Here is a 144179-nt window from a genome sequence, read left to right as displayed (position 1 = left end):
GCTTTGTGGCCCCATTTCTTTGTTTGGAATACTGACCACCTAACATCTGACAACCACAGCCAAGCCCTTGCTCTGTGTCCTAGTCCAGGTCTCTCAGCTGGCTCTGCCACATTGTTCACTTCTGCAAGAATGCCCACCTAGACTCTCTGATCCTCCCATCCAAAGGAAGTATCAGCTATAGAATACTTCCTCCCTTCTTCCGGCAGAGCCCACTGCAAGCTCCAGACCACAGGGCTGTGTCCATGGCTCTCTGAGCTCTCCTCCCTTCTTGCCTCCCCTGTTTGTTTCCATTTGCCAACCTTTAGATGCATCAGTGCACAGATATCTCAGGCATGCCTCTGTGCTGAGCAAGGAAACCTTTGTTGAGTTATAGCTGATCAACTCTTTGAGATTTCAGGGGGAGAGAGCAAGGGGACCTCTCACACTGCCATTCCTCTGACGTCACTCTATACTGTACCTTTTAGGAATCATTAATAGGATTGTCCTTTCATCCTTTCTTAAAACTCAGTTTTCTCTAAATTTCCTTAACACTGTACCCTATTGGTCTTCCTCCTTGCTTTGTGGCTCCCCTTTTTCTACTTGAGTTCTTAATTTTGATGCTCTTCAGTATTTAGTGCTGTGTATTCTTATCAAAAAGAAAAGAAAGAGGGAAAAGAAAGAAAAGGAAAGGAAAGGAAAAAAAGAAAAGAAAAAAAGAAAAGAAAAGAAAAGAAAAGAAAAGAAAAGAAAAGAAAAGAAAAGAAAAGAAAAGAAAAGAAAAGAAAGAAAAGAAAAGAGAAGAGAAGAGAAAAGAAAAGAAAAGAAAAGAAAAGAAAAGAAAAGAAAAGAAAAGAGAAAAGAAAAAAGAAAAGAAAAGAAAAGAAAAGAAAAGAAAAGAAAAGAAAAGAAAAGAGAGAAAGAGAAAGAAGAGAAAGAGAAGAAAAAGAGAAGAGAAAGAGAAAGAGAAAGAGAAAGAGAAAGAGAAAGAGAAAGAGAAAGAGAAAGAGAAAGAGAAAGAGAAAGAGAAAGAGAAAGAGAAAGAGAAAGAGAAAGAGGAAGGGGGGAGGGGGAGGGGAGGGGGAGGGGAGGGGGAGGGGGGGGGAGGGGGGGGAGGGGGAGGGGAGGGGGAGGGGAGGGGAGGGGAGGAGAAGGGAGAAGGAGGAGGAGGAGGAGGAGGGGAGAGGGGAGAGGGGAGAGGGGAGAGGGGAGAGGGGAGGGGGAGAGGGGAGAGCGGAGAGCGGAGAGGGAGAGGGGAGAAGAGAAAACTTTTTTTTTAGGTGATGCCACACAGACTCATATCATTATATTACAGAAAATCTAACACACATATTTATATCAAGCTCAGAACTAACACCTGAGTCGTATTCCATCACCTACTGGACGACTAGTCATCTTCACTTAGAAGTCTCACAAAACCCTCCCCCTAAGTTTTCACCCAGTTCCAATTTTCCACACTTCAAAAAATAGCATCACTATCCCCCAGCTGTTAAAACTAAACGTATAGAAGTCATCATAAATTCCACACTTCCCTTCACCTTCTACAGCCCACCTAGCATAAAATCTTGTTTATGACACTTACAAAATGTATTTCAAATTTGTTTAATTCCTCTCAATTGCCACCTTTCAAACACAGGCCACCGCTATCTTCTGCCACAATCTCCGACTAAATCAAAAGCCTGGCTGGGCTTCCCACTTCTAATCTTCCCCTTTGGTGATTTGTTAGGTCATGTCATTTTTCTGATAAGAGCCTTTCAATTATTTCTTCTTATATTTAGAATAACAGTGAGATTATTTCCCATGGTTATAGACGTTCCACTACGTAACAGTGTCCTCTCTCTTTAACTTTAACACATTCTTTTCTCTCATTGCAGTCTAGCCTCATTGGTCCTTTGTTCAGGTTGTAAACACATCAAAATATAACTTTTTCAGGGTGTTGCGAATGTTCTTCCCTAGCTCTTCTCACATAAGTTCATTTTCATTCTCACATTATCAGCATAACTTTTATCTAATCAAAGATGCTTTACTTAACCACCTATATAAATTACTTCTCATTTTATTATTGTTTACTTTAGTCTCTTATTTTTTTTTAGTGACATTGATAATTTGCAATTGCTTAATCTGAATTTTTAAAAATATTCTGCTGCATTAAAATGAAAACTTTATGTTAATAAGGAAGAATATTTATTTTGCCTCTGGGCAGCTTTGATACATAAGTCTGCTCTTTAAGAACAGATAATTTATCCATTTTAGAATTATTAGGAAGTTCAATTTAGACAATCATATAACAAATGATGTTTAAGGGATGCGATAAATGGTAATACCCAAGCATTTTCTTATTTATTACTATATTTATTTTAAAATAATTATTGATTGTTAACTATGCATCCACAACCATGAGCTATAGATGAGCTCACAGACCAGTGGACTAGACTACATTACTGTTCATCAGTGAAGAATTAAAAGCCAGAGATGAGATAATATTCCTTCAGGAATATTTATATGAAAAGTGAGTCTTTAATCCAAGCTTCTAACATTAGACTCATACACTTCACATGCAATCTTTTGTGTGTTTTTTCATTATAATTATCATAGATTCCTCATAGTAACATTTTGAATGACTAAAGCAAATTAGAAAACACAAATCATATACATTAGATTACTCAATGTTTATTAGGCATATTATAGTTACATTTTCTATCCAGATTTTCCAGTTTGATGGATCTTGGGTTTTGTTGTATATAAAACTACAAGGTAGACTTGGAATATAAAAATCTACAAATGGAGACTTGGAATTTTTGTTTTAATGCTTTATTAGGGTCCTTAGAGATTTTGGACTGTTGTATGACTTCAAAGTAAAGCAATATAATAAAAAGCAATAAGGGGTATAAAAGGATTTGGGACAAGCCAAAAGTGAAATTAGTGATCTGAACATAAATATGCTACAAGTAATTAATTCTCAGCTCAAATGATCATGAAACAATAGCTTCAGACAAGGACACATTTGAATTTGAAGTGATGCTCTGTCACGTGCCGATAGTGATGTAAACTACTTACTCTTCATTTTCAAGTGCCTTCTAGATCATCAAGAGACAGGTTAAATAAAGTGAGATCCTGAGCTGGAATTGAAAATATATAAGTTCATTAAAAAAAATTAGTGATTCTGCACCATTTATGGCTACTCATTTCTCAAATTTCTGAATAAGAGAGTTTACAGATCATTATAAAAGGGGAGAAAGGTTTTTGGAGGCAGACACATAGACAAAGGCTGCTCAGGGAAAACTCTGTCTGGATTAAATATCACAGAAAAGTGGCATGTATCAAGAAGGAGTGTAATTTGCATGTTGAATGCTGTAATTAAGAACAAAAGCCTCAACAAATGAGACAATCCTGTTTCATTCTTCTTTAAAAAAAAAAGTGATAGCTAAGAACAGAAAAATGGCCCTGGTCAGTGTGGCTTAGTTGGTGGGAGTGTCATAGCACACAGAAAGGTTACAGGTTTGATTCTTGGCCAAGGCACATACCTAGGTTGCAGGTTTATTCCCCTGCTCTCACGGGGAGGCAGCCAATTGACAGTTCTCTCTCACACCCATGTTCCTCTTTCTCTCTCTAGCTCTCTCTTTCCCTTCCCCTCTCTCTAAGAGTAAATGAAAATGCCCTCAGGTGAGGATTAAAAAAAAAAAATGTACCAAAGTAGAAACATAAATAACACAGGTCAGATAAAGAAAGATTGATATGTTGTAAACCAAGCTAATAGCTCGGAATCACTGTTGATGTTTTTCATGAGCCTCATGAAAATATGTAAAGTGCTTAAAAATCTTGTGCTCAGTCTATATGAAACAAAATAAAAATTATCAGTCAGTGCTTGATTAATTTCCATTCTAAATAATTACAGATTTTACTGTTATTTTATACAAGTATTGCAGTTTTTCTAATTATACTCTTAAATACCATTTCAAGATATTACTAACTTCGCAATCTGTTTTCCTACTTGCTCATAGTTTTTTAAAAGCTTCAGTCAAGGTACCAGAGATCTTTAAATATGAAATAAATATTTTACACCCCCTCTAAAAGTCTAATTTTCAAAGGAGAGTGACAAGTTAAGTACTGATGGTCTGAGAGTTTACCAGCATCAGTCCCTTGGTGGTCTCCCCAACCTGAGAGGATTCCACCATATTTGGAGACCAGAACAATGGATCATGTAGTCACTATGCTTTGTTCTTTCTTCTGCCCATTACAGATAATCTGAGTGGCTGAAATTCAATGGCTGGTATTACAGACCAAAGCACAAGTTTAGGAAAGGCTATGTTGTTGTGGGACCAAGCTCTTGGGATTTGATCATTGATTCAAGAAGCCTTCAGGGGGAAAGAAAGAGCTCCAATCAGATGGTGCTTAAGAAAAAAAAAAATCTAAAGCTCTTTCACATAAATCAGCCAATTAACATGCTAAGTCACAAAAGATAAATTTTGATGTTGCTTTTTCTCAATTCCAAAGATGTTCCTTTCTGATGTTTCCTCAGTTTTGAAGCTACTTTGTATTTTCCACTATTTTTAATTTTCAACTATAGAAATAAAAATTTAATATAAAAAGAAATGTACAATTATTTATTCCAAATGTTGGCAACCTGGCCTAGTGGCAAGAACACAAGTTAAGAATCTGTTTTGCACCTGGTTTATACTGCTTACAATTTAACAATTTATATAACTTCTCTAAGTATTAATCTCATCTATAGGGTAGGGTGCACACTATCTTTCTCCAGAATTGTTTTAAGGATTGATTGAAATAGTAGAATCATGGTTAAAGGATTCACGATTAAAATTTAAGTTATGCCAGCTGAAATGCAGACAGAAGGAACAGAGCAGGTAACACTGAATTAGACCCACATAAATAGAAGAAATTGATTTCTCCCAAGGAGCATAGATAATTCAATGGAGAGGAAACTTTTTCCCTACAAGTGGTGCTGAAACAATTGAGCATCCACCTGAATACATGCAAACAAATGACCCTAAGCCTAAAGCCCATTCAGTACAAAAGTTCTCCTTCAGGGTGGATTGAAAGCTTCAATATAAAGCATAACACTATAAAATTCTTAGAAGGAAACATTGGAGCCATCTTTATAACCTTAAATGAGGCAAAGAGTTCCTAAATGAGACACTAAGAGCATGATTTGACAAAGAAATAATTGGTAAACTGTACATAATTAATAATTAAAATATTTTCCATGCAAAAGATTTTAATAACTAGCTACATACTGGGACTAAAATTTCCAAACCAAATATCTGGCAAAGGACTTGTACTAGAATATATGAACTGAACAATAATAAACTTAAAATTCAGTGGGTGAAAGACCTAAACATACACTTTACAAGGAAGACATACAGATGGCAGGTACGTATACACATAGAAAAGATAACCAACAGAAATAGTTACTAGGGAATTGCAAATTATAAAGCAAATTATATAATGAGGTACCGCTGCACACCAATTGGAATGACTAATGTTCTTTTAAAGTGAAACAAACAAAAACAATTAATAATGACGTGCTGCTGAAGATGCATTTTGCTGGTGGGAATGTGAATTGATACAACTACCTTGTAATATCATAGTACCTTTTTTTTTTTTTTTTAAGTTAAATATACATTCACCAGACTCAGAAATTGCTTTTAGGTATTAATCCTAAAAAAATTGGTTCTTATTGGTGACTGACTTTATACCCAGAGGGCATGTATTACAGTCTTGAGACATTTTTGCTTTTCACATCTGTGGGTGCTACTGGCATCTAGTTGGTAGAGGCCAGGAATGCCACAAAACATCCTACAATGCCCAGGACAGTCCCTTATAATAAAGAATTATCTAGCAGAAGGTATCAATAGTTCTGTAGTTGAGAAATATTGTCCTAGAAAAATGAAAAGGTTTGTTACACAAAAACCTGAGTGAAAATAGCAGCAACAATCATAATTGCCCTCTGTAGAGCTAGAGAAAACTTAGTGGTTGCCAGGGGTTTGGAATGGGGAGAGTGTTTGACTATAAAGGACATTAAGAGGGAATTGGGTAATAGAATTGTCCTATATCCTGTCTTTCATGGTGGTTATACCAAGCTATAATAGGTTAAAGCTTAGAAAACTACAACAAGAACAAAAAAGAAACTTTTGGTACGTCTATTTTTCAAATGATTAAAAAACACATAAATCTTTAAAAACTGACAAAAGTGTAAATTATATGTATACACATAAATATATACATGTACATATATGTGTGTTTTAAATGACTACACTTCTTAATGAGATATTGTGTTAAGATAACAGACTCTGGAGCAATAATAACTGGGTTCCAATTCCAGCCCTACTACTCACTGGTCCTATGATCTTAGACAACTCACTTTTGAAAATTAGTTACTTTTGTTGTAAAGGACACAATATTTATATAATACATACTTCTATATTAATTGTTCTTTAACTGGAATAATTTAAAAGACATGTAATAAATTAATAACATGAATACATTTGATCAAGTTCTAATAAATACCGTATTATGTTAGATGTTAAATATATCACAATTTAAAATTTTTGTTATAATTATCTTATGTTGATAGACATCATAAAATCCATCAGTGTGCATTTTCCACTTCTTATATCATATTTTTCCATTTCAGTAAATTTTTATCTAAAACATGAAGATGCTTTATTTGATATCCCACTACTGAACATTTAGTTCACTTATAGGTTTTCAAAAAACATAGTTTTTCTCTAATAGAATTAGTTTTATACTAAGATGGAGTTTCTGGCTATTCCTTCTCTGAGACATTTTACTAACATCCTTTTAAAAAATCAAAGCCCTGTCATCTTGCATTCACTAGTTATTATATATCTAACCAGAATTTCCATTCTGCTGTAAAAACAGGATGAGCCCTGGCTGGTGTGGCTCAGTGGTTGGAGCGTCAGCCGCAGACTGAAGGGTCACGTGCTTGATTCCTGCTCAAGGGCACATACCGGGTTGCACATATGGGGTTTCACCCCAACTCCAGTTGGGGCGCATGCAGTAAGCAACCAATCCATGTGTTTCCCACGTAGATTGCATACGTGTTTCTCTCTCCTCTCTTTCTCCCTCTCCACCCCCCTTCCACTCTCTCTAAACATCAATAGAAAAAATACCTTCAGGTGAAGATTAACAACAACAAAGAACAAACAGACAAACAAAAAGTATGAGGAGATAGTGTGATAATATTGAGAATACAAATTTATATTTCCAAGAAGCCTATATACATCTGTGTGTGTATATATATATATATATATATATATATATATATATAATTTTTTTTTTTTCCACCCCAAATAAACAAAACAATAAATCCTAGTTCTGTCCTCTCTGATGAATCTGTAACTTCATCTTTTACAAAGTGACCTGGGGCTCTGTGTTTTGCACACTGGCTTTCGATTCCCAAGTCCCAGCCTAGACAGCCATGGAAGATGAGTCACCTGCCCTGAGAGGGGACCCTTCTGTAGGGAGAGAGCATTACTTCTATTAGTTGCAGGGGCATAGGTCAGGTCTCCACTATGAATCTTCAGAAGAACATGTCGAAACAATCTGAGCCATACCTCACTGGTTGAGAATGTGAGTTTGTAAGGTGTCCAAATTGCATGCTTCCTAATGCCACCTCGGACAGAAATAAACACTTTGTCCAACAATACATATATTTTCTCCTAGATTATAAACTCTTTAAACCAGGAAATTTATATAAAATCCCCCAAATATGCATAATGCTCAAATATTTAATAAATAATAAATGCCTTGTGGAAATATTTTTAAAGTAAAAATATATGTACATATGGTAAACGCTTAATTTCTTTTTTAAAGAAACATGGAATAAAAATCTCCTAAACCTAAAACTTCACTCTGCTCTATGAAAATATGATCATATAACTATATAATTAAAGAATTGTTCAAATAAGCCAACTTTTGGTTAAAATAAGATGTCATTGTTGCTCTTTGTTACTTAAAATGTGTGTGTGTGAAAACTTTCAAAAACAAGTACTAAACAGCAAGAAAAATATGCTAAGTTGAGGGAGTTAGTATATCTATATGTAGGTTATTTATCATCCACATTAAGTTCAATGTCTACTTTCTCAATTATAGAATTTCTAATTATCATATTTGTTCTTGTACAATTATTTTTTTTTAATTTAAGGATTATGTAAACTCTACTATCTGGCATTAATTATTTCTCTTCAAGGTGATTGTCTCAGCTGTTAATTTAGTTAAATAGCTACAAAAATTTTTAAAAAAACCTAAATAGATAATTATAACTCTTCTGTTGGTAAAAAAAACACATAATTTTTGTTAGTTTATTTAGCTTCTCAAAATTCTCGATAAGGAATAAAAATCATTTTAGATTAATCTCACAATCAAAAATAAATACCTTAATTTTTAAAAAATTTCCAAGTGATTGCATGTTAGAGATAATTTATGAAAACCAAGCAGGAAAGTGTTGGGAAGTATAATACCATAAGTCTTCAGCTGGGCTTAAGTTGGCTGAGAGATTAATAACCCACTTGTTATTGCAGGGGGAATATACACAGGGTATATTGAGTTACTTTAATGTGCATAGTTTGATGTGTGTATTATGTTAGAACTACTCTATTTGACCTCTGTTCAGTGATGCATTAAAAACATGAAGTATTGTACTTCCTTAGAAAGCAGACTCAATGCATTTCAACCCCATGCTGGTTGTTACCCAAAGCAAGCATGGTTAAATTTTACGCATCTCTTGGTTTTAAAGGAAGGGGAAAATAGGGGGAGGAGACACATTTCTCATGGATTAGCATCCTCTGATCCAATTTTGCATCTAACCTAATACAAATTCGGTATATTGTTTTTTCAGGGTTGAAGAGAAAAAATTTTTATGTCTGTGTTTTTTATGTTGGAAAGATCTGAAAAAAATGAAATCATAGCAAATCAAGTGGTCTCTTTAAGTGTAAATGTTTCATACCACATGAGAATACAAATAATTTTTATTGAAAAAGTAACTCTGAGATTCTTCCTGGTGTTTTTAAACTACCTCATATATCTGTATCCTTCAATACGCACACACACATACACACAGACCCAGTGGCATGTTCCTATACTAAGTTCCTAATGGTTCAGAATCATTTAAGTTCTGGGTATAGCACTTATCTCTATTTCCCATTGTATTATGCAGTATTGTATTTAAACAGTAGATTCAAACTAAATGGTGAAAGCACAGTGAGTGTAAGAATAAAGAAATAACTTGAGTAACTTTAATTCTACCATTCTATGAGACCAGTTAGAGTTTTTACTTACATTTAATATTTTAAAAGTGAAATAGATTGTGACCATTAAACAGGTAATGTGTTTTGGGAGTGGCATTAAAGTACATATTTTAAATAATACAATAAATATTTTATTGAATTTGAATAATATATTTAAAGCTGAAATTTGTTCGTTAATTTGTTGTTTGATTTAAAATTAAAGAATGACTTACAATAATGATTGTTAGTAATTGTCGCAAAGTCATTAATGAATTATAGTTTTGTTATAGAAATAAATAGGATATTTAAAAATGTAGGTATCAGATATGCAAGTTATACTTTTGTTCAAATAAAAAGGGGAGAAGAAGTTGAGGAGAAAAATGTAGAAGTGATATACTTCCTAACAGTTTTCATTTATTACATCAGAACATTTCATTTCTTTAGTATTTAATTGTTACTTTTTCCTGTTTTTTTTCATGAGTAAAGCACATTATTTAAAATGTGTTTTTATTGATTTCAGAGAGAGGAAGGGAGAGGGAAAGAGAGATAAAAACATCAATGATGAGAATCATTGACTGGCTGCCTACAGAGGATTGAGCCCAAAACCCTGGCATGTGCTCTGACAGGGAATTGAACCCTGACCTCCTGGTTCATAGGTCAACACTGAACCATTGAGCCTGGGCTAAAGCACATTATGTGGACTGAAATTATTATTCATGAGACTTAATTTTAAATGTTTTCTTTTCTCAAATGCACTTGTTGTAAGACTTGGAAAATGATAAATTCCTCCTGGCTGAGTTATTAACATCGAACAGTGTGTTCAAATTGACTACACTATGCAGGGCACAGTCAGAATCTGTGTGAGTTATGCTTCTTAGAAGCCAAGAGAAAGTAAATCCTTGCCTATATAACATCCAATGTACTCAATGTTTTAAATATAAGTCGTATTGTATAGTTCCATACAAGAACCTCTGAGGCCGAAGTGTCTATTGGAATTTGACTTTTATTTGAAATTTAAGAGGAGCCATTAGAAAACTGATATGGACTCATTCGTTGCAGGAAAACCTAATAAAAAGGATTAAAATATTAACTTTTAATGAATGTCACTGTTAATTGTAATTTACTTATCAAACACGATATTAACTAAAATGACATATCTTGTGGAATCCTGTGATTTATTTCTGGGTGGCCTCTTAAGGGAGGGTGCTGTGGTTATGATTAGAAGATACTGTAGGAAGCATCAAAGAAACCAAGAGACTGACTGAAGGATAAGAAATTAAATCAGACTTATGACAGCTGTTCTACTGAAAAACATAGAATTAGAATTTGTTTTCAAATAAAAAAATAAGAAATAGTCCAATAAATACAGTATCCAATTGTAAAGATGAAACTGAAAATCTTAAATGTATAAGATTCTCATCATATTATGTTAAACAAAGAATAATAATACTTGCATAAAGTTCTAGTCTTTTATGATTACAGGAATTAAAAATTACAATTTTTGCTACATGAAAGTAATACTTCTAAGAATATAATGATCCACTTTCCATGACCTTGACTAACATATTAGCTCTCAAGTTTTATTTTGGTGTTGGTAAAATGAACCACACATTTTCACATATCAAATGTGGGCTTGTGTCTCCTACATTCTTTCCATATTCTTGGCTTTAGACTCCTTCATTTGCAGTCACATTTTCTTTCTTCATTAATCCTGTTTTCTACCTCTTCTTTTAGTCTAAATTGGTTACCTAAGCATTCCTCCCCACCCTATACTTCTGGGCAATATGGGATATTTGAGTTTTCAGGAACAAATGAGTAACCTTTGCATGAAAATGAAACTAACAGTAGAATAGCTCTCTGTTTGCTTTCATAGCAGCTATTCAATAGTGGTTATTCATTAACAAGTTCTCTTCCAGGCTAAAGTGTTTGAAAATAACTGGTTCAGAATGCGGTCTTTGTTTCCAAGTTTTCCTTTTATCTTGGTCTGTTCCCTATGTCCTCATGCCTGAAGCAGTCACTCTGTCCCTGTATGTCAAACTGTTACAATTACCTTCACATTCTACTCCAAGAGTCATCACTCACAAACTCCCACTCAGTGTCTCTGTATCACTTGGAATGAAGCATAGTTGATATGATTTCCCACCAATTCAGCACTGAAGTCAGAAATATAATGCATGGTCTAAATGTCCCAGATGTGATGCCACTCCTATTGAAAGATACAGTACAGGAACTAAATATATGTATTTGAAATAATTTTGTGAATATGTGTAGCCCCAATGATTTCAATAAACAGGCAAAGCAAAACAAAACACATTCTAAATATGTGCTGAAAGAGAGGTGTAGCAAACTGTTTTGGCAAATCTGAAGTCAGTCATCTATAGATTCAGCTACTAAACAACATTTTCGCAGATCAAAAAATATGGAGGTGACGTTGAACCACATATTGAGATTATTAAAAAGATTGTATAAACATAATACACAAAACATTTTCAACTTTTGTTTAGAAAAAAAAAAGTATCTTTTTAAAATTACCAAAATAATTTTTAAAGTCAATATAATAATACTTGGAAAGAAAAAAATTTTAAAAAAAGCAGAAAATCATTATACTTTCTGTTATGGGTTAAGGTCGGGCCCCCAAAATTCAGTGTTGAAGCCGTAAGTACCAGTACCTCAGACTGTGACCTTACTTGGAAATAAATTTGCTGCAGATGTATTTCCTTAAGGTGAGAAGACATTACAGTGGGTCCTCATTCAATATTACTGGTGTCTGTATAACAAAGGAATTTGAACAGAAGGGCATGCACACAGGGAGAAAGAACATCATGTGAACAGGCACAGGAAGAAGATGGCTTTCTAAATGCAGAGGGGAAAGGGCTGAAACCTAGCTGTCTCTCACAGCTCTCAGAAGGAATCAACCTTACTGACACTTTTTATCTCAGACTTCTAGACTCCAGAACTATGAGTCAATAAATTACTGTTTCTTAAGTCACCTAGGTTTTGGTACTTTGCTGTGTACAGCAGCACTTTACCAGAGATCATCTCTATAAAAATTTGTTATAAATTCTTTAATGTGTGACTTATTTCTGTTTGTTGATTAGTATGTTTCACATAAAGATAAGTTGTAAACAAACTTTATTTGGCTATGGCAGTGAGTTTTTGTATCCTACCCTGAAATCTATTATTCCCTGTTCCTGGTAACAATATTGTACACCAGTTTTAGTGCTAAGCTAAATGATAACATTTCCCAGGCTTCCTTTGGGGCTAGCTGTGCTATTTGTCTAAGTTCTGGACAAAGGGATAGTACCAGAAATATTCTGAAAAACTGTAAAAATTGCAAAGTTTTCTGAGATTTTACATTTCCTGCAAACAAACAAGTGAGCCTACCACTGTTTCCTAGGAGTGGGCAGAAGATATGAGATTGATGGGTCAGGCTTAGTGATATGTAGTCAATAAAACTGACATTTAAAACATAATTTTTCATGATGTTAAAGGAATTTCCCATATAATTATATCATAATTTACTTACATAATCTCATTTTATTCTGTCCAGATTATTCTGTTTTTGTTACCAGGGAGATGATGAGGAGACTTCAGTTCTTGTCTTCTTGAGGGAAAGATTTCAATCAAGAGATAAAGTATAGAAAGAAAGCAAGAATTTATTGTCCTCTTGTTGCAAGTCTCATGAGATCCCCTCTGTGGGGAGAAGGAAATGGTGCTGGTGTGTTCCCCTGGGGGTTGGGGGGAAAGGACTCCTGGAGTCCTTTGTCCTGAGCATATTTATCTCTTTCTTGCAGGTGGAAATCTTAGGGGAGGTCTCAGGGGAGTGTCTCAATAGAATATTCATCAGCTTTCCAGGTGTGCTCTTCAGGGCCTTGGTCTCCAGTGATAAGTTGGTGCCAAAGCAGGAGGTCATTAGTCAATGTATCTGGTCCTAAGGCTGTTACAGTGTCACTCCTCTGGTTTTGCTGCTTATCTGGGCCTGGAGCTGAAATACACCTGAGGCCTAGATGTTATCTTTAGGGAGGAACACTCAGGGGGTTTGGTTCAGGGGGGTCCAATTTATATTTGTCTTATTTAAAATTTTTCCTTTGCTTACCAATTGTTAATGCTTATAAATTCAACCTTTTTTATTTACTCAATAGGTTACTTTTCTACTAATAATGACATGCTTGATCAACAAACATTGGTAAATCAGACTATTTGGATATATTATACATTTGATAGTTTCTCTTATTGAGGTTGAATAATAGAACTGTATTTATAAATTTAAAACTACATTGGTGTGTTTGATAAGAATCATATCCTCTGAGTAGCTTTTACCTCAGGAATTTGCAATGTTTTTAGGTCTTAAGTCAGGATGTCAGCACATTATCTTGATATATATACTACAGAGAAAGCATAGAAATTTATTTAAGGGTTAACATTCAGATGCATAATTCATATTCATAAAATTTGTCTTTTTTGTGTGTGTGTGAAATGGTGAGTTCAGGCCTATTACTGCTTATAGTTTACCTGCACATAGCTCTGCTTAAAGCTAACAGATGAACAGTGTGATTGAACTAGCTGCTGTGTGTGTGTGTGTTTTGTGTGCCTGTATTAACAGCTGAACAAATGCATTTAGTTACTTAGAGACAATTATCTAAGAAACTGATCAAGGAAAATAATTATGTGTAACATTCACTGATATGCTAGTACTAATACTGTAGAGAGGAGAGAATTAGATCTGAGGACAAATGGCAATTTTCTTCTGTCTGTGCACCACTAACACATCCTTAGTCAGTATTCACTCATAAGAACTAAATACCATACCTAACACCTAGTAATAGAGAGCCTTTCTATAATCAGATATTAGATTAGTTCTTCATCACAATTTTAATTAAATCCAATGATATTAAAATCATCTTATGAAGAAGACATTATATTGCTGTAATTCAACTCTTTATTATTGATAAAGAACCAAAGCTAAGTAAGAAGCTGAGATGAAACCTTGGAATGTTTAAGAAGCAAATTTTGCAAATTATTGGTAATAAAGACCATCAACAATGCTTAAGAAATTCAGGTGGAGCTATAAACAGTTCAGAAGAGTTTGATCATTTATTTTGGGAAAAATATAATTTAAGTTTCTATTTGGCCAAAGATTAGAGTAACAATCCAGGTAGAAATCAAAATCAACCACAAGCAAACAGTGAAAGACATGTTGCTTGCTTTTGAGCTAGTTAGCTTTGAAATGGTTTTCCTTTGGTTAGGCAGTCTGATGCTTTGTGAGATCTGGTAAAGTCTTTCTTCTGAAACTGAAAGGGCCAGATGTGTGTTCTCATAAGCCCTTGGCAGCTCAAATACAGGCATGTGACTCAGCCTGAGCTGGGATCTCTGCTCTACCAGTCAGATCTGCCTGCCCTAGATGGCATTTGTGTACTAACTGATAGTTTACAAATCCTCTGGAACATTGTGGTGGCATTAAAAATAGCCAGAGTCCAATGACCACAGAGGCAGCTGCACTGAATTCCAACAGTTCAGCAGGACATGTCCAGTGGTCCTGGCACTGGAGGCAGTTGTCTAACCAGGCTGAGTGCAGGAGGCAGTAGTGGCTGTGTTCTTGGCCATCTGGTTTCCCTTTCATCCTGCTACTTGTTTTTTCAGCCCAGTTCACCAACCTATCTGCTAGTTCTGGAAGGTACCAGGTACCATTCCAATATTTTTTAAAAATGTATCCTTATTGTTGAAAGCATTACACATGTCCCCTTTTTTCCTCATTGACCCCTTCTACTCTGTCCCCCAAGGCCTTCACCCAACTATTGTCTGTGTCCATGGATTAGTCATAAATGCATATAAATTATTTGGTTAAGCTCTTCCCACCCACCTACCCACACCTTGCTTCCAATAATTTTTCTGTTAACTTGACCAAAGGTAGTTTCACTGTTTGAAATTAATATCACTTGGGTATTCTTTTCTTTTTTTAAAAATATATATCTTTATTGATTTCAGAGAGAGGAAAGGAGAGGAAGAGAGAGAGACAGAAACATCAATGATGAGAGAGTCATTGATTGGCTGCCTCCTGCATGCCCCCAACTGGGGACCTGGCCCGCAACCCAGGCATATGCCCTGACCAGGAATCGAACCCTGATCACCTGGATCCTAGGTTGACACTCAACCGCTGAGCCACACCCAGCTGGGCCACTTGGGTATTCTTATCCTCCCCAAATCACATAAAAAATATAACCAAATTACAGAAAAACTGTCATTTAGAACTGCGTGAAATCTAGCTGAAATGAAGTCCTACAAATAAGAATATAAAAAAGCCACATCCAAGCCCTGCCCAGGTAGCTCAGTTGGTTCTAGTTTTGTCTCAATATGTCATTAGCCAAGGTTGTGGGTTTAAGCCAGGGTACATTTTCTCTCTCTCTCTGTCTCTCCCTCTCTCTCCCAAATCAATAAATTAAAAAAGAAAAAGCCATGGGATTCATAACAAGTTGATCCTACACAGGCATGTGAAGAATAAAAATCAGGAGGAAAATATTGGCTACAGGAGGTCTCCCCTAAGAAGTGAGGGGTCCCAGGCCCACACCAGGCCCCCCAGCCCAGGATTCCAGTGCCAGGGAGAAGTCTCCATAACTGCTTGCTGTAAAAACCAATGAGGATTGTGGTTGAGTGAGAGAGAAATCTGTTGGAGTCCCAGGGCTTCCTTTAAAAGGGCCCAAGCATGGACTTACTGAGACCCACTCCCTCTGAGTTTTAGTGCTGATGTAGCAGCTTGAAAGGAACCTGGAACACTCAGGGAGGAACTGAAGTGTCTGGCATAAGGGCAAGAGCTAAAGGGATGTCTTTCTCCAGGACAGAAGTGCTGGCAGAAGCCACTGTTCCTTTTCTGAGCTGGCCCCACACAGAACTGGCAGGCAGGCACCATATCTGAGTCTCCATCAACCTGGCAATCATTGTACACCCTGCCATGGCAATTCTGAGACCTCCCCCCAGACAATTTTCTGGCCCACCAAGCTGTTTCCAGTGTTGTTGTTTTTTTTCATAGGAATGGTCTGTCTTGGCTCATGCTTCAGATTTTCCTAAATTCTCTCAAACAAGCAACATATGGCCCTGGCATTCTCGTACCACTCACTAAGTGGCCCAGGCCCAGCACTAGTGGCAGCTGGCCTTGGTTTGCAGCTTGGTCTCTCCTGGGCATCTCTAAGCCCAGCACAAATAGCAGCCATCTGTAGATCACTGTAGTCATGCCAGGTGGCCCCTGGACAGAACAAAGGCAGTGGCTGACCTTGGCCTGCACTTCCTGGGAGGCCCCAGAACCAGTGAACCTTAAGGACAGCTTCACACCACTACCCAAAATTTCCACAAGTGACACACTCAAGGGGCAGACTCAGCAGGCACCAGAGCCCTGCTGAGGTAAGTCTTGCTCCGTTGGGTTGGCCCCTTCACAGCTGATCCTCCATGGTGGTTGCAGCCAGTCCTTGCAGTCAATTGGTCTGGGAGTAAATCACTCCTGTTGAGGTGCCAACAGCAATCAAGGCTTAACTTACAGTAGGAGAGTAAACACTACCCACATGGGAGGTGGCACCTGGAGTGCCCAGCTCAATGAATGGAGAGGCTGTGCGGCTGGACCCTATAGGATACCTACTACATTAGGCCACTCTACAAGCCTTCAAGACATGCCAGCTCTACCTAATACATAAAAACAAACACAGGGAGGCAGCCTCTCTCTCCCCCTCTCTCTTCCTCTCTTTTTAGAATCAATAAATACATTTTTAAAAAAGAATATATTAAGTGTATAAAGATACATGTCCCAAATGAAATAATAGAACAAAACTTTAGAAAAAGAGTTAAACAAAATGGAGACAAGCAATTTACTAGATGCAGAGTTCAAAACACTGGTTATAAGGATGCTCAATGAACTTGAGGGAAGACTAGATTAACTTAGAGAGAACATCGACATCATAAAAAAATGAGCATAAAAAGAACCAGTCAGAAATAAATAATAAACTAACTGAAATGAAGACTAACTTATGGGAGCCCTGGCCAGTGTGGCTCAGTTGATTGGAGCATCATCCTGTACACCAAAAGGTGGCAGTTTGATTCCTGGTAAGGGCACATACCCTGGTTGTGGGTTTGATGCCCACTTAGGGTGCATGCAGCACATAGCCAATCAATGTTTTTTTCCCTCTCTCCCCCTCTCTCTTCCTCTCTTTTTAGAATCAATAAATTTTAAAAAAAGAATATATTGTGTATAACCTTAATTTAAGCAAATATTATGTGCATGTCATTGAGAATACATGATGTAAACTACAAGAGAATAGGCTGAAGTATTCTCAATCATTTTTCTAACCCAATGTAAATGAGCAACCTATTATTAATAATGACTGACTAAAAGTAAGATTTTTTTGTTGTTGAGGTCTCTTTGACATGGTCTTTGTGGTACAATTAATATGAATCTGTTACAATGTAGAGTCATTGATTTTTTAAATTGCCCATTAACATATGGACAGAAAACCCTAGAATTAGTTCATTCCATTACTTTAACCTTGGTTCTGGCCCCCCTTGTCTCTGGATTCTAACCCACATAAACCTGAGCCTTAATGTATTTGTGATTCCAAGAAATGGCAATCACTCATAAGGTCAGAGAGAGTGTACGACTAAGGAAAGTACTGAGAAAATCTATTTCACACATTACTTAGTAATTTTAAAAGCTTCAAATTTATATCTTTCTTAGTGTTTAGTGAAAATGGCCATGTCAGGTTTTCAGGGTGACATATATCTTGGCTCATAATTGTGGTAATTGGAGATTGGGAGACAATAAAACCTTCCAGAACATGTCATCATTTTAGGAGTAGATGTGTTATTTGTAAAGCAGTTGCACCATTCAAATCACTGTGTCTAAAGCATTCTGAAAAAGAGTAACAACATGAACAACGGAAATGGTGCCAACTTTTAATGTTGTGTACATGTATCCATGTGTTTCCTGTATGCTAATGTTGGAAAGGTCTATATATAAAGAAATGAGTTTGAATGGAAGAGTTTACATAAATTACATTAGATACCTTGCCCCTATACTGTTGACTGAATTGTGTTCCCCAAAATTCATATGTTGGAGCCCTAACTCCCAATGTGGTAGGATTTGGAGGTGCTGCTTTTGGGGTACAATTAGGTTTAGATAAGGTCCTAAGGATCAGACCCCGGTTATGGGATTAGTGTTCTTTTAAGAAGAGACACCTGAGAGCTTGCTGGTTATCACCACCACCAGAACACACAACAAAAAGGTGGACGTCTACAAACCAAAGATTAGAGCCCTCAAAGACCCAACCATGCTGGCACCCTGATCTTCAGGCTCCAGAACTGTGAGAAATTAATTTCTGTTGTTTCAGCCACCCAGTCTATGGCATTTTGTTCTGGCAGCTTGCAAAGACTAAGACACCCTACATACTAGAATTTTAACTCTACTGTGGAACTTATAACAATTCTTTCACTGATCAAACATTCATCATTTTTTATAATATTAATGTGTTTGCTTGGAGGAAACTAAAAGAAGAAGATTCCAAGATCTTTGTTTTTGAGAAGCTTAGAACTTGGAGAAAAATTCTGTGTACATGTAAGTAGCTAGAGAACAACTCTGAAGTTATATAAACAATTATACAAAGGGGATGGAGATATATATATATATATATATATATATATATATATATATATACACTAAATGTTAAGTGTTGGGTCAGTCCAGCTTCCTGGAATAAATTTAGCCAAATAGCTCTACCACTCTGGAGGGATAGTTTGACGCTTTTGGGCCTCACTGGCCACATCTTTGATTGAGGAGATTAGTTTGCATATATTTTAGTCTTTTCCTAGTTCTCATGGTCTATGAAATTGTAATTCTCAGCTTAACTCCAGTGGAGTGAAAGTCATATATTAGAGAAAACAAAGAGTATGGCTTTCTAGAAAGGCAAGCACAAAGTTCACTAGTTAGACATTTATCCAACAGATTTTATATGACAGGTCTCTGACAGGTCTCAGAGACTGAGGAAATGGGCCTATAAATGTATATTTATTGGCTGGCTAAATGAGTCAGCTAATTTGGAGTCTTCATATTTACACAATAATGTTAATATAGACTGTCACTTATAATGTATGTCATACGCCAAGTATCCTACATATTTTGTCACTACCCTTTACTATAGCTACTAAAACTATGTATGACTGTATTCATTTTACAGGTGAAGAAATTTAGGCTCAGAAAATTTTACATGACTAATGGTGCAGGATGGGGATTTAAGGACAGACCTGACTGGTCCTGGTACACAGCATCTTTTCACTTGTAAATAACACAGAGTTCTCAAACATTTAATGAGAGTCTATTAGGGCTTTGTTTAAATGTCTTGTGGGTATTAATTCATTTAATTCTCCAACAATAACATGAGATAGGTACTTTTAACCCTATATAATAAGATGAGGAATCTGAGGAAACAGGTTAAGTAACTTGTGGGCGATTACACAGCTAGCAAGAAGCAGAACTGGATACACTATGAGCTGAATTCTCCCCTATACAATGCTATGTAAATGCCACATAGATGTGTGTGATCATCACTAATAGGATTAGATAAGGAAAATAACCCATTTTATCACATCTTAGTTATTTTTTAACTATTGGGTAAAATAAATAAAATGGGGCACAGTAAAGAAGTCTGACCAAATATTTGCTAAACTGTTTGATCTACCAAGAGTCAAAGCAATTCACTTGTGGAGACAGCTTAATTGATTTTCTTATCAGGCTGATATTAGTCTAATAAATATGGGTAAATTTTTATTTGCAGTTACTACATAGCTCAAGATTGTAGGTGAATTCAAATTTTAACTGCAATTATCCTATAGTAGCAGGGGGTATCTTTTCAAATAAATTACATTTTCTGTAGATAAAATTATCCCATATGAAATCAGTCAAAGAAAATTTTTTGTCATGTTATTACATGAAATAACTGAGGAGAGCCTCGGAATGTTTTCAGATAAGAGTGAAATAAGTGGACAATTTTTTTTATCTTGTCTTTAGAGATTTTTTAGAAAGTAAATGTATCTGAAGTGAAAAAAAGTAGCAAGCATCAATATGGAAAATATGGACTTTCTCTTACAAAAAATAAGCAAAAGAAGATATGTATGGGACTTTATGTCTAGGAAAATTTTCTTTTTATCCAGTCCGTATATCAGGAAGATTACTTTCTTTCCACATCCCAGATCCAGATGTCAGGATAATGATATTCTCTGTGATTTTTATTAAAAACATTACTGTGACTTTACTGTAATGTCATCATGACTAAGGTCAGGAATCTAGGTCTACATAATCCTTTTAATTGTCAAGTTATTAAGAAATTCCTGAAGAGAATTTTATTCAAGTTTTGTGATTCAAGTAAAGGAATACATATGATTGAAATAATGTAAAAGAGAGAAGAGAGGACAGAGAAGGAAGAGAAAAGTTAAGAGGGCAAAAGATTACAAATACTCATGTTAAAAACAGTATTTTAGCCAGAAAATGATGACAATTATCAACTGCTTAGAAGAGAGGCTCTAGATCAAAGTTTGCTAAACCTTTTTTTGTAAAGGGTAAAATGCTAAATATTTTAGGCCTTAGGAGCAATGTAGTGAGAAAAGAGTCATAAACAAATGTAAACAAATGGATGTAGCTATGTTCCAACAAAACTTGATTTATAAAAAGAAGTGGAGGGCCAATTAGGCCCTCAGGCTCTACTCTAAATCATAATGCTAAGATTATATCACACTGCTTTCTGATAAAACTTTCCACTTTGAAGAAAGTGTTTTATATCTGTGCTGTCCATATGGTAGCCACTAGTCACAAGTGGCTATTGAGGACTTGAGGTGTGGTTAGTGAGAGTGAAGATCATTAATTTTTATTTAATTTAAATTATTTTACATTTAATAGTAATCTAATTAGTGGCTACATCTTGGACTACATAGCACATTTTTTTAACCTGAGAGTAAAATTTCACAATTTTTAAAAAATTTTAATTAACAAAGACCAATGTTTAATATTTTGAAAATTTTCAAAGTACAAACTTTGAAAAGGTGAAAAAACTTTTCACTATAACAAAAATTAAGTCGAAAGGCTATTTAACTTCACTTCATAGTATGTAATAATCATGTACCTAAATATAAAAGTACAATATGTAACTATAATTAAACATACTAAAGGTTCCTTTTCTTCAAGAGAAATTATGAGAAAAGATACAGATGTGAAAAAACTATAAATGAAGTATGTTTGATTTTGTTCCTTCTATGTCTTTTTTCTGATTAATAAACAAACAAATGAATTTAATATCATTCTACATAGGAGTTTAGGGGTTTTTAAAAATATATATCTTTATTGATTTCAGAGAGAAGAATGGAGAGGGAGAGAGAGATAGAAACATCTGTGATGAGTAGTCATTGATTGGCTGCCTTCTGCACACCCTGGACTGGGGATCAAACTGTGATCTCCTGGATCCTAGGTCGATGCTCAACCACTGAGCCACACCCAGCCATGGGAAAAGCATTTTCCTTAAAAGATGACATTGTTGTAGGAATTAAAAGTCTTGAGTTCAAGACCCAGCTTCATCATTTACTAATTAAATGACATTTTCAAAATATTACTTAATTTCTTGACTTCACTGTTTCAGTTTCCTTGGCAGTAAAATTGGTATCAAAATATCACCTACTATAACAAGTTTTGGTGAGATTTGTGGGATTTATATATAATATGTACTCAATACATATACTATTAACTAGAACATAGGTATCTGCTTTTATCATTCTTAGTTAGAGAAAGAATAAATAAGTATTCCACAAGCATTCTGCCTAAAAATATCTGAAATTAGTCATGCTTATGCCTCTTAGCAGTGACATTATTCTGCAATTAGCAATCTCACCATTTGTTTCTAAAGAGAGAGTTATTTTGTATCAAACAAAGTCAGGGTAAAATGTTTCTTTAGCCCTAAAATTTTTGAAATACCTTATAAACTCCTGTCTGCAGGAGATGGATAAAAAGTAGGAGGAGGAGCTTGCTAAGAGAGAAACAGAAAATAAATTGCAGCCCAAGCAGGTTGATAAGGGAATGGGCAAAAATTGATTAATTCTGCTTTACATTTACAGACCAGGCTCAATTCGATCTGTGTCAAAGCTCTTTCCCTATAGCCCAGCCAGGCATGGCTCAGCAGTTGAGCACTGACCTAGGATCCAGGAGATCGAGGTTTGATTCCTGGTCAGGGCACATGCCAGTGTTGTGGGCTCTGATCCCCGGTTGGGGGTGTGCAATAGGCAGCTGGTCAATGACTCTCATTATTGATGTTTCAACTCTCTCTCCCTCTCCATTCCTCTCTCTGAAATCAATAAAGATATATATTTTTTAAAAATCTCCTTCCTTATAAACAACTAAAACCCACACAGAACAACATCAAAAGGTATTAAATGATATCAACTTGAAGTCGAACTGCAGGAAATACAACCATGTCTTATAGAGAAAACATGGGAAACAATAACATGTTTCCTCTTTCTCTTTTTTGGGCAGATTTTTCATTTCTGATGCTCTCAGTCTGTTATCAACAGTAGAGTTTTCCTTCTGATTTCTTTCTGATTCATAGTATCTCATTCCCATAACCCAGCTTGCCCTTGGTTCTCCCTTGCTGGAGCAGCAAGCTGACAATGTTCATGATCACTCAATTTCATAGTTCACCACCAATTTATTTAAATTCCTGTCAAAGAAACAAATTATTCATTTCACCTGTAGTTAGATGAGTTTCTTTGAGTCAGTGCTCATCCCCAGTCCAAACAGCTAGGGCCACATAAAAGTCTGTAAGGTACAAATCTAACCACACAGACCCGCTCTTTTAGTAAAGGGTGACCTGGGCAGGCGTGAAAGAACACACATGCTACAGTGGTGTGGAATCCTTGTTCACCAGCAACTGAACAATTTCTGGAAGACAAAACCATACATAGCAGGCTTTTACAAATGAATCTGGAGTGTGAGGAGCTTATAGCTAATTAAAATACAATTTTAGAACTATAATTTCTGTAATATATTCTGAATAAAAGAAAAATGGTGAAAATTCAATCTAAAAATCACAATAAAAGTCCTGTAAATGTTTCTTGCTTATCTCAAAGATAACATAATATAATTGAGCAAAATTACATTAATACCATATGATTCTAAGACATATATAAATTTTTATTTGGGACATCTTTCATGATATAAAATTTTTTAGAAGATAAATATTCTGATATAAATCTAGCAAGAATAATTATAATTCTGTGTAAGCCTGTGCATAAAAAATAGTTATTTCTTAAAGTAATTTTCCAAGCCTACAAATTAAATATGGAAACATCTGTGATTTTCATAATTTTTTCATTAATCACTACTTACAAAGACATACATTTCTTCCATTCCATAGATATATCATAGACTTATAGTTAAGGACTAGGTGCATTTTCTTTCTATATATTTTTAAACACAAAAACTAGAATGCAATTCAGCTGTTGGTTCTAAAATGATTGCATGTGAATTATGGAAGCAGCAGTTTTGGGAAAACAGTTTATGAGATAATTTTAACTGTCTCATAATGTAGGAATTCTGACAGCTGGAACATATATGTCATTCCCAAAATATTGTTTCATAAAGAAAAATGCATATAAATTGAAATATTATAGCTATATACTCAAAAGTTAATACTAACAATTAAATATTTCACATTTTGTATACATGTAAAATGCATATGTATAGTTCAGGCATGAAAATGAATTTGTTTCAAATAACACCACGTACAATTGTTTAAACAGAGATGAAATGTTCACTGACTGACAAATAAAAAGTAAATATAGTTTAAGAGGATGAAAAAGGAAATAGTAATCTACTTTCTATTTTTTATTGTACTTAAAGAGTTCTAAAGATTTATATATGTAAATAAAAATATTAATAATACAATGAAGAATTATTTAATTTCTTTAGTAAATTTCATTCACACATCTATTTATTCCACTAATATATTACTGACACTATACTAAGCTCAAAATATTATGCTAATGCTACTGCAAAGCTCTTGAGCATGTGTTGAGAAGATGTTGGAAATACAAAATCCACACTTGGCATACATAGTAGGCCACTTCTGTTTCCTACATTATTTTAGGAATTTGTATCACCTGCTATTTCAGACTCTTTTGTCATTAAGAGAAAGTCACCTGAATGTTAGCATCCAATTGTTTTTTCAAGTATTTGTCTATGAAATTTCAAGTTTCAAACTTTAAAAAGAGCTGATTTGTTTTAAAAAAAAAAAAAAAAGATAGGCAGGTTAAATTTTTCAGGAAGAAAGAAGGAAAGAGTAGGAAGGGAGAGAGAAGGGGAAGCAGGAAGGTAAGGGGAGAAAGTTTCAAAACTCACTGAAGAATGTACTCACATTCTCCCACTCAGTCCCTCAACAATGGAAAAACTTCCTTCCTCTGAATTCCTTTTGCTCAGTTAAAATTCCATACTTTCTTTAAAATATAAGTAATCTAAGACCTGCCTCAAATCCTAACTATTCAAGTCCATCTTGATGGTTCTGTTTTCAGAATTCCCGGGTCATTTGTGTTGAAGTGTGTGTGTATCTATCAATAGATATACATTTTTTTCATTGTCTAATTTTTAATGAAGTCTTGTCTCCTCACTAAAATTTTCTCAATAATATTGAGTCATTGTTTGGGCGTATATATGTTTCTTGCATAGATAACTGGTGCCTGCTTTACTAAGCTGTGAGAGACTTAATTGCTTAATGTCGCCAAGTGAGGTTGTATTGTGATGAAATAAAAAAGCAAACTGTGTAGGTTAAGTTTTTTTAAATTTTTTTAATGCCAATTCTCAGAAAGAAATAACCGTTTAAAGTAAAGTAGGTACACAGACATTTGTACCTAAATGTATAACTGCAACAAAATTTTACATAATACTTTTCTTAACATTATGCAATGTAATCTGATTATTTTCTGTTATGTTTATTTTTTTAAAAAAAAAAACAACAACTTAGTAACAAAACATTACATTGATTTCATAACTCACTAATGAATTTATCAAAATAATAAAATGCATGAAAATAATTTTCAGTGACTAAGATGTCAATGACGGTGGCCTCAGTGCAAATATTTCCATGAGTTTTGTGCAGTTTTTTCTATCAGTGCTATTCCAAAGGATTATTGTCCTTTGTTGTATGCAAGTCTCCTCTCCATTGTGGGGTATTTACTGCTCATGACCCTCAACCACAATTAGAAGTACCACTCAATTATTGACAACCAAAACCACCCACACATTTCTAAAGTTTGGAGAGGAATGGTGCTGTGTTATTGCCCTGTATGAGAACTCATAAAACAAGTGCTGAATATAAAATTCAGTTATATTATTTATATATCATATTTGTAAAACTCAAACCAATAGTATTGAGGAATATGTTATGAAAGGGTAATTATAGCAATAAAATAAAGACTAAATCAATTAATTCATTGATTATTATTTATTACCAAATAATTGTGTTCAAGAACTGATAAAACCCTGTTGCTCCTCACTTTCAAGAATGCAGAAAAGTTTATATCTCAGATCAGCCACTTGCTGACTCTTTAATTCCTCATCTGTAGTTTGAGAATAGTTCCAAATTAACAGTGTTTTTGTGAGAATTACATGAGAAAATATATTTCAAATATCTCACAAAGTGTCTGGCACACGGTAGCTGCTCAATATATTTACTTTTAAAGATGAGCTAAGAAAGAAAGAAATACACACATGAAGAAATATGTAACTGAGCAAGGGGATGTTTGCTGTTAAGCTGAACAGTCCAAATAACATGTAGTGTCAGAGCCCCAAAGCATCTTCCCTTGTTCACCAGCGGTCATGTAAGAGGGAGAAAATATAATTATTTTTGGAAAATTATTTGCCTAAAATATGTGGAAAGAACTACTTATATTTTCTTTGTTCACTGTTAAATTAGAAAAAGTATCTAGCTTGTTTCTGTTGTCAGTTTATTCAAATTATTATTAGCATCAAAAAAAGTATACTAGGCCTAAATCAGCATTTTGGCCTCATGGAAAGATGAAATAAACAATACTTATTTTTTAAGGAAATTATTTGAAACTCTTTCCCTTTAAGAATATTTTATAAAACTCAATTTCATACATGAAAGGTTAAGGTCGGTGGTGTGCAAGCAGGCTAAACAGCCATCTCAGTCGGTGAATAAAGAAAAACTGAATCTATTTAAGGAAAGGGGGTGGGGGGCAGGGCTATCCAAAGGGAAGGGCTACACAGCACTGAGTCAAAGGGTATTGGGCCCATGAGGGCAGCAAAAATATACTCAGAACAGTGAAACAAGGAGGAGCATAGAAGCAACAGGAGAGCCTAGGCTGGGCTCCTTTGGCTCACTGAGAAGTCAGGGAGAAGGGGGCCCTGGGACAGGCTCAGGGGATAAGCCTGGGAAGAGCTACTCATTGCTCCCCAGGTTGAAAGTCTCCTGGGGACCCTTGGAGAGAAGAAGGGGGGTGGAGATGGTGCTGGCATGCTCCCCTGGTGGAGAGAGTGCACTGGATCCTCAGTCCTGAGTGTTTTTATCTCTTTCTTGAAGATGGAAATCTTAGGCAAGGTCTCAAGGGAGTATCTCAATAGAATATTCATCAGCTTTCCATGTGCTTTCAGGCTGGTGGTCTGGTCACACTGGTTGGTTGGTGCCAGAGCAGGGGGTCATTAGTCAATGTATCTGGTCATGAGGCAGTCATAGCTCCACTTACCTGGTTTTGCTGTTTTTCTGAGCCTGGAGTTGAAACACAATTGAGGGGTAGATGTTATCTTTAGGGAAGAAATGCTCAGGGGTTCTAAAATGCAGGACCAGTGATATGCTAGGAGAGGATAGGTTACCCTGGGGACAAGGTTCTTTTATCCCAGTTTTTCCCATTACTAGGCATCTGGGTCTTTCTACCCTGGTGAGACTCTGTACCCAGGTTTCTGTACCTGGGTTTCTGTATGTGTCCCATCTAACAATACACACAAGTGATATAAACACAAGATTTAGTTCAATGCCAAAATCCTTTAAATATTAATTGTGTATAGTTAATTACATGTTTGGTTGTAAGAAAAAAATAAATAAAGTGTGGTTCAAAGAAAAAATTATTTTTCATAATTTCAAATGATAAAATAAAAAGAACAACCCAGTTTTTTAAAACTGCTCTGAAGTTTGCAGACTGATAAATTTACTCATATATTATTAGGAATGTACCACCTAGTTTACTTATTTAGGATGTCTCTAGGAAATATTACTATGTAGTAGTAGAAAATGACAAAAAAAAGAGTACATGATCCAATACTATCTCTTAAAATTACTATCTAAACAGTCTGCATTTTCTTTTTAAAAGTAGCAATTAATTAGTAACTACTAATTTATCTCTAAAGTATGTCAAACTTATTATTATCATTATTATTATTGAAAAAATAGAAAATTTGGGATCTGCTAGGCAGAACAAATAAATATTTGTAAGTTTCTAACAGTGATCAAAACTTTTGCATCAATGAACTCTGTCTCTATAGATTATTTTCACTATTTTACTTTTTAAATATATTTCCAAACACCTTTATTGTTCCAGTTTTAAAATATTTTGCACTTTATAAAGATATAAAAGACATACATGTATTATTACAACAAATAATACCATTTTTGATTCAGAATGTAGCATTTTATTTCCAGGAGATTAATGAGATTTGTATTCGAAGAAAGTATCTCTAATACTGGTGAACTGAGATTATCTCAGATAAAATCATTCCCAATAAGAAATACTATTACTCCTCTAGAAGAATTTTCCACCAACTTATCATTTTTAATCACATCAGTGTTCTTATTACATATCATTCAATGCAGTTTCAAGCTATTTGCTCTTACTGTGTTATAAAAACCAGGATATTTCCTCTCTCCATGTGGGGAATGTCGGAGCCAGAAACAGCAGAGGGGTCTCACAAATCTCAACTACCAGCTCAGGTTACAGGGCCTCTCAGATAAAGGATCCTAAAGTTCTGAAAAAGTAAATAAACATTTGCCTCACCTTTGTGAAGCTATTGCATTCTACGATCACACAAACATTAAAAAATAAATAAATAAAAATAAAGCTTGTTTTGTGCTAAGAAAAACTCTATAAATGTGTTTTTTATTGAGCCACATATAAATGTTTCCTTTTCTATTTAACATACATAAAACTTTGTGCAGCATAAATGAAAAGCTCATAATTGCCTAATGTATAAAAGAAATGATCATAATTTTTTTAAATATGAAGACAAGCTAGAGTACCTTTGAATAATATCTAAATATATTCATTTTCAGTAGGTAGAGGTACTAAAAATATGTATTTTAACATTACATACCTTTTAATGATTTTTAAAACTTTTTCCAGAATGACAATACAGGTATCTTATAGAATCTGAGGTTCCCTTAAAGTCCAGCCAGGAAAGGTGGAATGATGGTAGAAAGGATGTCTTGGTAGTGGGGTAGTGTAAAGGTCAAAGCACTCTGGTCAGGAAAAATGATCCCACTTGGGAGAGAGAAGATGATTTAATGCTCCTAGGAGACAGCACTGATACGTTGATATGTCCCCAGAGCACCCTGCTGGAATTGTCAAAGTTATTTGAGAGACCCTCCAGGGGCAATTTTAATTTATCATCCAATGGCATCGACACATTATTGAATCCCCTATTCTTTTTATCTTTATTAAATGGAGAAACCCTAGTGAAAGCCTTAAGTCAGACCAAAATAAAGTGAATCTACATATGTCCAGTAGATTAAGGCAAAGTATAATCAAAATTCTTGATTATTATTTTTTTGTGTGTGGTAAAAAAAATGAGCAAAGGCACTGGTAGCTGATACTCTGTTGAAGCCACACATTTTATCTCTCCTTTTGTCTAACCAGAGACCTGGAAGGTTGAGAGATGTACATTATTCCAAAGCTAGGGAAAATTTGTCTTGAACACATTCCTAGTATTAATTTATTTTTTAATGTAAATTTTTTCTTTATTGTTGAAAGTATTACAGATGTCCCCCTTCCTCCACCATTGAGCTTCTCCACCAGGCATCCACCCCACCCCCAGGCCTTCCCCATACTATTGTCTGCATCCATAGGTCATGTATATACACATCTAGGCTCTTTGATTAATCTTCTCCCTTCTACTCCTCACCCCCATTTTCCCTCTGAAATTTGTCAGACTACTCTATGGTTCTATATCTCTGTATTTATTTTGTTCATCAGTTTATTTTGTTCATTAGATTCCACATATGAGTGAGATCATGTGGTACTTGTCTTTCTCTGACTGGCTTATTTCACTTAGCATAATCCTCTCCAGGTCCATCCCTACTGTCCCACAGGGTACGAGATCCTTCTTTCTTACAGCTGCATAGTATTCCATGGTGTAAATGTTCCACAGCTTTTTTATCCGTTCATCTACTGATGGGCACTTGGGCTGTTTCCAGATCTTAGCTATTGTAAATTGTGCTGCTATGAACATAGGGGTGCATAAGTTCTTTCTGATAGGTGTTTCAGGTTTCTTAAAATATATTCCTAGAAGTAGGATCACTGGGCCAAATGGCACTACCATTTTTAATTTCTTTGAGGAAACTGCATACTGCTCTCCATAGTGGCTGCACCAGTCTGCATTCCCACCAGCAGTATACCAGGATTCCCTTTTCTCCACATCCTCACCAGTACCTATCATTTGATGATTTGTTGATGGCAGCCATTCTGACAGGTGTGAGGTGATATCTCATTGTGGTTTTCATTTTCATCTCTTTGATGATTAATGACTTTGAGCACTTTTTCATGTCTCTTGGCCATCTATATTTCCATTTTGGATAAGTGTCTATTTAAGTCCTTGGCTCATTTTTTAATTGGATTGTTTGCTTTCTTTTTGTTAAGTTGTATGAGGGCCTTATAGATTTTGGAAATTAACCTTTTATCCGATATATTATTGGCAAATATGTTCTCCCATGCAGTGGGATCCCTTTTCATTTTGTTGTTTCTTTCACTGTGCAGAAGGTTTTTATTTTGATGTAGTCTCACTTGTTTATTTTCTCCTTTGTTTCCTTGCACTAGAAGATGTATCAGCAAACATATTGCTACAAAAGATGTCTGAGATGTTGCTGTCTACATTTTCTTTAAGGATTTTTATGTTTCCCCAATTTATATTTAAGTCTTTTATCCATTTTGAGTTTATTCTTGTGTAGGTGTGAGTTGGTGATCTAGTTTCATTTTTTTGCATGTACCTGTCCAATTTTCCCAACACCATTTGTTGAAGAGACTATCTTTACTTCATTATATGTTCTTGCCTCCTTTGTCAAATATTAATTGAGCATAAAGGTTTGGTTCGATTTCTGAGTTCTCTGTTCTGTTCCACTGATCTATATGTCTGTTCTTGTGCCACTACCAGGCTGTTTTGATTACAGTGGCTTTGTAGTACAACTTGATATCTGGTATTGTGGTTCCACCAACTTTGTTCTTTCTCAAGATTGCTGTTGGGTTTTGGGGTCACTTGTGGTTCCATATAAATTTTTGGAATGTTTGTTCTAGATCTGTGAAGTATGCTATTGGTATTTTAATAGGGGTTGCATCCTACTCAATGGGCAAAAACTAAAACCATTTCCCCTAAGAAAAGGAACAAGACAGGGGTGTCTACTTTCACCACTCTTATTCAACATAGTACTGGATGCCCTTGCCATAGTGATCAGACAAGAAGAAACAATAAAAGGCATTCAAACTGGAAAAGAGGAAGTAAAACTGTCATTACTCGCAGATGACATAATATTGTACATAGAAAACCCTAAAGACTCCACAAAAAAAACTATTAGATTTAATAAATGAATTTGGCAAGGTAGCAGGATATAATCCCTGGCATTTTTATACACCAATAATAAGCTCATAGAAAGAAAGGGAAACTAAAAAGGCAATCCCATTTACCATTGCAAAAAAAAAATTAAGATAATTAGGAATACACCTAACCAAGGAGGTAAAAGACCTGTACACAGAAAACTACAGGGCATTGAAAAAAGAGATAGAGGAAGATATAAACAATTGGAAGAATATACCTGTTCATGGATTGGTAGAATTAACATCATAAAAATGTCCATACTACCCAAAGCAATCTATAAATTCAATGCAATCCCTATTAAAGTACCTAGTTTTGATTTATATGTATTAATACTAAGTGCCGAAAAGAGGTAATGTTTTCAAGATCTCAGACAAGATAGAAGGAGACAGAATCATACATCCTTTGAGTGTCAATAAAATTTGGGGTTATAGTTATTGGAATATAATTGAATAATTTCAGGCTCAAAAGTAATTTGCCAAGTAGAAGTCTTTTTTGTCAGATACATCATGGAACATCTTACTTTCAAGGAATTCTCATAACATTAAAAGAAAAAAGAAAAAAGAAAAAAATATAATCACTTTCCAATGCACAAAGACTATGGGTTCCCTTTTAGCATAAGGGTCTGAGAAAAATGTAGTGTGCCTATCAAACCTGAGATGAACAGCACTAGAGCAGAACAACACTTGCTTCTTTTACCTTCTCATTTTGATGGCCCTCTATTCACAGATAACTTCAAATCAATAAGAGAAACTCTTTTCCACCTGTAACTTGATAAGGAATATCCCAATGCACTCTATCCCATGCAAAAATAGGAAGTTCATCCTAATTCCTTTATTTTCTTGACATTTCTGGGTTTTGTGGATTCTACCTCCAAAATAATTCTGGAATCTATATTTGTGTATTTGTGACTAGCTTAATTCAAGCTCTCAGCCTTCTATCTTTTACCTCTGAAAACTCAAAAAGATTCCACCTCAAAGAACTGCCTTCAGTGCAATCTAGTATTTACCCAAATTTGCAGAGAACTGAAATCATTTAACAAGTTTGTTAAAATGCATACCCCAGACCCTGCCTCCTACCCCATCTTTTTGAGACTGTAATTGAGCAGAGTAAGGGAATACACATTTTTAAGAAGCCTCTAGTTGGTTCTGACACAAGAATGGACTGGAAGTAAACTGCCAAGGAAGCCATTAGCCTGAATTTAAAAAACCCTTTTCAAAGAGGATAATGAAAAATAAAGGAGACGAACAAAAAAGCTCTCCCAGGGGAATTATGTCTCATTTAAGGAATCTCCTAACCTGCTGGGCAAGTGGCATTCACAGTAATCTCAGAATAGCTACGGACTGACTGTTTTTTAACTCACATTCTTCCCTTTCCAAGGGGACTATTTTTGTGTGAATATGGCTTTTCTGCCTCTATTCTACCATCATAAAATCGGTGTGTATGGGATAACCTGTCCTCTTAGTTCTGGGGGTTCAAGGCCAAAAGGAGACACACAAAATCCCAGTGGGGTTATTGCTACTTATTAACTGGAGATTTTGGACTTTGAGTTGAATTTGTTCACTGTACATTACATTTAGTTGTCTCCCAAGAAAATCAATTCAATAAATATATTTCTATCCACAGATTCCTTAAGTAATTTTGAACTCTAAGTTAAGAATCACTGGCCTAGATAAGAAAAAAAGGAAAAGAAAAAATTAGTTTAGAGAGGAGAGCTCCCAAACCCCTTTTCAAGCTTTATCTTCTTTAAGGGTACAGATATATGCTGTGCTCTACCTGAGTAAGCTAGGATGCTCATTGAGCCCTTGGGTTTTATCAGCTGCATTCATGGCGGTAAAGAGAAATTTTTAAAATGTAATAATAGCTTTAACAAATAGAAGGATTATCCAATAAATATTTGGGTTCATATACCCAATGGAAGGCTGTACAATGAGGCTTAGAATGACAGAATCAAATCTGGATGGCATGCTCAAAAGAACCACATGAATCCAACCAGAGGAAATAATTAGATTGGTACCAGAGAATCCAGGAAGATCATAAAAAAAACCCACAAGTTTCCCGAGCAAAGCTGCACACAGACACAAATATATCTCTAAAAGAAAGGAGAGAGTTAATTAAAGAAAGAGAGAAGCTGAGAAATTGGCATTCCCAGTCAAGTTAGAGAACTGATTTAGTGGGTGTGGGGAAATGGAAAAGAAAACAAGACAGGAAGTTTTGATTATACATGCCAAGTACAAAGTTTGAGTTGTTGGACGTGTATGCACTGATGAGGTCCAGAGTGGGGCTGTAATACTGGGTGGTCAATCTAGAGTGAAAATAACTTAGGTCAGTGTTACTGAGGGGATAAGATGATGTGAACTTGAAGAGTTACATTGATAGCCAACATTAATTTGGAAGTCATGAAAATGGGGTCAGCCGAAGTTGATTGGAAAATATATATGTGAACAATCTACTGGAGTTATCCACAGAGATGGAAGTAAATTGTGTGGGGTTGAATGATAACAGTGATAATTTGAACAAGGTTGTAGACTTTAAAGTGCATAGCATTCAAATGAAAATAAAAGGGAAACTTGGGACACTGGCTCAAAAGTTCTGCTGGAAAGAAACTAGTACAATATTTTCATTTATGCTTTCAGCAGAGTTGAAGAAAACCAGTTAATTCAGAACAACCCAACTATCACACAACAGAAGTGCCTTTTCTAGAAACATAATATAATGGGTAGGACAATGGTATCTACAATAAACCTTACCATCATTATTATGTGAATTATTGATCAAAGACACTCTAAATACTAAACTTTGTATTTTATTTTTATTATAAAAGTGATTTTTAAAATGCAAATATCAAATGAGGTATTATATAAAATAAAATAATGAATGTTATCCAATCCTCTTACTACCACAACCACCAAATACACACATGCAACCCCCCAAGAATCTTCACAGTTGACTTTGTTGTTTAGATTTTATAAAGCAACAGCTTTGTGCTTATTTTGTTTTACAAGTAGAATTACTGTCCCTTTATATTTTACATATATTAAATATTATATGAGATATGAACACATGTATAACTCAGTTATGGAGAGAAAAACAATGATGCTTTGAGGACTTCAATTAATGTTTTAAAAATAAGCATTCCAAAAGGAAATATTTTTTTAAATATACCAAATATTGATACAGGTTATCTTGGAGAGCAAGGGTGAAAAACATCGTTGTCTTTAAAATTTTAAAGTAATGCATTTATATAAAATTTGAACTCTTAATATATGTTTTATAAAGAGTTCATTAGTTATGTTAATAAAAATTGAAATTGTGCATGAGAAAATTGGAAATCGATTAGTTAATTGTATATTTTCAAAAAAATAGGCATTTAATGTATTTTCTTGATTTGTATACTGGCTCAATTATATACTGTTAAAGAAATAATTATTCTGACACTTGTTAAACAGTAAGAAAGACTTTATTCACGACTATTGCTATAGGTGTCAAGATTATTGCAATAGGCGAAAGAGCTCAAGCTTTACTCTAAATTCAGCAAGGACAAGTGAGGATTTACAACCATTGAACAGGTGGAGGGGGGTTGAATGGGTAGAAAATTACTAAGAGGAGACATCAAAGGTAAGGGGGATTTTTGCTAAGCCTACTTAACTGGATTCATGGTGAAAGCAGGCCAGGGTCCTGAGTACACAGATATTGATAGGGAATATCTCTAAACTGACTTAGCAGGATTGTTGTTACACTAAACTAGGCAGGTTTAAGGACAAAGTCCAAGGATAAGGCTAGTCTAAAAAAAGGCTAAGAGGAATCTGACTAAAGTTTGTTCAAAGTGAGAGTTTTTATGAGAACCACCACATTATAATGTAGCTATGATTTTAATTGCTATCTAGTTTAAAAGCAAAGGTTCTAAACTACAAGCTCCTCTACACTAGGTCTGATTATAACTTTAATGATGAATAATAAGCTTGCATGTTTCTTTGAGCCTAATTTGATATTTAGCAGCAATATTATTTATTATTTGTACCATCCTATTGCTTTTTTATCCCTCAATGCAGGACAAAGTAGAAAAGGCCTCAGCATTGTATTTTGTTGTTAACAAGCTACTAAAACTGTTCCCATAATAGTGTTGCCATGGTTGGTGTTTGCTGTGAAAATCATAGTAATTTGTTCTTAACAAGTCATAAAATTTATGTTCTCCATGGCCAATTTGAAGCAAGAATGTTAAATAATGTAAGCTTTACCCAGAAACCTAATTAAAATTAACACTTCAAATTATTTTTTGTTTTTGTTAAGTGTACTAAATCATTTTCTGGAAATTTGTTCCTGTTGACCCTTAGTGATTTATTTGGTACAAACCCTGAACTAAAGCTTAATATCTACAAGCAGTAAATCACCTAAGAAATGACAAAGAACTATTTTGATGTGACTAATCCTTTTCTAGATACCACCAAATACAAAAGAAAAATGACACAAGTTATTCTCAGACTAAACTTCCTACATTTACTTCACTTTAATAGGGATATACATCATACTTGAGCTGAAAGCGTTATTAACAGGAATGAAGCAAACCAGAAACAGTTTGGTAGCCCATTCTCATGATGTGGTGTGGTACATGTTTAGAAAAGACAGTACTGAGTCTTTAATCAGACAATGTCAAAATATTTTGTCACTTGCTTTTCTTAGGTATAGGTATAATCTACTTTAATTAAAATGTTATTTTATTTTAAATTGCAAGTCCTTTGCATCAAAATTGAAAATCAGTATATATGGTATAGCACCACAATTATACAGGGTGTCCCAAAAAATGTGTATACATTTTAACAGCTGATAGCTGTTATGTTTTGAAAATGAAATGTATTTTAATAAACAATGTCTTTATAATTATTCAAAGTGTGTGTGCATTTTTTTCGGACACCATGTATTTATAGTATTATACTTGTGAATCCACAAAACACTTTTAACTATCATCCAAATTTCAAATTGATAATTAATTCCACTATGCTAAAGGGCTTCCTTCACAGAAAAAAGAAAAAAAAAAGTAATTGTATAGTTTTAACTTAGTGCCCATTCAAGTGCTAAGATGAGTATTTTTATTTAACATATAAAGCTCAATACCCATTCATGGGACAAATTGATATGTTTTTTCTAATTCTTTGAAACTGAAAACCTGCAAGTAAGAATTTCACTTTAAACAAATTAGCTTTAAATACCTGTAATTAATGCTCCCTATTCTGACTTTATCAGGATTGTGTTTTTCTCACTTCTCTCTCCATTCCAATGGGACAAGAGCAACAGATCATTTACAGGACATTTCATTTATCAGTTGAGAAGATGAAGAGAGTGTTGATGTGATAAGAATGGGAAGTGGAAGATTTACCAGTGTAAGTTTCAATGTAACAATTAAAGCATTTATTTAGATGAAAAGTTAGGTAACTGGCAGAATCTAAGGAGTCATTCATTATTCCAGACAACCATTGTAAAATTGATAAAGCAAGTTGAATCAGAAACATCTTGGCTTTGCTCTCATTTCCTTCTCATGTTATAAATATATGGCATCTTTAAAACATGATTTCTAAATTCTAATTTTAAAACTAATATGAATCTGGTACATAGCCATGAAAAATTGTAAAAGACTTTGAAATGTACAAAAATAATTAGTGACAGTCCTGAATAACTAATCCTCCAGGTAATCTCCACCAATTTAGAGCATTATTATTATTGCACGTATTAACTTTTTTTATATGCAAACAAATTCTCCCTAGTGAAGGGACAATTAATTTACCTTCCTTCTTGTGGGAAAAAGCCAATTTTACATCTATTTGTAAATTCAGTTTGGCATTTCTGATTTACCTGTATAAGTATAGTATTAGTATTCTCCTTGGAATCAGTTGTATTCTTATTAATTAATGAGTTAAATAGAATAGTTTGCACATGTTCATTTTGAATTTGTATGAGAGCAATGAGTTTATCTTTTAAAAACACAAGACCCAAATATAATATTTACAGACATGGCAGACATAAAGTCAAGTTATTCTAATGAATTTTCTTTTTTTTTTTTCTTTTTTTAAAATTTTATTATTATTTTTCCTAATGAATTTTCTTGAAAATGTCAAAAGAGAATAATACTCAGCATAGCAAAATTTCTTAAAAGTTTACTTTCTCTTTCTTACACACACACACACACACACACACAGAGCAGGAGAGAGAGAGAGAGAGAGAGAGAGAGAGAGAGAGAGAGAGAGAGAGAGAGAATTACCATCACCCCACAAATAATTCTCCATCCATTCTCCAAATTTTCCTATCACCATCCATTATTTCTTGTCTCACTTTTCTTTAACTCTCTTTTCAGGTTATTTCTCTTATCTGCACTTTACTATGTGTTTGAAACATGAGGTCTTTGTTTCTCAGCCTACTACACCTCACTTTTTATCACAGTTTTCCACAACAAAAGCCCACCAGTTAATCTAGTAAACAATTCTCCTGTATTGAAATCGGGGAGGTAAAGCTATTCCTACCAATGAATTAATTATTATATACTATTCCATCATAGAGATGACAAAAACAGTTTTGGAAAATGTATAGAATATGAAAGTAGTTATAATTTATGTTATGGCTGTCAAGGGCAAGAGCACTCTAAGGGTCAAGGACAGAGGGGCTTATCATGGGAATTTAAAATCCAAAGAGCTACGTGCAAACTTTGCTGTATTCTCAAAACAGTTTTGATCACATTACACTTTTTTGAACAACACTGAGAGGAAAATGGAGTTAGTTTTGGTGAACCTTTGTCTCCCCTGCAAATTCTATTCTATTCTACTTGGGGAGCACCTACAACAGCAGAGTAAAGTAGTGCTTTCTTTATACTTTTCTTTAAATTCATCTCATGTGCCCACTGCTTGCTTAATTATACCTAAATTACTCAAGTCTCTCCAAAATTAGAAATGGATTATTTTTGTAAGTTTTTAAAGAGCCATGCACTCTATTTTGAAGATACACTAGTCAATTAATCCTCCACAGGAAGTAAATATGAAGTCCAATCAATATTTTTATTCAAAAACATCCTATCATGCACACACTAAACAGATTGTCCAGATATTTCTTGTGCTGCAAATCTTCCCCATCCTGCCTCCCCTTTCCCCAGGTCTATTAGGCAATGTCTAGACAAGTAGGTTATTTTGTTCAGTTAGAGCTGGATATTTACAGTGCAAAATAATAATCTTCACAAGATAAAAGAAAGTTTAATATCTAAGGGAAAATCTCAGTGGAGCTAAGCTAATCCTATTTGATGGCTAGTTTGTATCATTAGCTTCCCGAACTTGATGTTGCTTCACTTTATAGAAATGTGTTCTACCTGTGTATGTTTTAGTTATCTTCACATAGCCAAAGGCCCAAAGGCTATATTTAATAGCTAGTCTTCTAGCAGAAACATAAATCTCTCTTTAGTGTGTGTGTGTGCCTATGTGCGTCTGAATGTCAGCGGTGGGGGTAGAGGAAAGAGAACAGAGCAGGCTTGTGTGGCAGGAAACAGACTAGTATAAATATGCGTTGCTCTGTGGTTAACATAGTTTACAAAAATGAGAACAAAATAACTGTGACATTTGCCTCTAAGGTCTGTGAAATCAAAGAGGTCTGGGGTGATCACACTATACGGAAACACTCAAAAGTTAGATTTCCAGTTTCTTTATAAAACTTAAAAAGACTTTGTTTTAATAACTTGAGTCTAATACATCAATTAGACTTATTATTTTCACTTGCAGTATCCTTTACCTTTAAAAGCGCCTTTCTGACTATAGACTGTCACAGTAAGTCCATTCTTACCATCATTCTCAGAGTTTTCCGTTTTATTTCTTGCTGCTACACACACACACACACACACACACACACACACACACCCTGATGAAAATCCACTACTCTAAGACAAAAGTGTCATCCTCTGAAGCCTTCTTTGCACCTCACTAGACTTAATGGCTTGACCACTATAATTGAACACATCATACGTGCATTATATTTAGTAATATAGGTGTCTATTTTAGGAGACTGTTAGCTACTAAAGAGCAAAAAGTATGTATAATTTATGTTGCTATATCAACCCTTTCATTCTTTAACCTGCATTTGTGTAAATAAAATTTCACAGAAATGACTAAAGGACATTGACAGTAATTTATCATATTTAAAATAATTTCAACTTTTTATATGTCCATTCTAATTCATATATTTTGTGGTCTCCAAAATAGTACTTTGTCATCAAGTTCATCTTTACAAATTTACCCTAACCAGCTTTTCCTAGAAATACATTTTAACTGCAACATGTCTGTATTGCTGGAAGAAAAAAAGAATGAGCCCTGACCAGTGTGGCTCAGTTGGATGGAGCATTGTCCTGTACACCAAAAGGTTGCTGGTTTGATTTCCGGTCAGGGCACAAAGCCAGGTTTCCGGTTTGATCCCTGGGGTGCGTCAGGGAGGCAAGCGGTTGATGTTTCTCTCATACATTGATGTCTGTCTCTCTGTTTCTTTCTCTTTCTCTCCCTTTCCCTCTTTCTAAAAAATCAGTAAAACATGTCTGTGGGTGAGAATTAAAAAACAAACAAAAAACAATGAGAATACTTAGCAATATTCAATTTTAGGGACATAGTTTTGAACCCTACATCCTATGAAAAAGCAGTCCTTTCTTTATGGAAAAGGGAGGTTGAGAATGAATAGTTAATATGGCCTTTGACTCTTCCTTCACTATAATATTGGCAAGTCATTTATTGCCATTATAGCAATTGCACCTGAAAAGCATTGAGCACTTAAAAAAGTGTAACTCATGTCGTTGCTGTTTTTCCGTTACTGCCGCTCCTCATTCTCATGCAGCCCTAGATCACCTTCTAGATGGGAGAAGCAGTATTTTATTCTTTTTTGTCCCCTCTTTCACAACACAGAGGGAGTCCTTTACATAGTATATGCTCAATTTGTGCTGCTGCATGGTATTGTTCTAAATGCCTCCTAATCTTCTCTATCTTTTCTTTTTTCCTTTGACTCCTTTATCTTCCAAAAGAAATGGCCTTCCCAGATCTCAACTGTATGGGCCAGTGGCCGCACTTGCCAAACTATTTGGCATGTACATTCCCAAATTCATTGCAGCATTATTTACAACAGCCAAGACATGGAAACAACCTAAAACCCAGCAATCAGTGTTTCAGATTATTTCTTCTTTCTATTAGGATATCAAATACCACCTGTAGTCACTGGGTACAGACTATGAATGTGTTTACAATAAAGCCATTAGTTGTTTTACTAAAGATTTCATAAATGATATTCATATTCATAAATGATATTCATAAATGATATTTCATAAAACTGACTTTTTTAAAATGTCAGTTTTTATAAATATATCTAAATGTGCCTTTCCCCCAACAATTTGGGACTGCAAAATGTTTTCTTTGCAATAGCTAATTATATTTAAACACAACTAGGATAGTCACCCATATTTTTTCCCCCCAGCAATTAAATATATCATGGTGGAATTTCTTTTTTAATCCTCACTTGAGCACATTTTTTCCATTGCTTTTCAGAGAGAGTGGAAGGGGAGAGAGAAACATCAATGTGAAAGAGACCCATCAATGGATTGGTTGCCTCCCACACTCCCCAATGGGGCAAGCCTGCAACAGAGGTACCTGCCCTGGGCTGGAATCGAACCCAGGACCCTTCAGTCCCCAGGCCAATGCTCCAACCACTGAGGCAAACTGGCTAAGGACATGGTGGAAATTTTTAATACTACCTGTCTTTCTTCCAATTCTAATCAATCTCTGCAAAATATCTATAAAAAGGAAAAAGCAGGTTATTCATAGAGTATTCCAAGAGAAAAACATGTCCTATTGAGCAGTTCTGTATTATGCGACACTTAAAAATATATTAATATTCTAGTAATATTGTGTTAATATTGTAATACCCTCAAATGAGGTAATTATGTTTTTAAAAACTAAAATGTCTAGTTATTATACAAATTACCTCAGTACATTTAGTATTTTAAAAATCTGTACATATTTTGAAATATAATTTGAGCTAAAACATGCATACTCTGTGGAGAATATACCTTCTCTTTTACCTCTGAATAAAATGCAATGGCCCAGTACTTTCCTATGGAATTTACAAATGTGGAAAACACACAGGCCCTTAACAATCTCATTTTCTTATACAGCAACAAATGAACTGTGCTCTCCAAATTGATAACAGTGCCTAGGAAAGATTAATTGTATCATCAGTTAGTGGTGATGGTTATCTGAGTACAGAGAATTTTTTCCCCTTATATGGCTTGAGTCTCCTTTAAATAAATTGAAGTGAGTAGAACTACAGTAGCTGTCCTCTATATGAAACCAAGCCTTCAAAATATTCCCAGGTGACATAAGTGTAATTTTGTTAAAACTATTCAAATAATAACTCAACCTAGGTATTGACTTACCTGTGCCCTTGGGTATTCACACAATGTGAATCCTTGGTTGTGTTTCTAAAACTTATATCATGTTGAACAAATCCCTGGAGAAGAGTCAAGAGCCATGTATTATATGGTCAACAAAATGGTAATTTTGTTATTCATAAGCTTTGAAGACAGATGCTAATGCAGGAGCTGCTGTTATGAACATCTAGGAAGGCTGAGCATCTGGTGTTTAGGTCTCTTAGTAAACATATTACAGGCTTTTATTAGTTTAAATCACTTCCCCAGGTTTATCAAGTTGTTTTTACTGCACTTGTTCTTTTGTAAAACCAAACAGGAAACAGAAATAATCTTCAAAATATGCAAAAGCACTATGACTCAAAGAAATGTAAATTGTACTAGTATACTCTAAATATATGTATATATGTGTGTATACAATTTAAAGGTTGATAATATTTACACAGTGGCTCCAGGATGTCTCTAACAGGCAAGCTCAGGGAGGACTATTTGGTTGGAAAGGGGGGGACTCTTGATTCATTAGATTAGCAAATGTACCACATTTTATGACGTTTTAGCGGTGCTTTAGGGCAGAAGGCTGAAGGAAATTATGAGAGAGCTAAAGCATGTTCCCAATCAAAAGTAAATACAGTGGCTAAGGAACAAACTTCAAAAACAAAAACAAAAGGCGCTCTCAGCCAGGGCCGGGGCAGGGCGACTGCGGGCCCCAAGGCCTCTGCTCGGGGCCAGGAGGAGGCCCTACCTGGCTGGCTGGCATCCGCGGGCCTCAGGGGGATCTCCAGGGCTGGGTGCGGAGCCCTACGGAGCCTGCAAGCGCAACTGCCAACCTTTACCTTTGAGGGATGGGGGGTCCATGCAGCACCTAGCCCAGAGCCCAGTCGGACTCCTGAAACTTTCCTTGGTACTTAGGAGCAAAGTAGGGAACAGAAGGTTAAGTACATGATAAACTGGGCCGGAGGCCCTGAAGACCACGAGTAGGGGCCGAAGCGCAGGAGAGGGGACCACATGCAGGAGCCGCAGCTCACCTCTTCCTCTCGCTGTCTCTCCTGAAAAGCCTGCTGAACTCGCTCAGCAAAGTGGGGGTGCGGATGAGGGGGTAGGGAGGTGGGGTGAGGGAGGGGAGCGCCCGGTCCTGGGTCAGCTTTGGCCGAGGGGGAGGTGCAGCCGGGGTGTTCCGGGTGGTGCCGGGAGCGAGGCGCTGGCGGGGGCCTGCGCCCTGGCGCGGTGGGGAGGCCTCGGCCGGCCTGGGTGAATGCAGGGGGCCCGTAACCACACAGCTGAAGGGAAGCCTGGGCCGCTCCAAAGGCGCCGAGTGCTGAAGGCAGATCCAGGGTCCCGGTTTCCTACAAGCTTCTTGGAAACACCCTTCCCGACTTGGGGATGACAGCAGTGAGCTCGGGCTGTGACCTGTTTCCCTTCTGACTGGAACGTCGGGAAGGAAAGGAGAATTCAGCGCGTTTAATCACGTAAAATTCTCGTTTCATGATTGTGGGCAGCAAGATGGGGATAGGAGTCCGCTTCAAAGACACAGCAGGATCAATGCATGAAGCCAAACCAGAGGTCTAAGTTTGTGGATTATCTGAAGAGCCCGGAGCGCTTCCTTCAGTTTGGTGCCAAAGTTCCGAAGGGCGCGCTGCTGCGTCCCTGGGCTGCGGGAGGCGTCTCCGGACAAGGCCACGGTGACGGAGATCACCGTCCCCTCCTAGGCGATGACCCGATGACCCGCCCGCAGTTTGGGGAGGTCAGCCTAGGCCTCGACACCGCCCATTTACGGAGCCTCTCCAAGGAAGCCCGCGCCTGGTGGGGCATCGCGTTCCCTGCAAGATGGCTGCCATGCGCAAGAAGTGCCCTTCCTCCCGCAAGTCGGGCTCCTCCGCCACCAGCTTCCGTGGGAAATGGCTGGAAGGGGCCCTGCCACCCGGGTCGGCGCCCTGCGGCGCTGTGCTGAGGCTCCGCAGCTCCACGCTGCCTGGAGCGCCCGCAGGGAAGGCGGGGATTCCAGGCCCGGAGGCTGACGGCGCGGCCGCGCTCGCCTCAGCGCGTCACAGCGGGCGCTCGCCTCCGCGCGCTGACGCCCCGCCACCTACAACTAGGCCGCGAGGGTCGTGGCCGCCAGGGACGCGCCCCCCCCCCCCCCCCCCCCCCCGCTATCTCGCAGGACGACGCGGAGCGACGGCGCAGGACCGCAGCTGAGGCTTTGCTCTGAAGCTCCTGAGCGACCAGCGCCTCCTCACCGGGAGCGGCGGTTTGCGCGACGCGCACGACCCTCTCCTTCGACGCAGTCCCTTCGCCGGGGGCAGGATGGCGGGCGCGAGGCCGTCGCGGCCCTCCCCCGGGGTGACGCCGCGGGGGGCACGGCACACGGGGCCTCCGGCTGAGGGCCGGCCGGGCAAAGCGCTGGCGGCTCGGGCTCGTCCTGGACGGCCCGCCGCCGCGGGTGCCCGGGGGCGCCGGCGGGAAGCAGAAGTGACCAACTGAAGGCCCTGGGCCTCGGCGGCAGCCCGCTCACAGGCCGAAGCGGCGACGCCTCGAACGCGGAGAGACGGCCACGGGGAGAGGCGAGGCGCAGGGCGGGAGGCGCCCCCGCAGGCCCCCGGGGCAGCCGCCGGAGGAGGAAGAGCTGCCCGGGCCCAGACCGCGGCTCCCGCCCGACGGCGCCCGTGGGGAACCCGCGCTGCCTCCCGCCCCTAAGCGAACGTCGTAAGGGCCCAGCCCCCCTCTCCTCAGACATGTGCCTTCCCCTGCAGCCCTCAGTCACCTCTGCCGAAGGACTTCTGAGAGCGATTGATTGATTTTCCTATCCATGATTAATAAATGCCTTTGCAGCTTCAAAACAGAAAAGAGAAAGAAAGGGAACACAGCGCTTTAAAACGACGGCTGGCCCCCGCACCCCGGGCTCGCGCGCCTCCCCGCAGACCGTTCTGGGGTGCCTCCTTCCTCCGGGAGCGAGGTTCACGTGGGGCTGAGTTCCTGTGCCAGGTTCCCCTACACGGGACTCTTCCCGAGCAGCCGCCCCCGCCTGGGACTGATGGCCGCCCGGCACCCACCCGCCGCGTGGGCACCGCCAGCGGGTCCGCGCGGAGGCTCCATTTAAACCTCGGTGCCTCCTCCCAGCTCACCCGGTTCGTAGCCGCCCTGTTAAAGGAAAGGCGCGCGCGTCTTTCCACTTCTCACATGAATGGGCACAGCCCTCCAAGGACCCCCGGACTGGGAGCCTCTGCGGAGGGCGCTCTGCGTTTTAACCGCTCTAATAGACTGAAGCCAGTGAGGCTGCGGATAAGAAGTGGCTGTTTCCCTCTCCTCCAGACTAGTACCTTAAAACATTTCTGATTTTCCCCAGCTCTGGTGGAATCTTTTGCTATAAATTTCAGCTGTAAGAATAAGTCTCATTTTAGTAATCGGCTCATTTTGGTGTTAAAAAGTCCAATATAATTTCCAACTTAAACCTCACATGCAGTGCCAAGCGCTCCCCGCCGGCGAGTGCACAGCGCGCCTCCGACCCGCGGCCCGGTCGGGTAGTGGGAGGGCAAACGTGGGCTCCTGTTCTTTCTTCTGTATTTCTCACCCTTTGCTCGTGCCTCTCATTTCCTTCTCCAGTGTTTGTTTTGTTTTGTTTTTTTAAAATCTTCATCCAAGGATATGTTTTTATTGATTAGAGAGAGAGGGAGGAGGAGAGAGAGAGGGAGGGAGAGAGAGAGAGGAGCATCGATGTGAGAGAGAAACATCAACCAGTTGCCTCCGTAGGCACCCTGACCAGGGATTGAACCCGCCACCTTGTGGTGTACAAGATGAGGCTCCAACCAACTGACCCACCTGGACAGGGCCTTCTCCAGTGTTTTATGAGAAGAGATGGAGAAATGTTTTCTGCGATTGGTTTGTTATCATCTGAACACTCTGTCAGGCCCCAAATGCTAATTCTTCCATCAGCTTTATTAACGGGTTCTTCTACATCTCTTGTGGATCCATGCATACCTCATGGATGGATCCCACCTCCTGGAACTATACTCTAGAGTTCCATTCTCAGAGTTATTTTCCCAAACAAGATATCTTGTTGTCAAGACGGTTTGGGCCTGGCCATTTGTGCAGCATTTTCACTAGGCTGATGGGCAACTCCTACCTCATGCCACATGTCAGGCCCAAGGGTGCAAGGCTCTTGCACTGCCTGGTTTTTGTTCCTTACCCTGACCTGAGGACCCAGATGACAAATGACAGTGGTTTATTTCTTCATAAGTATCCCCAAATCATGGATATGCATGTCAGGCTCACACAAGACGTATCTCCTTATGTGTTAGCCTGGAAGCCTCAGAGATGGCCTAATGAGTTTCCCCTGTTCAGAAAGCATCCCACCTGAAGTGGGTAGCATAATACCCTTCTGGAACTTTCTTCATTTGTATTTAGGTGGCAGTTGGGAGAAGAAGAGTTAATATTACAGCACTCTGACTGACTACTCACTGCCTCACTGAGTCACCCATTCAGATTTCTAGTTTTATATGTTGTGGACTTGGGTGAACTGTGTTTGCTATTTTAGTAATCCAACTTGGATACAAGTAGAATCTCCATTTATAATGTGGAGGTCTTATTCCCTATTGTTTTCAGTTTTGAAGCATCGATCACATTTCTAGGCATTAGAAAGTGTCCCATTCAAAGGCAGAGTCAACATCCCAAAATGGTTAAGAGTATAACTCTTGAGACACACCAAGTAGGGTCCAAGTCCAGCTTCATTATTTATTAGCCATGTGACCTTAGGCAAGTCACTCAACCATTCTGTACATTAGTTTGGTCATTAGAAACAGAGATGACAATAACAGTAACTTTCTCGAAAAGATAATAACACTCAAGAATTTCAAGGTTGTACATTAAGTTTGAACCAAATATAATAAGGTTTTTGCAATTTGGGTAAATCCAAGAGGAAGTGTAAAAATATGAACAGGCATACACATGCAGTTGGTTCATGAGTATTACAATGAATATAAATTAATGAAGAAACTCATTTTCCATTAGCTTCTTCCAGAAATGGGCTATCACATTCTAAAAATATATTTTCCATTGCAGACGGCTCTGTACAGTCCTGAAAAGTTGTTCAGTCTTAAAAAGTTGCTCATTCTTGAAATTTGTTCTGAGAAGTCTAGTGTTTGTTCTGATTAATAAAAGCTCATACTATTCTGGTGGTTGAATATTTTTCATATCACATTATTATCAAATAGTAAGGACATTTATCAAATAGTAAAATTTATTTTAATAAAAATGGGAAATGTTAATACAGCTATCTAGAAAACAAGAAATATATTTCTTTATTTTAAAATTCTATCTTGAAAAATTACCAAACCTTGAATTTATATCATGGAAATTCAACTACATAGGTGTTTTTAAGTCCTAGAGAGGTGGGCTTAAGACTTATCTGTATAATCAAATACAGATATATACATGTTTCCCATTTAATTAGAGCCTTATAAAGTAATGTTTTAGAAAGTAGTAAATTATATTTTAATTGCGATTCAAAATCAATTTAGTTATTATAAAGTAATAAAATTTATATTTTTCATTTTTATAGGGATATTAACCTGGATTACATACAGATTAATTTTTAAAATACAAACACAAATTGAGAATAATGATGTGTAGATTACATTTAATTGGTTTCCTCTTTAAAACATAATTAGCATTCCATAGATAACATGAGTAACACCATCCAAAGAAGTTGCTCCAACAAGCATTACAATATAGAACTGTGCAGCAGCCATTCACTGTGGGGAGTTGCCATTCAAGGAAAGTTCAGATTTCTCCTTTAACTGTATTTAATCTATTTTCAGGTCTTCTAAAATGAAATACTGTTGTTTTATCATAAGATAAAATATTTATTAAAGCAACCAACATTTTATATAAAGGTTTATTAAAATTCTGCATGTTTTTTCCTTTGATATTCTTTTATAATATTACAAAACTTTAAGGAAAAAATTGGTACACTTATGAGAATCTTCATATGAAAAATTAAATTCTCTAACTATAGAGTCTAAAATCAAGTTTAACTATGAAGAAAGAATCAATGTATATCAATGTCTATTAATCAATGTATATCAGAAACATGTGTTTCGGTTAGTGATAAGTAGCCAAGGTAGACTGAATCGAACTAAGCTGCAAATGTCTCTGAGGGAAATGGCAAATATACCATCTAAAGAAGTTATTCATATATTCTAAATTAGTCGTGCAATTAAAGAGCATCACCCCTTGCTAACATATCCACATTTATACAATTATAAAAGAAAGTGTTATATAAGTAGATAACCAACTTCTATCTGGAGTTATGCTCTGTCACCACCCCAATCTAGGAAATTACTCCTTGCTGGTCCATGCTGCTGATTCTAATAATGGTATCAAGCCATTCCTGACTTTTTGGTACAGTGAAGTACTTTTTTTAGGTTATGTGATAATTTTTTTTAAGGTTATTTCATATAAATGTATTACTACCTGTAAATCTGTTAGAAAGGGAGCACAAACAAAGGCTATCTATATTTTTTTACATTTAGTATAACGCATTAGTTATTAGGATTAGAGGATACAATCATTTTTTATGTCACTGGAGAAAAGATAATGTAGTGCAACCCCAAAATATTCTGGTTTTAAATATCTAACATTTGTCTGACTGATTCTTAAATACAAATATCATCAAAAACTTAGTGTAAATTGTAACAAGGATCTGAAATGTATAACGATGTACCCTGGTGGGAAGAATGAGGGAGTTAGGTGTAAGGGTCAGAGAGAAGAATAAACAAACTTCTACAGGGATATTTGGAATTATTTTAGAAACGTTCTACTCCATAACCTTCATGGTGCTAAAAAGCAAAGCATCATTTTGTAAAATTTGAAAACAAAATCAAGGAAAGGCAAAAATTATCCAAAAAAAAATGCCATTCTGTAATTGTCTAGACGGGAAATGGCAAACTCAAGAAGTAAAAGACTGGCCCTTCATCAAATGATAAATCTAGAGTGAATTTACAAATTGTATCTTTAGGAGTTTGCAATTGTACAAGTGTGTTTAGGCAAAGAACTGCTGTCAGATGCCTTATGGATTGATCAAGATGTCTGCTTAAGAGTAAAAGATAAAAAGTGAACCTATTACCACCACTGAAAACATTTGATTTATGTGCTTAGAGCAGATAACTGCACTAAATATAGTGCAGTTTCTGAGAAATAGTGGAATTAAATGATCGTCCATGCAGGTCACCCTTTGTACAAAGTAAAAATAAAACTGTTATTTCATACTTCCCCTTTCCAAAAATGTAATAGTCATTTGCTGCTTCAAAGTGAACTTAATTATTTTATAACTGCTGAATGGAACATTCACATCTAGGAGCCCTGGATTTCAGATATAGCACTTTAGTTGTTAGATGTTGCTTTTGACAAGTCACTTAAACTCCCCGAGTCACTTTTTGACTGTATTTTAAATGATTGAGTTATATGTTTATGTAATCTCTTTTGAATGCAATGCTTGATCTAAGTGCAAGGGATTGATTTTATTTTTATATGTATATTATTAGGATTGGGTTTGTAGTGTATCCACATGAAGAAGTCCTTTTGATCCTTGCTTCTCAAATGTGGTCCAGGAACCAGTAGCATCAGCATTACCTGAAAGCTGGTTGGAAATACAGAATCTCAGGCCCCATCCAGGAGATTTTTATATACATCAATGTTTTAGAGGCACTGTTTTAGCATATTCATGAGATTGTTGTCAAGACCACTTATTTAATATCAATCATTTATCCTTCAGGGCAACATTTCAATTTGCCAACATCTATCCACTGAAGCACTTTTAGAGTAAATCACTTTAGTAGAGGCATGTTTTTAAATGTAATCAGTTTCTTTGATATATTAGTTATGTTAATTAACTACAAGCACGCAAATTACTTTTTCTGAACACTGAATTAGTTACACCAACTCCTAAAACAACAGGCCGTAGTAAGAGTTAAATCTGTAATGAGAAAAGTACAGAAAAACAAGCATAGTACAGAATGAGGAAATATACATGTTGCAGTGATAAGTTCACATTTTTTCAAATAAGATGTGTAGGTCAAGATATAATTGTAAAGATGGGAAAAAGTACAATCTAGAAGCCAAAAGCAGAAAAATAAGACACTTATTCAAAATGTCTAGCCTTAGATATTATCATAGTAATGATTAAACTTTCAAATTAGTATAATTTTTAAAGCCCACTTTACAATGAAAGAGATTATTATTTTATATTTGGGTGAAACTATTCTGTATGTTTTAGTTTCTGAAAAAAATAACAAAATTCTGACATCCTTCAGTGATTTTTGGCCAAATCACTTTTCTAATTTATGTATTGGTTTGGTTGGAGAATAATAAGTTATCACTTATTTTATAAGGATTTTTTAAGCTTATAAATATTGCTCTTCCTGTTTTTTATTGTGGAATGTTTATTGTTCAAGCCATTTATCTATTATCTATCTATCAGTCATCTATGTATAAATTTACTTATTTTTGCTACTAGATTGACTTCTCTTGTGTTAGCAGATAAAGTCTTTTTGCAGGAAGAAATAAGTCATTGTAGTAGACTAAATAAGATACTATAAACTTTGGACTTCTTTCTTCCTCACCTCACCCTCCCTTTTTGCTTTTTCTTGCTTTCTATTTTTATTTTTGAAAGCTACTTTTAAAACAAAAAGATGTGACTTGGAAAACAATGCGGAGATTCCTCAAAAAATTTAAAATGGAACTGCTATTTGACCCAGTGTTCCCACTTCTGGGAATATATCCTAAGAAACCCAAAACACCAATCAGAAAAAATACATGCACCCCTATGTTCACAGCAGCGCAATTTACAATAGCTAAGATCTGGAAACAGCCCAAGTGCTCATCAGTAGATGAGTGGATAAAAAGAAAACAAAGAACCTGAGGTACATTTACACAGTGGGATACTACACAGCTCTAAAAAAGACGGCTCTCTTACCCTTTGGGACAGCATAGAGGGACCTGGAGAGGATTATGCTAAGTGAAATAAGCCAGTAGGAGAAAGACAAGTACCACATGATCTCACTTATATGTGGAATCTAATGAACAAAATAAACTGACAAACAAAATAGTAGATCCAGAGACACTGAAGTATGCAACAGATTGACATATTTCAGAGGGAAGGAGGCAGGGGGCAGGAAGAGAATAATTAAAGAATTTATATGCATATATGCATAGCCTGTGGACAGATACTAGTGTGATGAAGGCCTGGGGAGGGGCAGGAGCCAGGAGGAGGGGGGTCAATGGGGGTGGGGGTGGACATCTATAATACTTTCAACAATAAAGATAAATTAAAATAAAAAAGATATCATTACTCTTTAATTTGCTAATTGCATGGCAAGATGGGAATTTTGGGCCAGTCTTTAATGCATATAATAAAATATATCAAACTTCTTACAATTCCAGTCTTTCTGGTATTACATGTTCTTTTTGGTAACTCCCCTGCTAATTATTCATTTTGATTGAATAATTGTCAATCTTTACCATTTTTTACTTCAGGCTTAAACAGCCTCAGTCATGTTCAATTATGCACAAGTCATGAATTCAATCATGTAATAGCAAAATATATATATATATATATTTCAACATAATAATGTGTCAATTTGGAAATGTGAGAAAATGTTAACTCTTCAACCTGTCAAAACTTCAATTTTTTTCTTTATTATCATATTCACATAACTTGATTACTTGAATAAAATGTCAATATTTTTTAAGTTAAAAAAAAAAAAAGTGACTTGACCTGAAGGAATATGAGAGCCTGACCAAATTATCAAAGTGATTTTTGCCAAGGGTTTTAGAGAAATCTACTCCTTTAATAAAATGGGAGGGTCTCTGTAAGAGAGTGAATATTTGAGACAAATAAATTATAAGCAAATATATTGTATGAAAAATTTATTAGGGTAAGGTTAAAAATATACTATTGACTCCAGGAGGCATCAAATTATTTTTCATATAATTAATATGTTTTGGGCAATAATCAAAGAAAAAGGTAAGGGGTAATTAAAGAATGCTCTTGGTTCTACTTCCACAAGATTGATTCATTCTCAACCAGATTTGCTCCTAAGTTTGCTAACAAGAGGACTTCATGGCACCTAACTTGTTTCTTCATGTGACACAGTGTGACGTTTTGCATTTTTAAATATTCCTTTCCTTGCCATTTCATACTCAAAAATTATCAGGAAATTAGACTCCAAAGTAAAACCATATTTTTAAAAAAAATTGGTTGACATTGCAAATTAAAATCCCACATAATATGAACAACTTCATAGATTGTTAGACTGTTCAAGATAATAAAGTTCACTCATATTAATAATGGAATGTAATCTCTTAGTACATGAGCTTAACTTTTATTCTCTCTGCTCTTAGACTTATACACAAGGGGCTTCAAATAAATATCTGTTTAGGGCAGAATTTTAAAATACAATTTTAATATATTTTTGTTATGTTAAGTACATCCTGGCTCATAAAAAATATAGTATTAATTTAACATAATGTCTAAAAACGGAAAGAGATGAAATAAACTAACAAAGTTTAAATAAAGAGTGGATTAGCACTCTTCTCAGTTTTCAAGGTCACTAAAATAGCAATAGCTTTTAAAAAGATGAAAATCAAATCATATTTCTAAATATAAACATGGCAATCACTTCTCAAAAAGCTCCATGATTCATTATGTTCAAGTACATAAATTAACTTGAGAGTTTACTTAGTAAAAAATCAGTGTCTTAGCTGATTAAAATAAAAAGTCAATTTAAGAAAACAAAAAGCAAGTTCTAATTGAAATTCTTTTCAGAGCTTGACTTCTACATAGTTTGTTCAATAAATATTTGCTGTAGGTTTGATGAATGAATTAAAGAACAAATGAATAAAGTAGGTCAAACAAAAACATTTGAGAATGCTTTGCTTATCTTAGAGAAACTTACACAGAGCAACCTAATCTGTATAAGACTCATGTCATTTTTTTGTACATTCTCTATGATAATTAAAAATCACAATTAAACATAGTGATATAGACAGGAATTGAAAATATGCACAGTAAATTCTAAGAATTTAGTAACTTCAAATCACAGCTATGAGCTGTGTATAAAAATAAATGGAAACCACTGGTGAGTACTTAGAAAAACGCCACATTTACACCTTCTTATGTAAAATTTTCTCTGGAGAATGTTAATACAGTCTCTTTACTAGCCAATATGTCAAAAGAATGGATATTAATAATTTTTACAATGAAAAACACTAGAAACAGAGATTTAGATTTAAATTTTGTATTACGCTGTACTCTGGTTTTAAAAAGAGATTAAACACTTAGAAATGCAAAATTTTAATCATGCCCCTTTTTCTCATCTTTTCAGCAAATACATCAGTACCATCTAAAGAGGAAAGGGTGGCAGACATGGAGTGCTGCACAGCTGTCTGCAAATATAAAAAGGCAGCTGGGAAACCACTTTGGCAAATTGAATTCCAAATTGTTCAGCCCCACCAAATTAGTTAATAAAGAAAAAGATAAATTTTAATTTTGACATGTTGAAGGATGCATTTTTATGACACAATAAAATAGAAAATAAACAGTACCTGGCTATTTTGACAGGTAAATGCTGCTAATGTCCAGAATTTCTCACAGGACACAAGGCTCATTGTGGTACAGATTTCAGTCTAGGGGTTTTATGATGAGAGAGATGTTCTGGTTGCCAAAAAGTTCAATCTCTACTCCCACCTACCTACCCCTGCCACACACACAGTCTAAAGTAAATAAGGAGAAAAGAATAAAAATGGGTGGGAGTGGCTCTAATTAGGTCACTTGTCTCTGACCCCCCCCCCCCCAGTAGCTATAGGGAGCAAAGAGACATAAAGAAAAACTTACATTTTTTAATACAGTATTGCCCCTTAAGAGCAAAGTAAGTCTTTAACCAATTTCTAAATACTCATTTATCAGAACTATCTGATGCCTTCAGACCAACACTAAGCAAAGGCTGTATGTGTTCCTCAGAATTTAAAAAAAGATAAGAAAAGTAAATTGTTGACTATCAAAGACTGATGAAGGTTACAATTTGATCCAGAGGTGGACATGAATGTTTGAGAACAAAGCTTTCAATAATTCTTTCAGGATGGAAATAACCAGGAGCCATCTTATTTGATGGAATTCAATTATGATATACTATGCTAACTAAAAACCATTTATTTTCCTTTGCTTTTACTAAAATAATCGATACCATAAACTACTGGTTCTTATATTTCAGGAGGTCAAGAACAACCTATAGGTTTAAAAATAAGTCTGAATAATTTTTTCTTAATAATGTCTATCTTGAAGGTATGTGTATCCATCAAGTTAGGCACAATAAGTAGGCATAGGGATACATTGAAATGTAACTAAAATGTTATATTAATATAGTAAAAGAATACATTTGAGAGATATATTCTAATAAAATATTTTATTGGTTTTCCTCAAAGGTATAAAGCTTATATGTGGTTATAGATTTTATCCTTGACTAGCTTTATTTCCCATGCAGAGAAAAGTATTTTTAAAAATACTTTCATCCTTTATAATTCTAGGAAATTTTTATGGCAAGTTTCAAGTCTCCCAGTGGAAATTGTAACACAGATATTACTTAAGGATAGGAAAACTGAAACAGAGTGTAACTCTGAAAAGTGGATACTTAATTACTAGGAGAGCAAGCTGTCTAATCCTAATCTCATCAATCAAAAGCCTTTTATGCCATGCTGCCTTTTAAGAAGACCTGTTTCAGTGAATATGTTTATGGAATTAATAGAATTTATCAACATGGATGGAACCTGAGCAAAATAAATACATAGGGAAGGAAGGAAGGAAGGAAGGAAGGAAGGAAGGAAGGAAGGAAGGAAGGAAGGAAGGAAGGAAGGAAGGAAGGAAGGAAGGAAGGGAGGGAGGGAGGGAGGGAGGGAGGGAGGGAGGGAGGGAGGGAGGGAGGAAGGAAGGAAGGAAGGAAGGGAGGAAGGGAGGGAGGGGGAGGGGGGAGGGGGAGGGAGGGGAGGGGGAGGAGAGGAGAGGGGAGAGAGGGGAGGGGAGGAAAGAGGAAAGGAAGGGAAGAAGGAGGGAAGGGAGGGAGAGAGGAAGGAAAGAAGGGGAGAAAAAAAAGAAAGAAAAGAAAAAGAAAGAAAGAAAGTGCATGCCTGTCAGGTTTGGACATTTAATTACCACAACCATGAGTTTCTGAAGCTGCTGTTGAAATAGAACAGCCTTAATACAGAGAGAAATGCTGGTAACCACATATCACGTCTAATCATTAAAAATATTTCAGGAACTTCCTAGGAACTGAAAACATGTCTAAAACTTAGCTAGGGATCTGGGATGGTGAAACACAAAAATAAAACATAGACTCGGTCTCCTAATTAACACACAAGAGCTACAAATCCATAAGGTTCTTGCTTCAAAGCAGACTTTTACCAAATGGTGCTGTTGGCAGGCTGCTTCACTGGATTTTGCTGGAAAGCCAACAGCAACACACACCTTCACGTTTACCTAGGGGCTCAGAGAGAGCTCCCGAATGCTCAGCCAGGCAATTTTCTAAGCAAAACAGCCAAAGCAAAGAGGAAATAGATGAAATTGAGTTTGTCACGGAAAGAATCTCTTTAATACACACTACACTAACCACTATTACAAATTTTTCACCTCCCTCCAAGTCCCCATAAAGGAACTCCTTTCTAAAACTTCACTGCAGCACTAGCCGGTTTGCTCAGTGGCTAAAGCATGGCCCACAGACTGAAGGGCGGGGGTTTGATTCCGGCCAAGGGCATGCACCTCAGTTGCACGTTGGATCCCTGGCCCCAGGCCCAGTCGGGGCGCATGAGGGAGGCAGCCAATTGGTGTTCCTCTCTCACATCCATGTATCTCTCTCTCTCTCCCCCTCCCACTCTCTCTGAAAAGCAGGGGGGCGGGGGAAGTCCTCGGACCAGGATTAAAAAAAAGGCAGGGGTTCTCACTGTGTGCAGCCGAGGACCCTGGAAGCCCCCACAACATCTGGAGGGAATCCGCAGTGTCAATGCTGTTTTCTTAATAGCACACAGATGCTACTTTCTTTTTGCACAGTGTTGACATTTACATCATTGGAGCAAAAGCTGTGGTGGATAAAACTGTTGGTATCCTGGCATGAAACAAGGCAGTGTCACCAACCGGTACTAGGAGGTACTAGTTTCACTTAAGAATGCCCTAGATGAAGCGGTAAAGATTGTTGATTATAGTAAGGCTCCGTGTTGGAGCACCCATCTTCTTGACCTGCTTCATGACAAATCGGGATGTTCACAGAAAGCACTCCTGCTGCCAAAATGTGACAGCCACAGTGAAGTGGTGGAGATGGAGTTATGCACCGAATTTCATAGAACACCATTTTTATTGAAGGAAAGTATGGTGGACAAAGGACAGTTATTCAAACTTGAGTATCTGGCAGACTTTTTTTTTTTTTTTTTTTTTTTATCAAAGCGATCTTGTCTCTTCAGAGTACACAGCCAGCACTCTGTGTTATTGATGGTAAAATTCAAGCCTACAAAAGAAAATTAGAATTTTGAAAAACTTGTACCTCCTGCCATGGCTACCCAATACTTAGATTTTTCTGATGAAATTTATGGCAGTATTAACACATGCAATTTTTGATGTTGGATAATTTTTAAGGGCCAAAATTGTGTCCCCCCAAAATTTATATTTTGAGCTCCTAACCCCCATTAAATCAGAATATGACTATATTTGGAGATAAGGTCTTTAAAGAGGTAAAGTTAAATGAGGTCAGTAGGATGGACCCCAGCCCGGCATCTGTTGTCCTTATAAAACAAAATTAGGACACAAACACACACAGAGAAAAGGAAATGTGAAGACATAGGAAGACATCCATCAAAAAGCCGAGAGAGGTCTCAGAAGAAACCATTCCTGCCCTTATTTTGATCTTGGACTTCTAGCCTCCAGAATTGTGAGAAAATACATTTCTGTTGTTTAAGCCACACAGTTATGTTGTACTTTGTTATGGCAGCCCTAGCAAACTAGTACAATGATGAAACGTGCCAACATTTGGAAGATCTACAAATCTCAGTGAATCGGTATTTTTCAGTAAAACGCAATAACATTGTAAGATAGGTAAGTAGATTTTAATGTAACAGAGTATGAAATATTTATTGATATTGCTTCCATTGAGTTTCCTTACTAGTATGCAATTAAACTTTAGCTAGATTGCAACTAACATTTTGGAAACTGTTCTGTTTTTGTGTAGCATCAAGAAAAGAATATCTACCCATTACAAAAGGGTTATTAACACGTTGAATCCTTTTCAACCATGTCTCTATGTAAGGCCAGATTTTCTTCATAGATTTTCAAGAAATAAAACGTATCACAGCAAATTGTCCTTTTACAACTGTTTTGGAAATATAGTTACTTTTATAGCAAATACTATTTGTTAATATTTATTTAATCAGTTTATTGTTATTTCAAATGAATTAAATAAATATAATTTTTTTCTCAACTTTAAGATATATCAACAGTAATAATCCACATAAATACAGTTCTTAGTGCTCGGTAATTTTTAATACTGCAAACAGTTCTTGAGAGCAAAAAGTTCAAGAACTGCTGATTTTAGAAAAAAAATAACAATTAGCATTAGTTATCCCATGTGGAAATTGTATTAATATATCAGCCATTCACTAAGAATTTCACATTTGCTTTCTCAGTATATAAAGACAAATACTTACAGGGTTCACATAATTGTCTCCCTTAAGAGATGAGGATTTTGAAATTCTATATGATTTCATAATTTTCTACAAATTTTTCAACCCATATGTGTCCCATATTGAAAAATCCTGATTGTAGGATTTCAAAACCAAGAATGTCTGATGACATATTAGACCAAACAATCATTTAATAAACAAAGGCTACTTTAAAGGAGTTATTTTGTCAATAACAAACCAGGTGGGGATTTATCAGGGTTTCTGCAACAGCTTTAGAAACCAGTAGCCACCGAGTCTCTAGGCTATAAGTGATTCTCCATCTTTTGGGTCAAACAATTTTGGTGAAGTATATAGTGTACGATGCTTTTCAGTATGCTTCACCAAATATTTTGCTTCACTGGAGGAAAGTATGTCTTTCATCTGTGATTCTCAACGACATACTATAACAAACTTGAGTGTTAAGTAGATTCAAGCAGACAGTAGGAATAAATATTTCTCCTTTTTAGTAGTGGAATTGCCTAGACTCTCTTTTGTTGCCTAATTCCACTCTTTAAATAGTACCAACTTTACCTATATTTGACAGATTTTCTCAGGATTATTCAAGCTAGCAGAAAGCTTATAGAAAGTTTACATGCAGGGGATTCTGAATAAAAGGATAATATAGTTATTAGAGATGATGAATGACTATTCATATGTGCCTCGAAAAATAATTTTAACTATTATTAATGATACTTAACTTCCTAGCTACTGTTTTCTACTTATCTTTCAACAGAAGATAGAATATGTTGTAAAATGACCATTGTATCAATTTGACCAAGGAAAGATGAAAGCAAAATGCCTGAATAATAATTCATAAATTCTGGAAAGTTGAGGATCATTAAAAAGCGTGTTCCACATTTGTTCATTATGTAAATGTCAGTGTATCTTATGACATTTCTTGTATTCAAGCAGTTCATGTTTCTTGAGTTTCATGAATTTGTGCCAACAATATTTTCACTAGAAATTTATGACTTTACTTACTGTCCTCTATGCCACGTGCCTCCAAATTGAAACAAAGTGTTAAGTAGAAAGTTGATTTAAATTTGATTTACATTGTTGATTTAATTATATTTTCAATATATTCTTTGATCTGGGAAGGCTATTAGTGTATTAATATTAAAAATTTAAGAAACTTTTAAATTTCTAAAATTATTTTTAAAAACTTTAAAAACAATTCCACTCTATGCCACAAAGCACTGCAAAATACTCTACCAAATTCTGCAATATGAATATAAAATTGTTATATAATTTTGTTAGAAAACATTATTATAAGATTTTAGGCACAAAGCAATGATGGTCATCTAATATTAAAATTAAAACCACTGCTCTTTTGCAGAGTAAAGAAAAGAGAATGTGTGCATGGAAAACAGTAAGGAACAGAAATTGTTCATACTGAAATCATATTTGTACTGGAGAGCCTTCAAATGGATATTGCATAAAAGGGAATGTTTCTATGTTCTTGAAACTAAAATATCAATTAAAATTAATGTATAAATCAATCCAAATTATAATATTGTATTCTAGATATCCACAGATTAGGTTGTATTATCACACTAACTTTAATCTTTCTTGATTTGACAAGATTTATATAAATATTTTAAGCATGACATTGATTAAAAATTCAATGATAAGGTTGTACATTTTATTGTTATCTGATTAAAAATCTAACACATACTGTTTGGGTATGAACCCTAATTTTTATATTTAGGTAATTATAGCTATGTACATTTAAAAAATCTTACTTTTTTTAATAGGTATCAAACAATCCATGTGTCACCACCTTTGCTGCTAAGGGTGCACACTACCTTTCTAATGGTTCGCAGAAAAACAAAAGCTGAACGCTATTTTTTTTTTTTCCAAAGCAAGACTCCTGGGTTCTTTTGGTTAGGGAAAATATATCATAATGTAGGTATTTTGTAAAAGAGAAGTGAGGTAATGCATACTTTTGAAAAGAGAAGGGTACCTGTGTCAGCCATATTTACATTCAGCTATGATGTAAGTGTAAGCACCCTCGGAAAAATGAGGAAAAGGCTGTTTTAATTGCCTTTGAGTGGATTGATATCATCGATTCTGAAAGTCACCCTAGTATGTGCCTCTGAACACAAGACTAGTGTCATGTTCACTCCCAGTCTTCCTGGAACTACAGGTTCTGCAGAGCCGTGGCTGGGCCTTAGTGATCTGCTTCAATGGTTGGCCACAAGGGCAGACTGTGGAATCACTGGTGTATCTTAGATCTTACTTTTTAAAGCATTACTTTTCAACTACAATATTGAGATGCTGTGTGCATAACTCATACTTTTGACTTATTATATAAGTATTAAAATGTAATATTTATCTATTTTTATTGGATGTCAAGATATGCAGAAATCAACTTTGCATACTTCAGGAAAAAATATATTTTTCCCACCAGCAGTGAATGAGGGTTTCTTTTTTTCCACAACCTCTCCAACACTTATTGTTACTTGTCTTGTTGATAATAGCCATTCTAACGGGTGTGAGGTAGTATCTCATTGTAGTTTCAATTTGCATTTTGCTAACAGCTAGTGAAGTTGAGCATCTTTTCATATATCTGTTGGCCATTTATGTGTCTTTTTGGGAGAAGTATCTATTCAGGTCCTCTGCCAATTTTTAAATTGCATCGTTTGTTTTATTGTTGTTAAGTTGCATGAGTTCTTTATACATTTTGGATATTAACACTGTACTCGAGTTGTTGATTGCCTTTTTGTTTTGTTGACAGTTTCTTTTGCTGAGCAGAAGCTTTTTAGTTTGATACAGTCCCATTAATTTTACTTTTGCTTTTGCTTCTCCTGCCTTTGAGGTCAAATTTATAAAATTATCTCTAAGACCAAGGTCCATAAGTTTAGTACCTATGGCAGTTTCTAAAAGAATTAAGAATAGAGTTATCTTATGACCCAGCAAATCCTCTTTTGGGTATCTGCTCAAAATTTGAAAACATTTATTCCCGAAGATATATGTACTCCTATGTTCATTGCAGCATTATTCATGGTGGCCAAGATACAAAAACAACTGAAGTGTCCCTCGATAGATTGGATAAAGAAGATATGGATAAAGATATATATATAATGGAATACTACTGAGCCATAAAAAAGATAAAATACTGCCATTTGCAACTACATGGATGGATCTTGAGAAAATCATGCTGAATTCAGAAAGAGTCAAGAATCATATGATTTTACTCATATGTGGGATATACAACTGAAAACTACAAATGAACAAACAATAAAAAATAAGCAAAAACTCATAGGCACAAATAACAGGATGGTGGTTACCAGTAGAGAGGGTGGTGGGAGGGAGGTAGTAATGAGCAAAGAAGGTAAAATATATGGTGACCAAAGATTTGACTTTGGGTGGTGGGCACACAGTGCAATATACAAATAATGTATTATGGAATTTTACACTTGAAACCTATATAATTTTATTAACCAATATGACCCCAATAAATTTAATAAAAGTGCTTCCCAATTTGGGAATTTTTATCAATGCTAAAGCTGAAATAACTTTATATAATAGAAAAGCAGATGGGTGTTATTTAGAAATATATTTCAAAAATATATGGAAGGAAGGATACTTGTTTCCCTTTTTTTTTAAATCTATAATTAAACTACAGTGGATCCTTGAACAATACAGGAGTTATACAGGAGTTAGAAAGCTGAAACCCCTGCACAGTAGAATATCCACATATAACTCTCAACTCCCCAAAAACTTAACTGCAAATAGCCTATTGTTGACTGGAAACCTACCAATAACATAATCAGTTGATTAATGCATATTATGTATGTCCTATGTATTATATACAGTATTCTTACAATAAAGTAAGCTAGAGTAAAAGATGTTATTAAGAAAATCATAAATACCTTTATGGTGTTTCTTTTTAAAAATCACATTTAAATGGACCCTGGCAATTTAAACCGGTGTTGTTTAATGGTCTACTGTAAATATAGATCTATGACTTTTGTAGACATTTTGTATACTTTGCATTTCTTTTGTTTAATCCTCACCTGAGGATATGTTTTTTACTGATTTTAGAGAAAGAAGAAGGGGTGAGGAAAAGAGAGAGAGAGATGTGAGAAACATCTACTGGTTGCCTCCCCAACTCGCCCAGACCAGAACGAACCCACAACCCAGGAATCTAACCTGCAACCTTTTGGTAGAAGAGGTGATGCTTCAACCAACTGAACTACCTGGCCAGAGCTACTTTGCATTTTTTATAATATAAAAATTGGAAACTGTCTCTTAGATATCATTAAAGAAACTCTAAAAAGGGTATTTCCATTTTTTCAACACTTAAAAATATTATATGTTTCATTATCAAAATCATGGCACCTCACATAAACAAGAGGCTGCACAGCTACAGCGTTCCTTTCCCTGCAGAATGTGGCCACAGGACATGGAAATTAATAGGGAGTTGTGTTTTTTTCAGACATTTCTTCCATTTCTCAGACCTATAATTTAGAAGATGGAGAGTTTAATATATTATCATTTGGAAATCTCTTATCCTTCAATTAAAAGAAGAAATTGTTTTCATGTTCTATGCCACCAGATAAGATTAATAGACTATACTCTGTACTTTTACAGAATTCTACAATTTCATCTCATTGGTAATATTAAAACCTTTCTTTTTGGGAGTTCATCTATACTTTGTTTTATAGATAAACCTCTACAATTTTATTCTGTAAAATTAAGAATATTATTTTTTACATTGAAAATTTTTATAAATTACTATAAAGAGTGAATATATTTTCTTACACATTAGTCATTACTATTCAATATAATATACTCACCATCTGCTTAGATGACTTAATATGTTACAGAGACTGTAATGAGCTTGACCTCTCACATTTCATGATCCTAACAAGTTTTGAATTGAAACTTCGGCAGCACAATGGTTCTTTGATTGATTTGAATTCTAGCTTTTCTATGGCTATTCATACTGTTAATTTAATAAAATATAGAAATTTGCTTTCATGGGCATATATTACTTAGAAGTTGTAATACAAATAACAAATCAGATTATTAAAAATCTTAATGGCCTGAAAATATAACTGTATATTCCTAATGGCCTAATTTCATATAAAAACCCTGTTAACTTTGGAGAGTCTGGGGCCCTATTTTTAGATACTCTTTTATAGTTTGTTAGTATTTATGGTGCTCCTGTGAGGTCCATAAAATAGAAATAAGTTATTACAAAATGAAGAAAATATACAACCCTTGCTCTCAAGGTGCTTACAATTTAGCAAAAGCCAAATGATAGAAGAAACCATGAAAATAAATAACATCATGGAGAGAGATAGGTCCCAGTGGACTTTACAGTTTATAAAAATTCAGATACATAATAGAGTATTGGAAAAGGAATTAGAATAAAACTTTTCATGGCTCTACCAAGTATCTTAGAGTTTTTAAAAAGTGTCTGTGATATTTAGTGAATGTTATTGCTCTTCTGGCTATATATTGTAGGTAAGAATACACCTATCTATTTTCTTCAAAATGTCATGGCAAGGATAATTTCTGCAGTTCATATTAACTTAAGCTTTGTAAATACACAACAGATAATTGTTTGTGTAAAACCTGGATATCTCAACAGATATTGTTAGAGGCCCTTCTCTACTCTCAAGCTACCCTCCCCAAAGTGATTTAAAACATAAGACTAGTGGTTCATGGATACATTTATAGAATGAGCTAATAAGAAGAGTGAGTAGAAATATGCAGTGAAAGAGAGATTTATAAGAAAGACAGTCTTACTCTGGTTGCAAAGGAGTGAATGAATTTGAGATAACTACAAACAATTAGTAAATACATATGTATATGAATATATAATTTTATTTATGTGTGTATTTTTTTTTTTTTTTTCCAGGAAGAGAGAATTTACAGCTGGGAAATTTTACCCAGAAATTGCTTCTTTGTTCTGATCTTATCAATATTTGAAGTATCTATTTGTGTTAATTTGTTTAATTTTGTCTCAGTGGACTATAAAATTAGTATTTTTTCTTTTTAAAAAACATATCTTTATTCATTTCAGAGAGAGGAAAAGAGGGGGAGAGAGAGAGATAGAAACATCAATGATGAGAGAGTCATTGATCAGTTGCATAACCCACAACCCGGGCATGTGCCCTGACCGGGAAATGAACCCCAATCTCCTGGATCTTAGGTCGTTCAACCACTGAGCCACGCCGGGCCGGGTGGACTATAAAATTATTGAGCATGGGGATTAAGTCAAACTCATCTTTCCATCTTTCTTCTAAATCAAATTTAAAAATTTCCATCCCTATCCTCATTTCTCAAGTTGAAGAAGAATAAACAAGGCCAACTGCCAAGTACATCTTACCAAAGGCTGTTCATAAAAATAAGTTTAAAATGGAAACATACTTTTAAAAGGTGAAATGTCTTTATCTTATTTATTGCATTTCAATGTCTACAGCCTGGCAAGAGTAAGTTGGATATGAAAACTCATGTTACTAAGCAAATGTCGTGTAAACAAGTCATTTACTTAAACTTTATTTCATCAAAGAATTTTATTGTGTCCTCAGAGGATCTAAAATATAGAACATAAGAATATAGGACGTAGAGCAGGAAACAGGACGGCAGCGTAGGTAACAGCTGCACCCACCACCTCCCGCAATCACATCACAATCACAACTAAAATCCAGAACCAACATCACTCAGAGCCTCCTGAGATCTGGCTGCACAGAAGCCCCACAACCAGGGAGCTGAAGCAGCACCAAGACCGGGAGGAGGGGCTGGGACACAGGTGGGTCGGGGCTGAATCGTGAAGACTCGGCCGAGGGCCCACACCCGGTGCCGTGGTTTAAACCCGGTAGGGAATCTCGGCAGTGAGGGTTTCCCAGAGGAGGGAGGGGTCCCAGCCCCACAGCAGGCCCCCAGCCCAGGGCTCCAGGGCCAGAAAGAGACGTCCCCATAACTTCGGGCTGTGAAACCATTGGGTTCTGTGCCTGAGGGTTGTGGAGGTTGTGGGACCTCAGCAGCTCCTCTTAAGGGGCCAGCACATGAACTCACTCAGATGCGCTCCCTCTGAGCCCAGCTCCGGGCAGCAGCTTGAAAGGACCTGGAACACTTGAGGAAGAACTAATCTGCCTGAAATCAGGTTGAGAGCTGGAGGGGCAGCTTCCTCCCAGGCAGAAGAGCTGGCAGAGGTCATTGCTCCTGACTCACAGCTTTGGCCCCACCCTGTGATTCCCGGAGGCCCCACCCCTCCCCACCTGCAGGCTCATCCAGGCCATTTCCAGGGGCTTTTCTATGCAAGTGGCCTCTCGAGCCTTATGCTTAGGACTTTCCTAAAATCTCTCAAACAAGCAGCAACGGGCCCCATATGGCTTGATAAACGGCCCTAGGCCTGGCACTAGTGGCAGCCTGCATTGGCTCATATCTTGGCCTCTCCTGGACACCTCCAAGCCCAGCACAAGCAGCAGCCAACTATGGTTTGCTGTGTAACTCATGCTGGGTGGCCCTGGGCAAGGCACTGGCAGAGGCTGACTTTGTACCTCCTTGGAGGCCCCAGGGATAGTGCATCTGGTGGTCAGACTTGACCATGCTGGATTACAACCCTACCACATCCATGAGTGACACACTCAAGGGGCGCACTTGGTGAACACCAGAGCTCCACTGAAGTAAATCCTGCTCCATACGGGTGTTTCCAGAACAACAGCTCTTTGGCTGTAGATGCAGCTGGTCCTCACAGCTGATTGGGCTGGAGGTCAATTCTTCCCAGTGACGCCAACAGAAACCAAGGCTCAACTACAACAGGACAGTGCACACAGCCCACACAGGGGAGTACCTAGGAGGCCCAGCTCAGGTGATGGGAGGCTGAGCCACTGGACCCTATAGGACACCTACTACACAAAGCCACTCTACAAATTCTAGGAGACATAGCAGCTCTACCGAATACATAGAAACAAACACCTGGAAGCAGCCAAAATTCAGAGGCAACAAAACATGTTACAAAAAAAGAACAGAAGAAATCTCTAGAAGAGGAACTAAATGAAATAGATTCAAGCAAGCTAACAGATACAGAATTCAGAGTTTTATTTATAAAGATGCTCAACCATATTATTAAAAGTATGACAAAAATAACTGAGAAAATCAATGACATAAGAAAATACCAATTTGAAATGAAGGCTAGGTGAACTGAAATGAAGAATAATTTACAAGGAATTAACAGTAGAGTAGAGGATGCTGAGAATCAAATCAGCAATTTGGAACATGTGGAAATAAAAAATACCCAACCAGAAGGGCAAAAAGAATCCAGGAATATGAAGATAGTATAAGGAGCCTCTGGGACAACGTCAAGAGGCCCAACATTGGTATTATTGGGGTACCAGAAAGAGAAGAAAGAGAGTAAGAAATTGAAAACCTATTTGAAAAAATAATGACAGAAAACTTCCCTTACCTGAGGAAAGAAATAGACTTACAAGTTCAGGAAGCACAGAGGGTCCCAAACAAGAGGAACCCAAAGAGGCCCACAGCACGACACATCATAATTAAAATGCCAAAGGTTAAAGACAAAGAGAGAATCTTCAAAGCAACAAGAGAAAAGCAATTAGTTACCTACAAGGGAGCACCCATAAGACTGTCAGCTGATTTCTCAACAGAAACTTTGCAGGCCAGAAGGGAGTGGCAAGAAATATTCAAAGTGATGAAAAACAAGGAACTACAACCAAGATTGCTCTACCCAGCAAAGCTATCATTTAGAACTGAAGGTCAGATAAAGAGCTGCACAGATAAGAGAAAGCTAAAGGAGTTCATCACCACCAAACCAGCACTACAGGAAATGTTGAATGGTTTTCTTTAAGAAGAAGCTAATGAACAAAACAATCTGATGAACTAAATAGATCCAGAGACATTGAACAGGCAACAGATGATCATATTTCAGAGGGAAGAGGGAAGGGGGGTGGAGGGTGGGAATAGATTAACCAAAGAAGTTATGTGCATATATGCATAACCCATGGACACAGACAATGAGGGGGTGAAGGCCTGGGGAGGGGGTAGGAGCGAATTGAAGGGGGTAAATTGGGGGGGGAAATGGGACACCTGTAATACTTTCAATGATAAAGATAATTCTTTTTAAAAAGAATATAGGATGTAATTGTTGAAAATCTCTTAATTGTGAATCTCAAAGTAGAAAACAAAATTATTTTACCCATCCCTCTGATATTTTTTCTAATGATGAAGCTATACCAAACATCTTTAACAAGAATCAATCATTAATATTTCAGCAATAAATGTTTTACCCATGTATCTATCTCATCCATATAAAACAGTAAGTGTGAAGTTCTAAAAGAGTTAAATTAGAATGCTATTTTGATGCATATTAAAATCCTCAGTACACAAATGGACTTAATATATAATTTTATTCCGTTTGTAGTACATTCAAGATATTGTGCTAGTCTTCTGGTGTTTAGAAAAACAAGATGCAATTCTTGTCTTCAGAGGGTTTTACGTCTAAAGAGGCAAACAGATATACAAAAAATTAACTATAAAACTGACTAATTCTAATAGGCCCTAAATAAAAAGTGCTAATAAAATTTCTTAGGATTTCAGACGACTAGCAAAACAATATTCACTTAAAATTGCTTCCATCAGCATCAAAGTTTAAATAAAGAAACAAATAAAGATCATTCCTTAATTCCTCATGTTTTCTTTGCGTTATAAATCCTTTCTGAACTTCTAAAATGAATGCATGTGTTTATATTCTCTCAGTTAGTCTCAGCTCTTTTTTTTTTTCCTGGAGAGATTATGTTTGTAATATTACAGAGGTACGATATCATAGTTAGATCATTTTATTTGGAATTTTTAAGAAGTCAATTCTTGGATTATTTATTATTTTCAGCCAATTGGATACTTTAACTATCTCTTTGGTACTGAAATTTTTAAATCTTGAAATTTGCTTTTAGCTTTTTTCTTATCAACATTGCACTACAGTGTCAGTTAGCAAATTTTAGTCTCTAGTAAATAAAAGAATCAGTAGAGCAATATTTCTTTTTTGTTTTCCTCATCAATTGTTTGCACTATCTAAATTCTGGTGTTTTTAAGCTAGTGAGTCTAAATTGTCTGTGTACAAAATAATGCCATCACTAAAGCCATGGTGTTTTATTTTGTGTTTACTTGATTGCTACTAAATACACAGATGTGATCTTATCAGTTATGAATTCTATCATGGTTTCTAAATTCATTTTTGGTATGTAAAAAGGAAATCTTTTGTCAAGAAAGATGGAATGTGTTCTTCTTAAAATTAATGTGGCTAGGTCAGTTTGGAGAGGCAACAGGGGGAAGGAGGGAGGGAGAGAGAGAGAGAGAGAGAGAGAGAGAGAGAGAGAGATACCTAACTACCTAACTAGGTTGAGTTGACAGCATAACACATAATTATCAGTCAGCATTCACAGTGATTTTTACCTGTAGATGAAAGTATCTGACTACCTCATTCTATCTTCTAGTATAATAGTGAAGGAAGATCTAAACACTAAGATACCTATTATTTCATGACAAATTATTTTCTTTTGATTCTTCCTTTACAGAATAATTAGAGCCCAACCATTTCTGCCCAATGTGACACTTTATATAAGGCAATCTTCATGTCAGAGCTCCTCTTTGGGCTTTCCAAGGCTTATTCATAGTTGTACAGTACCTGATTATCTTTCCTTCCTTTTCTCCTTTGAATAAAAGAGTTCATACTTGCATTCCAGTCTTGCATTTAACTATCTCTTTGGTACTGAAATTTTTAAATCTTGAAATTTGCTTTTAGCTTTTTTGTTATCAACATTGCACTACAGTGTCAGTTAGCAGCATAACACATAATTATCAGTCAGCATTCACAGTGATTTTTTCTTTTCCCCATTTATCTTTCTTTTCCCCATTTATCTTTCACAGGCATTATCCCCAATAAATCTCTTGCACTTTCAGCTACATCTTACCATCTACTGTCACGAGGACCCCACTAACACAATAATAATGACTGAGAATCTTCCAGTCAAAATAGCATTTATAGCAGTAACAGAAGCTTAACAGAACAAGGTTTGTTAAGAAGCTTCTGGGAATTCAGCTTGGTCAAAACTTAAGAATAATTTTGAAAAATATGTCAAAAATGGGAGTGAAGAGTTAGGGAAAAGTTATTCTTAATGCAACTTATAATCAAATAATTGTGATTTAATTAAAATATATGGAGAACTATTTTAAAAATTTAATGTAGTGCTATAATTAAATGATAAGATTATGTTTTAAATAGGAAAAGGTTTTTCAATGCTTGGTTTGAGGTTGAATTATAGTGCTGAAATAAGAAATCAAGAGATTAGTCATGCCTATATAATGATGATTATAGATGAAAATGTGATGCATGGACTAAGGCATTGCCTGCATATTAATAGTTGAGAAAGTAAAATCAATACGATGAGGATAAATGAGTTCACAAAGGGGGAGGTGGCATAAGGAGGCATAATGAGCTAATGTCCCAATTGCACACCTTGTGAATCAGTGTCTAATGTTGCTAATTACTGAGAGTTGGATATTCGGGAAGAAGTTGATTTGATGTGTGGAAAAATGTTCACTGGGCATTCCAACACAAGTGTAGAGCTGCAAAAAAAAGAATAAGTTATGGGTAAGAATTTATTATTGGGAAAGTTACCATGTCTTTTGAAGTTCATGGTAGAAACTACTGATAGAGACCAACATTAGTGTTCTCTGTGGGCCATTTTCAAGTTGTTTATTGTAGTTAATTTGTAAGAATCAGAGCAAAATAAAATATGGGGCCTTTATTCAAAATGTATTAAAAGTTTTAATATGGTGACAACTGATCATTAAATTAAGGATGATGTACTTCTAAGCTGAGGGTTCTGTCTGAATATATACGTCTCATGTCCATGAAGCCAGCTCTGTGCATGTGTGCCTCTGTACTCAAAGATTTTCATACACTATAAGACAGTGGTTTCCAACCTTACTAGACCCAACATCCCTTCTATATGACAAATAGCATTTAATCCTCTCATTACTAATAAATGAAATGATAGATAAAAATGATTATATACCAATGTGTATAATTAAAAATAATTCCCCTGATGTCTCTACTGAAATATAAAAAAAAACCTGAAAAGAGAGTAACTTATGATTTAAATTATGCATTTGAATATATAAATGTTTAATTACAAATAAATTAGATGATATAGTGAAGTAACCAGATGCTTACATTCATTAAAAATAAGTAAGTTCAGATTTAAGAGAAGTAAGAGAAAACCGTTCCATAGAAGAGTTGCAGGTAACTGAGAGAGTTGCTTTATGGGGGGGGGGGGGCATTAGAGTGTAAGCAAGTGATAAGTTTGAGGTAGTTCCATTTGTTTTTCTTTTGTTTTCCTTGCCCTAGAAGATATATCAGAAAAAATATTGCTTCGAGAAATGTTCATGATTTTACGCCTGTGCTTTCCTTTTCCTAGGATTTTTATGTTTTTGAGTCTAACATTTAAGTCTTTAATTTTTTTTTCCATTTAATCTTGGTCACACTGTAAGAAGGTGGTCTAGTTTCATTTTTTTGCATGTACCTAATTTTCCCATTACCACTTATTGAATAGACTATCTTTACCTCATTGTATATCTTGCCTTCTTTGTCAAATATTAATTGGTCATATAAACGTGAGTTTATTTCTTCATCAACTAAAAAGTGTTTGCATAGAAAAGGAAACCATCAACAAAATGAAAACACAACCTACTGAATGGGAGAAGATATTCACCAATGATACATCTGATAAGCAGTTAATATCCAAAATTTATAAAGAACTCAGAAAACGTAACAGCAGAAAAACAAAATATCCATTTAAAAAGTCAACAGAAAATCTGGACAGAAACTTCTCCAACAGGCATATGAAACATTGCTCAATGCCACTAATCATTGGAGAAATGCAAATCAAAACCACAATAAGGTACCATTTCACACCTGTCAGAGTGGCTATCAGCAATAAATCAACAAATAAGTGTTGGGGAGAATGTGGAGAAAAGGAAACCCTAATGCACTGTTGCTGTGAATGCAGACTGGTGCAGCCACTGTGAAAACAGTGTGGAGTTTCCTCAAAAAATTAAAGATAGAATTGCCTTATCACCCAGCGATTCCACTTCTGGGAATATATATGAAGAAAATTGAAACACTAATTCAAAAGTATATATGTACCCCATGTTCAGTGCACTGTTATTTATAATAGCCAAGATTTGGAAGCAACCCAAGAGCCCATCAGTAGATGAGTGGATAAAAAAGCTGTGTTACATTTACACAATGCAGTACTAATTGGCCATAAAAAAGAAGGAAATCTTCCCATTTATGACAAAATGGATGGACCTAGATGGTACTATGCTAAGTGAAATAAACCAATCAGAGAAAGACAAATACCATATGATTTCACTTATTTGTGGAATCTAATGAACAAAATAAACAAACAAGCAAAATAGAAACAGACTTACAGATACAGAGAACAGATGGACAGCTGTGAGAAGGAAGGGGGGTCAGGGGCTGGGTGAAAAAAGTGAAGGGATTAAGCATTACAAATTGGTAGTTGCAGCATAGCCACAGAGATGCAGGTTGTGGCATGGAAAATATAGTCAATAATGTTGAGCTAACAGGGTATGCGGCCAGGTGGGTGCTTGGGGCAGCGGGGCCTCCTCTGTAGAGTGCATGGTTTCCCGGCCACTTGGCTGTACATCTGAAAATGGTGTGGAATAGTATTGATTGTAAACTATGGTTGAAAAATGAAGTTAAAAAAATTAATGAAAAGGAAAAAAATCCTAAAATAAAAAATATGACAAGTTAAAACCAGACTTGTTTGTACATGGAAGATAAAGAAAAATCAACTTAGTCAAAAAAGGCATATCACATCAATACAAACAAACTGTCAACTATCATAGAGGCAATAAAATAAACAGTATTCTCAAAACAAGATCCAATTTAGAAATATAGTGTCAAAATAATCATCTACCTTAATGACATTTGACAGGATAGACTATCCTATATTAAGTATATTTATTCCTATGTATACCTCATGCCAAAGTATTAGTTTTATCTCTAGTGATTAAAAATACCTTTAATACTTTGCATTTCACTGATAATTTGAAGTAAGGAATGGATTAGGAAAAGAAATGGTAGTAGTATCAAAATACTGCCTGAAATTTTTCAGGTGATCCAAATAGACATCTTTTCAATTTATAATCAAGGTGTTACAAAAATATTTTTATGCAATATTATGAAATACCTCTGAAATTATTTTTATAAAATTAATGAGATCTGATTTAGAGTATTGTTAGTTTAATAATATTTTCTCTAAGTACGATGAAAGTTGCTTCACATCTCCTCTGTTACACATTTGCAGATTATACTGATTTGGTAGTATACTGATTTCTACCCACTGAAGGATATTAAGCACCCCTGGCTCTGTCTCTAATGGATATTGATTGCACTTCCAACTCCCAATCATTCCTCAAGCATTTTGCTTCTAAGAATTTCTAGAATGTCTGTTAAAGGGTCCACTCTAAAAGGAAATATGTGCATGATTCATAATAACTGATGCAAGTTTTCTCCATCCCCCAGGTATTTAGCATGAAAAGAAGTTTAAAAATCAGTGGTATGTGGTGTCAAAGGGGCCAGAGTTCTACCAACCAAGGAGCAAATAGATTGAGTCCTTTGAATTAGATTAAGGAGGAATAGTCAGAGTTAGGAAGTGTATGATGGAACAGTGTTTTACCATTTCAGTGATTTCTGCATTTTAATGGGAAACTGAAAAATCTAAATAGAAGGAAATAAATGAATAAATATGCCATTGTGGTAGACTGGAAGAGGAGGGAGAAAAATTGTTTTGAGACCCATAGTTCACTGTATGGATAACTTCCAAATTATGATTGTGATTAATACTTTGAAATAGGCTTTGTCAAGATATCCTGGATACACATACAGGAAAACAGGTCTTTAATTCTTTTATTTAAAATTTTATCAATAGAAGACTATAACTCTACAATGATTGGCATGAAACAGATATAATATTAAAATAAATTATAGATTACATACCACAAACTGTCATCTAATGTACTCTGTCATTATAAAAACATGTAGATCATATACAATATTTAAAATATATCTATCTAGGATATTTTAACTCAATAAATAATGAATCAATATCTATCATAATTATATTTAATGCTTACCCAAAATATTTTTTTCAATCCTCTAAGTTACCACGGGGATCAATAAATTTATTTTATCCACCAAGATTTATTTTTGGTTACTATCTCTTCAATTAAGTAAATAATCTTCAGATAAAGAGTAGAACAAATGGGGCCAACTGACCTAAGATAAAAGTTAGAATCCTTAATAACTATTTTAAGGACTGTAAGTTTTCATATGCTATATTATTACTCAGGAACATGAAAAAAAATGATAATTCCTAATGCCAAAATTTCCCTCTGTATAAAAATGTACATGCCTGCCTGCTCCCCTGTGATCACAGCTATGGAAAGGAAACAATTTTCAAGAAAAAAAAATGTTTACCGGGAAGGAATAGTTGAAAAGAGGACCAACAACTAAGAAGCCCACAATGAGATCTATTAGTATAAAAACAGAAATAAATACTATATAATTATCTTCAAAATATGTATTTTAAAAACAATACAATATGGATCAATATCAGATTAGGACAATCTGAAAAAAGACCAAAAAAAAAAAAAATTAGGAAGAATAGCTTACAGGTTACTTGTCAGAATTGGGAATAAGCATATTTCAAATAAGATAGCAGTAAAACTAACATGATTAAATGTAATCCTTGTAAATGTACATCCTGCGGTCAAGATTAGAAGTGAAGACGAATGAATATAGTATTACCATTCAACACCATAAGACTGGAGGAAATTCTGAGCTGGCATTTGGACCTTGCAAGGAGAAGGACTGTAATTGTCAATGTCTGCTATAGGGGCTGGTAGGGGGCAATGATGGTAGCAGGTTATGTTTTTTTATTCCTGATTTTAGAAGTACAGGATATGTAAAACTTAGCTTAACAGCAAATAATAAAAACAACCTGAACAACCAAACATACAACTAAAAATAAGAACTACAACAGCAGAAATAATTTTAACCACAAACACAGTGAAAGTTAACAGCCTGATGGGACACACAAAATAAATAAAATCTTGGCTTTCATTAATAGAAATATGTCCCCAGAGTATATTTCAATTGTTTTATTTGCATTGCAACTGTTTCGTTGTGTGCTTTATATTTTGAAGAAAATAGAGATATTACTATCATAAATATCCATTATGAAATAGCTTTTGCCCTGGGAAAAGTTATTTGTTGGTGTGTTTATACTGGGAAAGTGAAGACTTGGAAGCTTAAAATAGCAATCTTCAAGTATTGTGGACCAAAGGATGAGACTGATTTTGTATCCTTAAAGGGGCAGAACTAAAGTTAATAGATGAAAGTTGAGAATTAGAGTTTGAATTTTTTGCTATACATTTATTGAGAAACCACAATGCGTGAGTACAGAATATTTGATGAATGCAAGAGATCAGCTGTTCAACAATAACATGAAATTCCATTCAATAGAAATCTTTTGACCTTTTTCAGGGAATTTCTCTACTAAATGAAAATTGGTTTTTGAGACAGCGTCCACACCTAAAATTCATTTATTTTAAAGATCTATTTACTAAATATAAAATGTATCATATAATATATAACAGAAATATTAAAATATTATATAAATATGAACATATATGTTTATCATACATGTGTATGAAATATTGTGACATTTTAGGTGTGTAAAATAAAAAATATATAGGAAATGGCCTTTAATTTCACCAATATTTTTTAAAATAACAGTTGACACAATACTATATTAGTTTCAGGTATACCACATAGTGATTTAACATTTATATACCTCACTTAGTGATCACCACAGTAAGTCCAGTACCATCTCTGACTGGAATAGTTATTGTAATAGCATTGACTATATTTCCTTAGCAGCATATTATATCCTTATGATTAATTTTATAATTGGAAGTTTGTACTTCTTAATCTACTTCTTTTTTTCTGCCCATCTTTCTACCCCCTTCCCCTCTGGCAACAGTTTATTCTCTGTATCTAAGAATTTGCTTGTTTTATTTTTTAGTTTCCACAAATAAGTAAAATCATACAGTTTTTGAATTCCTAACTTCTTTTAATTAGCATAATACCCTCTAGGCTTATTCATGCTGTCACAAATGGCAAGATTTCATTCTTTTTTATGGCTGAGTAATATTCCAGTTTATTTATTTATTTATCTATCGATACACACCTAGTTTGCTTCCATATCTTGGCTATTGTAAACAATGCTGCAGCGAACATAGAAATACATATATCTTTTCAAATTAGTGTTTTTTCCTTCTTTCCATAAATAACCAGAAGTGGAATTTGAGGTCATATATTAGTTCTGTTTTAAATCATTTAGTAATCTCAATACTGGTTTCCATAGTGGCTGCTCTAGTTTATAAACCCACCAGTGATGCACATGGGTTCCCTTTCCTCCACATTTCCAACACTTGTTCTTTGTTGTCTTTTTATTTTAATACTAGCTAATCAATGAGGCGGTATCTCATTTGTGGTTTTGACTTTTATTTTCCTTATGATTATTGATGTTGAGCATCTTCTCATATGTCTGTTGGCCATCTGTGTGTCTTCTTTGGAGAAATGTCTATTTAGAGCCTCTGCCCAATTTTTTGTTTTTGTTTTTTAAAATATACCTTTATTGATTACAGAGAGAGGAAGAGAGAGGGGGAGAAAGATAGAAACATCAATGATGAGAGTCATTGATCAGCTGCCTCCTGCATGCCTCAAACTGGGGATCAAGCCCACAACCCAGGCATGTGCCCTGACTAGGAATCAAACAGCAATCTCTTGGATCCTAGGTCAATGTTCAACTGCTGAGCCATGCCCGGTCAGGCTGCTCATTTTTTAATTGGATTTTTTTTATATTGAATTTCTTTGAGTTCTTAATATATTTTGAATATTAACCCCTTATTGGATTATCATTTGCCAATATCTTTTCCCATCCAGCAGGTTGCTTTTTCATTTTGTTGTTGGTTTTCCTTGATGTGCAAAAGCTTTTTAGTTTGATATAGTCCCATTTGCTAGTTTTTGCTTTTGTTGCCTTTGCCCAAGAAGATATATCTAAAAAATAAAATTTCTAAGATTGATGTCAAAGAATTTACTGTTTATGTTTTCTTCTAGGAGTTTTATGGTATCAGCTCTTACATTTCAGTCTTTAATTCGTTTTGACTTTATTTTTATGTATGGTGTATGAAAGTGGTCAAGTTTTGTTTTGTTTTTTGCATGTATCTCTCCAGTTTTCCCAACACCAATTATTGAAGAGACTGTCTTTTTTTCCCCATTGTTTATTCTTGCTTACTTTATCATAGATCTCTATGGTGTTGAAGCTCTGACATCCCTAAATTCTTATGTTTGTATGAAATATTCGACCTTACTTTCAAAGGATTCTGTATGTAACTTTTAGAGTAAACATATTTTCTTGGCTTCATTTCCAAAAACACAGTACAATGGAATGGATCTAACTTTACAAAAATTTTTTAAATAGCCACTTTATAGTTTCTGAAAAAAAACTAAGCTTCTAGGGTTTTACTGTTCAAGAACAGATGTGGAAAACTAAATTTAAGACAGCTCCACATAATAAATATCTGGATAGTCCAGGCAAAATTGATTGTGGATTTATTTGGAGTTTGGGGCCCAAAACACCACCTCAATCCTCTTTTTCACTGAAACTGTCAAAATCGAGTTTGTGGTTGATCTCCGCAATGCTGAGCCACTTTTTAAATAGCAACTATGCGCTTCAATGGAATATCAGCTAAACTGGTTCTTTGGCTGAATTTAACCCACATTGGAATAAAACAATCATTTCAATCCTAATTGGATTATAATAAAGGGTCAACTTTTGTTAACAGAAAGATCACTAAAGTAAGATCAAATCATCATTAAAATTGTATATTTAAAGTCATTTTTACTATTTTGCTACCAGTCCAGTTATAAATTGAAATTGCCATATTTAGAATTGAAATTCATTTTTATCCAATTTAAGCACTAACGTGTTTATATTTTATTTTATTCATTGATCTCACTATGTTAGGCAATAAAAATAAACATAAGAACAAATCATATTCCTGTCTTTGAGGAATCAATAATTTTACATAGCTGATAATTTGGAAAAAATAATTTTATATAAATGTGACCCCTTGAACTTTCTTTAAGAGCTTTCATTTTTAAATTTTAATCAGATTATTACCACCACTACCTACAAAAGCATTCAGAATTATGTCATGGTTTGTTTCTTTCTCCCTTGAGTGTATAGTTCTCAGCTTAACTACAGCCATATCCTCTCCACATGTGTTCTATGTAACACTTGTTACTTCCTATAATTCAAGAATTGGGAAGTGGAATGGAACAAGTTGTATATACATATTTTTCCAATGAGTTCACATAAAGACAGAGCCGGGATACTCAGATTTACAAATTGTGTGGAGCATGATTGCCAAGCAACAACATCCTCACCGTCTTAAGGGGAATTAAACACCATGGTGGAAACATGGATTCCAGATACATTGTAATCCATCGCTACTGCTAGAGCCAATTTGGAAAATGTTGATATGTATTATGTTAACAACATTAATCTTTTGACAGTTTTTTCAGTAAGAAAACTGCAGAGCTGGAGGGAAACTAAAGGGCACTAGTTAACGGTTTAAACCAACAATGGCAGTGTCTTTTCAGATAGTTTTCTGACACTCTGAGGTGCTTCCAACTTTACTGGGTTGACTTTCATTGACCTAGAAATTTTATTTAACTTAATCAATTAAAATTTACTTTCTATTTCAAATGTAGTTCTTACCTTTCACTTACTAACACTTACATTTCATAAAATAAACCTATGTAAGGATTCTCAAATATTTCTTTTCTGACTTTTATTTTATAGACCCCTTAATACTCGGCTGGTAGTCATAATAACTAAGACTTACTATACTACGCATTTTCCAATATGATGTTAGGAAAATAATTTTATCTTACGATATTTCAGTTTCCTCATTTGTAAAAGAAAGATAATAACAATAACAGACTTGACTTTAATAATCTAAGAGCATTGGGGGTAAGATAAAAGGGAGATGAAACACTTTCATTTATGTAAACAAAAGCTCTCCCATAAAATAAAATGTAAAAAATTTTTCCAAGTCTATTTTTAAGTTTTAAACCCCTTGAAGCTCTAGATTAAAAAGTGACTCCTTACATCTTCCATTCATTTTTCCAGACCTCATTGAGCAGTTTCACCTCTGGCCTCTGGCACCATTCAACACTCAAAAGCACTTAATTTTAAGAAAACAAATAATTTTCATTTTTCAAAAGAAAATATATGAAACTGTAAAGTTTATAAAATATATATGGCTTTAAAAAATGGGTAAGGGGGTAATTAAATAATACAAACAAACAACAAAAACCAGGCAGCCAGCCAGTGGACCATAACCTATATAATCATTTTCTTAACTTTAGTTATTTTTTATTTATTTTTTAATCCTCACCTGAGGATATGTTTTCATTGATTCGAGAGAGAGAGGAAGGGAGAGGAAGAGAGAGAAACACTGAGTGGTTGCCTTCTGTATACACTCCAACCAGGACGGAACCTGCAACCTGGATATGTGCCCTGGCCCAGAATCCAAACCTCAGCCCTTTGGTACATGGGAAGACACTCCAGCCAATTGAGCTACACCCATCAAGGCTAACTTTATTGTTATTGTTGACCCTATTACAGACTCCCCCACTATCCCCCCTTTGCCCACCTCCACCCAGTCACCACCCACCCTTCCCTCTGGCCATCTCCACACTGTTGTCTGTGTCTATGGCTAATCCTTTCACCTTCTTTCCTCCAGTCCCCTTCTCCCCATCCTCTCTGACTGCTGTCAATCTGTTCCATGTATCCATGCCTCTGTTTCTATTTTGTTGGTCAGTTTATTTTGTTCATTAGATTTCACATATAAGTGAGATAATATGGTATTTGTGTTTCTCTGACAAGCTTATTTCATTTAACATAATCATCTCAAGGTCCATCCATGCTGTTGCAAAAGGTAAGAGGTCCTTTTTTACAGCCGCATAATATTCCACTGTGTAAATGTACTATAGTTTTTTTTACCACTCATCTACTGATGGGCACTTGGGCTGTTTCCTGATCTTGGTTATTGTAAATAAAGCTGCTATGAACATAGGGGTGAAATATATTCTTTTGAAATGGTGTTTGAGGAGTCTTAAGCTATAGTCCCAGAAGTGGGTCACTGGGTCAAAAGGCAGTTCCACTTTTAATTTTTTAAGGTAACTCCATACTACTTTCCACATTGGCTGCACCAGTCTGCATTTCCACCAACAGTGCATTAGGGTTCCCTTTTCCCCACATCCTTGCCAGCATTTATTGTTTGTTGATTTATTGATGGTGACCATTCTGGCAAGTGTGAGGTGATATCTCATTGTGGTTTTATTTTGCACCTCTCTGATAATTAGTGACTTTAGCATTTTTAAAATATGTCTATTGACCACCTATATGTCCTCTTTGAAGAAGTGTCTATTCATGTCCTTTGCTCATTTTTTAATAGGAGTGTTTGTCTTCCTAGTGTTAAGTTGTATAAGTTCTTATATGTTTTGGAAATTAACCCCTTACCAGATGTATCATTGGCAAATATGTTCTCTCATACAGTGGGTTATCTTTTCATTTTGTTGATTTCTTTTGCTGTGCAGAAACTTTTTAGCATGACAAAGTCCCATTTATTTATTTTGTTTGTTTCCCTTGCCCTAGGAGATATATCAGCAAACATATTGGTATGAGAGATGTCTGAAATTTTACTGCCTATGTTTTCTAGAATTTTTATGGTCTTGCAAATTACATATAAGTCTTTTAGCCATTTGAGTTTATTCTTGTGTATGGTGTAAGTCGGTGCATTAAGGTTCCCTTTTCTAGTTGTCTAGTTTCTTTTCTTTTTTTGCATGTACTTGTCCAGTTTTCCCAACACAGTTTATTGAAGAGACTGTCTTTACTCCATTGTATGCTCTTTCCTCCTTTGTCAAATATTAATTTCTGGGCTCTCTGTTCTGTTCCATTAGTCAATATACTTGTTCTTATGCCAGTACCACATAGTTTTGATTACAATGGCCTTGTAGTATAGTTTGATGTCAGGTATTTGTGATACCTCCAGCTTTGTTCTTTCTCAAGATTGCTGAGGCTATTTGGGATCTTTTTTGGTTCCATATAAATTTTTGGAACATTTTATCTAGATCTGTGAAATATGCTATTGCTATTTTAATAGGAATTGCATTGAGCCTATAGATTGCTTTGGATAACATGGACATTTTAATGATGTTAATTCCTTTAATCCATTAACATGGCATATGCTTACACTTATTTGTATCTTCCTCAATTTCTTTCTTCAATGTTTTATAGTTTTCTGAGTACAGGTTTTAACCACCTTGGTTGTTTATTCCTAGGTAGCTTATTTTTCTATTGTTGCAATTGTAAATGGGGTTGTTTTTTTAGTTTCTCTTTTTGAGAGTTCATTATTGGTGTATAAAAATGCCATCAATTTCTGAGTGTTAATTTTGTATTCTGCTGCTTTTCCAAATTCATTTATCAGATTTGGTAGTCTTGTGGTGGGGTCTTTAGAGTTTTCAATGTACAATATCTTGCCATCTGTGAATAATGACAGTTTTACTTCCTCCTTTCTAATTTGGATGCCTTTTATTTCTACTCCTTCTCTGATTGCTAGGTCTAGGACTTCCGCTACTATGTTGAATAAAAGTGGTAAAAGTGAGTATCCCTATCTTGTTCCTGATCTTAAGGAAAACACTTTTAGTTTTTGTCCATTGAGTAAAATCTTGGCTGTAGATTTTTCATATATGGTCTTTATTATGTTGAGGTATGATCCCTCTATTCCTACTTTGCTGAGAGTTTTTATCATAAATGGACAATGGATTTTACCGAATGCTTTCCTGCATCTATTGATATGATCGTGTGATTTTTATCTTTCATTTTGTTCATATGATATAAAGCCTTTATTGATTTTTGAATATTTGTAATGCCTGATGTTTCTTTGGATAAACTACAATTTATTTAAATAATTTCCTAATGAGGGATATAAATGTTTTTGATTATTTTTTATTATAAGGAATGTAGTGATAAACACTTATGAATAAATCTTTTCACATATTTTTATGTCCTTAAAATAATATTCTAGAAATGGGATCCTTAGTTCAATGGGTAGACATTTTAAAGCCTCTTCTGTTCCAATTTATAACTATCAGCAAGGTATGAAAGTACAATTTGTGGACAAAAAATTATGTCATTAGTATATTAGTTTGCATTTTATATTAAGCTGGAAATTTGCATATGTTTTCTACATATTGTCATATTATAGCCTTTGATTCATAATTCTTGAAAGGGAGACTTCTTGAAAAAGCAAAACAACAAAACAAAACTAAAAAGTAACAATGGTAGTTTCTTTTGCAGGACATCTTGTCCTATTCAAAATGCCTATGGAGAAATTTTTTCCACAACAAAAGGTCCTTAATATTTGATCCTGTCCAAAACATCCATAGTGATGTTTGGTCCATGCTGATCCACCTACTAACCACATGTGCCCTGACCAGCTAGGCTATTAAGACAAGAAGGGTTATTATTGGCAGTATAGCCGCATCACAATTATTGAGCCAATAAAACATGATAGCATTTTTTTATGTAGTAATCCCATAAATCAAAAGTATAAATAAATGTTATGGGCTGTTTGAAACCAGGAATGTTTTCTAAGCATGGGCTTTTTTGACAGGACCAAATGTTAAGAACCATTTGGTGTGCACCAAATGTCTCCATGGATGTTTGAACAGGATCAAATGTTGGCTAATCATTAATTTCTTCTTGCATATGCCCACCAAAAAGAAAAAGACCATGTAGAATCTGAGAAAGGTGTAATAAGAGAAAAATTTTTTTCTCTTGTGATGAAAATGTTTCCCTAGTTATTATTTTTAGACTAAAAGGCCATGACTTGTGTTCACAATAGATATAACAGTTCTATTTTATATTAATAGATATAAAAGTTCTACTTTTAATGTTTCATCATGTTTCTGACAAGTAGAACTTTGATTTCTTTCTGAGAGGTTGGGAAGAGCAATACAGCTTCTTCCTTTAAGCTTTGTTCAGATCCCCTCATGTTTAGGGGTCTCAGTTTTCACTTCTCTAAAATGGCCAGGTGTTGAAGGGTAAGTAGGACAAGGTTAGCTTCCATGACCCTTAGATTGTGAGCCAAAGGGGCTGAGATCACATTTATTTTCATTCAACAATAGAATTAAACACTTACTAGATACCAGCCACTGTGCAAGGTTCTGGGGGCACTAGATAGATAGATGATATAGATAGATGATAGATCGATAGATGATGATAGATGATACATGATAGATGATAGATAGATAGATGATAGATAGATGATGATAGATAGATGATAGATAGACAGATAATGATAGATATAGATAGATGATGATAAATAGATGATATAGAGAGATGAGATGATAGATAGATATAGATAGATGATGATAAATAGATGATATAGATAGATAAGAGATAGATAGATGATAGATAGATGATAGATAGATAAATAGATGATAGATAGATAGATATAGATAGATAGATAGATGATAGATAGATAAATAGATGATAGATAGATATAGATAGATAGATGATAGATAGATGATGATAGATATAGATAGATAGATGATAGATAGATGATGATAGATAGATGATAGATAGATAGATATAGATAGATAGATAGATAGATAGATAGATAGATAGATAGATAGATAGATAGATGATAGATGATAGATAGATGATAGATAGATGATAGATAGATAGATAGATAGATAGATAGATAGATAGATAGATAGATGATAGATAGATAGATAGATGATAGATATAGATGATAGATAGATATAGGTAGATAGATAGATGATAGATGATAGAGATAGATGATGATGATAGATAGATATAGATAGATGATAGATAGATAAATGATAGATAGATATAGATGATAGATGATAGATAGATAGATGATAGATAGAGATAGATAGATAGATAGATAGATAGATAGATAGATAGATAGATAGATGATAGATAGATAGATGATAGATAGATAGATAGATAGATAGATAGATAGATAGATGATAGATAGATAGATAGATAGATATAGATAGATAGATATAGATAGATAGATAGATAGATAGATAGATAGATAGATAGATGATAGATGATAGATAGATGATAGATAGATGATAGATAGATAGATAGATAGATAGATGATAGATAGATAGATAGATAGATAGATAGATAGATAGATGATAGATAGATAGATAGATGATAGATATAGATGATAGATAGATATAGGTAGATAGATAGATGATAGATGATAGAGATAGATGATGATGATAGATAGATAGATATAGATGATAGATAGATGATAGATAGATAGATGATAGATAGAGATAGATAGATAGATGATAGATAGATAGATAGATAGATAGATAGATAGATAGATGATAGATAGATAGATAGATAGATAGATAGATAGATGATAGATAGATAGATAGATAGATATAGATAGATAGATATAGATAGATAGATAGATAGATAGATAGATAGATAGATAGATAGATAGATAGAGATAGAGATAGATAGATATAGATAGATAGATAGATGATAGATAGATAGATAGATAGATAGATGATAGATAGATAGATAGATAGATAGATAGATAGATAGATAGATGATAGATAGATAGATGATAGATAGGTAGATAGATAGATAGATAGATGATAGATAGATAGATAGATAGATAGATAGATAGATAGATAGATAGATAGATAGATAGATAGATATAGATAGATAGATGATAGATGGAGATCCTTGAATGTTAGTAACTATAATTATGTTAAATTATATTAAAATTAGGAAATGAATCAAAATATCCTCTAATTAGCAAACTGAAAGTCATATCAGACAACCAATGTCCACTCTTGTAAAGCAAGCCATTCCTAAACCAAGCAAGTGGGTAGTTCTCTATATTATGTTAAAGGTTTCTATACGTAACTATACCATTGTTGACTTATTCTTAAAGCTGACAGTTTTTCCTTACATATGGCATATATGGTAGGTTGGTTCATTTGTTTAGTGCTACTCATTTTTTTCTCTTGCCATGCTTTTCTATAGGTAAAGTGTAGTAGGCTGAATAATGGCCCTCAAAGATGTCAGCTCCTATTATCTGGAACCTTTAACTTTATATTATTTGGGGGGGAAAAGGTCTTTGAAGATGTGATTAAATTGAAGATCTTCAGATGGGGAGATTATCCTGGATTGGTTGTGTAGGCTCTAAACGTCATGTATCCTTATAAGAGAGAAGCAGAAAGGGATTTGATACATACATACATACAAAATATGAGTTATTGTGAAAACAGAAGCAAAAGTTAGCATGATATGGCTGCAAGTCAAGGAATGCTGGCAGCCACCAAAAGTTGGAGCAATAAGGAATAGCTTCTCCTCCAAAGCTTCTAAAGGGAGTACTGCCTGGTTAATGTCTTGATTTCAGGCCAGTAACTAAAATTTGGGCTTCAGGAATCCAGGATTTTCAGAAAATAGATTTCAGTTATTTTAAGCCACCCAGTTGGTGGTAATTTGTTACAGTAGCTATAGCAAACCTATACATAAACTATATTTATCTCATTGATCTTGGACTTTATCATGTAACTTGCTTTGGCCAATGAAGTATGAACAGACATGATAGATTTCATGTTCAAGCAGACACTTTAAATGCATGCTTTAACAGTTCATGTGACTCCTGACCTCCTTCATTAACGTATCTCAGATAGGTTCCAGAAGAAGAAACACTCAGACTCAAGCTCAATGAAGCAGTCAAACAGAGCCAAACCAACCAAGTGAAGCCAAGCTTAGCTCAGCCCAGAAGCACTGCAGCCAATCTGCATTTCTCATGTGATCTGAGCAAGAAATAAATGGTGTCACAGACCATTGAGATTTGGGAACTTTTGTTGCTCCAGCCAACAATGAATGATAATGCACACAAAGAGCCACTGATGAATATTTTACCCACTCTTACTATCCTTTCTTCTTTTGATTTTTTTTCATTATTATCATTTATTTTACTTGCTTTTAACTACAGAAAGTTAATTTTTTTCTACTTACATGTTGTTTTTCTGTCAAAATTCTCTAGGAAGATGAATATTGAACATTCTCAGGATAAACACTTAAGTGCTTGAAGAAGCTATGTAATCATTTCTTAGTCTTTTCTTCTTTATAATAACTGATGTCAATGTTTTCCAATTTATTTATTGATTTATTTTTAATCCTCACCCAAGGATATTTTTTCTATTGCTTTTTCAGAGAGAGTGAAGGGAGAGAAAGAGAGAAACATCAGTGGAAGACAGACACATCGATTGGTTACGTCCACACTCGCCCCGACCAGGGCCAGGGATCAAGCTTGCAAATGAGGAACATGCCTTTGGTTGCAATGAAACTGGGGACACTTCAGTCCATGGGCTGAAGCTCTAACCACTGAGCAAAACTGGCTTGAGCCCAGTGTTTTCTAATTTAAACAGTGTTCTATTATTCTGCTATTCTGGGAAGGTAATATCCTTTTGGAAATATGAAAACTCTTCTGTCAAATTTATGATCATAATCAGACAGCTTAGTCATGATCAAGGATATTTAAAGACATTAGCTGAAGTGTTTCTTCACTCCAATGTCACTTACTCTTCTCCCTTCATTTTATGTCCAATCTATATTTTCCTCTTTCAGATCTCCCCATTCAACATTCTGCTACTTTCAAATGATTATTTTCTTGTCTATCAAAAATTGCTTTTTTTATTCCTAAGGTTGATTCCATCAGAAATCTGAGCAAGGTGTCAGGGATGCCACACAGGGTTGTGCAGCTCTTCTTCTGTACAAGAGCATCCAGCCAAAAGGGGAAAGTGTAGCCAAAATTCAGGCTGCCTGACACTTAGCAAGCCCTAAAACATTACCGTGAGGTTGCAGCTACATGGTGGGAGAAAGTGTATACTTTTCTATTTTGCATCTATGCAGTCACTGAGATGTGCCTCTGTAGACTGCATCCACCTACCTGGAAGAGGTCCAGAGATAGCAATTAAGCAAGGCTCTGTAAGCCAGGTCAGACACACTTGCCTCTAACTCCATAGTTAGAATGTACAAAACCAGCACTGTTAAATTGGTTGGTTGGCTTGAAATAGCTTCTATTTTACTTTTTATTACATCCCCTGCCAGATGCAGGTGTTCCACAGTCACAGGTATTCATTATAGAGTGAGTCAGTCAGAGTCTATTGTTGAGCCTTGATTCAGACAAAAGCAGAAAGAGTAATTCTAGGAAAACCTCTCAAGTGTCCTGGATGTGCATGTGGGGGCCAGGGACACAGATCCATGAAACACATGAGATCATATAACAAGTTATACCACAAGTATTTTTTATAGGTAGGGAAAACTTATGACCTTACCTCCTGAGGTCCATATCAGCTCATGTTTACAGCCTTCTTACTCTCTCTTTGTATTTTATAAGTAACTTACAGTCTTGCTCAGAGAAAACAATGGAGAAAATGCCTGATTTTCAGTCCCCGCTGGTTGCCATCACCACCATCGCTCCTCACGGTCTTCTATTAGTCAAACGTTGTTCTGGCCAGAGCTTTCCTTGTCATGTCCCTCTTTTCGGACCTCAAGCTTCGCCTCAAGGACCATTGCTGAAATTCCCAAAGCTAGAGCCCTTAGAGACTACCCTGTTCAGGTCCCTCTCAAGCACCTTCAGTGGCCCATACTCTTTAGGAGCAGTTGAGTCAATGCATGACCACCTCAGTAACCACGAGGGGTCAGGTTAGTCTCTTTCTTTCCTTAAAGTCAAATGGCCTCCAACCACTGCATGGGTTATCCAACAATCCAACCTCTAAAGCTTAGATCTTCAAAATTAGAGATCCTAGGAACATTATTTTAAGGAACTATTCCCTCATTTAGCCACAAACACAGACAATTTCCACCTAAGACAAAAAAGCCCAGGATTCAAATACATGGAATTGGGTGTAACAATTTCTTTTTACTTTCCTTGCTAATAAGAAAAAAATTAATCATATTCACTGCATCGATAATAATAATAGTATTATGCCCCGTTAATTAACAAAACTGCTAAAGAATAGAAGAATAAAAAGTCATTTTTGAAATAGGTTTTGGTAATGATGTGTATGTGACTGTGTATGCTTGGGTTTGGAAAACACTGTGCCTGTAATTGGGATTTAGAATCTTTTGAGAGTCTGCCAAACAAATAAATCCAATTCTGTGACACAACTCAACATAAGCTCCAAATTAAATCTAAAAGCAAGAACATGATAATACACTAGGTGTGTTAATAAAAATGGTTAGCTTCTTTTAAATTCTGTTGTGACCTAAGCCTTGGCAATTTAACAATTCTCAGTTTTGTGTCATGGAAGCTTAAAGTTTTCTAGGGGTAGGAGGGTGGCTCATTTGAAGAAATTTCTTAGAGTACGCCGTATTGAATTTCACTAGAGTATGCGTTGGATTTATCACTGATTTTTGCTAAATTCAATAATGTGTTCCTGAGTAATACCAGTGACTGAACCTTGAGTCAGTGGGGTAGCCAGACTGGGAGTGGCCAGGTGCTGGCTATTAATAGACCCCTTGGGAGCTGATGTTGGATGCAGGTGGTTAGGACAGGTTTCAACAGCAGCAAGTACAAGAAAATTCAAAATGAAAATCATGCTATGTCAGAGAGACCCACACCTCAGTGGCACGCAGGGTCTTGCTGGATGGGACCCTGGTGTCGGATAGAAGTCTCAGATGGTAGAAGGCTTTAGCAAGTAGTTGCAGAAGCCCAGACACAATGTTCCCATCACTGACAAAAAAATAACAATAGCAATAATTTATCATACTAATTCATGTTCAAGTCATTCTGAAATTAGTAAAAACCAGTGAAGTTGGTGTGATTATTTCCATTTTATAGATGAGGAAACTGAGGTTCAGGCAATTAAAATAACTTGCTTAATACACAAGTAATCAATGAGTGGGTTTATATTTCTTAGTCTGGTTCCTTGGGTTGAGGACTCGAAGTGACCAGGAGGGCGGCATTCAATCAACTCAGGGATTCAAGTATAAAGGTGTGAGGTAGATGTGGTTACCACGTATGAAACACAAAGGTTATAAATTCCAAGACTTTTTCTGCTAAACATCTCTTAGGTTATTTTTCTAGCCAACCAGCCTCACTGGTCCTTTTCTCTCTCAGAGGAAGTTTTAGAAAATGTGTTATATAAAGTTGACATCTTTTCTCACTGTATTCATTCAGGGTACAAATATGGATGGGTAAGCCTGGCTCAACTTTCACCTTTAAGGAGGTCCTCTTCTGGCAGGGTACCCCACACTAAGTGCAGAGAGAGATTCTCTCAGCTTTTCTCCCTTCTCCCCCTGCCCTCCAACAGGCTGTGCTGCTTTTACAGAAGAATATAGGCCCTTCCATTTCAGTCTTACTGTTAGAGAAACAGATGCAAGAGCAATTTTGGCTATGCCATACACCCTGGGGAGTTCTTAAATTCTGTATATTTCCTGAGAGTGTTTTAATAAGGTATGTGTGAGCATCTGACACTCCCTTCTTACTCCTGAGTCAGAAGACATGTCGTCTTCTGAGGCAGCTTCTAGGAAGGGCCATGGTAGCCTCTGCTCACTTACTGGACTGAAAGAATAAATCAAGGTGTAAGGGAAGGAAGAGTTAGGCTCACAGTAGCACACTGACATCACTGAAAACCTCAACCCTGGGCCGGTGGGGATTATTAACCTTTTCCAGGGGCTCTGCACTCCCCTCCTCAGCTCCATGAAGTGACCCAAGGCACCTTTCCTCACTTCAGTGGAAGGGACCTTGATGCTGAGACAGGAATCTGTGCTCATCTGTGTTTCCAATGTGAATGGCCTGAGGTAGGACTGAAGCTTCAGGTGGAATTCAAGTACCCCCAGATATGAAGGCTCGAGGTCTGGAGGAGCAGGGAGCCAGGCTTGTCATTACATTTATAACCCTACACTTTTCTAGTATAGTCTTAATTGCTAGAGACTTCATTCCAAAGTAATGTATGGAGAAGTTTAAACAAATGTGAATTTTTGTAACAATGTACATATTTAAATGAAATATTCAATAGAAACATTTTTTGAAAGTTTTAAGGTGATAGCTGTCTCACACGAGTATAATGACAGTATAAATTTATCCTATTTTTCTTAAGCTTTTCAAGGAGACTCACCATTGGATAACTAATTTATTCAACTAACTTACCTCATCAGGGGTTGTCTCCCATTTGAACACCTATTTTTATTTATCATGTTCTCATAGATCAGAAGATTACTTTTTCAAATATTTGTAAAGTATTTAGTTATTTAGAAACCTTTTAGAATAAGTATTTTTAGACCCGAATGATTAAATTGTTGAATGTTATGAATAGCTTAAGAATTTTTCCCCCCAAAATCTTGCATTTTAATAGCATTGTGGACTTCAAAATTCCAAAATGTTATTTTGCAGTATAGCTTAAGTTTTGCCTCTGGATAAGTAACAAATGAGACTAGCATTTGTATATGCTTATTTCTGCTACCTCACTTGTTGCATTTGTAGAGTAACATTAATTAAAATAGTCAGAATATGCTGTTGTCACATAGTAAACCAGTGGCAAAAACTGAAAAGACTTATTTTTAAAATAATTTATTTATCTTATTTCATTCTCAGATATTTTATATCATTTAAACCTCATAACCACTGAGCTTCTGCTACATTAAATGATTTAAATGAGAACAGATAGCTAGCAAATATCACAACTGGAGTTCAAAAGCATATCTTCTGAGTCTGTGCGTATTATTTATCTTAGCACTAGCATTTTTAAAGCTACCTACCTACAAAAAACTTGGATACAAAATGACCTAACATGACTGTTCTCAGATGAAGAAGGAGTGAGGAGGGAGGCTGAAGAGCAGGCATCCCATGGGATGGAAGCAGCAGTCTTGGAGCTGTTTTCTTGATGATGCAGATGCTCATGTGACTCATTATGCTTTGAAGTTCCTGGAAGAATGCTTTCTGCTTCTCAGACTGGGGTGAGTCCTCCTCTTTGAGTATTGCACTATGTGCCGGGGACAAGAAATGTCATAGGATAAAAATTAATAAAGGACACAAACAGGCAATTTATCAAGAAAGAAATACAATGGCTTTTGATTGTATCAAATAACACATAAATTATAGCAATAATAAAGTGTCATTGTTCATCCATCAGATCGGGAAAGCTAAAAATTTTCTAATGCAATATTGGCAATAATATAAGAAAGCTGAATGTAACTTTACAAGACAGCTTTGAAAAAATTGGCAGTATTAATCCGAACACTAAGAGCACTTACTGTTTGAATTTTACATCTGAGAATTTATTCCATAATATAAGAACATATGCAAAATGACATGAATAGGGGAAATATTTACAGCCACAAAAGAGCAAATAGACTTGTATCAATACAGGGCTAAAATAATTTGTGGTACATCTGCACAATGGAATAATATTACAAGTGTATATATAAACATATACAAGCATATGTGGTAGATACGTATGTGCTGCTAATGATATATTTTGGAGATTTTGAAATGAAAAACAAAGCAATGTGAAAAATAGTATTTTAACACACAGGTGCAAAGAATACTCTGGAAACATATATAAATATCTTTTAAAATATTGTTGTCAACAAACAGGGAAGGATATTGAAAGTCATTGGTAATAGGGATATACTCTTTGTCTTCTTTCTTTTATACATTTACGTGTATTTTAATAAAAGACAATAGCCAATGCCAAAAATATCCAAAATGAGCAAATATTTATTGTTGCAGTAACTAGGATTCTAAGATGGTCTCCAAGATACTTGCTTCCTGATGTACATGTCCTGTATAATCACCAGTCCTTGAGTGCAAGTAATGCCTATCTCATAATGGATTTCATTCTTGCAATTTGGTTATATTATCTAGTAAAGGAGAAGGGATTTTGCTGATGTAATCAATGTCTAATCAGTTGACTAAGTTAATAAAACATGAGATTTACTGGGTGGCCTGACCTAACCAGGTATGCCCTTTAAAAAAGGGTTTAGAGGTCATAAAAATATTCTTGAGGGCCTTGAAAAAATAAGTTGCCATGACATGAGGGGCCTATATGACCAGAACTTGAGAGCAGCTTTTATTTATTGCGCCCTTGTGCAACTCTGAGCAGAGGACCCAGTTTAGCTATCCTGGACTCTTGGCCCATGGAAATGATAAGAAAATACATTGGTGTGGTTTTGATTCACTAAGTCTCTGGTAATTTTTAATGCAGTTATAAAAAATGAATACAATAGGGTACTTACTGTGTACCAAGCAAGTAGGTTTAAGCACAACATGGTAAATAAATTTTTCTCTTATTGCCAAGTAAGGAGAATTTAAGTTCATAAACTAAATTCTCACAATACAGCACCCATGCATAGAAAGTGGACAGTGAGAGGTTAACCTTGCCCTGCATAGTTCAATATAGATTGATTGAATTTAACCTCTCAGAAAACATTTGTATTTTTGTTGTCAGCTTAGCTGTTACTGTAGAAAACACCTCCCGTTCAGAGAGCCTGTTTTGATGAACAGGCAGCATGAAGGACAGGAGTCAGTCTTACTCTAAGAGCAGTCATGGCCTGGAAAAACAAATGGAGATCAGAGTAAGTGATAGCAGCTGTGAGAAAGTGTAAAAATGAAGCCACAGAATCCTGGTTCTGAAGCTTATGTCTCCATCACCTGATACACTTCTCCCCTCCCCTCCCCTCCCCTCCCCTCCCCTCCCCTCCCCTCCCCTCCCCTCCCCTCCCCTCCCCTCCCCTCCCCTCCCCTTCTCATTTCCTTTCCTCTTTTTTTTTTTCAAATTTATTTTTATTGTTGAAAGTATTACAGATATGCCCTTTTTCCCCCCATTGATCCCCTTTACCCTTGATCCCCTTTACCCTCCCCCAGGCCTTCAGCACACTATTGTCTGTGTCCCTGGGTTATGCATATGTGCAAATATAAGCTCTTTGATTAATCTCTTCCCACCCACCCACCCACCCACCCCTACCTTCCCACTGAGATTCATCATCTGTTCCATGCTCCTATGTCTCTGGATCTTTAAAAGCAGAGTTTCTTTAACTCAAAACAATCCCAGTCAGTGCCACTAAGAAGATCTAGAGTAAGGCAAAGGAAGTCGCATTTTTAACAGCAATGCCGGGTGATTCTGATGAAGGGGTCTAGGAACCACAAAAGAGCAGCACTCTATTAGAGCTGTGGGTCTCATCCATTAGTGGCAATTTATCAATGGGACACATACGCAGATAGAGTGAAATGGAAAGAGAAGTAACCTGAGAAAAGAATGAAGCCCTTTCAGAAAAGGGGGCTCCAGGGAGTTCAGTCTTTTGGGCCAGGGAATTTTCCTCTAAACTAAGGGAATTTTATTTGGAAGATGTATGTAAAAATACTGTTCTCCCCTGCATTTAATAATGTATTAAATAAGGTATGTGACTAACAAAATGTAATTACATATCTGCAGAATTTTGAAGGGAAAGGTTTTTTAAATCAGTGAAAGATATTATAATAATACCTCAAAGTTATGTAATATCAAAACTATCTTAAACTGTGATCATCTCCCTTTGGCTTTGACATTTTATGGTTAAGTAACACTTGTATGCACAGAGAACCATCATTTATCTTCATCAACAAGAATAATTTGCTTATCATTTATATGAAGGTTAGTTCTGGAACTTTATGAGCCTAAATAAGTTGATTAATTGAAACAGTTATTCATTTTGTCAGCTTTATTCGCATAAAGGTGGCAAGAATATAATATGTGCCAAGCACACCAAGAGATGTCTTGGATTTGTCAGCAAAGTATTGCAATGCTATCTAAGTATGTGTAGAAAATATATGTATAAATCTTAAAGGCACAAAAAGGTGAATTCTAAGGGAGTGGGAATTAAAAGAAGTCATCACAGAGGAAGTAAATATTAACAAAGACATGCCTCTTGAGAGCTATGGGGATTTGTATCAAGTAGAATGCTTTTGATGGCAAAGAACAAAAGATCCATCTAAAATTTTCCTAAATAATGTAAAAATTGTCATCTCTTATAACAAGATTGGAGGTAGAGTCAGTGCAGATTTAATTGGGTGGCTTTAGGGCATCATCAAGAAACCAATTTCTCTTCTCTTCCCTCTCTGCTATTCTCAGGGTTCGCTTCTGACCTTGAGTTCTTTCTCTAAGTGTATTTAGAGTATCACACCTACCGCCCAAAGCATCAACCAACAACAGGAACAGAGAGACTTGTCTTTTTGCAAGACTGTCCCTTCTGGCTCAGAGAGCCACACACTTATGCTAAAAGTGATCTCTAGCAAGAAGAGTGACTGGGAGAAGATTCTAACAGTGTATTGGACTTAGACTTGTCATGTTCATTCCTGGGAGCTGTGGAAGGGCCCCGTGTCCCATGCTTAACTCCAAGTATTGGAATGTTATATATGGAGGAAGCAAAAAAATGAGTTGTTTATTTTGCAAGGGGAGGGAGGGTGAGGATGACTGTTAGGGTCAAACAGAAATTTCAGACAGTGTGTAAGTGAATGGAACCATTAGAGAGCATTCACCTTTGGGAAACTGCAACTAATTCAATATAACTAGTTCACAGAGTCCAAGCCCAGCCTGACAGGGCATGGGCCATGGAGAGTCTCTCATTATTCTAAAGCAAATAGGGAGCTAGGAAATGACATGGTGAAACTTGTGTTCTAGAAAGATATCTCTGGAAAGCTGAGAGTGACTTTGGAGGCAAGCAGACGAATAGGAGAACATTATGAAATGAAGTTCAGGTGAAGGATTATGCCCCAAAGTATTGGCAGTATATGTAGACACAAAAATGTCTGGTTCCAGAGATATTTGAGAGATAAAATTAATATAATTTAGTCACCAATTATGTGCCAGGAGGGATGGCAGTTAAGTCCAATCTCAAGTACTATGGAGTCCCTTTATTTTATCTATGTGTACATTAAAAATGTACAATAAGAGGTAAAAACAAAATTTTCCTATGTAGAACTGACAAAATACTGATTTAATTAAGTGAAGTAGTTTCAAAGATGGTAATGGATAAATGCATTTAAAGTTTGTGGCATAAATAAGTCACACTTTAAAAAAAAATCTTTATTGATTTCAGAGAGAGGAAGGGAGAGGGGGAAAGAGAAATAGAAACATCAGTGATGAGAGAGTCATTAATCGGCTGCCTCCAGCACGCCCCCTACTGGGGATTGAGCCTGCAACCCGGGCATGTGCCCTGACTGGCTGGGCAATAAGTCACACATTTCTAAAATTTACCACATATGGATATAATTTTAAAATATTCTTCTGAAACTAGTGATTGATTCTTTGTTGAGCATCCTAACTTTAATGTCTTTGACCAAAAATATTTTACTGCATTGTCAGCCTTAAAAAAATCTAGTCTACTTAATAGAAAATCACAATTCTAAAAATACGTATTCTAGTTAATTTTAAAATATTTTTCAAGGTTGACTTGCATTAATAGCAATTATTTTTCCAGAAAATGCTAAACACAATCAAATCCAATTTTCTTTGTGATTGGTTGCTTTACATTTTGGCAGAAATGATTTGATGCTGACAAGAAATTGTGTTGTTTACTGGGGACCCATTAAGTCTTTAGTGAGCCTGATCCTTCTTATGGGGATAGCCTCACACTTGGAACTCAGTTAGCACTGGTGAGAACAAGGCTGTAATCTCTCTATTTCTTACAGTGCTTTCTCTGTGTGAAACAAAGTAATCTGTTCAAGTATCAAACTCATGACCTTCGACTCACTGGCATAAGCTCCAACCAGCTAGCCTAGCAGCTGAAAGCAGAATGGAAGAATTGCTCCGTGTCTACTTTACAGTGAGATCCAGTAGAAAGTACACGCTGGCCTCCAGAGCTGGGACACACTCCCTGTGAGAGATCAGCTAAGTCACAAGAACTGTACTTTGTGAAAATCTGCCTTTCTAATTCTCAGAAATAAAAATCCTTCCCACAATCAAACAAGGCAGCCAAACAAGACCTACAAGTGGAAATCCAGTCCTTTATCAGGGCAATTATCTACAGCTGATTTATTTGAAGGAATTTAAAGGTTCTTAACTTACTACATTGCTATGGCCTTTTTTCTCCTCTTGAAATGTTTAAGAGGAGAACCCCTTTTCATTCATTATTTGCTGATTTTTTTTAATCTTCACAAGAGGATATGTTTTTGTTTTTGTTGTTATTTTTGTTTTTTACATTTTTACTGATCCTTAGAGAAGAAGGGAGACAGGAAGAGAAAGAAAGAAACTTCATTTGGCTTCCTCCCATATGTGTCCTGACGGGATCAAACCTGAAACCTTTTGATATATGGGACGGCACTTCAACCAACTGAACCACCCTGCCATTGCAAATTTTTAAAAAAGTTTAATTACTATGTAAACATCAAGGCAACTATTTAGATTATTCAAAACTGATTTCCGGATCAGATTCATTGATTCAGTATTGCTGAGATTATTGAAAGTGAGTATTTTGCAGGGAAGATGCTCTACATTAACAGCTCTACAGTTTTTACAGATTTCAGTCCCCACAACCAACAGAACATTTATGAAACAGTTTTACCTAATGGTTTCTTGAAATATCATAAATCTAAAAGAAGCTAGTTAAAGGAGCAAAACCAGAGACAATAGCTAAAAGTTTAGAAACAGAGGGAAATATATTTGTATTAAATATTGAAATTTAACTGCTTCTATATTTTGATCTGGAGTTTTGCTATAAAGTGAATCCCAGAGACCAAGACAATAGCCAAGTTATTACCTCAATCGTTTACAGTTACCATGTACAACATTATGTATCAAATATTTCTTAAATTTGCTGAGACGCTCACATGACAAAAAGAGAACCCATAATACCTTTATCTTTTAAAACATTTTTAAAGGATTTTTTTCTGAAATAGAGGCCTACATTGTGTCAACTTATTGACAACATCTGATTTGTATACTCTGCATTAATTATTTTTACTTTTCCAACACAATTTAACCCATTTCCCCACCTTTGGATTAGACTGTTATGCTGATAGTAATAATACTTATTATAATTACTTATTATAATACTTATTATAATTAGTAACATATACTAATCTTAAATTTTACCCTCCAATATGCAATAGAACAACATTTAGTGAATAAAATGAAAGTACTTATTTCCATGACTTTGCTATTTCTTTGTGCTAATAAGAGAAACCTTTTTCCTAGTTTAATGCAAAAGAAACTTGGAAGTCTACATTAATACATAGCTTTTTAGGATACAGTTTAACATTTTCTAACCATATAAATAGTTTACAAATTACAAATTGTATAAACATCACTTGGGATCTACAACAGTTTAACATTTCATTCTTTTTTTAAAAAATCCTGACCCAAGGATATGTTTTTATTGATTTTAGAGAGAACAAGGGAGAAGGAGAGAGAGAAACATCTGTGTGAAAGAGAAACCAATCAGTTCCCTCACATACACACCTAGACTGGGGATCAAACCAGAAACCTGGCCATGGGCCCTGACCCGGAATCAAATCCGCCTCCTTTTGGTGTATGGAAGGACGCTCCAGCCAACTGCGCCACACAGGCCCGGGCTAAACATTATATTCTTGATCTGTTCTGATTATAGTATTTCTAGGAGCATTCCCATTTTAACATCATTAGCCTTTAACTTTTATGAATAGATAAATTCTTCTCTAAAAAGTTTGATTCTGGCTTTAGAGGAACAGGTTTTATATATGAACCCAGGTATGAAAATGCACAGAATAGATAACATTGCCTTAAAATTTATACAATTTCCATACTTTCTTAGGGAAACACAAAGAAGAAAAATGGATGTTTGCAATCATGACTTAATGTCAGATGGGTTTTGAAGCCAGGCTTTATTGTTGACTTCATTGGGGGAGATTATTTAAGTTCCCCAAGCTTTGTTTATACATCTGTAAGTGGAGAAAACAATTTTTACCTCAAAATCTCATAAGTGTGCAAAAGGAGTGGGAAGAATTTTACATAAAATTATTATTATTTAAAGGGTATCAGAGTACTTGGTATATATTAAGAAGTGGTAACTCATGTGCATGTTCTACACAGGAAAATATTAAAGCTCAAACCTATGCAAACCCAATGTTTTCACAGTTGGATATTCACAGAGACAATGATGTGATTGTTTAATCTTTAAACAGGGTTATGCATCTAGGGAGTATATAAACAATATTATTAATGGTTGCTTTTATACAAGAGACAAGAGAGTCTGAAACACCTAGGTTTGTGAAAGACCTCTCTTGTCTTTTGCCTTAATTGTCATATCCAAGTGCTATTTATATGGAGAGAAACCCTCAGCTTCAGGGAGCTTGAAATTCACAAAGTCTTGAAGTTACAGGGCCTCACATATTTGGAAAAGATGGTGGCCACCTTGGAGAATAAGCATTAAGTGCAGTTTTTAAAAGGTATGAACAATAATGTTTGGAAACTTTCTGTACTTAAAGTAAAGGGGGAAAGAACATCACAAAAATAAATATATTCTCTCAAGGAAATTCTTAATAATATAACAATATGTATAATTAATATATATTAGAACTGTAGAAAGACACTTTGCAAAGTATAAAAAACAACAACACACACACACACACACACAAAACACAGGCAACTATGCCTTCCTCTCTGAGTGGTGATCTCACTTCACTTTCACCTGAACAGGAGAGCTTAGTCATTGTCACTTGAAAGAATGTGGCTTCATGTCACAGACATAATATTGACTGAAAGAAGCCTGACAGAAAGGAGTACAGACTATCTAGTGTCATTTATGTGGCAACAAGAACCAACAAAAGTAACCTTAGTGACTGAAGTCAGAAGAGTGGTTAATTTTGTGGAGAGGAGTGGAGGGCCACAAAGGAGCCTTCTAGGGACTGGAAGTGTGGTGGTTACTCAGGTGTGTACATAAGTAAAAATTCACCAAGCTATAGATTTAAGATCTATGCACTTTACTGTTGTGTATATTACACATTAAAAATTTTTAAAATACATCTTACAATGCTTGGAGCATCCTTTAAAATGTGATATGACTTCTGCTACTACAGAATGATTTTTATTCCTGAATGCACTTTTTGAGTGTATATATAAATGTGATTATTTTCTCCATGGACTCAAAAATAATTGAGGTGCTTGAGAAAATTAAAGTATAGCACTGTATGGAGAGCAATTAATTAGTAATATATTTTCTTATGAAGATAGATTTTGTACTATTTTTTCTTATCTTTCCTACCCTGTATTTTTTCTGCCTAAAAGGGTTCATTTATTAACTAGTATATCTTATTCTGTGACCATGAAGACAAGTAGAAAAAGCAATTGATACTTTTATTGCATTCAAGAGCAATGTTGTCCAATAAAACTTTCTGTAATGATATAAATATTCTATATCTATTCTGCCCAATATAGTAGCCACTAGCCACATCTGACTATTAGTACTTGAAATGTGGTTAGTGTGACAAGGGAACTTAATTTTAAAATTTTACTTAAGTTCAATTAATTTAAATTTAAATAGCCAAATATAGCTGGGGGCTACCATGTTGGAAAGCTTAATTCTAGAGCTAAAGATATTTTCATACATTTTCTAATGTTTTAGAACAAACACACAAATATTATTTCAAATTTTACAAAAGTTAAAACTGAAGCTAAGAGTAGCAAGGGGATTCGAGAAAGATTACACAGGCGTTAAGTAGGAGAATTGGAATTGCAATTTTTTCATAATACATCTCCCAGCTCCTCTGGCTACTCATGATCTCTTTCATCTCCTTTCCTGCCACTTTGTTACCTTCTGTGGGGAAAAATACATTAAAATTTAGCAAAATTCTCTGGTTTTCTTCTCTGGACTTTCATCATATTGCTAATTACTTAACATCAGGAAATATATTTCTAATATTTAACCTTCATGCATACAATGTATCATGGGGATACATGAACAATTTGGACAATTATATCTCTCTATGGTGATTAAATATAAGTTGTTTCTTGAGATTAGCAGTTGTGGAATCAGACATGAGTAATCGTAAAGTCATGACACTACACCCATTAAAAAAACCCATTAATTAATTCAAAATTACTCTGAACACTTCTACCTGGCCTGTAAATACTGGCTTATGTGCAATTCCTGTCCATGATACCTTTTTTAATTCTCTAGCAAAAGTATTTCCTAATTATTTTTATACAACTTTCAAAATTATGTCTCCTTCTAATTTATATGATTTTTATTTTATATGTACTTCTCTCTGAGATGTGTGATATTTTAAGATAGGAAGAGAATCTTGTTTATTTTTTTGTTCCTCTCTTTAAAGTCCCTAGCATAGTGCATTGTACACAAAGAAATTTAATAATAAATATTTGTAGACATCAATCAATATGGTTCCATAGTATTTTAGTGAAGATATGCATTATTAAAGAAATATATTAATAAGATGAGTAACTTAAGAGTATTAATATGAAAGTTTAGCAACACATTTAAAACTATTCCAGTAAATATAATTTAAGCAAATTAAAAATTCTGACCTCTTCAAGGTATGTCTCCTTAAATATCTCATTTACCTCTGTTCTTAGTACAATGCTGTCATGACAAAGGATTATTTTAGAGTGAAAAAAACAAAACCTTTTTCTGGCAGTTATATCCCACAACTTTATTTTTATTTCTACAATAATAAAAAGGTAAATTTTGCAGGTGTCATTTATTTTGAATTAACATTACACTGTCTTTGATCTTTTACTTTTTGTTAATGGATTTGACTAACAGAACATCATTGAGTTTTGCGAGAAATTCCTGTCATCAATTCCTTTGAAATAAGACAAGTTCATATGCCATAAGAATGATGTTAATTTCATCAACACTGTAAAATGAAATGTGGTTGCTGCAAACTATATAACACATTTTAACAGTAGTAGAAAACATCATATTTAATATTATGTAGAAGAGAAAAGACAGTAATTTGTCATCCCCAAACTTCAAGGGCTTTAATGGCTCTTAGATTGAATCCTAAACTTCTCCATATGTCTCACAAGCCTCGTATGATTAGAACATCATTCATCTCTAATGTCACAGCCTTTTTTCTTGGTTGAACCTTGTATGTGTTGAATTATTCTTTCAGCTTCTCAGAAGAGTCTTCTCTCAGGATTTAGCATGGCTAACTTCTTGCCTCACCTTAAATATCACCTCTTCAGAAAAACAGTTCTTGACCAGCCAGCCTAAAGCAGAACCTACACTATCCCACGTTCTCCTCACCCCCACCCCTTTGTAATGCATCAAACATTTATCTGGTTTCATTTACAGTATTTTCAGATGAGTAACAGAAATTCAGAAATATATTGATTTATACAACTGTGATCACTGACTCATGTAACTGAATATCCAGAGGCAGGTGGAGATCAGCATCATTTAAGAGCCTCGCTCTGTTTTGCTGAGATTCTCTCAGCCACATGGGGATATGGCAGCAGCTCTAGGCATCACAACCATAGGAAGAAAGAGGTCATTTTCCCCCTTACCTTAGAGTGAGCCAACTTTTTCCCTACAGGTTTAGAACAATGTTTTCCTCATGTTTCATCAGACAGAACTGTGTTACATTACCATCTAAGGTCAAGTGAATGCAAAAATTGCTCTACTTAGACTTGGGTTGCTCCAACATTGGCTTCCAGGAAATAAAATTACTTTTTGAACAATTGAATTCATACCTAGTACTAGAGGAGACATCAGCTTCCCAGCAGAATATGAGCTACACGTGGAAAAAATCAGAGCAAGTAAATACTGGGGAGACAAATGTGCACTACAACCCAGTTTGAGTTCTTTATAGCAATGTTGCCATCTAAAGTTATTTATTTATAAGTTTTTAAATTAATTTTGTTTGTCTCCCCAAACAAAATGCAAATTCCATGAGTACAGGGATTTGGTATGTTTGGTCTATTGCTGTGTCTTCCAAGGCTAAGTTTGACACATGCCATGTTAAAAAAAAATCTGTTGCTGAAATAAAGGTCCCTTTACCATTCCTTTACCATTCCATTTATGTTTTTTCCTAGAGAAATTCTATTTATCATTTTAGTCTTAACTTTGACACATTACTTTCTCTAGTAAAATTTTACTGACTTACCAAACTTGGCATCACACAGCATCACAATAATTGTGTATTTAATAATCTCTACCATGGGGCCATAAACTCCAAGACCTTGGTCTCCCTTTCTAATTCAGTCACTGTTTTATTGCCAATGTTTAGCATTATTCCTACAACACAACAGGTACTCTCTATATGTGCTGAATAAAGAAATAAATGAGGGAAACAATACAAACAAGTTCCATTTGAAAGTGTCCTTTCTTTCAACTGTTACCCTTGGGGGAGGAAAAAATATTGGAATAAGTTTAGTATTTCAATATGGCAAATGTGTTGTGACAGTTTAAGGTGTCAAAAGCCTATAGTCACCAAAAATAACACATATAATTTAAGAAATATGTAGAAAACAAGCAGATGGATGACAGTATTGGTATCTACAGGGAAGCCTGCTGAAGTTTGGCTCAGTCTTCCTAAGTAAAACATAAATTTGGGGATCTGGCCATATGCCTTTTAAAAAAACAGCTTTCAGTGATGAAGAATAAAGAGGTCTTCAGAGAACTTGTACAAGTGTGAGAGTTTATTAATTTATGATGGCAAATGATTGTGACATGAATTAGAGTAGTTGAAGTCCAAATTATCAGAGCATTCTTTCTCTGGGTCATGCTACATGGGACGCCAAAAATCAGAAGTGTGCTATGGCAGGTGTAAATTAAAGAAAAAAAATCTATCATCTATATCTATCTATCATCTATCTATCTATCTATCTATCATCTATCTATCTATCTATCTATCATCTATCTATCTATCATCTATCTATCTATCATCTATCTATCTATCTATCTATCTATCTATCTATCTATCTATCTATCTATCTATCTATCTCTCTATCATCTATCTATCTATCTATCTATCATCTATCTATCTATCATCTATCATCTATCTATCTATCTATCTATCTATCATCTATCTATCTATCTATCTATCTATCTATCTATCTATCTATCTATATCATCTATCTATCATCTATCTATCATCTATCTATCTATCATCTATCATCTATCTATCTCTATCATCTATCTATCTATCATCTATCATCTATCTATCTATCTATCATCTATCTATCTATCATCTATCTATCTATCATCTATCATCTATCTATCATCTATCATCTATCTATCTATCATCTATCTATCTATCTATCTATCTATCTATCTATCATCTATCTATCTATCTATCATCTATCTATCTATCATCTATCATCTATCTATCATCTATCATCTATCTATCTATCATCTATCTATCTATCTATCTATCTATCTATTTATCTATCATCTATCTATCTATCTATCTATCTATCATCTATCTATCATCTATCTATCTATCTATCTATCTATCTATCTATCTATCTATCATCTATCTATCTATCTATCTATCTATCTATCTATCTATCTATCTATCTAATCATCTATCTATCATCTATCTATCATCTATCTATCTATCATCTATCATCTATCTATCTCTATCATCTATCTATCTATCATCTATCATCTATCTATCTATCTATCATCTATCTATCTATCATCTATCTATCTATCATCTATCATCTATCTATCATCTATCATCTATCTATCTATCATCTATCTATCTATCTATCTATCTATCTATCTATCTATCTATCATCTATCTATCTATCTATCATCTATCTATCTATCATCTATCATCTATCTATCATCTATCATCTATCTATCTATCATCTATCTATCTATCTATCTATCTATCTATCTATCTATCTATCATCTATCTATCTATCTATCTATCATCTATCTATCTATCTATCTATCATCTATCTATCATCTATCTATCTATCTATCTATCTATCTATCATCTATCTATCTATCTATCTATCTATCTATCTATCTATCTATCTACCTATCTATCATCTATCTATCTATCTATCTATCTATCTATCTATCTATCTATCATCTATCTATCTATCTATCTATCTATCTATCTATCTATCTATCTAATCTCTATCATCTATCTATCTATCTATCTATATCATCTATCATCATCATCTATCTGTCATCTATCATCTATCTATCTAATCTATCATCTATCTATCATCTATCATCTATCTATCTATCTATCATTTATATCTATCATCTATCTATCTCTATTTATCTATCTATCATCTATCATCTATCTACCATCTATCTATCATCTATCATCTATCTCTATCTATCATCTATCTATCTACCTATCATCTATCTATCTATATCTATCTATCTATCTATTATCTATCTATCTATCATCTATCTATCTATCTATCTATCTATCTATCTATCTATCTATCATCTATCTATCATCTATCTATCTATATCTATCATCTATCTATCTATCTATCATCTATCTATCTATCATCTATCATCATCTATATCTATCTATCTATCATCATCTATCTATCATCTATCTATCATCTATAATCTATATATCATCTATTTATCTATCATCTATCTATCATCATCTATCATCTATATCCATCATCTATCCATTATCTATAATCTATGTGCCATAGTTAAGAAATATTAATGTTATTTTCCATTATTTAAATAAGTTTTCCAATTGTATGAGTACAAAAGTAGGTTGACTAAGACAAACTTTAGCCAAAATAACTTGAGAAAACTACTCATGATAGTAAAACTTTTTCGGTTCAACCAGAATAAGTATCTGAATGTGTAGCAAGGAGGACCACAAAATTCTGCTTTACTATCCTCTTGCCTTTTGTTTTATTCTTGTCCTAACGATCTTCGGCTTATATTTCACTTTATACTGTTACGTATAAATGCCATTTTTTGATGTCATAGTTTTAATTACCAATGAAACTTGTTGTTACAACAGCTTCCTTAATTAAAGAGAAAATTTTAATCACATTAAAACTTTTTGTTTAGGGCAAGCTGACTTTTCATTGTGTGAGTCTGTGGTTAAAACTTCTATGTAAACTTTAAAATATACTTTATTTGAGACCAAAAGAAGAAGCACTGTAACATTGTATTTCATTTTAATTTCTACACTTGCCTTTGTCAAGATATCTACTCAAGTTTGGAATTCCATAACACTTTTGATGTCAACTCATATTACCGGCCATCTTTTCTTTTGCTTTACTCAGCTGGACTCCTTGTCGACTAGGGCTTCTGACAACTGTGAAAACACTTTCTTTGCTCTCTTTGAGTAAATGCAAAAGAGGTGGTTAATTTTGCTTTGCAGTTTTTGGTATTATTATAAGTATTATTATGTTATCCTCAATACGGCATTGCTCTTGAAATGAATATATTCCTTATTTTTTCAATAGTCGCATACATTGTATTCCTTTTTACATTTTCTTTCCTATGATCATCTTGATGTAATGAGAGAGATGAACTTTATTTCTAAATAAACCGATGTAGTATAATCAAAATAACACTGATTGCACAAAGGAATTATTGAACATCTTTTGTGGAAACTTAAGATGTTTACATTTTACTTGGGGACAGAAGGGCATTTCTATTTTTAATAAGACAATGTCTTCTCCAATTTAACTAAAAATGAATTTATTTTTTGAAAACATTGACAAGAGATGGCATTGCAGTTACATTGTATGAAACTTGGTACCAGAATGTTGAAAACAGAATTCCCTTCCTTCCTTTCTCAGGCTTAATAGGAGTGAATTAGGACAGTTTTCTAAACTATGGCAGGATTAATGAGAACAATTTTCTTATGTGTGCTAGCCAGCAGTAATCACCTGAGTCAGGAAGAATAGAAGAATGATATCAGAACCTAGTCTGCACACACGTGCACCCCCCCTCCAAGACTGAGTACTCAGGCCCTACGTGGTAATTTATATAAATATGCAATGCTCCGTGTAAGAGAAACTGAGTCCTTATCACCCTTAGGGAGCTGATTGTTAGGAACACTTATTTTTACCTGCACAGGCTGCATTGGCACACCACCGAGGAATGAAAGAGCCACTGCTACCACATGAATACAGCAGCTGCTAAGACTGTCGCTTCTCCACCCTGTGTTGCGCCAGCCTTAGGCTATCTGGCCCCATTATCAGTGTCTCTACCAAAGATGAATAAAGGGTTTCCAGCCGGAGTGGCTCATCTGGTTAAGCAATATCCCGTTTCAGGTTAGATCCCTGTCTGGGGAGTATACAGAAGGCAACCGATCGATGTTTCTCTCACTCTCCCTCTCTCCCCCTCTGTCTCTCTCCTTTTCTCTCTCTAAGCCTGTCCTCAGATGAGGGTTAAAAAAAGAGTTGAATAAAGTATAATCTTAAAATATCACACAGCTCTATAGCCATGAAAGATAGGGGAAGAGTATCGGGAGGAAGATAAAAAGGAAGTGAATTAATAAAGTTAAATGTAGCCTGATAATAGATGGTGGGTGCAAATTGAGGTTACAGTGGCATTACTGCCCAGACTTTCCTAGTTTGTCTTTCATAGCTAGATGGCCTCATCACTCCACTTTTAAGTCTTCTCACGGTATGCCATGTTATCCCATCTATAGTCCTGAGTTCTAAAACTCTTGAGGAAGACACTTCACTGTTGCCATGATCGCAGTACCTCCTACAAGGGTGACTGTCATAGAGAATCCAATAAGGCAGACTTTGTTCTGCCTGTGCTCCCAAAACTGCAAATCATCCAAGGTGACAGAGACCAAACATTATGTTTTTTTAGTTTTTTATACTGGCAACACAGCCTAGACTCCTCATATTAGCTGATAAATACAGCTATAAACATGGTAGTGAAGAAAGTATATTAAAATTTCACCTCCCCTTTCCTTTTTCCTTAAAATTGGGTAGACACCTATCAACTCTCCTAGACTTAGAGCAGCAATTCAACTTACTTAGCATCATCTCTGTCTCTGGGGCATTTATATACATATCTCAGTTGGGCCCTTCTCCCTAGTGATGAAGACTTCGAAAATCATACTCTTCTCTCCTGCCAGAGGCTTAGAGATGTGAAGGGCCAATAGACTCGTTAGCTGGTTAGTGTCTCCTGACATTTGGACTGAGATACCCATTTTTGTTTCAGGGCCTCTATGACTAAGTAGATGCCAGCTATTAACCAGCACCACTACCCCAAGACAACTTGAGCTTTGGCAAATAGCATGTTCTTTCTTCAGACAGTTGCCCACCACACTCACTTCTCTGTTCCTATCTCGGTTTCCGTATGAACAACCGCACTCTTAGTACCTGAGACTTCTTGATGAATGTCACTCTGTATTAACAGCAGTTAAAGATAGGGAAATCCAACATTCCCTCTGCCTATATCCAGCCCCATACTTTGTTCCCTGGCTTGTTGGTGGTTCAGTTCAATACAGGAGGGAGAAAGTAGAAAGTCTCATTTGGCTGCACTTCAAGGCACAGTCTCCAATTCAGTTTTACCCCAGATAATTTTGATTTTTATCTCACTCCCATATCAATTTCTTGAGTGGTTCAAAATCTAAATGATAGAAACTGTGAGAAACAAGTTTCTTCAAACTACAATACATCCATTTTGTGAGACTGTTGTTGTCTCCTCACTCCGGTTCTCTCTCTCCTCTGTGATGCCTCCGTTCCATTCTTACTCATTTTCTAAGCAGAATAGTTTAAAGCACCGATTTTTTGGTCCTATTCTAAACACCACTATTACGATATCCCTTTTCATGCTAAATACTTATCACTGTGTTTTTCTAAATAAAGAGAAGTTCCTCTCTAAAAACAATATTTTAATTCAACTGTGATTATTTTCTCTTTTCACTGTTAATGAATCTTTGTCTTGTCTTAATAATTTGCTTAATGCAGAATCTTTAGGTATTGATGCTTCACTCACTGATATCTATGAAGGAATAAGTAATTAACCTATATAATTAGCAAAATGTTATCCGAGGTACATAGTGCTTCAGCTCTTTGTTCTCTGAGAATTTTGTGTGTACATTCTAGGGGAAACCAAATAAACAACAAAAATAAAACAAAGCAAAATAAAACAACTCTCCCTCTTTTTCACATTTCTGCCTCTGCTCTTTAATTGGGAAAGTTTTAGTAGTTGGGTAAGTGTCTCTCCTTGTATCTACATCTCATTAGTTCTTTCACAAGGGAGGAGAAATGACTTCTTTAATTTGGAAAACTAGAAAGACTTTCTGGGTAGGTGTATCTGACCCAACCTGTGATTCTCTCTTAGAACCAGCTTACCCACAGGCCACACTTGCTCTTCTCCAGGCTGCTCCCATGAGGTCATCTAACCAAGAAAGCCCTGCCCTTGTTGTGGTACGTCACCACTGTCTAGAGCCTCGACCATGAATTTGTGGTTTAGTTTAATTCAGGAGAAAAAACAACAGAAAGTCCAATTTGACTCTAAATTCAATCCTGCCATCCATTTTACCACCAATTACATTGACATTTTCCTCCTTATCTAACTTATGTATCTATTTTTAATTAGCACAGAATCTAAATGGGAGACTTGATAAGAAGATAAGTCTATCCCAAACTATAACACATTCATTATATGGGTTGATATTCTATGTGTGGTAATGGAGAAGATATTTGAATCCATTTGTGTTGACTGGATTTTTTGTTTGATTAGATAAGCAGCTGAAAATTGATACCTATTTTTACGTATGGACTCACTGTTAATTCTTGCCTTGCAGTAGTTACGAGAGGACACCAAGAGCAGCTTGGAATTATTAAAGTTTAGTTCTATACACTGAACTGTGTCCCACAAAAATCATTTGCAGAAGTCCTAACCCCAATGTGATGGTATTTGGCAATGAGACCTTTAGGATGTATGTATATTTAGATGAAGTCATGAGGGTGGGGTCCTCATCATGGGATTGGTGCAACTTTAAAAAGAGATGCCAAAGTGCTTGCTCTTGCTCTCCACCTGCCATGTGAGGCTGTAACAAGCAGTTGGCGCCCATGTCAGGAAGAGAGCCCTTACCCCTACCAGAACCCATCCATGCTGACATCCTGTTCTTGGACTTCCAACCTCCAGAACTGTGAGAAAATAAATGTCAGTTGTTTAAGCCACCCAGTGTGCGTTTTTTTGTAGTGGCTGCTCAAGATGACTAAGACATTTAATTATTTAAATTACATCAACAGAACTTTCCAGCTGCATGGTAGAGAAGGAGGAACTTTAAGCTGTTGAGCTTTTGCAATTTTATGGAGAAAGTGGTTTATTTTATGCAGAAATTTAGGTTTTTCCTTGTGCAATACAAAAAGCTTATAGATGTTTTCCAAAAGTGAAGAGAAATGATTTGGATGTGGTTTAAAAGTGAACGAGGGGTGAAATACATCAAGAAAAGTGGAGGTAGAGAAACTAGTCAGATCCTAAAGTTATTTCTGAAGTAGTATCAGTAGAATTTTTTAACAATTGAATAATACCATTACCCTCATTTTAAATTAATTTTAATTTATTAAATTAAATAAATTTATTTCTATGTTCCTAATTATAAATGCAACCAGTTCAAATCACCTTAGGATCAATAATCTTCTCGTGAAAAACTGGCAAACAAGATTATGGATGGCCTCCCTTCTTATTGAGTACCCTTAGGCCACAGAGCATGAGAGGTTTCTGGAGCAAGATTCTCTTTTCTATAATTGATCATTTCCATAATATACATTTTTTCTTACTTAATGTAATGTGTTTTCTATACTGTATATGTAGAGTTAAGAAAAACTCTTCTCTTCCATTGTTTTTTTTCCTCTCTACTTTTTGATATAGTAATATTCATATCTAACAATAAGAATTTATAAGTCATAATGTAGCTTGAAGAAGAGAAATAACTGGAGTTGAAAAAAATTGAACAGGAGTCAGGGTACCTCAGTTAAATTTCCGTTTCAGTCAGTTGCTGTGTAATTGTAGAACAGTCATAATATTAATGTGTCTTATTAGAATGAAAGTGAAACCCTTAAGGAATCCTCATCTGTCACTCAATTTTCAGGCCTTTTTCACCCTCTACAGTTTAGAAAAATTAGGAGCTACAGTATTAAGTGTATATGTTCAAACATTGTTTTATGAATGAGTATGGCATACCAGGCTCTGTGTTCCATTCATTACATACAGTATCACTTTTAATCCTTATGTGATTATTTCTAATTTGTCTATTTCTCCCTAGGACTTGGCCTAGGGCTATGCATATGACAGACATTCAACAAATATTGCTTTAACTGAAAACTCAAGCCTTGCTGATTTCAGATTCCTCTGTGTGAAATGTGTGTGCTGGAACACTTGATTTCCAAGGTCCTTCTGAGACCTGGAAGTTCTATAGTTAAGCAGGGGGCAAAGTTGATTAGTCCTGATCTCATCTCAAAAGATAAAATTACACCTATAATGGATATAAAGGCTAGATCATGGGGAAAATTTAATATGAGTGCAAGTTGAACATATAATTGCCTCATGAAATTATTCTATATATTCCACGAAGAGGCAATTATAAAGCAGATATCAAGAGAGACCTTTCTTTTTAACAAAATAGCACAGGTAACATTTATGAATAGATATGTGTGTGTGTGTGTGTATACACACACTCATAAATCATAAATGTCAGAAAAACAAAATGTATTTATATTAATTATCAATCAAAAATGTTCAGTAAGCACCAATTCCATACAACCATGTAGGTTCTTACAAAGACTAAGTCCCTGCTATTAAGATATACAATCTAGTTAAGGAGATGAAGCATAAATAAATGAAAATTTCCAGTACATTTAGAAAATTATAACATTTTATTGGATTCTAGGGTAAAGTGAAGCTGCTTTAGGACTAGGAGACCAGCCCAAGGGCTGTGGCAAGATCAATGGTGGAGGGCCTCCCCTGATCATTCCTGCAGCCCATTTGCAACAAGCCAGGCAGGGCACAGATTGGGAGGTACTCTGGAATAAAAGCCTTCTCTGAGTTTACAAATTGTAAAATGAATCCAATTAAAATTTGAAAGTTGTACTGTAGGCTGGAATAGTTCCAAGAGCTAAACCTACATTTGCTTTTTCAAATGGTATTAAATTTTCTGTTTAGATTTTCAGTAGTTTCCTGCATATCCTCATTGTTATCAAATGGCATACTGTTTAATGTAAAACTTAAAATTATTGTATTTGAAATAAATAACACTACTACTTTTTTTATTTATACCAGACACACTAAATGAAGAAAATTTGTAACTAAATTAGCAAATACGTACAATATTTTAGGAAATTTTTGCTGGTATTATTACCAAGGTTTTTTGACCTAGTTGGAAAAAATAATAATGTAAACATATTATATATATTATATAAAAATGCCTAAGCAACTGTTTTCAAAGTAAATAGATATATATATATATATTTTCAATCCAGGAAAATTGAGGAAGATGTTTTATATAATATTTTATGAATGTATACTCTTTAAAAAGTATTATGTTCAGTTGATAGTGTGTGTGTATATATTTATATTTTGTTCTTATGAAAATAATTTGTAGGATAGATATTATTACCTCAATACAATTGCTTAAGTATCTATAAATATCTATTCTCTCCTTCCTTACTAAAAAAAAAAAAAATGGTTGTTTTATTCTGAGTGGCTATGAACCCAGCTTAAAATACTAGGTTTCTCTGATTCATTTGCAACCAGTAGTGGGCATGTATTTTCTGGCCAAATATCCATGAAAGTAATTCGGTAGAAAAGTATTTTAAAAGGAAGAGATAGCTAGAATGTAATTTGCAGATCTATCACTTTTCTCCTTTGTTTTTATATTTGAGAAGACAAGTTTAGAAGTGTTTAGTAACATTTTAGCTAAAGAATTATAAAGTGAGGTTTTAATCCTTGGCCTGCAGGACTTTGTTTTAAACTCTTAAAGCTCAATGGAAGGATGGAATAAAGGGTAATATAATTGTGAGTCAGTCAAGTGCTGCAAACATGAAATGTACCTTCTGAGGGTATGTTAGGTATCCAGGATCTGTTCTGGCTTTCTTACTTTCATCAGAAAACTCATTCTTCCACTTTTAAAAATCTAGAAATATTGTTGCTTATACAATGAATTTAAAGAAAGCAACTGCTATGACTTTGTTAAATTAACATCTGTTAAGTAGAGCCCTGGAGTGTTGTACAGTGAGCCATGCATGGTTCAACAAAAGACCACAGAGAAATTGAAACTGAGAGGCTTGTTATACAGGTCCTGGAGGAAGCATAGAGCAAGCCTTGGAGAGGCCACACAGAGAGATCAAGGCAGGGCATAGACAGAGAGAGAGAGGCAGGACTTGGGAACATGCCTTATAAATTGTCCCTAGGTAGAGTGGTTCGAGATTCTTAGGCTAAAGCCAGACTGGTCAATTTAAACAAAAAAAGTGGCATTTTTGTAAGATCCATGTGGGTTTTATCTAAGGCATGCACAAGGGGAAGGCTTGGGGAGCAAGGGAGACTGCTCATTACAAAGGCTGCTGCGGAAGTCATATCAGGAAATTATATTAACTTGTGACTTTGCAGGCTGTCACCTAGGCTGTGAGCTTGCATGGAGGATCTAGCATTACTCTAAGGCCCCGTGCAGGTCACTTGGCCACACAGAATGGATGCTGAAGCAGCAATACTGTGGTGTAGCTAAACTAACCTCTCCATACCAACTGTGGGTGTGGGGGGGGTACACAAGCTCGTATGCATACTCATATATGTATATATAAAAAAATAGCAGGCAAAAAAATTCTGTTTTAAATATCTTTAGAAAAGTAAAACTACATCTAATCTTACATTTGTTTTAGAAAAAAAAATATTTCAATAGTTACTTTAAAAATTATTTTTTATTAACCTACACAATTACTTAATTCATACAAGTGAATAATCTTATGAGTTAATATGGACAGTAAATTACACTTAAAGAAACAATGTAATACAAAGGTTAGACTTTGATTGAGATCCAATAAGTCACATAAATTTCTCCAGAATACACGGCTGATAGAGTACAGTTTTAATACACAGAAATGCTGTTTAACATTTTTTCTTTTCCATCTCAGTGTCTCAGCCTGATACCATTGTAATTAGCTAGTTATTAATAATAGGAAAAGAACAAAAGGAAAGCCAGGCATTACTAGCATGGCCATCTGGGCCGCTTTACCAGGAAGCTGCAACTTTACACTCCCCAGAGAATCACCAGTCTATTCCCCGCAAAGCAATGGGGGAAGGGAGTAGAAAAAGGGGGTATGGACACATGTGCAGTGACGTTGGGGTGATGTAGGGAGGGTACTTCCTTGTCAATCTAGCCTGGGAACCATAGACCGGCTAGAGGGGCGTAGGACAACTGCAAGCCTTCAGAAATTTAGGAATACATAATCCCCCAGGTAAAGTTCACTCTCTTGATGCTCTTGGCTTCTTGGCTATTGTGGCTCTCTTATACTCACCCATGTTCCTAGCAGCTGCACGGCCCATGGCCATGCCCACCCTACACACAATGGACTGACGGATGAGCATGGGAGACAAGATAAGCTGGCCTGATACTGGATTGGACTGTCTCCCACGTGGGACAGAAACTCTGAGCAGCTTTAATCCTAGCCCTGCTAAAAGCACAGCTGGACTTTTTCCTTGGTGGGACGAAAGGAAATGGGACCTTAGAAACTCAGGGGTTTCATTCCACAGAAATAGAGCTTTCTACAATATCTCATCCTCCCAAGCAAGTCTCAGAAAATTCTTTTTCTCATGACATTGCAAGAAACCCACATCCCCTAGCAACAGGTGGGGACATGCAGAACTCTACACCGACAACAAATATACTTCCCCCTCTCCTCTCTCTCTCTCTCCCTCTCTCAAATTCCCAATACTCACTTTTAAAATTTTTTCACAAGCTTTTTCTTACTATTTTTCATGGACCTATAAACAAAACCCAGGTTTGGCTGCCTGCCACCACAAAAGCCATCTTGTAAGACAGGTGCTAGTGAAAATGGAAAGAGGTTTATTCAGGAGTCGACATCCTGAGAAGATGGGGACTCTTCTCCAAAGCCCACGTCTCCATCTTAGTGCAGGCAGAGGTTTTTATAAGGAAGGAGAGAGAAAGCAGAACAAAGAGATCAAGGAGAGGGAGTTGAAAAGTTCTCTACATGCAGCCAGCACAATCCATTCTGATAAGGATCTCAAAACTGGTCAAGTGATGGTCCGGTGTGCATCATCCTGGCCTTTGTCATCCTGGTTCTATGTCATCCTTGTTCTATGGTTAAAGGTCAGCAAATCTTTCAGAACTGAGGTGACTGAAGGTTAGATTCTGCATCTTTTGAAGTTACCTCCTAGGATTCTTATACAAACATGCTGTTTATCTACAAGCTACAGATTAGTTAGAGTCAGCATTCACAGAAATGACGTCACAAGGATGGTGGGGTGGGGTACAATTCCCACTGTTACAGATCTATCCTCCTTTGTTTTCTTCTCTCTTGAGCTCCATGCATTTCAATGTAGAACTTCTCCTAAGCTCCCTGTTCAATGACTGCTACTTCCACTTCCTGATATACCCGTGAGAAGGCCAGGATTTCAGGGGAAAGGAGAAAGCCTACTTTGTAGGACAAATTTCCATTGTTTGATGGGTACTGTGTGAGATTGACCATTTTTGTTCTATTCAAAGTAAAACCATGCATATAATATACACATACATAGGATCATCCATATACTTTTATAATTAGCTTTTTAACTTAATAAATGCATTGTGAGCTTTTTTCTATATTACATATCTATATTATTAGTCTCAATGACTGAATATTATTTAATTATATGACTGTCTCAAATTTTGTTTATCTATTCTTATAAGTCTAAGTTTTTTTCCAATTTTTAACTTACCAATATTTGTATTGTTTATATCTTTGTCTCATGTTTCTAGAAATGAGAATTTGGAAGGAAATTTATATAGTTATTTTTTATTTTTATGTATACAATTTTACTTGTAAAGTGTGACTAGTTTTCAATCCCTGTAACAATGTAGGAGAGGATTATGTTTTCCTACTATAATAGGTATCAATAACACATCTATTATTGTTTTTTAATTGCATTTATTTAGTTATTTGCCAAACTTATAGGATTAAACATGATTATTAGCTGTTGCATACCTTCACTGTTGAGTCTCACAAAATCCTCAATTAGTTGCACTAAACCCTGGTTCCCACCTTTCTGAAATATTTCCTAGAAATTCTATTACTATAATAGATTCTACCTCTACATCTCTATGTATTTATGTTAATAGGTTGGTTGGATTTTATGTTGTTGGTCATTAAAGAAAAAACAAAGCAGAAATGATTAAATCTAGTCAAATGTGATGCTTTCCTGAGAGATCACAAACTAAGCTGAGTGCAAGCTTAAAACTCTGAGAAAGATTTTTCTGCCAAAACAGGACTTGGAGGAGTGATCTACATTCTTCAGCTTGTTATGGTGAAAACACTAGCACGGCAGTTCAAGCACAAGCAGAAATCTTGTAAAGATAAAGCTGTTTATGGAAAATACTAAACAACTAGCAGATGAAAGTTTCCAAGTTAGCTTATTTCTAAGAACAGCTCCCATGATACACCATGACATTTACACAAAAAGTATTACACTGAATTACATAGAAGGCCGCTTATGCAAAAGAGATCAAAGTCCAGAACTCTTACAGGAAAAGACAGACTCCCTCAGCAAAACGCCCACTTTAAAACATGAAAATCCTCATTGAATTGTTTTTGTTTGCTTGTTTTACTTTGTTGTGGATGATTCTCAAATCTCTATCTCTTGCCCCCATCTCCCTCCTGAATTTCCAAATGTGCCCTGAACATTCTCATCTGGTTTCTATCCTTTTGCCCTAAATCATCAAGCCTGAAAACAAAGCCACAGTTTCTGCCCTTCACCTCTGACCTACACCTCTCCCAGACTTGCCCGTTTGTATTCAGCATTGTTGTCTCTTTAAATTTGGTCCAAACCTCTTCATTTCTCCCATACTCAATGTTTTCTACATTTTTGCATGTATTTTTTTTTTTGTTATTATTGTTATCATACCAGTGTCTTTTCCTCTAGCTTTTTTATCCATCCTAATGATAATTACCCTAATATTTATTATCATTACCCTACTCCTTTAACAAAAGAAAGAAGGAAGGAAGGGAGGGACGAAGGAGGGACAGAAGAAGGAAAGAGACAGAAAAAGAAAGGAAAGTTCTTAAAACTGGTCTCCTGCTTCTAGTACATAACCTGCCCCCCCCCCCTTTTTTTTGAGTAACAGCTTGGTTGATCTTAAAAACAAAGCTATTTTTATATCACCTTCTTGAAAATGAGGGGGGGGATTATGTGTCCCTCTTCTCCCAAAGATTGTGCCTACCAAATAATGTACAAACCTATGTGGCATGACATTCAGATCCTTCACAATCTTTGCCACATTAGCTTTCCATATGACTTTCCACTGTATTCCTACATCTACATTAAGTTAACCTGAAACACTATCCAAATTTTAAATATTTATGTTATCATATTTTATCTTTCAAACATACATTTTTTTCTGCCTACAGTAGCCTTTCTATATCCATACATATCATTGTATTTCATATTTTAAAGCTAAATTCAAAATCAATTACATAAAAAAAGATTGGTTCTATCATTGGGCAACATGAGGGTCATTATTATAGTGACCCCTTTGGTACCCATTTCTTATAGTGACCTCTCTGGTAACCATAATAGAGGCATCTATTGACGCTATTAAGAGAATATTAAGATTCCAGTATATCATAAGTTAAGATTTGGGTATATCCTTACAGCAAAGGATATTCTGATCACAATGAGAGTAAGCATTTTTCATATAATTTTAGGACCACGGGACCATGCTCTAGTGTGCCAGTCTAAGACTGAAATTCCTACTTTTGTTGTTATTTCCATAGGGCAAGTAACAGAAAGGGTATTAGAGCAGGTTGTCTTTAAATACATCTTCCATTTAAGAAATTCTAAGGAGAAAATGTTTAATTTAAATATCTTCTACATTTTTATGTACATACAGATAAAAACAATTATTTTTTTAAATTATTTACTGATAAATGATAATTACTTATCAGATAACCTGAAGGGTTGAAGTTCCAAAAAAAATCTGAGAGCAGAAGGAAATCAGCAATGTCACCTGTTTCAAGGTTACCCAAGTATCTACAATATATAATTATTAAAATAGGGTTTTTTTAGAAGAAAAAACAATTTTGTAACAAACCAGTTACATTTTAATTCTAGGAAATAGAGAATACTGTCATGTTTACATGTTTTTACAGATTTATCAAGCAATTCCAGAAGAAAAGTATCAGGAAGAAGTGTACACATATTCAAGTAAAAATTACATAGCCACGGCTAACAAATTGTAAATTTTTTTTTTATTTCACACAAAATCTTAAGTAAGACTGGGGAAAAATGCATGAAAAGCAGAAATATTTGCACTCAGCATTGCTAGATTGATTAAACAATTTACTAAAACATTTCTAGGCAGAGGATCATTATAGAGTAGTAAATTCTTATGTGAATGGAACTCACAACTATGAATATTATAATCGACAAGTTAACCACAGTGTTGATGTAGTAATTTTATTTGCTTATACTCCTTTTTAGTATGCTTTTAGGGCTTGCATTTGTAAACATCTCACGAAGACCAAGTGAGTCAGGGGGATGTAATATTGAGATGGGGAAGATAGTCAAAAATTTTGTAATAACTTTGTATGGTGACAGCTGGTACTAGAATTATTGCAGTGATCATTTTGTAATGTATATGAACATCAAATCACTATGATGTACATCTGAAAATAATAAGCTATTATATACCAATTATGTGTTAATTAAAAATAAGATCATGCTTATGGGAGAAACATAAAAAATGATTAAATGGCAGTATTCCACACAAAATATAATACAGGATTATAATTTCTAGTTGTCTTTATGTGAGACAATAGGACAAATAGATTCTAAATTTATGACACAGAGATTTTTTGAAATTATATAAGTCAGTCAGATACTAAGTTTTCCTCTTATCTTCAGAAAGAATCAGATAAATCTTGAGTTATTGTACTAAGAAGACTTTAAAATATATTAAGAGCAACACATGTAAAAGTAACACACTATTTGACATGCACTTTGTCAGTTTTAAAAGGATACCCCAAAACTCTGTACATTCAGCCAGCAAATTATGGCTAACTCAGATGTTAGTATCTTATCGTAAAATAAGAGGTTAAATAGCTACTATGCTTTTGATATGAAAGAAAAAATCCTATGGAAAAGTTTGAACTTTACCAGTCCATGCTGGAGTATAGAAGAGATCTGATCTATGTATTCCGCAATTTTTCTTCAGTAATAAACACAGCTTGTCTGAGGTTTATAAAACAATAACCCTGCAGGCAGGGCCTATCTTTTGGGTAAATGTGATTTGATCATTGATGGTAATGGTCTCTTACTACAGAATTCACACTTTCCTTCCTCTCATTGTTGTCATTGGAGGTACATGACTTACCAACCAATGGTTTCTTCTTTATAAATACATCGTGCATATAAATTTTTTCACTAATTACGAATTAGTGTTAGTTTTGGATACCTTTGAGATGATGTAGCCAAGAGGTTATCACTAGGATACATTGAAGGCCTAAAAATAAATAAAAATAAATAAATAAATAAATAAATAATAATAAAAATGAAGCACTAGAATTCTATCCAATTCTCCTTGCCTTACTATGTCTTAAGTACATAAGTATATTCCAACCCCAGATAGAAGCTAGCTAGTTATAAACACCGCATCCCCTACACACACAAAAAAGATAAAGAAAACATTTCAGTAGGCAGTTTTGCAAAGGCATTAGTTGAAAACTTTCTAGTAGACAGTTTTGTGAAAAGAAACCAAGGAAGATAGAAGAGAGCCTTGGGAAATAGTTATAGTTAAGAATTAAGTGAGGAGAAATACTCCGGGAGAAACAAGAAGGCGGCGTAGGTAACAGCTGACCCTCCGCCTCCCGCAACCACATCAAAATCACAACTAAAACACAGAACCACCATCGCTCAGAGCCTCCTGAGATCTGGCTGCACAGAAGCCCCACAACCAGGGACCTGAAGAGGCACCCAGACCAGGAGGAGGGGCGGAGACGAGGGTGGATCGGGGCTGAATCTCGGAGACGGGCTGCAGGCCACACCTGGTGCCGGTGCTGAGGTTTAAACTGGGGAGGGAATCTTGGTGGTGGGGGTTTCCTGGAGGAGTGAGGGGTCCCAGCCCCACAGCAGCCCCCAGCCCAGGGCTCTGGGGCTTGGAGGAAACATCCCCACAACTCTGGGCTGTGAAACCAGCGGGGACTGTCACTGAGGGTCTCAGAGGCTGCAGGAGCCCCAGCAGCTCCTCTTAAACGGCCCGAGCACGGACTCACTCAGATGCGCTCCCTCTGAGCCAGCACCTTGAAGGGACCTGGGACACTTAGGGAGGAATTAACCTGCCTAAAATTGGGGCAAGAGCTGGAGGGGCAGCTTCCTCCCAGGCAGAAGGGCTGGCAGAGGCCATGGCTCCTTTGGCGAGTCCTCCCCACACACAGCCGGCAGGCAGGCACCATATTTGAATCACCAGCACCGGACTCGTACCGTTGGCCCTGCCCCATGATTCCCGGAGGCCCCTCCCATCCCACCTGCAGGCTCATCTAGGCCATTTCCAGGGGCTTTTCTATGCAAGTGGCCTCTCGAACCTCAAGCTTAGGACTTTTCTAAAATCTCTCAAACAAGCAGCAGCAGGCCCCATACAGCTTGATAAATGACCCCAGGCCTGGCACTAATGGCAGCCTGCATTGGCTCATAGCTTGGCCTCTCCTGGACAATGCAAAGCCCAGTGCAAGTAGCAGCCAACTATGGTTTGCTGTGTAGCTCATGCTGGGTGGCCCTGGGCAAGGAACTGGCAGAGGCTGACTTTGCACCTTCCAGGAGGCCCCAGAGGCAATGCACCTGGTGGTCAGACTCGACCATGCTGGATTACAACCCTGCCACATCACAAATGACAAACTGAAGCTTTGGTAAACACCAGAGCTCCACTGAAGTAAATCCTGCTCCATAGGGGTGTCTCCAGCACAGCAGCTCTCTGGCTGTAGTTGCAGCTGGTCCTCACAGCTGATGGGCTCAGGGTGAATTCCTCCCAGGGACGCCAACAGCAACCAAAGCTCAACTACAACAGTTTAGAGGCCACACAGGGGAACACCTAGAAGGCCCAGCTCAGGTGACTGGGGAGGCTGAGCCACTGGACCCTACAGGACACCTACTACACAAAGTTACTCTACAAATTCCAGGAGACATAGCAGCTCTACCTAATATGTAGAAACAAACACCTGGAAGCAGCCAAAATGTGGAGGCAAAGAAACATGTCACAAAGGAAAGAACAGGAGGAATCTCTAGAAGAGGAACTAAATGAAATAGATCCAAGCAAGCTAACAGATACAGAGTTCAGAATTTTGTTTATAAGGATGTTTAAGCAGACTATTAGGGAAATAACTGAGAAAATCGATAACATTATAAAGTACCAATTTGAAATGAAGGCTACACGAACTGAAATGAAGAGTAATTTACAGAGAATGAACAGTACAGGACACTGAGAATCAAATCAGTAATTTGAAACATGAAAAAACAAAAAACACCCAACCAGAAGAGCAAAAAGAAAAAAGAATCCAGAAATATGAAGAGAGTATATGGAGCCTCTGGGACAACTTCAAGAGGACCAACATTCATATTATTGGGGTGCCAGAAGGGGAAGAAAGAGAGAGAGAAGTTGAAAACCTATTTGAAAAAATAATGACAGAATACTTCCCCTACCTGGGGAAAGAAATAGACTTACAAGTCCAGGAAGCACAGAAGGTCCCAAACAAGAGGAACACAAAGAGGCCCACAGCAAGACACATCATAATTAAAATGCCAAAGGTTAAAGAAAAAGAGAAAATCTTAAAAGCAGCAAGAGAAAAGCAGTTAGTTACCTACAAGGGAGCCCCCATACGACTGTGAGCTGATTTCTCAACAGAAACTTTGCAGGCCAGAAGGGAGTGGCAAGAAATATTCAAAGTGATGAAAAACATGGAACTACAACCAAGATTGCTCTATCCAGCAAAGCTATCATTTAGAATTGAAGGTCAGATAAAGAGCTTCACAGATAAGAAAAAGCTAAAGGAGTTCATCACCACCAAACCAGCACTACAGGAAATGTTGAAGGGTCTACTTTAAGAAGAAGCTAATGAACTAAAGAATCTGATGAACTAAATAGATCCAGAGACATTGAGACATGTAACAGATGATCATATTTCAGAGGAAAGAGGGAAGGGGGTGGAGGGTGGGAAGAGATTAATCAAAGAAGTTATATGCATATATGCATAACCCATGGACACAGTCAATAATGGGGTGAAGGCCTGGGGAGGGGGTGGGAGCCAAGTGGAGGGGGTCAATTGGGGGGGAAAATGAGATACCTGTAATACTTTCAACAATAAAGATTTTTAAAAAAGAATTAAGAGAAGACCAAGGGTCAGCAAATAAGACAGAAAGAAAGGGTCTAAGAAGTAGGGAGACAGTAGTAGAATTTATTAGCACCATGAAGCCAGAAACGAAGAAGCTGATCCCAAATCCTGTCAAAAATGTTGAAAATAAGTCATAGGGAAAAAGGACTGCAAGGAAGACCATTGGGAGACCACAGATGACTTATTTTCAAGTAAATTTCAGAAAAGCAGTGTGATGGAAGCAAGGGTGTAAGGTTAAGGGATTACTTGGTGCTGAGTAAATGGAAACAAATTTCATAGACATGAATGTTACTAAGAAATTGAGAGGTAAGAGCAAAGCAAGAGATAAGACAGTAGTTAAATAAGGAGAGGTTGTTTTTTAGTTTGTTTTGTTTTGTTTTATTTTCTCTCACTGCGCTTGTTTATATTCAAAGAAAAACATCAATGGAAAGTGTAAGCCTGGTGATTCAAGTGTAATATAATGTAATTTTTTTAAAAAAAAGATTATTTTATTTCTTCTACCACCATTTATCCCCTGTATGCCCTCTTCCACCTCCACCCACCCCTCCCCACCCCAGTGGAGGAGATGGCAGTAAGTGCCTTCAGAGGAACATTACACATCTTTGAATTTCTAGTTCCTGGCGCAATTTATGGCTCAGAACAAAAGTGGATAAAATGTTTTTTGCATAAATTCACACAATAGTAAAGATTAGGCCAAAAAGTAGGAAACCCTTTCTGAAACCATGGAAAATGATAAAAGTATAGGCAAACTTATAAAAACAGTCTCTAATTAATAAAGGATAGAGAATATACAGGAATTTCTAAGTATAAAAATTTTCAGCAAACAAAGTAGGAGGCAGGCCACTCTGTGAGAATGAGTAATGGGGATAAGGGTGGGAGAGTGATTAGAGCAGAAAATTTTTGACATGAACCCTGTGGAGAAATAAACAGTGCCAGAAAAGGCGATTCTAAGATTCACTGACCGATCCAAATGAAGTACAAAAGTTCAGTCAACAAAACTCAGAATAAATTAATGATGCTTTTTGACAGATCCTCATGATTACATCATTTTTTTTCTGAAAATCTCTTTGAGTTTTATCTTTAATATTTCATATTATTTATGTTCTTTTGAAGAAATATTTCTGTCACTTAAGACTCATTATAACTGCTAAATGACTTCTAGAATTTGGGAAGATAATACCAATTGCTGTTATTCTTATATAAACATACTTTTGCATTCCTGGAAAGCTAAGACAATAAATAAAATTCCATTTATGGACAATCTTATTAACTTAGTCCTTTTAGACTGCACTGTAATTTAAAATACAATGGAGCAATATAATTCTATTTCCATATCTAGTTTTAGATCGGCTTTTAGATGAATGGTAAAAAACTAATTTTTCTGTTGCCAGCTCTAGGTTGTACCTAACAATGACAGATCAAAGCTATTAGCTTGTCCGCACGATCAGTTCAAGTAGGAAATCTCTCATCATAATCCTTGCAACAGCTGCCATTAAATTCCTGCTGCCGAGTGAAAGGCTGGAGCAGCTGGAAATGAAGAAAAGCAGTTAGGTAAACAACTGGGTTGTGACCAGAAATATTTCCTTACTTTTGTCTCCAGCCTTTTGACAAGGAGTACTGCTGTGCACACACGGTGTCTAAACCATGAGTTGTCAACACTTTCTTCTCAGCTTTACCCTTTGATATTGAATGAATATACAGTGAGAAAGGAGGCAGCTAAGATCTGAATCCGAGCACAGTAGCATTCAGCTGTGTGGATAAAAGCTCTCCTCAGTCTTCACCTAAACTCTGAACAAAACCACACTGAGCAATACTTTGAGATAACATCATGGAGTTCATCGAGAATGGACTGTGGGTGGAAGTGGAATTGTGTTTTATTCCAGGCTCAACTGCTATCGAAGTGTGTGACCTGAAGAAAGGTATTTAATGTGATGTCTTGATTCATCATCTTTCAAATTCAGGCAATACTGGACACATCATAGGGTTGTTGGGAGACAGAAACAACACATATAAGGCACCTAACTCAGCACCTGAAATACCATAGGCACTTAATATATGTATGTCTTCAGAATTGCCTCTTCTCATTTATGTTTAGAGCAAGAAATCCTATTAGGTTTGTCAGATATAGGTTGTTCTGGTTTCATTGGTACTCATTTGCAGCACAAAATGACTGACATTGTGTGGTAGGTAGAAATCACCCTAACGATACGGTACATAAAGTTGAATTTTGGTGTACTCACATATTGTAGTATGCTCATTTACAGCATTGTAACGTAATGCTTGTTAAATATTTTAAGTGTTACCCAGTACCACTTGGAATAGGCTTTTATTTTAACCTGTGAGAAAACCTGAAGGATCTCAGTACTCTACTTTTCAAAACAGACCAGATTATACATCATTTCAATAACTTGCTTAAACTTGAACTTTTGACGAATACTGGAATTAAATGTATTGCTGAAACTTAGAGACTATGTCTAACAAGAGAAAATAGTAACAGCTAAATTTCTTGTTTTAAAACTTAACACTACCTAATGATGTAAGTTGGCTAAGCTTTTCCATCTGCTTGTACTATAAACTGAATGTTCTATTTATTATGGTATACATCAGGCACCCTAATTACAGCTCATTATATCAGAAATAAGGAGTCAAACAGTGAGTTCTTAGTTAAATTTTGACTTCTGGCAAACCTTGGTAGGGAGAACAGTATTGCTTATAAAGTATCTATTAAACCTGACACTTGTCCATGAGAAAATATACATTCAGAGGATTACAGCTTTTGTCAACAAGTATTTTAAGAGACAAATTGTGTTTGGACTACTGAATAGTTGCAATGAACCCTTACCTTTCAACTAGGGGCAAAAGGAAGTTCATCATTAAACAACCTGTTGGGCAATGCCATGTTTAACCATTTTCATTGTTTGATTTTAATTACATGTTTGTGTCAGGAAGCTGATTCACATCCTCTGAAAGCCATCTAAAATTAAAGCCTAAAACCTACGTGTATTTGTTGTCAAACACTAAGTATCACATAGGAGTAAGAGGAAAGGTGCCTGCCCACCAGTATCTTTGTCATTGCTTTAAATAGCCTTTCCCTTTTTCAAAATAAGTGTTTCAGATGAAAATGTAAAGTCACCAGCTCTAGTAGCACTCATAAAGGTTTATTGTTTCATGACTGTTCCCAAACTTTGCATTTGTAAATCTAGTGTTAACCCATAGGGAAAGAAATCAGATTTGAGAAAAACATACCCGGAAAATTCCTCATATTCCTTTTGAGGATACACCTTATGTTTTTTTAGCTTATTAGCTAGTGTTTCCATAGATTCACGCTAATAGATCTGCTTTTAATTTATTCAGTGCATGATATATTAGCCTTGTTCAAAAATATAAAGTCACTTGCCCTGGCTGGTGTGGCTCAGTGGTTAGAGCATTGGCCCATGCACCAAAGGGTCACAGGTTCAATTTCCAGTCAAGGGCACATACCTGGGTTTCAGGTTTGCTCCCGGCCCTGGTCCAGGTGCATGTGGGAGGCAACTAGTCAATGTGTCTCTATCCCATCTTTGTTTCTCTCTCTCTCCCTCTCCTTCTCCCTCTTTCCCTGCACTCTCTCTCTGAAAATCAATGGAAAAAAGAGCCTTGGATGGGGATTTTTAAAAAAATCTAAAGTCACTTGATCATTGCCATTTCAGCCATTGAAGAGAGGGAAAGAGCAAGTGTCCAGAGCTAGAGGTTCTTTCTTAAGTAATCAAGACAGAAGATACACATCACTTCTGCTCATACTTCAGGACAAAGGGCTTAGTCATATATCTACAACTACTACAGTGGCTTAGGGACATGTTCTTCCTGGGTGGGCAGCCATGACCCAGCATAAATTCTGTTACTATGGAAGTAGAGAAGAATGATACTGATGGACATCTGTGGCCTTTAACCACCAGAGAATCCTGTTTCCCAGAGTCTCTGGAGCCTGTATGACTCCAAAGCCCATGCTCCTTACATTACAATATAGAGCCTGGTTACATATCTAAATATATGGGAAGAAATGTATCTTGTTTTGTTACCTTTATAAGTATAATTTTTTCCTAATAGCTCTTTCCTAATCTAAGGCTTAAGGAGAAAAGTTACCTGTTTTTAGTACACCCTTCAATTACTTTTGGAATACTGAATTTCAGCCCAACAATAGGAATCCTAAATAAGTTATAATTGACATGAATTTCAGGTAGCAAGGATATAATAATAGGATATTTAATTTGGAAATTATGTTGACTTAGTAGTTCAATTATCCTATTCAAGCAAGAATCTCTGCTATAATAATTCTGGTAAGTGACCCCCTAGCTATTGTTGAAGTATTACTTCATGAGGTATAACACACTGCATTCTTAGGCAGCCCATTCCACTGTTGGATGCCTCTAATTGAAATATTCTTCCCTAATTAAACAAAAAAATATTTTCCCATTAGCATTTGCTTAGTAGCTTTAGTTTAAGCCTTTTAGGGCTGTTCTGTCCTATATAGTTGCCACTCACATGGCTATATAAATTTAAATTTCAACTAATTAAGATTTTTGCATTGAAAATTCAGTTCTTCAGTCACACTATGAGCTTATTTTAAGGGCTCAATAGTTATAGGTGACTAGTGGCTACAATACTGGACACTGTGGAGAACATTTTTATTATTGCACAAAGTTAATAGGCAGGGTAGTAAGAAGTTAGGAAAATTCCTTGGCAAGTTGAGTGAGGAAACTGAGACAGATAGCTGACTCAAACTGGCCCCATCCAGCACCCTGCCCCACCTGCCTCCTCCTTTGCAGGGCCACTTTTTAAAGCATTAATCCCTCAGGAAAATGAGACTCTGATCAGCATCAGATAATTTTAGGAACAAAGCCTTAGGTCTGTTGACCATGCAGAGAGTTTTGGTCACACTAGAGATAACATCTAGGCTTCAGTTGTATTTCAGCTCCAGGCCCAGAAAAGCAGTAAAACCAGATGAAGTGATGCCATGGCTGACATCAGGAACAGACACAATGACTAATTACCCCCTACCATAGTGCTGACAAATCAGTAGAGTCCAGGACCCTGAAAGGACACAACTGGAAAGCTGATGGATATTCTATTGAGATCCTCCCCTGAGACCCACCCTAAAATCCCAGCCTTTAGAAATAGATAAAAACTCTTAAGGCAATGGACCCAGGGCGTGCTCTGTCTCTCTAGAGCATGCTGCACCTTTCCCCTTTCCTTTCCTTAGGTATCTACCCTTTGCTTTCTTTCCCCTAAGCTCCAAGGGCCATTTTTTTTGCCTCTATAACTTATTTTCTAAGTCCATGTAGCCCAGTTGGCTTGCTTCTTCTGCCTTTATGAATTTCTTTCTAAAAGGCTAAATAAACTTCTTGACTAGAGTTTTTGGCTCTAAATTCTTTCTTTGCCAAACTCAAGAACCAAGATCTAACACTGCCATTTACAGTTCTTTTTGACAATAGTATATCTAGAGCAAATAAAATTAAATCTATTACAATTATCATTAATTGCCTTCTAATGTAAGGCTTTGTCTTTTTGTGTGTGTTTGTGGTTTTTTTTTTTTGGTTTTGTTTTGTTTTTGAGAGATCAGGTTAAAAATCACCGTAATTCAATTAAAAATATATACATCTTACTATGTTTCAAGCTCTATTTTCAGAATTTATGATAGAAAAAAACACTCTTGCTCCCATTGAGCTTTCACTTTAGCAGAAAGAAATAGCCAAAACCAAATAAAACAATAGCCATAATAAATAAGTAAAATATGTAGTTTGTAAACTTTGATAAATTCTGTGGAAACAAGAAATGCAGGGTAAGGCACTAGGGATTCAGGAATAGGAGTGTTTTGCAATTTTAAAAAGAGTGATCACAGTGGGCTTGAGATGATATTTGATCAAGGACTTAAAGGAGGTAAGGGAGTTAGCCATGAGACTATTTAAGGGGAGAGTGTGCCAGGTAGAAAGAACAGCCAGGGCAAGGGCACAGCAAAGTAGCCAGTATGACTGGAGCAGAGTGAGCAAGGAGGAGTATAATAGGAGAGGAGTAGATCAGAGCAATGTGGAGGAGGGTTGTAGACCCTTCTAAGTACTGTGGAGCCATTGTAAAGTTTTGAGAAGATTAGTGAACTTTTTTGTCATATATTTTTTCTTTTTTAAATTGAATTTATTGGGGTTACATTGATTAATAAAATTATATAGGTTTCAAGTGTACAATTCTCTAATACATCACTATATATTGTACTGTGTTTTGACCATCCCAAGTCAAGACTCTTTTCATCACCATTTATCACTCCTTTACCCTCTTCTACCTCCTCCAACCCCCTTTCCTTCTGGTAATCACCATGCTGTTTTTTAAGAGCACAATTCTGCTGTAGTGTTGAGAATAAACTCAATGCAGGGGATGGGACAAAGTGTAAGGGTAAAAGAATGGAGTTATATTTATTACTTTGTATGGTTTATAAAATTATTTCCTGGCCCGTTGTCATCCTGAATTTCCATTGTATTCTACACTTGGCATGATCCAGTTTATTAGTGTCCCTCTTAAAATGTGACACCAAGAATAGAATGTAATACCCCAGATGATGTGAAAAGAGAGGTACATAGGACAATTACTACTCAGGATATGAACACTATGCTTCTAATGCTACATTTTAAGAGTTTAATAGATGTTTTTCCTTAGTAGCATCTTTTGAAAGTTTTAATCAAATTAAATCCTCTGATAATTTTATTGAATTTGTTAACAAAAGCTTCCTAAATTATGTAATTTATTATTTTGAAATTAAGTGTCAATTTTATTATACTTATCCTTCCAAATTTTATTGTAGTGTTTCTGATTCAGTGTTCCATATTAGCAATTTTCTTGCTTTATTTAAAATTTAAGTGAATTAAGTGTTAGTTTTATGCTTTTTCTCAAATTATCAATACATTTTTTGATAAGATAGGAACAAGGACAGAGCACTGTGTTATTTCACTGCTTAGAATTTTCATTAAGCTGGAAAAGATAACTTGGGTGAAAGAATAGAAATAATACTCATTTACCCAGTTAATACTTATGCATTAATTAACTTCATTGAATACAATTCAAACAGTTTGAAAATCACTATATTTACTATGAATAAAATTTATAGAGAACCTTCAAAACCTTTAAAATACCCACAGATCCCTACTCAATCTTCCCCAAGTGTTATCTCAATGGTTGTATCTCTTATTATTCATCCCTTTCTCCCTCTGCCACTCAGGACTCCTTCACATACATGGGCCTTTATCATGGCCCATGAATATCCTGTCCCCTTCCTTCCATACGCTGTTCCCTCACCAGCTACATGTACTGATCATCCCAAAACTTACTTTAAATATTTCTTAAAGTATCATCTTTTACAGGGGCCTTCACTTTCTACTGTGTATAATATTGCAATATGCCTCAATATTTCCTATTTCCTTGCCCACTTTATCTTTCTTTTACTAATTTAAATTTAAAACACAATATATTATTATTTGCCATTGTCTGTCCCTTGTCATTAGTTGGTACGATCGATGAGATAGCAACTTCTTTTTGCTTTATTTTGTTGCTGTATTTCCAGTATTTAAAATTGTGTTTTGCACATAATAAGCAATTAGTAAATATTTGTTCTGTGAATAAATGAATAAATCATTCTATCTTTTGGGATTATTTCTTTAAATAATCTGATATGGTTTGTTATCTAGGGAAATCAAAGAAGAAAAATAGTGAAGCAAATCACTAAAACCTATACAATTTCTGAATCAAACCAAAGACTGTAATTGGTTCAAGAACTGCAATTGACTTGTCACCATCAAAATCCATGCTTGTCTATGTAGTAAATATAAATCCTGAATACAATGAAAGGTGGTCTTCAAATTTGAATTTGACTGTAGATTTTAATATTGTTTAGCCTTAAACATTTTATCAGACATTAATCTGAATTTTAATTCACTTATTTAATTTTTTTCTTATATATCTGGTTTACTTTTTTTCAAATAAGAAGTATGAAACTAGAGCCTGAGAAATATAAAAATTGAATATTCATCTGGTATATAATATAAGTTAAACAATACTGAGAAAAAATTTTAAAAAGAAAGCAATTTGATATTTATTTTTAATCTGACTGGAGTCTTGGTGGTAAAAGGTGTGGTGATAGGGCGAGTCTGCATTTGAGAATAACAGGACAATTGCTAAGCCAAAGTCTTTTAATAAATGAAAGCCAGACAGTCTTTTTAGATAAATAACAACAACCCTTGTCTTTGGAGAATTAACTAATTACTTCCAAGAAAAATACATCAGTCTCACTCATGAATTCCAAATAAATATAGTATAAAGATGATTTGGACAGCAATAGATGATTTATACAAGTTAATCCTTTCTCTTTTGAATTTCAGACACAAGAAACTAAAATCCATTGTTTAATAAGTTCTGCAATCTTATGACCAATGCACAAGTTTCTGTTTTCAATCTGTTTTTACTGATTCTGGGTGGAGAGCTGCTGTATCCATTTATCAGGAGTACTAACATTCCGTGTTAGGTTAATGTGAAGTAGGAAGAGTTAGGAATGTGCAAATCTTTGCAACCTCTAACCAGAAGTTAAACTATTGGCAGGGGGATTACTTTATTTCCTAGTTGCATCTTTGTTTGCATTTTAATAACAAATATTTAGTTACTTCATTTTCAATATAAAGAATGGTGAGGAGAATGACAATGAAGTAAATGAGTGTAAAGAATTTGAATTTGATAACACATGCTTTTACTTAGTTTTTATTCATGTGGGCATCAACAAAATATCATTTGAATAAACTAAAATAATATTTTAATTTATAAATATAACCTTTTTGATCTGTATTTGGTAAAACTAATAAGGATATAACTTCTGTTTAACATATGTTGATGAATTGAGGATTAAATTCTAATGATGCATAGCTATTATTTTGTACCTTCAAATATACATTAATAGGATCCAGATCAAAGTATTTAGTTGATTGAAATCATATGATTGAAAAGGAAAGAAAAGAGAAAGAACTCATGGACGTAAACAGCAATGTGGTGATTGTGGGGGCAAAGGGGATGGGTGGAGCTGGAAAAGAGTATGGGGGGAAAATTGTGATGGAAAAAATAAAATGAAATAAAATAATTTAAAAAGGAAAAAAACAGTGTAAAAAATGAAAAAGGAAATGCTAATTTTAGTGATTTGTTCTACATCTGCTTTACTACAAAGTTTAAAATATTTTCTTCTATTCCAATAGCAATATTTTTACAATTTATGGATTTTGAAGCACATAGATCTAATTAGTTGAATTTAGACATATCTATCTAGTATGAAACAAAGAAAAAGTAAACTTTATCACACATCTGGACATTTGATGTGAATGACAGCTGAATATTTGAAAATAAATGGATGATTTAGTTTTCTCTTTTATCCAAATGTTTGGCATCATGTAAAACCACTGACATTCAGAATTTTACACAGATTTACTTACGTGTAGCAGAACTTGTTGACTTAGGGTATAAATTATCATGCACTTGGGAATTTCTTTAAAAATGTAATACACTGGGTATGAGTTTTATTACCTATTACTGAAGCTACAGTTACTGAGTAGTAGATTGTACTTACTTTGTCTAGGGTTCCAAGTCCTCACAACATATGAAAGCAAAATAGAGAGCTTATGTTCTTGGGTTTTTAGACATACATCAAAGAAACCAAAAATTGCACTTGAAAAGCCATGCACATCTTGATGTTCACTAATGTCATGATAAAAATTAAGTTCAATTTCCAAACATAAAATTTTAAAAAATGGTTTTCAGTTAGAAAGCATATTTTTCTCTTCTGATGTAAAGCAATTAAGATAAAATTTGAAATTAACTTTGGTGGAATATAAAAAAGAAAGCAATCTCACTAATAATGATAACTCCCCCCCCAAAAAAAATATCTGGTCAATAAAATTTCTCAAAAATTGTAAAAGGATATTTTGAAATAACTTACATAGCTATTTGAAAGAGCATCCTTAGAGTGTAGAGGATCTGCTACGTTTCAGAAGTTCAACTAACATTTGGAGAATAAAATGAGTGAATGAATGAAATTCAGAAGAACTTGATCTGCTTTACAATGTCTCATCTTTTGTTCTCTCATTAATTAGCATAAAAAGGGTAAATTTGAGATGCTATACACACCTTGGAAATCTGATCACATTAATGTATATGACAAAGACACATAGATCAAAAGAAGGTATGCCGCATTACCTGAAAGGTTCACAGTCATCGAAGTCTAAAGTATAACCTGATGGAATATACAGGATGTCTCAAAAAACGTATACACACTTTGAATAATTATTTCAAATGGGTTAAATATGAAAAGAAAGAAACATCAATTGTGCTATCACTTGTTAAGTGTATATACATTTTTTGGGACACCCTGTGTATAAATAAGTTATTTATTAAATGAACATTTTTACGTGTTTCCCAATAAGACTTTATTTACAAAAACAATCAGCAGACTAGGGCTGAAGTTTGCCAAACTCTGTTCTCACCTAAAGGTGATAACACATCAGGGGACCATTCTGTAAAGTACATAATTTTCTACCACTATACTATACATTTGAAATTAATACTGAATAATGAATGTAAACTGTAAATGAAAAATAAAATAAATTAAAAATTAGGTGAAAAAAGATAAAACATATTGTTATAAGTTCTCCCAGCAAACTTGCTATTTTTCTTTTTAGTATTTGTCACTTTGTAATTACCCACTTTGAAGGCATGGATTCTGTTTTGCTTATCACTATACACATGGCTAGTATTGTGCCAGGCACATAGTAGGTGTTCAATAAGTATTTAAATGAATCTTAAGTGCCCTAATTAACTTTATATATTTAAAAGGAGAGATTTAAGGAAATACAATATATACATGCATGTGCTTGTATAAGAGAGTGTGAGAGAGAGTTGACAGAGAAATAGTGAGTGTATTAAGAACGTGAAAAGGTTTCCTTTTCTGTCATCATACCTAGCATATATAATGTGTTCCTTATGATTTTTGTATAGATATATTTTCTTTTTTCACTAAATACTTTCATAGCTTTGGAGTGGCTATTCATTTTAAATGAACATTTATTGAACATCTACACTGCATTAGGCACAGTGAAATTCAGAAAAGTATCACAGGTGGTAGGCACACAATGCAATATACAGATGATGTATCATAGAATTATGTGCTTGAAACCTATATAATTTTATTAACTAATATCACCCCAATAAATTAATTTTTAAAACTTTTTAAAAAATAAAAAGGAAAGGATCAGAAGATTGTAAACATCTACAGAAATTTAAAAAAAAAAAAAAGGAAAGTCAGAGTAGAAAACACTGAAAATTCTCAACACATTTGAGGTAATAAGGTTACTTTTCTAAAAAATACTTCATAAAAGGTAGCTGTAACATTAAACATTTAAAATTCTGATCACAAGCATAACTCCCTTGTTCTATTTCTGTATTAACAATTCCAAATTTCAGAAAGTTTGGGTTTCTCACATAAACTCAGGGGAAGAAGGATCTATCTACTTGTAAATTAATAATTCAATTTTTTTAAAAAATATTTGCCTCTCATTTACTTTATTTAAAGAATAACTTTCTCTCCCTCATCACTCAAGGTTATGTGGGTAGCATAAATTAAAAATCATACAGTAAGTCCAGAATAAATGCTTGATTCTCTCATTTAGTTGACTTTAAGAGTAAGGAATTGGTATCAAGTTACTTCCAGTGGGGTTCAAGGAGTTTCTTTACTCTTTCAGATTTCTCTTTTTCTCTTTTTTTTCTCTTTTGTTTTTCTTTCACACTCTCTCTCTACATTATAAACTCAGAATACAATTTTAATGTGTTTTATACAATTACCATTAATCATTCTATTTGATGTTCAGATTATCCAATATTTGAAAAATGTGAGCTCTTTTATGTTGCTCTCCATGTCCTTTTACACAGAATGACAGGGTTGATAAATGCTTGATTGTTGGCTCACTGAAATTCTCCAGGTTCATTACATATTTCTGTCTCGTAACTGAAATTAGTATTTTCTTAAAAAGTCCTATTTACTTTTAATGGGGAATTATATTGGAGAGCCATTACATGGATGAGCAGAGTTTATTCCTATTGGATTGTCATTGTTTGTGTTTTCTATGAACAGATCTTGGAAATAATAGTTATATAATTATATATTACAATTATTATTTTCCAGTACTAATTTAGAAACTCAAATATTGATTTTAATTCAGAAAATATTTACATATAATTAAATAACATTTAATAAATACATGTGGAAACTCTGCTTCAGGTAATATGGCAATCTAAGTACCCAAGCTGACCCACTGTTAAATATTTTATAAAAATATTCTTAAATTCATCCAGCTGGCAAATATGTAAGGGCTCAGATATAAAATAAAGGGGAACTAAACTTGGCCTTTCTTGAAGAACTATTCTGAACTCAGTTTTTGTAAATATCAAGAACTTGAGATGATTTAATTTTAGAACATGAGTTGATGGATATAATTGAAATCTTCTATAAAGCTGGTAACCAACCAAAAGGTTTCACCTGATTTGTAAAGATGAGCTAGAAATCTTTTTTCAAACTGGGTACTGCTAAGCAATTAACTGTCTTGAAACGTCGCTTCTGAGAATTTGATTTGTAACCATAATTTATAACCATACAGGTTGACAGGCTGAATTCACATTATAAGGTAGTCCAAATAACCCTCAAACCAAGAATTTAGTTTAAAATACCCTAGATCCTGTGCTCCCCGATGACTGACAGAAGTAATTCTCTCTGAAAGAATCCAACTTCATCCCAGGCTCAAATTATTTCCATAGACAAGGGTTTCAATTAGCAGATTGTATTAAAAAAATCACAGTGCATACAAAGATATAATACATTATGAGCATGAACCAGTAGAAAAACATAGACAGTTGAATTAAATAATGTATGTATATAATTTACAATATCACAAATAAGTATTATGAACCTAGAATTAATCCTAGCAAAATATGTGCACAATATTTATGGGAACATTGTATAAAGCCATAGTAAAATATTTGAGGGACCTAAATAAATGAAGAAATATAACATATTCATGGATTGGAAGACTCAATATTATAAATATATCATTTTCCCTAGTTTGATCTATAAATTCAGTGCAATGCCAATCAAGATTTTAAAAAGTTTTTTGGTGGAACTTAAGTGTAAATTCTAATATGGAAATTCAAAGGGTCAAGGAAAGTTAAGACAAGGTTGTAACAGAAGAAAAATGTTGCTGGAATTCCCTTACCAAAGACGAAGACTTAATTTTAAATTATAATAATAAGACAGTGAAGCAGTGTAAATAATAGAACAAAATATTGTGCCCTATCACAGATGAACACAAATATAAAAATTTGATTTTTAAAGAGGCAAAGTTACAGATCACTGCAGATACATTTTTCAGTAAACGGTGCTGGGAAAATTATTGGTGATCCATATGTTAGTAAAATCTTTGACAGTAAGTTATTTCTCAGAAGAGTTTTCTTGTTTGTTTGTTTGTTTTTAAATTGCATAGTCAGTTCACCTGAAATACACATGAGAGATGAAGGCAACGCAAATGTCAAAAGCTACAAAATAGGGTTAGAGGGTTAGAATAGTTTTAGATATAAGGAAAACAAGTGAAATAAATGTTAAACTTTATTCATTTGAAGATAATAGAAGTTATAATTTGAATTTACACTAAATTAATGGGAACAATGAGATCAAATAAAATAATTTAAATTAAAAATCAGAGACCATATATAACAATTCCCTCATTCTAAGAACAAATCAATGAATAGAAAGTGTCTTACTTAACCCAAACCTGGTAATAATAGGACAGCAACGATAGATTTTGAGTTTTCTAATTCCAGTGCAGACTCTTGTCACAACACAACATCCATTGGAGGGTAAATCATGGAATAACACAGATAAATAACAGTCTGGCACATTAGGAAGCTTCAAATGCATGGTACAGGAAACAAATATATAGAAGTTGATAAAAAGAATAGATTACTTTCATGGAAGACTTGAAGAAGAGTGCTTATAAGCTGTGTAAAGTAATGATTTGATGAAGTAATACAAAGTTATCAACAAGGGTGAATGAGAAATGGAATGATTGAATCATGAGTGTGTAAGTTATCAGTGAGTCAGCAGTCTCCATATATACAAACCATAATTGTAAACAAGTTATTATGTCTGGAAATATAATCCCCCCTCTCCTCCTGACTCTCCAGTCTTTGCTATTTATAGATGTAGTGCTTTTATTTGAGACACATTTATGAATTTCTACTGTGCTAACGAAGTTTTCAATGTCTCTAAAATAGAGAGGAATTTGTGGCTAACATTTAATTATTATTAAGTATGAATAAATAACATATTATAGAAATATGAAATTTTATATACTAGGCATTTTTAGTATTAAAATGTTTACTTCACAATCTCAAAATAATATATTTCTCATTGAAAATACTTAATGCTTATGGAACAAACTTTTTAAAAAGTTACACACTATTTTATAGGAAAATTAAGCCCTGATACATAAAATAGAAGCATAGATAAATTCTCTCTTACTCTCTAAAGCATCTGAATACTGTCCTGTCCAACTCTAAATTTGAGTCACTAGTTTCACTTACATTTAATTTGCTATTAGGCTTAGCCCTAAAGTATTAGTATATAAAATAAAGAGAGAATATAAGTTTGATTTTTTAAAATTTACATCCAAAATATAATTTCAGCTAAAAGGGATTTACAGGATTTTAAAAGCATTTCAATAAGTTTCTTTTCACTGTCTTAATATTTTTGGCAACAGTCAGATGTTTATTAATGTCCTTTGGCAGAATAAAAGTGAAACTGTCTAGTGGTAACAGTTTCTGAGCCCCAGGATCTGCAACACCTAAATGTCTGGAAATCTCTTATTGCCAATGAAACTTTCACTATTCATTTGACTACAGCACAAACCTATTTTTTGCCTCTGCCTTAGCTGGAAAACTAGTGACTAATAATAGTTCAGATTTCCCATGGATTGCAAAGGAAATTCTTGTGTACTGCAATCAGCATATTATTTCCATTCTAAATACTAAGCAACTATATATTGATTTTTTTTTACTATCTTATATTCTCGTATGTACAACCTGTTCTCAGATTATGAGAACAACTTTTTTCTTTCAGAAATAAAGAGAGCCATTCCATTATCATAGTGCCTTTGGGTTTCCTATTTCACACATATTATGGCAAACAGATTTTCATGTTTTTATGGACTTTATTCAAGATTATAAAATGCTTGTTAAATCACTCAGATTCAGACACTCAAAACATTGTAACACTTAAATTATCAAAACCAACTTTTGAGGTATTTCCCGGTGGCTATTAGAGTAGCTTTGATTGACTAGCACTCCTACTGAAAATAACTAGAACAGGCAGCTAAAGCTACGAAGCAGGGAGGGGATTTGTTTGAGGTCATTGCAAAGTTGCTGAGGTATCAGAACTTGAGGGTCGCAATTCCACAGAGAAGTGAAGCACAAGGAGGAGGTGAGCTGCCATGCCAGGAGCAGCTTTCCTTCTCAGGGCGCTTGCTGATTCTTGGAATGGTGAGACTGAGAAAGGCAGAAGACAACAGCTAAGAGATGGAAAGCTTTAGTTAAAACATGGGGTGTGTAGAGGAAAGGTGGTTGGATTGAGAGACCAACATTGAAGTGAAGCATCCAGAATTTAAGAATCTAGAGTGAAGGAGGCAGAGAGAATTGGCCTTGCTTGCATTACTTACACTCAGCGGTGTTCTTCATTGAAGTATTTGTTCCATTCTATGCAATGAGGAAAAGTCTAAAACCCCTGAGTAGAAAGTAGAAATACTCCATTTAAAAGCTGACAGGAATATTTGGAAGTTTCTTAGCGCCACAGAGATAAGAACAGAAAATAAGGACCTTTTGAGGAAGAAGGACCCTACTATGTATTCTAGGCTCTGAGTCAGTGCCCCAAAGAATAACACCCTATGAGAAATAAATGAAACAGAAATAAACTGAGCCATATAAAAATTACAAGCCGGCTACAACAATTAAGCTGTGATTTACTATGATCTTCCCAACTTGTGGTCTCCACTAGAGGATAGGGTAATTCGTTTCTGGAGATAAAAACACCACCCAGAGCTTTTAGAACATTTTCATTAAAAAGCTCCAGCTTTCAGTCAGAAGCAGACTCACAGATCATCCAGTTATTCAAACTGGCAGCAACAGATTTTATTAATATGTTAAAAATAATGGATGGAAATTTCGTTCTGTAAATGGAATATCTGAGAAAAGAATCAAATGGAAAGTCTAGAATTAAAATTGACAGTAATTAAAATGAAGAACTTAATTGTTGATTTTAACACTCTAATGGGATTAGTAAACTGACATGTAGACCCATAGAAAATATTCAAAGTGAAGCACAGAGATGAAGGAGAAGGAAGAGGAGGGGAAAGGGAAATAAAGGGACATTGGAGAATATGGGGCATTGTCAAAAGAAAAAACCCACCGTATGTTTTCTGCACGAAAAGCAGAGGACAGAATGTAAGGCGAAACCAATGTTTAAAAGCTAATAGCTTTAAAAAAAAACACCAAAACCCCTGCATACCCAGCAACTCCTCTTTCTAGATGTATAGCCAACAGAACTGAGCACATGTGTGCACCACAAAACACGCGCAAGGCTTTTTTTTTTTTTTTTTTAAATATATCTTTATTGATCTCAGAGAGAGGAAGGGAGAGGGAGAGAGAGAGACAGAAACATCAATGATGAGAGAGTCATTGATCGGCTGCAGCCCACAACCCGGGCATGTGCCCTGACCGGGAATCGAACCCCCAACGCCTGGATCCTAGGTTGACGCTCAACCACTGTGCCACACCCGGCCAGGCACATCCAAGGATTTTAATGAAAATATTATTCATGAGACCCCCCAGAAGAGGTGAAAAGTACATCAATAATATAATTGATAAACTGTGGTAAATACTTAGAATACTGCACAGCAGTGAGAAAGAACAAAACTCATGTTACACCCAAGAGCAGGACAGAGTCTATTGTATGTTGAATGAAATAAGCCAGAACCAAAGTTCAAAATTCGACAAAACCATTTTATATTGATAGAAGTCAGAAGAGTGGTAATCTTTGCTGGGGGCAGTATTAATTGAGAAGTGCTGGTAGCTACATACGTATATTCACTTTGTAATTATTCAATGGGCTGCATAACTATGATCTGTGTACTTTTGTAAGTCTATGTTACATTTTAATAAAAGTTTAGAGGATCCTGTATAATCTATTTTGAATGTCAATTTCTTTTTGAAATGTAAGCAACATAAGAAGAGCTTTATGTGGCTATTCTTAACTCTTGTTAAAATATGTAAGCTCATTGATATATTTAAAATAGCATTTCTAAGCAGCATTATGAGAAATGTAAAAAAAAAAACAAAACACCCTGCATTTTAATGAAGTAAAGATATCTTTGAGTTTTAGTTAAATATTTAAAGTTAATTTTCTTTTCCATAATGACTTCAAATGAATTATGGGAGGAAAAACTATAGTTCAACCATAATAAAAATTTGAAACAAAGAACATATTCTTGAAATAAATTTAAGAGTAATGCAATCCATAATTTTTTTAAAAAGATTGAATTAAGAATCTCAAAATGGATAAAAGACAATGTAAGATGTGAAACCATAAAAATCCTGGAGGAAAACATAGGCAGCAAAATCTCAGACATCTCTCATAGCAGTATGTTTGCCAATACATCTCCTAGGGCAAGAGAAACTAAGGAGAAAATAAACAAATGGGACTGCATCAAAATAAAAAGCTTCTGCACAGCAAAGGAAACCATCAACAGAACGAAAAGGGAGCCCACTGTATGGGAGATCATATTTGCCAATAGCATATCTGATAAAGGGTTAATATCCAAAATACATAAGGAACTCATACAACTTAAAAGAAAGACAAACAATCCAATCAAAAAATGGGCAAAGGACCTAAATAGACACTTCTCCAAAGAGGACATATAGATGGCTAAGAGACATATGAAAAAATGCTCAATGTCGCTAACCATCAGAGACATGCAAATAAAAACACAATGGGGTATCACTTCACACCTGTCAGAATGGCTGCCATCAAGTCAAGTGCTGGCGAGGGTGTGGAGAAAAGGGCACCCTGGTACACTGCTGGTGGGAGTGCAGACTGGTGCAGCCACTACAGAAAGCAGTATGGAGGTTTCTCAAAAGATTAAAAATTGACCTGCCATTTGACCCAGTGATCCCACTTCTAGGAATATATCCTAAAAAACCCAAAACACCATCACAAAGAACTTACGCACCCCTATGTTCACAGCAGCACAATCTACAATAGCTAAGATCCGGAAACAGCTCCAATGCCCATCAGTAGATGAGTGGATAAAAAAGCTTTGGAATACTATGCAGCTGTAAATACTATGCAGCTGTAAGCTACATTTACACTGTGGAATACTATGCAGCTATAATAAAGAAGGATCTTTTATCTTTTGGGACAACAGGGAGGGAACTAGAAAGTATTACGCTAAGTGAAATAAGAGAAAGACAAGTACCACATGATCTCACTTACATTCATTGGAATGTAATAAACAAAATAAACTGATGAACAAAATGGATCCAGAGAAATAGAAGCATGAAACAGACTGAGGGATCTCAGAGGGAAGGTTGGAATTGGAGCATGGGTAGGGAGAGATTAATCAAAGAACTTATATGTTTATAAGTATAACTCATGGACATAGACATTGGTCTGGGGAAGGCCTGGGGGTGGGGTGGATGGGGGTGGAGGGGATCATTGGTGGTAAAAGGGAGGCATCTGTAATATTTTCAACAATAAAGATAAAGAAACTTTAAAAATAAATAAAAATTAAATAAAAATTTAAAAATAAAAATATTAATGGCTAAAAAATAAAAAAGAATCTGAACTTCATAGACTATGGGGGAAAAACAAGCCCAACATTCACATGGTAACTCCAAAGAAGATATGTGTAGCTTTACTCTCTAAGTTACTGGAGCCAATATATTGTTATCTGAAGAAACATGTTAGCCTTTTGGCTTTTCCAGAAATACTAATTATTATATGGTCTCACATATACGTGTAACATGATTTTCAGAATTTAGTCTTTCTATTCACTTAACAGTGATCTTTATTTATTCATTCATTCAAAAATATGCTAACCACTGGGCAGATGGACAGTTGTGAAGAATATGGAAATGGTCATTAATTGTGCAGCACTTAAAGTCTAGAGGATAAGACACACAATAAGTAGTAATCACACAAATAAACAGATAATTGCAAACTGAAACTGAAAGATCTAAAATTGAAACAAATAGATTGTCAAAAAGACAGCCAGGGAGATCCAATTTAAATTGAACAGTAAAAGAAGTTCTTTCTGAGGAAGTGAGTTTAGGTTGATGCCCTAAGAATGAGAAGTCAAAGAATGGGGTGTTTAGATTGTTCTCAAAAGGACGAACGCGAATGAAGTCCCTGTAGGAGGAAATTGAAAGAGGAACAGTGTGGCTGGGGCATGGTGACTGAGGGTCAGATGTGGGTTTGGAGGGGTCGTGATTGATGATGTGTATGCTGTTTGCTTTAAAGGCAAGTGATGAGAGCGATCTCGAGGAGGCTATTGACAATAAAAACAGACACGTGGGCATATTACGGGAATACTTAGAAAAGTTAGATTCTTTGAGCTTTACCTTCCTCTGCAGGAGATAAAAATAATAATATATATTGTATAGGCTGTTAAAGATATAAAAGTAAGTAATTGTTACTGTTATTTATAATAAGGAATAAATTATTATTTAACTGAAAAAACAGAGACAGTCATATACCATCTGAAACTGTCCAAGATGACAATTGATCTCCATCTCAGTAGTTAAGTCTTGCTTAACTGGTTCCTCAGAACTCTAGGGAGTCCTGGTGCAACATATCACAGAGTGGTCTGCACCTCAGTGCTAAAGAACAGTTTCCTTTCACCTTGATTCTCTGTGGAACAGCGTCACAGCTTATATATCTCCATCTCGCAACCACCAGGGAACATATATTAGCATTTATTTAGCCTCTGCCACGGCACAATGCTAGTTAGTCCACATTATTTAATATTATCCCCATTTTCAGGATAAATGGAGACATAAGTGCATTAATTAATGTGCTGAAAGCCTCAGACAGAAATTGCATGTCAGGTCTAATTCCAATGCTCAGGGTCTTTGGTATCTACCCATTTTTATGTTTAGATTTTCACTTTTTTGTGATTCTTACAACTGGCCATTGTTAGCTATGACAGTCTGATTTTTCCCTCATAACCTTATAATAGCTGAATCACCGACCCTTGTTTATCAGTTTCACAGCCTCCTAGCCTCCTGGTACCATTAACTTGTCCACTTTTGATGGTCACCTCCAAATCCACCAATATTGAATATTATATATTAAATATTAATTTAATATTAATTTAAATATTAAATATTAATTTATTATTTAATAAAATATTGACTAATATGGCTAACAAAATTTCAATATCACCTGTACTGTTCTTTGGGACTCATATGGTCCAAGATTTATACTTTTTACTTCATGCATCCATCATCAGAGCAATGAATTACTGGCTGTTTCTCTATATCTAGCATGTGCTTTCTCTTGTCTGACAATAGAAGAGTCCTGAAATCATTTCTTCTTTTGCAGCCACTGAGCCTCTACTATGGTACTTCCTTTGAAACCTGAATGATCGTTATATAAATTGTCAGCCTATCTAAACCTTTTTTAAAAGCATAAACAAAAAATACACTTTGTTTAATTCAATAACTGTTTACTGGTCATCTGTTATGTAAAAGACACTCTATGCAAGGCAAGAGAAAGCACAATTGATTCTTTCTGCTGCTTGACACAGTCTTCTCTAAAATAGAGTCTCCATATCTGTTCAACAAATTCAATTGAATGTATGTCATCAGGAAGGAGTTTCACCTATGTACATGCTAATTAAAAAATAGAGGGATAAAGTAAAAGAAAAAATAACCTTAATTTAAAAAATAGTGTTTGATTAAATAAGTCAAAACTACTAACACAATCTGAATTGGGAGAAAAATATTCTCAAGTATTATTAATGTATTCTAAGAACCAGAGAGTTACACTTGTAGTAATATATCTGTACTTAAATGTGTTATGCTGATGCTTTCAAACTAAATCTCAAGTCCTTATATTTGATTAGAGACATCAGGCTACCATTACATTAGCTAGAAGAGTGAATACTTTCTCTGCTGGAAAATGAAGGGAGCGGCTCCATTCCTTGGTGAGGTCAGCCAAGAGGGAAAGGAAGGAGAAAGAGTGGAGCAAAAATCAAAAGTTATGAAACCATGTATGCATTTAAAAAGCATATTTTATGTTAATTCTTCCAGGTAGAAAGAAGAAAAATCTGGTAACAATTTACACTAATGTTTAAACGTATCCCTAAGAATGTTAGCTAATTTTACGAATATTATTTTTAATTTTGGACTGACACAGGTCCCACTTTCTTAATCGCTGTAGAACACCAGCTCTGGCCTCACTATCCAATCACTGTATATGTAGGGTATAGACATTAGTACTCAAATGCCCATGCTCCAAGAACCACCTTGCTTTCCTAAAAGAATGTTGGTACCCATGAATCACTTTGAATTGTAACTTCTCCCTGGGGACAGAAGAGCTGGCATTTGGTGGCCCAATTCCCCTAGAGACCCACAAATACAGTGCTTCTCTAAGGTCATGCCAATAGGTAAGCCTTGGGTACCGTCTTCTGCCTTCTTCCTGTTCTTACAAAATAAAAAGGAGCATATTTTTCCATGTCATGCCCATTTTGGAATCCAGCAGAAGCTTGCTTAAGATAAAATATATTTCAAGAATTATTAAAAATTTTTTTCAGTGATTGCTCAGATGGCTGAGCCAAAACTGTGCAGCCAGTCCAGTTCTCAAAACTGCAATGCTCATGGTTTCCAGGACACCTTCTAAGATCACTGCCATCACCTAGGAGCCACTGAAGTTGGAAATATGCCACTCCAGAGAGAATTTGGAAACTACCTTTGGACCTTAAAGCAGATGAGCAATATCTCTGCTCTAATGAAGAAAACAATACTTCTATGTGACACACAACTTGGTAAATAGAAATAGGTCATATACTAAACCCACGTTGCTTCTATTTCAGAGTATGGCCCTCAGTAGGTCTTTCAAATTATGGAGAGAGCCTCTATCTGCTAGCATTGAAATATGGTGCCAGCCTTAGCTGGTTTGGCTCAGTGGTCAGCACGTCAGCCTTTGTAGTGAAGGGTCCCAGGTTCAATTCTGACCTAAGGCATGTGCCTCAGTTGCAGGCTAGATACCTGGCTCCAGCCAGGGTGGGTGCAGGAGGCAACCAATAAAGATCTCTCTCTCTCTCTCTCCTCCTTCCACTCTCTCTGAGAAGCCGTGGGAAAATAAAAAATTAAAACATGTAAGAATTTCATGTTTTCACCTTAATATAAGTGATCTCATTTTATTCTTACAATACATCTGCATGTTGAGTATCAATTCCATCTTATATGTGAGGAAACTAAGATTCAGGGTAAGCCTTTGTCCAACATAATAGTCAGGGAAAGTGATAGAGGTGACGTTTGAATCTAGGCGGTTTGTTTCTAGAGTCCATGTCCCTAACTATTATGTATCCAGCATCCAATTTCAAACTATTAAGCATCTCATGTAGTAAATCAATACCAGAAATTTGATGCTTATTATATGTATAGGCACTGCAAAACTGCTCTTCATTACTAATACATCCTTAGAAAGTTGCCATTATATTTAAATAAATAAGTTTAAACTATTTCCTAAAAAGCGTTTTCATAACACATCTATTAGAGCTATTATGTCATAATAGAATCCTAATAAGATATTCTAATACTAAAATGTACATTTAATTTACATAAAGTTCACTCAAAAAAGTTTTTTATATTACTAAAACAATTAGGATTTCAATTTTTAATCACAGCATACATTAAACTTTCACTTTACTCTACCCTCTGTTCTATCTTTTGAAAGTAGTTTATCTCATTTAATTCTCTATGATATAGGTCATAATTTTATATTCATGTATGTGACTAAGAATCAAAGAAGGCAATAATGTGCCTAGGCTTTATACAAGGTGGGGTAAAAGTAGGTTTACAGATGTTCCTATGGAAAATAATATGAAAATAAATTAATAATAATACATGACTAAACTTAGTGTTTCTCATACTCACAACTGTAAACCTACTTTTGCCCTACCCTGTATAACTGGAAGATTTGGAATTGAAATCCAGATGTTTTTGGCCACTATGTTATGTTTAACATTTTTTTCAATAGGCTCATCAATCCTTAATATTGCAAGTTGGCAAAGTATATAAACTATCAGAAAGAAAGTAAAGACTATGTATCATTTTTTGAGATAGCAATATAATTCAGTATAACCTAGGAATTGTTAATTATGAATTCCTATATTAGAGACAATTGTTTAAAATTATTCAAGTCAAAATATTTGTCATGTTGGTAAGAAAAAGAAAAACATGGTTTCAATTGTTAAAGACTTTCAGACTGATGAATGTCAGAGGGATGGAGGAGAGCAGGTGGGTGGAGGGGTAGAGAGTAACCAAGGAATTTATATGCATATATGCACAACCCAAGGACACAGACAGTGGTGGGGAGAAGGACTGGGGAGGGGGAGGGGATAGGGTGGAATGGGACATTGGGGAGAAAAAGGGACATCTGTAATATTTTAAACAAAAATAAAATTTAAAAATTTAAAAAAAGACTTTAATACAGTGGGTATTTATAGGTTAAAAATATTACTTATGTGTAAAAACAGGGTTCAGTAGATGAACCATGGAATTTTGAATCATACTATCTTCAACTTAATTGCAGACTGTGTTATTTTAGTGAGTTAATTAATTTCTCTTGGCTGTATGATTACTGAAACAGAGATGATATATACATAATTTATAGTAATAGTGATAATTTACATAGTACTCATGATATCTTAGACACACAGAGCCTCTGTATATAGTAATACAGGCAAACACAAGAAC

The sequence above is a fragment of the Miniopterus natalensis genome, chromosome 10 (genome assembly GCF_054644295.1).
Source record: "Miniopterus natalensis isolate mMinNat1 chromosome 10, mMinNat1.hap1, whole genome shotgun sequence".
Classification (NCBI taxonomy): Eukaryota; Metazoa; Chordata; class Mammalia; order Chiroptera; family Miniopteridae; genus Miniopterus; species Miniopterus natalensis.
This window is presented reverse-complemented; position numbering follows the sequence as displayed.